Genomic DNA, 142,499 nt, shown 5'->3' with positions numbered 1-142,499 from the left:
AGCAGTCTCCAGCTGCCTCTCCAGGAGGACCATCTCTCCAGTCCCAAGTCACTGCATTTTAACTCATTGCCTGTGCTGGGTTGTGTGAGAGCTGGTACTGAAGATGGCGCCCAATGATCTCGGACTTTCACACTACTTCTGCCCTCACTAAGACCCTTGCGTAACCGTTTCGACACAGTGGAAATGCTGATAAACGTCTTTTGAAGCTAGACCAGGAAACCATTGAAGCTTCTGTCTGTTCTAGTCTCTCCTGGGTTGTCACTTGTGGGGAGCCAGGTGCCAGGTCATGAGGAGACTCCAGCAGCCCCACAGACAGGCAGTGAATACTTGCTGTCAGCCTCCCTCAGTCAACACTGATTTGCCAACCATGCAAGCAAGCTGCATTGGAAACAAGCCTACCAGCCTTAGTCAGGTGATCGCAGACACGTAGACTGCAAGCCCATGAAGATCCCAAACTGTGTCCACCTGGACATGTCATTTCTGAATTCCTGACCCACGTACATCATGAGACTGTAAATATCTAGACAATATTTTAGCTACTTGGAAGATTTCTTTTTAGCTGTTTTTCCCCCCATGGGAAAAAATTCATCATACAGCTACAAATAACACTAACGTTCCAACTTCAATAAATGACTTAGGTCTCTAAGGGGGAATGTGATCTTCAGAAAATCTGCAACACATTCTCGGAAACTTAGTTTATTCCCCCTGCTAAATAACAATCTAGATCTACTGGACAGTCAGTCTCGGGGTAACTGATAAACCGTTGCAACTGGATTCAAAGAATGCCCTGAATGAAAATGAACTCCTGGCTCATGGAGGCTCTCCCATGATGCCCCTGGGCCATGTAAGCATCTAAGGAGTACCTATTTGTACCTGTAGCCTATCGAGTCATAAGAACCAAATTTAGGTCCCTGGTAACAACAGCCCCCAAACAGCTGTTGAGTGTCACTTATGTTCCCTGTTCCATGTTAAACTATCTCAGTAAAAGTGAGCTTTTGCAAAGTGAATAAATTGTAATAAATAAATAATAAAACATAAAAATGAGCTTTCCCATACATTGATTAGTTCCCTAGTAATGCCTTCCTCTACTCCACCCCATCCCATCTTATTCACTCATCTCTCCCTTGTCCCAGGTCCTTCTCATGCCTCTGAAGCATCAAGACACTGACCTCTAAACAACCCACAGTAGGAGCAGCTTCGGGTAGCTGCAGAACTGTGCTGTAAAAAAGTTTATTAACCAGCTCCCTAAGGGGTTCTCTTAGTCATTGTTACATTATAGAGTATGACATAAGAAACTTGGGAAGGAAAGGGTTAATTTCTGCTTACAGTTCTACATCACGGCCCATGACTGAGGGAAATTAAGGCAGGAACTCAGGAACCCGGAACCTCCAGGAACCTGGAGGCCGGAGCTGATGCAGAGGCCATGGAGGGGTGCTGCTTACCGGCTTGCTCTTCATAGCTTAATCAGTCTGCTTTCTTGTAGCACCCAGGAACACCAGGAGCGATACCACCCGTATCAAACTTCAGTCAAACAAATGCACCATAGGTGTGTCCACAGACCAATCTGGCAGAAGCATTTTCTCAGTTGAGGCTGCCTCTTTCAAAATGACTCTAGCCTGTGTCAAATACCAGCATGGGGAAGAAATCTTTATTTCTGTGTTTTCCCTACTTCTGCCGTCAATGGTTTGATCAGCTACCACCCTCCCTCGCCTCCCAGAATACAGGATGGAGAAAGAAGTGTGGTCTGATCCAACACCTCTCTCTTCCTCTTATCTGCTTGACTCTTATGAAATATCTTTGCGATGTGTCTTATCACCCACAGTATCTATCCTTCAGCTCCATCCTTACTCATCTTTGCCTGGACTATTGCAAGAGGCTCTCGCTCTTCTCTCCAGATCCTCTTCACCACCATCTTTCTTCCACACTGCCATGGGCATGTACTCTGCCATCACCTCACGGCACAGTACCACCCATCCTGAGCACCATCTAAGTCCATGGCACTCAATGAAACTGTCAGAGTGGTTGGATGTCTAAGCTCTTGAAGACCTGACCCCTGCATATTTTTCTCATCTACACACGCATACCTCACACCTCACACATTAATCCCAGCACAGTTCTCTGACTAGCCATGCTTCAGCTTGTGTTTCCATTACATTCCTATGGCTGGAATGTCACAAACCTTGCCTCTCTCTGGGTACATCACCATTGTCCTCTTTCCTGCTAAGAACCACTTCCCCCATTCCTCTGTCTCCTTGTCTAATAATGCAATACAGGAGGCTCAATTTTCTCCATGGAATACTTTGACCATGGGGAATCCTGGCTAGTTCGGGATACATCTGGTTTTCTCTCCCTTTCCAAAGCCAGTGCCTCTTCTGGGCAGGCAGGACTCTTTGACAAGTTTCCTATTTTCCCATCATGCCCTGGCAATGGGAGAACCTATTTGGATCTTGAGAGGACACCGTTGTGTGAGAGGAAGTCAGTGGAATGAGGTCATGGGAACATGGTAGCCACAGTTCTCTTCTGCCTAGAAAGACACAGAGAGATGTGGGTGTCTGAGATGGGAGTGCGAAGGGGGGACACGAAGGAACAGGAGCCCATCTAGATCCCTCAGCCATGACTGGGGCTCCTAGAACCATCACCTTCCCTCTATCCAATTTCTCTGTTTCTCCCCAGAACCACCCTGGAGGTTCTGTGTCTTTTATATTGCTTTAAGTTGGATAATTATGTGCTCAAAACAACCTCTTGTTAAAGACTCTGATCTAGACCTTAACCCAGAGGGTGGAGGGTAGTCAGTTCTCTCTCCCCCCAGTGATTAATATCTAACTGACTAAATGGAGCACGGTTTGGATCTCAACTGTAAGAAAATGCCCTGGGCATGTTAGTTCTGGCCTACCACTAAGGACTGAGCAAACCTCGTTCCAGCTGGCTTTTCCATCAGAAAGAAAGAAAGTAAGTAAGACCATGACTAGAAGGTCACCATTACCTCTGACACTGTGTCTCTAAGTCAGCAGCCCCTCTCTGAACTTAATTTCCCAATCTGTCAATAAAAATAATTATCTCTGTCCAAAGCTGGGTATGGTGGCTCTTGGCTATACTCTGAGCATTAGGCAGAGGCAGAAAGACTGCCAAAAGTTCCAAGTTCACCCTGGTGTTCATGGCAAGTCCTTGTCTCAAAATAATAATAATAAAAGTCAAAAATTATTTTTCTACCCACTTCAAGAGTCTATTTATAATCAAATGGGACATGAATATACAAAGACACATAAAAGCTATAAATGGAAATAAAAACATACCATGGTAAGCTATAACTGTGCATTATTAGCTATTATAAGTAAAATTTAGTATATTAAAACTATTTATAAGTATTCATAGATGTTCTACATCAATTTTAGCATCATATAGACATCTTGGTGAATGTCAATTCAAGAGAGAAGCAATAATGTACCAAAGGCATATCCTCTGAAGTGGGTGCTCTTTTCATGGGTACTCAGGAATCAAATTCCAGGTACGGTGGCACGCATCTTAGTGCCAGGGAGATTGATACCTGCAGATCTGGGACCTAAGCCAGCCTGAGTTGTACAGTAAGGCCTCGTTTCCAAAGCACAATCAAACAAGCAGCATAGGAATTAAACCTTCACTTAGTAAGCTATGGACAGACCCCACAAGCCAGGCCTGCATCTACAGTTCTATGATTCCTCTTTCATTCCCCAAGTTCTACACTAAAGACTGGCCATTTACATCCAGGCATGCATGTTTATTCTAAAGTTTGTCCTGAATGCTCAGTCAGCCTGTTAACAAATGTGCTGAAGGGAGTTAAAGTAACTCATGCCTGTTTGCCTTCTCTAGGTAGAACAGAACTAGGCCACCGTAGTGTTTCAAAGCCTCTTTCTCTTTGTTCTTACTCAGCTGTTCAAAAGAAAGGTCAAGATTCAGAAGTAAGATGGGTCTCACTTTGATCTTCAAGCTCACAGCCACACTCTGCCCAGAAGCCTTTCTCCTGTGTCTCCAGGCACAATGAAAATATGAGTAGCAAGTCATTATAGTGTCCTTGAGAGTCACTATGCCCGGAGTGAGTGAAGCCAGAAACAATGGGCCACCTCGCTGCACAGCTTTTGCCTAAAAAAGATGGCCCACTATTACTCTATGTTAACACTATAGACTGAGCCCCTCTTCATCTTGCTTCATAGAGAACCAGAGACAGACCAATCGTCAGGACAGCTTTTGTGGGTGATTCAGGAGGCGCAGTTTCTATCTCGGGAGTGCCATTTGATGTTTAAAATGCAAGATCAATCCCTAAGCAAGTCACCTCTCATTAGCATATAGGTATGTGATCTACAGAGGTAGAGGTGGATGGAAGCAGACGGGCAGGTGACCAAACACGGGTGACACACCTTATGGTGACATGTGATTTCCTGCTGACGGAAGACTGTGAACAAGAAAGCATGACTTACTTTTCTCCCCACCACCGATGCGGAGTTAGGCAGGGCCACCACCCACCACCGACCCCCGAAGCAGGAACCTCTCTGTATCTGGAACCCACCCTGCTCGGAAATGGTATGAAGGTAGAGCCCAGGGACACATTAGCGATAATAATATCTAACACAAAGTACTTGATGTTGCTAAATTAACTTATAGGTAAAGAAGTGCACTTCTCTTGCCCAGCGTCTCCTGGGACTGCCTTTCTAATTGCCGTAATATTGAATTATTCCGTATCTGTTAGAAAACAGCCACCAGCCCAAATGTCCCCGTGCTGTCACCAGGCTACCATGTCTCCTCTCTGAACCCTTCCTGCCCCGCATCCTCATGTGTCCATGACCTAGCTACTGAACTGGTAAGAAGAGCTAAGAAGAGGACCTAAGCCAAGGCCCCTATTTGGGCCAATGACTGTTTAGGGGTGCCCCACACCTTATTGGTGCCTAATACTTTGCCATCATTGTCATTGCATATACTGAACCATTTGCATGCAGCTGTCCAGGGTGCCTGTGGTCTTTGCAGTCCACAGCTGGCCCGCTGGATCTGGCTAGAGGGGGCCCTAGTTGTAGGGATGTAAGTCTTGTAGTTCCAGCATAGCCACAGGGTCAATGCCCACAGCCTAGGCAGGCCCTAGGTTAACCCCGAGGGAGGAGTAGGACATGTCCTCTGTGACTAGCACTTACTGTAACCTCTTTCCCCTCAGCTGGACCCAAGGCCCCAGGTTAGGTGCCTCTTAAACCCAGAAATAATAACACCCAACTGCTATATGGGCAAGTTCTCAACCTGCTGTCTGTGTCCAAGTCCCTTGGTCCAGTCCAGCGGAGAGAGATAATGACCTAGCCTAGATTTAATTAACATCTGGGCCCTGCCACTGGGAGAGTCCCAAGCCCACTTCTCCCTGTAATTGCAAGTCTTTATTTCTTTGGGCACTTTGATGATAGTCGCAGAATAGAAGCGATGGCCCCACGCCTACCCACTCCCTTGTTCTTGCCAGTTGCCATCCTCCTTATTATTCTCTTTCCCGTCTTCCCATCTTCCCCAGTGCTCCTTAGTCATCTCCTCTGCCCTGTGCCATTTTGCCCTTATTGAGCGCTTTGGAATCAGGAGACCTGGACTCCAAGCCTGACTCTGCCATGGTTTATTCTCTTACAATCAGAGACTGATGTCAGAAGTCACTGGTACTTTGCTGTATGCCGTATATACCATCTTGTCCTTTCTACAGCTTTGCACTATTTCCTTCCTGGGTCTCTTACCCAAAAGCTGAGTTAATAATACTGCCCTAGCTGTGTGACCCACTGGATGGCTATGGACATTGGGAAGAAGCCTGAAATCCCAGCACTCTGGGGAACAGAGGCAGGAAAACCTCTGTGAGTTAGAGGACAGCCTCTACAAAATGAGTCCGAGACAGCCAAGGCTACACAGAGAACCTCCGTCTGGAAAAACAAATAAAAAAGACAGACAAGAAGGAAAGAAGGAACGAACGAAAGAAGGGGGGAACGAAGGAACGAAGGAAGAAGCATGAGAGTATTGCTTTGTAAGGTCGAATGTGCCATGCATACAGAGAATTGACTTCCTCAAGATCGGGACATGGAGGTGAGAATCACTGACTATTGGATCTAGCTTTTCCTATCACAAGTCCCATGGCAGTACTTTGGCCTGGGACATTGCAGTTGAAGTAGGAAATGAGTGAAACAGCTAGAGAAGGCAGCAGTGGTCAGAATCCCCCTCTGGCATCCTCTCCTCGCCTTCATTATGCTGAGATGCAGCCTTAGCCTGCCGTTTCCATGAGATATGGCTTCTGTCCACGGTCTCCTTTGAACTGAGTGATGTCACATTTATCCCCAATTTACAAATGAGGTCGGAGACCTCAGGATTGTACCACCGGATGCCACCTGGGACTTGCAGAGGGGGCCACAAATACCCAGTGTGTTTCCCGTGGGGTGGGGCAGGGATGCTCACACAGCTTGTTTCCTCGGCTTTCTTTATTCCTTTGTCCGTTTCTTCCTGTGTTCTTTTGTCTTGATAATGACACCTTAATTTCGACTATTTACAGATTCATCACTAAAGCTATCAAAAATAATAACAAAAATCTCATCGTTAGTCAGTTTCCCAGATGTCTTTCTAGGAGCCATAAACACACCGAAAAGTGCCTTGCTAAATCAAAGTACTACTAAAGCATATTATGTGGTTTGTTTTTATATCAGTGCATTCTAATAAACAAAACCCAAATCCAACCAATACAGTATGGTACAGTCAACGCACCAGATAAAGATGTATTGGTCAGTGGCCAGGCACGTGTACAATGGTGACACTATGACCACCTGGGCTTTGTGTAAGGATGTTCTATGATGTCCACACAATGACACCTAACACCACCATTAGGTGATGCATAACTATACAAAACAAAAGTCTTGGGGGCCCTCCAGGCCATGCTTGGAGTCAACTGCTCAGTAGAGATGCCTTTGACAGAAGGCGGTGAGCCCCCACAGTGCTGAGCATGGGGGCTACTAGGCAAGCCCTCTAACACTGAGCTACAGCCCCAGATGGGTGAGGAGACTTTTCCCAGACAACACATTTGGTCATGGCAGGGGATGGAATTTACTTAGAGCAGTGGTTCGCAACCTTCCCAGGGCCGCGACCCTTTAATGCGGTTCCTCACGCCGTGGTGATCCTCAGCCATAAAATTATTTTCATTGCTCTCTCATAACTGTAATTTTTGTTACTGTTATGGATCGCAATATAAATCTTTTTGGAGACAGAAGATTGCCAAGGGGGTCGTGACCCAAAAGTTGAGGACCACTGTCTTAGGGCATTCTAAGGGCATGCTGTGGCCACTCACTTATCTGGCCCATCTCACCTAGAAGGCAGAGTCTTTTCTCTCTTTTTAGGCCTGGGCTCCGCAGTATGGGAGACCACAGGCACCTCCTTTCTTTTTGTTAAAATAATTTATTTTTATTTTATGTGCATTGGTGTCTAGCCTGCATGTATGTCTGTGAGGGTGCCCGCTTTTAGAATTACAGACAGTTGTGAGCTGCCATGTGGGTGCTGGGGATTGAACCCAGGTCCTCTGGAAGAGCAGTCGATGTTCTTGAATCACTGAGCCCTCTCTCCAGCACCCCTACAGGTACCTCCTTTAGGGGAGAGGTCTGGGAAAAACCAGCCAGCCTACTTCTTACAGTCTTGCATGGCAAGAGGAAGATCAGTGCAACAGGTCACAGAGAGAGAGAGCTCAGAAAAAAAACTCTCCAGGAACCACAGCTGCCCTTCCAGGTAGAAGAAATGCTTCCAGGGGCAACCATCATCTAGAAGAGGCAGGAGACACTGCCTCAAATAGTCCTTTTAGCTCTGAGCTAGTGTGTTCAGCATCTTCCGGAGAAAATGCTTGGGCTAAGCTATAGAACAATAGCAGGTCCTAAGCTACTTAAATTAACTTATAGGCCAAGTGCTGACTAAATAATGGATGGCCTCAGAACCTATAAATGGTGGATTTCCCATGATTTCAGCTCAGAGAAACCTGAGCTAAAAGAGTAGATAATGTGGGCTATGAGATGGCTCAGTTGGTAAAAGACCTTGCTGCCAAGCCTGTCAGCCTGAGTTCAGTTCCTGGGACCCACATGGTGGAAGGAGAAAACGAGTTTATAATTAAGTGAATAGTGTGTGTGTGTGTGTGTGTGTGTGTGTGTGTTCACTTGTGCATGTGTGAGAGGGTGCATAGGGAGGCCAGAGAACAATGTCAGGTGTATTTCTGGGTCATTCTCCACCTTTTTGTAAGACTGGGTCTCGGTATGTAGTTCACAGCTGTAGATCAGATTGGCTTTGACTTGCCGAGACCTGCCTGCCTCTGCCTCCCCCTCCCCGGGGCTGTGATTAAAGCATGTGCGAACATGCCGGCTACCTTACCTTTGGAGACAGGGTTACTCACTGAACCTGGCCACTCACTGGTGACTAGACTGGCTGATGAGGGAGCTCCGGAGAGCTGCCTCTCTCCACCCCCTCATTCCCTCATACCCTGGCACTGCGCTAGGATTACAGATGTGAAATGTCGAGCTTTTTACACAGGTGGTGAGGATGGTCCCAATTCAGGTCCTCGTGCTTACCCAGCAGGCATTTTACCCAATGAGCCATCCCCCCAGCCCAAGGAAGAGTATTTTTAATAGTTGGGGTGATCAAAGTCTCATCTTTCAGGATTTGAAAGAGTAGCATGTGATCACCAGCCACACCCCAGCATGTTGCAGTCTCGGGACCTCCCTTCTCCAAGTCCCTTTCTGCCCTGGTTGGCTCCACTTTGACACATGCTAGAGTAATCTAGGAATCTCTGTTGAGACAAACCCCCCAAGTTGCCTGCAGATAGGTCTGTGGGGCGTTTTCTCGGTTAATGATTGATATGGGAGGGCCCTTCCCCATACGTGGTACAATCCTGGACAGATGGTCTCCGACTGTATAAGAGAGCAGGCTGAGCCAGCCATGAAGAGCAAGCCAGTAAACCACAATTCCTCACCACCTCAGTTCCTGCCTCCAGATCCCTCCCTCCCCTGAGTTCCTGCCCAGAACTCCCTTCGTGATGAACTAAGTTATAATATGAAATAAACTCTTTCATGCCCAACTTGCTTTTGGTCAGCAGTGGAAAACCAAACCAAGCCGCTTTTTCTTCTTCTTCTAAAGAGCACAGACTACATTTCTAAGCTTCCCTTGACGTGACAGGGACAACTCTATTTTGGATTCAGGCCAAGGAAATGTGGGTGGAAGTGAGGTGCATCCCTTCCACACTTGACCTAGTAAATCCCTGTATATGGTCATGCCTACTACAGGACGCTCTCTGTCTAGACGTAGAGGACCAAGATGAACTCTGTTGTCTTAGAGTTGGAGGCAGCATCTTTTTATGTAAAGTGTAGGACAGCAAATAATTTATGCTTGTTGGCTACACAACCGTGTGAGTCCCCTTTCTGTCACTATAACAACAAGAAAAACATCTAAGACAACTTATGGAAAGACAGTTTTTATGCTGTTTTAATTTGGCTCACAGTTTTGGAGAGCTCAGTCCATGACAGACTGGACCCATCCCCCTGGGCCTGTTATGAGGCAGCTCATTGTAGCAGGGGTACATGATGAGGAAAAACTGCTCACCTCATTAACAGGGAGGCAAAGGGAAAGGAAGAGATTCTGGGCGTTATAATCCCTTTGTGTCTCTGTCCCCAAGACCAAAGGACTTTTTCCTATGTCTTACCTTCTAAACATGCCTCCAAAGCTTTACACATGGACCTTTTGGAGATACTTATCCAAATCATAGCAGTGTTTGTTGTAGCTACAGTTGATCCTTTGTATCTTAAAGTTTCACATCTGTAAATTCATCTTGCCATGAGAAAATCTAACCTCATCATCTCCTAATGCAACGATTAAAATGCAAATAAAAACAAGAGTGTATCAACGATGACAGAATTTACTTTTTCTTTTTTCTTTTTCCAGGACAGTGTTTTTCTATTTATCCCTGGCTGTCCTGGAACTCACTCTGTAGACCAGTTTGGCTTCAAACTCAGAGATATCTGCCTGTCTCTGCCTCCCGAGTTCTGGGGTTAAAAGCATGGACCATCACTGCCCAGAATTTACTCTTTAAATAGTTACTATAATATGGGTACGATTTAAAGTATCCTGGAGGACTTGCCTACGTTATATGGCAAGTAAAGAGCATTCACACAAAGAATTGAAGAATCCTCAGATTTTGTCATCTGTGAGGGAGTAGAAAGGTAATCCTGGAACTAACTCCTCTTAGATACCAAGGGATAGACTATGTCAGACACCACGATTGTCTGACAAACAAACAGAAATAGACAATATGCAAATGAACAGGTGTGACTGTGTTTTAACAAAACTTCATATACGAAAGCAAGACTCTTGCCTTAGAATGGCACGATCTAGAAGGAGCCTGGATTCCTGAATGGCTGCCAACCGGAACTCTTCATCTCTAATATCACCCAGTGATCAATAAGTCTTCATGATATCAAGTCAATATATGTATGAGATTTGTTAATATAACTAGTGTTCTTAACCCTATTTCATTAGGCTTGCCATTCTCTCTCTCTGTAGATGCCAAGCATGTAGATGAAAAGGTGGGCCAAACTGGAGGGAGAGAAATTAAACACCTTTCTGAAGACGACCTTAGCAGGGTAGCACTAGAGAGTCAGAAAAGTAACTTAGTAGAGAACTTGCCTAGTTCGCATCCTGTTTGATCCCAAGTCCTGTGTCAGCTCGGTGTGCTGGCCCATACATGTAGTTCCAGCACTCAGAAATGGAGACACGAGGTTCCCAAGTTCAGAGTCATCCTCAGCTACAGAGTGAGTTCAAGGCTGACCTAAACTACATGAACATCTGTCTCGGGTTCTTTTTCAGTATTTCGGCTAGAGGTATACACCAGTGGCACAGAGCTTACCAAGCATGCATGATGCCCTGGGTTCAATCAGCTGCACATCATAAACCACGCCTATAATCCCAGCACTTCAGAGACACAGCTAGGAGGGACAGAAGTTCAAGGGCTCCTTCAACTAGAGAGGAAGTTTAAGGCCAACCTGAGATTTGGAAGACTCTGCCTAAAAACAAAACAAAAGCCCCTCGGGTAGCCAGGCTTGGCAGCAAGTGCCTTCATCCCCAGAGCCATAACATCTCTGCCTCCTCCCCTCCCCCTCCTTGATTATACCTGTTTTCATGTTGGAGTGTTGTGTCGTATGCTTGGCACATTACAAGTGTGCTTTCAGAGGAAGAGAGAGAATCAAACCGAACAAAGGCCTGCACACGTTAAAATGAAAACCTCTCAGGCTACAGCAGTAGAATCGTTTTGAGAATGGAAGGTGCTTTCACTGTAATTACGAGAGGGATTCGTTCATGTACACACCAGGGCTGCCTGGAGAGAGCTGGAATCCGTGGCAGTCCAATAATCCAACGCTTCTTTGCATCATGGTCTTCAGCCATACAACGCATTCCCAAAAGGAACTGGTGGTGATTTTTTTATTAGTTCAAGGACCCCTTAATGTTAAAAACAAACAGAGAAACTGAGAGCAGAATGGAGAGGAAAGGCTGATGGGATTTGAAGCTGCTCTTGGCAGATACCTGGGAGGATGAGCAACGGTGCTCTCATTGGCCTGAGTTCCCACTGTCCCAAACAGTGGAGTGCGCAGCAGAGCTTGTGTTCTGAGTATACTCTCACGTGTGCCCACCCACGGGGCACACTCAAGTGGACATGCACAGGCACTAGAACATGCATACACACACACACACACACACACACACACACACACACACACGGCTGTTTTATCTTCACAGAAGACTCCTGAGAGGGCCTGTGGGTAATCTTTGACATAATGCACCCCCATTCCGTGGAACAGATACAAATCCATCCAAAGAACCCAGGGTGGTGCTGCATCCCTGGCTGATGGGAGGGACTGGTGAGATGGCACAGAACCCGGGTGCACACCTAATGCTTTGGTAGGAAGGTTAGCCCATAGGCTTCCTTTTTGCTGTGTCAATACTGAACTACGGTTCCTTGTGCCCTCATGTTCGTGTGCTAGCCCTCCTTGGCCTCTGGAACACATTTCGAGGAAAATGCCCCTGTCCCTGGACTCACACAGACTCGTGAGCCAACCCTTATTTCATCTGACTATTGCAGCCGTCACTACCCCTTTCCCACACGCATGCCATCCAGCATTTACTCATCCACTGGGTAGGTTCCGAGCCTGAAAGCAATCAAGAATGCATTAGTATTTCCATTCCACAGAACGAGCTACCCCCAAAGGAAAGTCGCCCAAGGCAAAAGAGCTACGTGCAAAACCAGGGCTAACACTACCTGAAAAGCTCATTTCTGCTTCAGCTGGACCTTCCAGCTTCGCCCAAGGCACACTCGCCTCACCTACACACCCGTCTCCCAATCCCCTGTCTGACGGCGAACCTCGGAAGTTTGCTAGGAACGGAGTGGACGATTTGGGGCACGTGACTAAAATCCTGCAATCTCATTGGTGCAAACATGTCTAAAGGAACTGACTGGTCCTGAGCCAGTTCTCACGCTCGCTCAGGTGTGAGAACGCAAAGTTGGGCCCCGCTTGACGTGGCGTGTCAGTCCGTCTCTTCCAGACAAGACATGTCCAGGCACAAGCAAAGACTCTTCCAAAGAGATGTGACAGGGGATGTTCCTGGTATTTAGGACTCCAGAGAAAAGTCAGTCTACAGAGGATGGATTTCCCTTCGGGGGAAGTCTTGGGAGAGGACAGCAGCAGCTATGGGCTAAATGTGGGTGGTTTTCTGGGTCTGTAGGTGGATTGAATCATTTGCAAGCGCTGATCTAGAACACAGAACTGAGAGTTTGCTGATGCAGGACCTGGTGGGCCTACCCACCCTTCTTCCTTGAACTCACGTGACCTTGGAAATAGCACTTTCTCTTTCTCTGGGCAGGAGTTCAACGGCAAGATTGGTACCTTTAAGAATGTGACATCTGGTGTTATGGAAACATCAGTAATGTGTTAAGAAGCGCTCCCTGAACTGAACCATTCCTAACTACACCACGCTCTAAGCTTGCAGAGTCTAAGACCGGCACTCAGGAGACTCAAATTCTGGTCTAACTTACTAAGTGATTCTAGGCAAGGATTTGGGAGCTAGAATGAGTAGAAGCAAAGCACGATACCAATTTTCTTTTTTGTTTTATTTCTTATTTTCTTGTTTTTTTTGTTTGTTTGTTTTGTTTTTGTTTTGTCATGACAGGGTTGCTCTGTGAGGCCATGGCTGTCCTGGAACTCGCTCTGCAGACCAGGCTGGCTTCGAACTCACAGAGGTACCAATTTTCTTCAAAGTCAATTTCAAATGAACCATCTTCCTCCCAGCTAGAACTACCTGTCCTAGAAGGCTTAGGACGATGCAGGGGGGGGGGGGGGATGGTGGGAGCTGAAGTTCCTGTAGAAGTGAAAAGCTGGAGCAACTTCCCACCTCACCTAACACGGGTCCTCAAACCTGGGTTCCTCCACCTGAATGATGACATGGAGATTTATCAGACTCCCCTTCGAGCCTGGAGTGAACTCACTTCTCCCCTCCCTCCAAGTTTTTGCTGAGTACCTACTGGTTGCCAACCTCGGTGCTCCGTAGAGTGAATCAGAGACGCCTCAGACACATGCTGCCCAGCAGGAAGGATCCAGGTGATTAATAACCATGATGCAATGGGAAGAACTCACTCTCCGAGGGCAGGGTCTGGCTAGACCAGCTCTCTAGGATGGAAGAGCAGATCAAGTTGCTCCAGGAAATGCCTGCCACCCACCTCCCCCTCCCCCACCCCCGCCCACCAGCAATATTCTTCTCAGGATGACAGACGCTTGACCTCTCTCGCCTCCAGCATCATGCATCTTGTTCGTATTCGTTCCCATACAGTGGGGTATTCGAGCCGACAACGTCATTAGCATTTATGAAGGGTGGGGGCACCAAAGGAAACTCAGCTCCCTGCTCCTGCTATCCAGAGGCCGGTGCAGTCGGCTTGGACTTAGAACTCAGACCCTGGGGCCCTTCCTTTGGCCAGGACAAGCCCTTTCTCCTCCAGCTTTTTCATCTCTTAAGGGCAGGGGCCAGGGTTGGGAAGACCTTGAAATTTCAGTAGTGGTGATGATTGATAGCAACGTTTGGTTTACTTTTTCTTTAACATTTGGGGGAGAGGGGAAGAGTATTTTGCTTTCGGGTAACTAAATTTCTGAGCGTATTTGTGGAGAGCTGGGAAATGAAGCCAGGACTGGGTGCAGATTGGAGCTGAGCGTGCAATGGGAATGTTGTATTAACTGAAGGAACTGGAGAGGGATGAAGAGGGAGTCTGTTGGAAGGGCCACTGTCCACAGGAGTTAGAAATAGTTTTGACAGGCATGGAGGTGCACACCTTTAATGCCAGGATTCAGGAGGCAGAGGTAGGCAGATCTCTGTGAGTTCAAGGCCAGCTTGATCTATAAAGTTAGTATGCAACAGCACAACAGCCAAGGCTACACAGGGAAACCCTGTCTCAAAAACAAACACAAACAAACAAACAAATAAAAAATAGAACTAAAGGCTTTCTTTAGTGCTACTGAATACCCCAAGGCAGAGGATGGAACAGTTGCCATCCAAACCACCAAAATGTTGACTAGTTGTGACCGCTCGGATTAGTTCACCTCAGAGCTTGCAGCAGGATATGGTGGCAGAGACCTTTGGGCTATGGACAGAGGGGAGCTATCAGGAACAGGAAAGGCCCCAACTCATAATGAAACCACATCCAGATGTGGCCACACACACAAAAGCCGGGAGCAGCGGGCACTGCGTGCCCCGACCCCCACCTGCTTGCAGCTGGGAGGAGTTTCCCAGGCATCTGCTGTGGCGCCTGGTTCCTGCGGTTCCTGCTCACCCTCTAGCTCTGTCATGTATCTCCTGCCAGCAGTTTGCTCAGACTACTGATGCATGCCACACACAAGGAACAGGCCTGCTGATTAAATTACCAAATCCTATTAGAAAACAGGGCAACTCACTCCTAATAGAATCTTTATGTTTCTCGTGACCTTTGAGGACTCCAGAGAGACTTTGAAATGTCCAGTGTGGGGCCCAGGGTGGGTTCTTTCTGATAGTTCATCCTCCTTCACCAGCAGAACCCTCAGACACAGCAGCGTCCCTGGGAAGGCAATCTGCCCTCTCAGAATAACAGAGCCTTTCTAGTTCGTTTAAGAGCCACTGTGATTCTGGGGGTGCACTGAGAAGCACTGAGAGCTGCTTCTCTAAGGAGGCACCCGTGGGGATGGACTGGGATGGGGTGGGTGTTCCCTGAAACTACCATAGCTGAGATGCTCTGTCATGCCATCGTTTGTGTTATACCGTCCTACTCCTCCTCCCTCATTCTCCCTCAACATACACAAGACAGTGCAGATGCCAGCATGGGATGTCTGTGATGAAGCTGATAAATGCCCGCTCCAGGGACTCAGCCGCCACCTCTGCAACAAGCCCTCCAGAAGTCACTTGGGTTTTGTGCAGTCAGGGCTGCACTGTTGGCTGGGCTGGGGGGATGACTTAGGCTACAAAAGCATGGGCAGTGTCCCGCTGCACTCAAAACACGGACGGGTTACGTACGTGAAGGAGCAACACTGCGCCTCACCTCGAAGGAAGTCGATCTGATGAGTAAACCAGCTTTCAGGCCTTTCTGCTATGTATTTTTCACCCAATAGCTCGAGTTGGCTTTCGTTACACCATTCTAGAGCCAACCCCCCCCACCTCCTGGTACCAGAAACAAATAAGATTTTGTTTTGTTTCCATCTGAGACATTTCTCCTTTCTCTAGTGATATCATCCCTGAAAGACGGAGAGGTAACAAGAGGTGAATCATGTTTCACCTCCGCATCTCTTCTAGAATTACATCAGCCAAGAGCCCCAAGGTGCAGCGACAAATGCCAAAAAGCAAAGGGGGAAAAGAGTAAGGCAAGGGCAAGGCCAGGGAGGAAAGGAGCTGTTTTTTCTCATCTGCATTTGTTTTTCCTACTCCCTGCTACTCATAAATCAACTAATAATGATTTAAAAAGAACCCAGACCTTAAAGGGGTAATTGCCTTGTACTTACTGGTGGCATTGGATTAAATGTCGTTATCATATCTACATCCATTGCTGATGAAAGCCAAACTTGGTGCATTGTCTGGCTAACAGTGAGGGCCCAATTCCCAAGTGGCAGCCATATCATCTCCACCGTCTTACGCCTCCATCAGTTTTGTTTGGAGGGGGAAGTTGGCAGTGTGGGAATAGTTAGAAATGTGAACTCTGTTGGACAGGAGAACAATAGCCCCACACAGCTATCTGCTGGGGATGTGGACATGGAAATCCAAGGCAGGATGGGATTCATCCTTTCCTGATCTCCACCTAAACGTTTAAAAACGTCGATTCGATGACATGCATCTGCCATCTTCTGGGAGAGGGATGAAGTCTCCACCAAATCAAAATATAATATTAAAAGGGGTCGCCTTTTAATCTTAAAAAGACATTGGGCGTTTTTAAAAAGTATTCCCAACCCCCACCTCTTTTCTTTCAAAAGGATAGGTTTATTGCCGAACCACTCCCATTAAGTAGGAAGAAAATTTCACCCTCCCTTCCTCTCTGATTCCAGTGGATTCCAGTCTCTTTGGTATCCTCAGGCCTAGCTGTTCACAACATATTTACGAAGAAAACAAAGCGAAGCAGCCCCAGGACACGGGGGGGGGGGGGACTACTGCGGGGAGGCCGGGAGTGAGAGTCATTTCTGCAACACAGGAAAAGAGGCCCAAAAGGGCAAAGGGAAGAATGATTGGCAGAAGGCAGTTTGGGCAGCATCGGATTACCACTTCCAGCTGATTGGGTGTAACCCAACTAGAGACATCTGGGTTGGAGTTCACCAACAGAAACAAACACAGAAAGCATGAACACCCCACAGCACCCACACACACCCACACCAAGCCAACAGCTACTCTGCCTCGCTCTGAGTGGTTCCCACTGGGCCAGGCAGGGCTGTAAGCGAAGGAAACAGGCTCTTCGAGCTGTCTCCCCCAACCCCACCTGTGCCATGACTCACTCCCGGGTGTCTGGAACCTACCACTTTTCTATTTGCTTTTCTTCCCGGAGAAAAACAAAGCAGGCCTCACTCTACAGAGTCCTCTTTAGAGTGCTAGTCGGTCTTCAGAGCATCGTGGCAACTCGCAGAGGAAAAAGGTGATACATTATGCTTGAACTTGATGGTTAGGCCGACCCACAGGAGGTAGCAAAAAACACAGCAGGAGGCAAGTCACTCAGGAAACAGCCTTATGCATCTAAAGCGCTTGGACAGTTGGGTTTACGGACCTCTCCATAATTAGCTTGAAGGGGGGGAAAATCCATACTCCAGGCTAGTGGCTCACGTCTTCGATCTCAACACTTGGGGGAGCAGAGGCAGGTAGATCTCTGAGTCCAAAGCCAGCCTAGGATACATTATAGAGTTCCAGGCCAGTTAGAGCTACATAGTGAGTCTCTTGTCTCAAAACCGACAAGCAATCAAGACAGCACAAATGCAATGGGAATATGAAATATGCAGGAGGCTGGCCCCAGACATGATACCTCAAGTTATCTGATTAAAAAAACAAAAAACAAAAAACAAACAAACAAACAAAAAACCTTTAGAAATCTCTGGCCCTCCCCAAGCTTCGGCAGGTTGGGGGCACACACCCCTTCACCCCTATTGTCCCCCACCCTTGGCCTTTTCCAACTTCGGCCATTTCCCACATCCTCGCCAGCCCCACTCCTTCACTGCCAATCATCTTGGCAGCATTTCCAGAAGCTCTTCTGTATTGACAGCTTTCCTCTTTATTCTCACCCCACTGACATGCATACAGAACCAAAACAATACTGCTCAAAAAAAAAAAAAAAAAAACCAAAAATAACAAAATGTTTTATACACATTTCCATATATACAACTGAACAACATTTTACAAGGATCTTTTGCACAGCAAAAGATAGACATTCAACTCTGAGAACACAGTTATGTACAAAAAAAAAAGTCAAAAATACTTCACAACAGTGCAAAAGTATTTTACACAGCATCATGGAGTAGAAGCTTTGGAGCAGGAGGAAGGTGTATTTCTAAAGGAAAATTCCTTTAAAAAATATTAGATGTCTTTGACTGTAAACAAAACACAACTTTCATACCCTGCCCCCCAGCCCCCAAGAGTTATTTGAGAAATTTGGCATACTTTCAAGAGTTTGAGTCTGAGGTAAACAGCCCAAGCTCTCATATCCCAAAGAACTGGGGGCAGGTAAGTGACATGAAAGCCTCCAACATAACGAGAATGACGTTGTTAATGAGTTATTGATGACAAGAGAGGCCTTCCAGTCAGGGGGATCTGGAGAGGAAGTTAACCCCTCCTTCCCAAGCCCCAGCTGCCTCACAAACAGGAAACTGGCTGCTGGGCACCTCCAGCCCGCCCTTGGCCTTTTCCAACTTCGGCCATTTCCCACATCCTCGCCAGCCCCAGAGAACCTGTCTCTTTTCCTTTGTGGCGCTTCTCTCCTTCCACATCTCCCTGCTCACAAACCCGAGGCAGGGGCAGGAAGTGGCAGAGAAGCAGGCCCATGGAACTCCACAAATTCGGGTCTGGACCTCACTCGGGTCCGTAATTTTCCCTTTCCTGGAGGTTAGGGCGGATAGAACTACCGGTGGGAGCCACTGTGGGGTGCCAGGGGCATGGAGAAGTCTTTTGGCAGCTTAGCCCGAGTAGGGCTCATCTAGGCCAGCGCTGTCAGCAGGGCAGGATGGGTCCCCAAGGGTGGCCGAGGTGGCATCCAGGCCTCCGCCCTCGATGGAGCTCTCACTGCCGGTGCTCTCGCCCGACAGCAGGCGCGTCACCCTTAAATTGGACTCCAGGGTGCTCACGTCATTGCCAAAGCTAAGATCGCCCAGGTCACTAATAAGCTGCGACAGTTGGGCCTTCATGTCGGAGGCACAGCCTGGCAGAGGCGATGTCCCGGAGCTGGGGCCCAAGGAGACCCCGCTGTCCCCCAACGCCTCCTCGTGGCCATTCTCCAGCGGGTCCAGCAAGTCCCCACATTCCAAGTGCATAGTCACCATCAGCGCCCTCTGCGCTTCAGCCTCCTGGTCTGCTGGATCCCCATCCCCCACATGGTCCTCCTCCTCCTCCTCCTCCAGGCAGCCCTCGAGGTGCTCCTCTTCTTCTTCTTCTTCTTCCTCCTGCAGCTCCTCCTCCTCCTGCTGTTCCCCAAGCAGGTCCTCGGTGATCGAGCCCAGCTTGGGAGCGCTGCGGCTGCGCTCCACCGGCGGCTTGTAGCAGCAAGGTCCGTGCAGGAGCAGCTTGCGCAAGGGCACCAGCGGGATGGTGTCTGCACCCACCAACTCCTGCTGCTGGTGACGCGCGTCGTCCCGCCGCTTGAGGCGTTTGAACTCCGCCAGAGCGTTGGCCGACGTCTGGTAGAGCAGCAGGGCCATGGCCTGAGCCTTCTCCGGCTTGGACACGAGCACCGCGTGGCAGCGAAGCATCACAGCCTTGTGCTTCAGTTCATGTCGGTAGACCCAGGCGAAGACTTTGGGCAGCCGCGCATCGGCCACGCAGTAGGTGACGCGGTGCAGCAGGTAGAGGTGGCCGGGACGCCGCAGCGCTCGCTCCTCCGCGTGCACCATGCGGATGCCCTGCGCGCTCACGGTCAGCTTCATCTTGGTGCCCTGACGGCCTGCCTCGCTCTTGCTCCAGATCTTGCCCACCGCCAGGTCGGTGCAGCCGTCGCCGCGCGCCTGGATGGTGGTGGCATTCCCCAGGTAGAGCACAGTGTAAGTGGGGTCCTCGCTGGTGATGTGAAGCTTCTTGCGCTTGGAGCGGAACATGCTGCCCACCCGGCTGAGCGCGCCTTCCGGGCAGGCCCTGGCCAAGGAGCTGAGCGCCGAGTAGTGCAGGCTCACGGCGTAGCCCTTAGGCTTGGACGCCTGCCGCGGCGGCGCCTCGGCCAGCAGTTCGAACTTGTGCTTCTTCCACGGCAGCATCTCCGGAGGACGCCCGGGAGCGGCCGGGCGGCGGCGGCCGAGCACGGGGTCCGAGCCCCGCCGAGCCACCGGCCCCGGCTGCGCTTGGCCCGTGCAAGCCCCGGAAAATAAAATTCGTACAGAGAGGTAGAGGCAGGAGAGGAGATCTAGAAAGTGCCTGAGAACCCCGCAGGGGTCAAATTTCCAAAAGAAAGAAAGAAAGAAAAAATCAGCTTCTAGTGTGCAAACACACACACAAACACAGAGAGGGAGAAAGAGTATTGGAGAAGCCTTGATAAGAAAGACCAGGACAAAAGTCGCAGACAAGCATCAAAATGAGAGGAAGCGGAGCTGGAAAGATTTTAGAAAAAAAAAAAAAAAAGCCAGATGAGTGCCTACAAATGGGGGGGGGGGGGGGGGGTGAGAGGTTGGCCCGCTCGGCCAAAGCACTCGGGATGGTGAGAGAGAAAAAAAAGCAGTAACTCTTCTTCTTCAGCGAACGTGACACACACAGAGAAGTCTTGGGCCGGGGCCAGGAGCCACGGAAACTACAGCAGTGCGCCCAGGGGCCGGTGCTCCCCACACCCAGTGGCTGTCAGCAAGCCCCTGGGCTGGGCTGGGCTGGGCTGGGCTGGTCCCCCGGAACGAGCAGCTTGCCCCGAGCGCGGTCCGAGGGCTCCGGCTGGCCGCGGCGGGCCAGGCACCGCGGTCCCGTGGCTCACTGCATCCTCGCTCCGAGGGGACGCGGGGGGCTCGCGCTCGGCCGGCTGGGCCAGGGGAGCGCTGGGCTCTGAGGGCAGGACGCGCGCATCGTCCGCTCCGGGGACCGCCGCTACCTCATCGCTCCCCTCCGGGGGTGTCCGGCTCGGCTGGCTCCGGGCTTCTCGGCCGGTCTGCGGCAGCGCGCCCTCTGTGGCCGTGTGAGCGGTAGCCGGCTCGGCCGCCCTCACATCCTTGCCGTCCGGGAGGAAGATCCTCGGGTTAATATAGGCCGGCGCGAACCATTCGCCGCGCGGACAGGGGAGGAGCACCGGAGAGGATCCCTTTAGGGCTGCGACGCCGGACGCAGTTCTGGTCTCTTAAAGGGACCCGGCTGCAGGCGCTGGTCGAGGAGAGGGTTAGGCTGGTCTGCTCAGGTGATCACGTCTCCGATTTACCAGCATCTCTTTCGTTCTAGAAACCACAAAGACCTAGGGTTACCCGGTGGCAAAAGGAACTTGAAAGTTTGACACTCCACCCTAGGCCAAATTGCAACTCGCTTAATAAATGTACGCCTGGATCGAAACTTCTGGAGGAGGGTGGTGGAAGATGAGATTGCAGACTCGCAGTTCCTGTACGAAAAAGGTCGGAGGAGATCGTGTAGTATTTTGTTGCTTCTTCTGTGACAACTTCAAGAGAATTTGCAGGTTCTGTTTGCCATTGTTCTTTAATAATCTTCTATCAAAATACAAAAAGAGAAGGAAATACAAGGGAGGCAAAGACTTAGCTGTTACTGTCTTGGTGCTATTTGTCCACAGGTGAGCGGCAGGTAGTGAAAAGTCAGTGTTAAGATGACTGGGGTGAGCGATATTGAACACAATACTGATTGGTCAATAAGTGATGGGCATCCAGTCCCCATCCCCGACCCAGTAACACTCCCTCCTGCTGCCACAAACCCTGCTTACCTGGTGTGCAGATGGGTTAATGGGGGGAGGGGGGTACCAGAGACCAGGATGGATAGATTAGAGTTATAATAAACCACCACGCAGACACTGATCTTCCTTTTCTGCTGAGATGACCGGAATGTGATACACCGCCAACCATGACAACTTGCAGTCCCAAGAATGAAGTATTCTGGAGGAAGCCTACCAAGTGACCCTCAGCTGGGTGACCTTTTCCTCGTCTGTCATCCCAAACTCTGAATTCTAAAACAGACCCTACAGTCAAGCAGTGGCCGGGATGTCTGAGGACCTGAACGGCTTGGTGGGGAGGAAGAGGAGGAGGATTAAGGCTGGTCTCACCTCCTCTGGAGGCATCACCGTAAGCTACACATGGTGGCTGAAAAAACAGAAAAAAGAAGAAGAAGAAGAAGAAGAAGAAGAAGAAGAAGAAGAAGAAGAAGAAGAAGAAGAAAAACAGTAATAAAGAAGCCTCCACTGGCTGCCACAGCCAGAGGGCCAGTCTCAGATGTGCAGGCTGTATCACGCCTACCTGCCTGATTAATATGCTTGTCTCAATCTTGGAAGAACAGAATGGTTCTAGGTGAATGGAACACCCCATATGTGAGTCATGCCCTAGACTTGTGCTCCAACACCCAGGAGGGAAACCCGGCGATCTCCTCTGGGTCTAGACCTGGACCAGCCTTTGGGGTCTCTTGCCTTCTCTTGCCGACCGCCCTTGCTGGAAGCACCCATCACTAGTGAGGCCGCAGTTCCTCGGTGCGAGGGAGGAGGAGGTGGACAGGCGGTTCTAGGAGAGAACCTCTCGGCAGAGTCCGTTGAAAAACTGATTAGACGCTGTGGCTGTACTTTTAATGACACCGCGCCACCTACTGGTGGCAGGCTGAAGTGCCGCTTGGTGAGGTTGTTTTCTCCGAAAATTGGACAAGCTCAGTGAGTGACTTGGATCAATACAGTCACAGCTGAAAGAAAACGCTGCCAGCAGGAGCGCCAGCCTCTCGCCTGGCAGCCAGGAACCAGTCTTTTATCTCCTAGAGGAGGACTGTTGGGCTGGCTTTCTGCCACCGTGTGTTTCGCAAAAATGCTCCTCTGTCTACCCTCTTCCCCTGACATCCTCCTAAATGGACACTGACTTCAAAGGTGACATAGTGAATTTGGAATCTTCAAGTCCTTTGAAAAATGCCTGTCGAGGGTCTGCTGTTGTGATGGAGTTTCTGGGGACAGCAGTACAGGAGTCAGAGGTTTCTACTATCCTGGGCGTGATAGCCTATAGGGAGGCAGATAACCAACAGCCAAGGAATGAAATACCAGTTAGTGATAAGTTGCCAGTGAACAGAGGCAATACTAGGAGTGAAGACGGGTGATTTCAAAGCAGAAAGGCGCTTCTTGGGGATAGCCCCAAACACTGAACGCAGGAAGGAGCCAGGCACTCAAACAGATGAGGTGAACACTGGCCTGCTTCAGCCAGTCAAGCTGGCATGTGTGGCTGCTGGACGCTCAGGGGTAGTTAGCACAGGCATGCTTTTGATGACTTAGTAAGACAAGGTTGTACTAATTTTATGTGAATTGTGTGTTGAATAACAATATTTAGGCCACAGCGAGTTACCCTGGAAGCATTGCATTAGAGTTAGCTCTAGCCTTTCCCCTTCCTTCTTCAGCCTGGCCTTAGGATTACACATTCAGGCAGTGTTGCCCTAAACAAAGGGGACAGCTTTTGTGAAGGCCTTTAGGCCTTAAGCTGAACTGGCTCCGGGACTTTGAAGCTTCTTCATCCCGCTTCGTGATCCTCAACCTCTTACCCTTCCAGCTGTCTCTGTCCTTGACTTCTGTCATGTCCATTTTCAACCTTCTCAGTGTTGCAGCCACCCACACTAGCATTAGCGAGAGGGTACCGAGTCATCGGAGGTGCCGCCCTCCGGAGGGGTTCCCACGGTTTGTGTGGGACCCCGGTGAATTTCCACCAGCAAGCGTTATTATGAAAGAGCAAGGCTGGCCCTGGAGTCTTTTCCCAGCTTGGTTCCTCAACACATGGGTTCTCTGTCATATGTAGGCTCTCACATAGGCCATCTGCTATGATACACTGGAGCCAAGGGGATTCTCGGCAGAGCCAGCACCCTGCTGTTTAAATTTTAGACCTCCTAAACTATAGGCTTGCTAAACCAATTTTCCTTGTAAGTAGCTAGCTTTATGTGTTTTGTTAGAGCAACAGGAAATAGATGAATACGCCCAATCTTCTTGGGAGATGTCCCTCCACATACAGTTGTCTCTCTCATTAGCGAAAATCAGAGCTGAACTGATGCTTCTCCAGCAAAAAATGAGGCAGTTAGAGAAACCCTGACTTGTGTCCCAAGCCAAAGACATCCACACCCATGTCTACCTCTTTCGCCATAGGGCGGAAGTCTCACTTCTTTTGGGCCTGTCTCCCTCAGAGCTACTCGGTATAGTTACCACACCACAGCCTTAGCCTCGTGCCTCCTCCTAGTGCTAACCTTACAGTGGCTTCCCACAAGCTCCAGACACAGCCCCCTCACTACGACACACAAGCATTCTGATGTTGGGCCCCTACCTAGCTGCCCACACTCCTTCATCTTCTCTGGCATCATAGTCTATGCTAAGCAATGAAGGATGGCCTGGCCTTGCCCTCGGGGTCCTAACACTGCCTTTTCTGTTTCTTCCACAGCTTACATATGGTGCCATGTAATTGAAATGGCTTCTGTCTGTCTTCTCCTCTGGCTGGTTCCTAGTTTGCCTCTCCTCCGCTGCCACCACCACCCTCCTCCCTCTCCTCCATCCTTCCCCTCCCTCTCCCCCTTCTCCTCTTTCTTTTCTTCTGTGTTGGGAGCTAACCCAAGGGCCATGCTAGTCAGAAGCTCCCACTTCTTCAGTATTTTTAACTTGGAAAACAATATTTGCATAGTTCCACTTCTCAGGAAAATGTTGTAAAGTAAAAAATGAGGTTAACTATACAGAGATACTTGACTATTTTCACATTTAGAATAGAGAAGGTTACTAAGCAAGCCTGTGTTTTACTTGGTTTTGTTGTTTGTTTATTCTTCTCTCTTGCATGTAGACTTGGTACACCTTTAGCTAGGCCATGCCAAGAACTAACAACATGTTGGCTGTTCAATGTAAAGATTAATTGACGTTGGCTTTTGCACACTTGACACAGGGAGACGCATATGACCTTATCCTTCAGGAGTTCATAGCTCCGTACTCACTGGTTTGGGGAGGGCTTCTTTTTTTATTTTTATTTTTGAGACAGGGTTTCTCTGTTCAGCCTTGGCTGTCCTGGACTTGCTTTGTAGACCAGGTTGACCTTGAACTCACAGCTATCCCCCTGCCTCTGCCTCTCTGAGTGCTGGGATCAAAGGTGTGCACCACCATGCCCAGCTGAAGAGGTGGCTCTTAATATGCCTAGGAGACGATGGAATTCCACAATGCCAGTGTTTGATGTGAGGTGATGAATGCAGAGTGCACCAAGTACTCTAGGCACACGGGTGAACTTCTAGTGAACACTGAAGAGGTAAGGATCTCTTTCATGAAGCCTTATCTTGGAGCAGGAGCGGGCAGGGCAGTTCAGGTAAAGCGCTGAAGGATGGGCAGGTTCCTACAGAGACAAGAGGGAGAAGCCCAAAGGGAAAACATGACTCAAGCTGAGGGCGGTTTATGCAGAGAACGAAATGACAGAGATGAAAGCAGAGGCCTTGAGTGTACCAAGCACCCTTCTGTGCCTGACACAGACACAGCTTTAAACATAAAAGAGCATCGACTTTGGCTGTCTTGGACAAGTCCTATCCCCACTACCTGTGATCTTAGTAACTTTAGCATCTCATTTTGAGGAATGCCATTCAAATCAAAACAGGGGGCCTTAGAGTATCTATTGCCATGCTGAAACACCATGACCAAAGCAATTGGAGAGGAAGGGGTTTATTTTGCTTACACTTCCATGCTGTACTTCATTATTGAAAACAGCCAGGGCAGAAACTCAAACAGGAAAGGAACCTGGGGCCAGGTGCTGATGCAAAGGTCATGAAGAGTACGGTCAGTTGGCTTGTTTCTCAGCCCATTTAGAACCCAGGACCACCAGCTCAGGGATGGCACCACCGCAATTAGCTTGGTCCTCCCACATCAATCACTAATTAAGACAATGTCCTACAGGGTTGCCTACAGCCAGATCTTATGGAGGCATTTTCTCAATTAAGATTCCCTCCTCTCAGATGACTCTAGCATGTGTCAGGGTGACATAAAAAGTATCCACCACAAGAGGCCATGGCTGGAAACTTAAGAAGTAAGGGCAGAACAGCAGAGGACTAAAGGCAGCTGCCCACAAACTCCAGAGGTGACCCTCTTGGTGCACAATCCCCAGAGATGTTCTGCCCATGTCCCTTTCCAGGGAGCTTCTTCTCTCCTGGGGCTGTTTGATTGAAATGGTAAAGGCCAGGCAGAAATACAGAGATACTGGAAAGAAGCCAGCAGAAAGGAAACACACTTTTTATCAGTGCTGCCAGAGGCAGGGGCAGTGAAAGACTAGTTTATCTTTCAAGAAGAAACCTTGGATGTTAAAATATATATATATATATATATATTCAATATTTCTACTTGTAATAATCATAACGAATGATGACTGAATTTGCTAGATATGGTGGTTCATACCAACTGTCTGTAACAAAGAAGGCAAGGTGATGTGTTTTTAGCTTACATGGCAAAGCACTGCCCTACTGTTGCCAACTCATGGACTCTTTCTGAGTTTGTCTCTATGCACCAGCTGTTTCAAATACCGGGATAAATCACAGGGTAGAATAATGAAGAAGGGTACCTACCAGGGTTAGGAGGCTGCCAAGCACCCCAAAATCCATGCTGGTGCACAGACTTGACCGGAAGCACCGTGATACTTGGTTATCTATCCTTTGCTCAAATACTTCCTGTGGCAGGGAGCACACTACCTTCCAAATCTGCACGTGCCATCCTTGAGCCACCGATCGTGAGAAAGTTCAGACCGATTTGGGTCTCAAACTGTGACTGTGGTTTCTACCATGTATTCTGGTTTTGTTGGCCTTGCGTCCACTTAGAACATTCTTCTTTTCTTTCTTTATTAATAGGAACAGCCCCTGCATGCCCTTACTGTGCTGTGCTGCAACACAGATCTGCATCACACCATCATCCATGACGCAGTGATAGTATATTTAGGGTGATTTGAGGGGAGGGGCCATAGAGACAAAAAGCAAAAAGCTGCTCCGTAGTGGCTCCTCTTGGTAGAATAGGATCTATCTGACGATGCTGTTCATGGCTCCATTGCTGGTTTGGATTATTTAACCCTGGATGATTGCCACTAAAATGTACACCAAGTCGGGAGCTTGTCCAAAGCTGACTCTCCAGAGGCTCGTGATCAGGAAATCGATGGAGGAAATAAATGAGCAAGTGAAATCAACCTAGCACTTTCTATCTGTTATTTTTTTTTAATTTGGTGGTTACTAAACCTACATCCAGAGCCCCTCGTTTAACTTTGATTCAACTTGTCTACAATTTCTACAACTTTTAGGTGCAGAAAGAGTGATGTCCACTCTCATCTGACTGTTGTCAAGGGAAAAGTTAATTTTAAAGTCATTTGTGGGCAGGACTGTAGATATATCACACATACGAGCTGATATAAAAAAAATTCATAAGTGTAAGGGCTGGCTGAATGCTCAGGGGTGAACACACTTGCTGCACCTGGCGACCGGAGTTCCATCCTCAGAACCTTTGCAAAGGGGAAATAAAAAAATCCTACTCCACAAAATTGTCCTCTGCCCCCTATAGGAGTGCCATGGCACCCACGTGCATGTACACACACACACACACACACACACACACACACACACAGAAACCATAAATGGTTTAAGGTATTTTTTAAATACACAGGCTTAGGTACATATATAATTCACATAGAATCCTATGACTGCTATTGTATATATATAGAGCCCCTTGAAACGTTCTCTTGCATATACGACTTACTCAAACAATCAATGTTTTTTATTGCATGAATCATTCGTTAATAATAACCAACAATAAATATCTGTAAAGTTATTTAAGCTCATCGACATGTGGGAACCCACCCATTTCCAACGACACCCCACAAAGAGGAGCAGACAATAATTTTCACAACTCTCAAGCTTACGCAAACTGCTTTGCCGTTCCCGAATAAGGTGTGTGGAAAGTGAGAGATGGAAGAATGGGGTTGTATGTTTACCTTGGGAACATGTCAGCCAATGACACATTTTGGGGCCAAGAGGTGATAAAGCCAAAAGTGGAAGCCAATCTGCTTTTCTTCTCCCTCCCCTGACAGATGTGAACCCCTGGACCTTGGCGGTGAGGAGGTAGATTGCTGAAAACTATTCCAAAATTTGGTCCTGGGTGTGGGCATCAGGGCTTGTAACTACATATGTTCAGTAAGTCACTCATTATGCAACACCATGAATGAGGAGCACTCCCTGTGCTCCTTTTTGGAAGGTAGACACAGGTTTCCAATCCCCAAATCAATGCAGCCTAACCCAGGAATCAGCTTCTCAGAAAATCCTGGTTTCCATGGAAGGGCTTAGCTCTGGGAACTGGGAGGCTCTCACAAGTCTTCAGGCAGAATTCTGGTAGATGAGCGTACCCCGTGGCACGACAAAGCAGTGGCTGGGCTGTGTTGTTCCCTAAAGTGTGTGGGTGGAGCAGCTCCTGCAGCCAGAGGGCAGGGACCTGGGCTGATTCATGACTGCAACCCCCTCCTTCTGGCAGCACGCAGCACCTGGTTCAATACTTCATCACCACGATCATCGCTCCTTTCATCACTTGCACTTCACTTTGAATCTGTGTCCTTTGCTCCAGCCTCATCAGCACCCTCAAGTGCTTACCTCTTTGCCCTTCTCCCTGAACAATTATCTAGCTGGGTTCTCACGTATATTGTTCAGTTGGGGTGTGTATGTGTTGGGGATCGGGGGGTATTCAGTGATCAAGCAGAGTTATTTCATTTGTTACATTTGTAGGATAAAAGTTATGATCATTCTGTTTGGTTTGTTTTGAAACAGGGCCTCACGGTGTAACCCTGGTTGGCCTGGGCATCTCTATGCAGATCAGGCTGTCCTCAAACTCAACTGAGATCAGCCTCTCTTTGCCTCCTGAATACTGGAATTAAAAGGCATGCACCACATTAAAGGCATAACACTCGTTCTTATTCTTAGTAACCATAATCCTTAGAATAGGCTGTGATTTGCCTGTTAGCTTGGAATAGCTGCTGCTAATTATTCTTACAAGGTTGATGCTCCTTTGACACTCCCCAACCAATATTGACTCAATTTCCACTTTAGCCAGTGCCGTGGGGGCTCATGCCTTTAAACCCAGCACTCAGGAGGCAGAAGAAGGTGAATCTCTGTGAATATCTATTAGTGGATCCAGCTCACTAATTTCCCTTTAATTTTTATTATAGGAAAATGTTGATATAATGCTCATTGGAACGTGAAAAGTTTCCTTTCTCGGTCCCGTCCCTCCCCCTCTCCCCCCCCCCCCCCACACTCTAAAGCAGAAGAGTGATCTCATTTTTCAAGTTCTGGAAATGCTATCCAATTGCACATTCCAAACTCTCACCCATGAGGGAACTTTCCTCTCCGCGTCGCGTCTAGAGAATACTAGGAAAACAAACCTGATTTAACTGCCGGGCGAAAACACCGGCATCAGAAACCGCCAGCCACCCGGAGCCACTGAAGCGACTTTCACCCGAGTCCCCGCCCCCTCCTGACGAAAGCCGCGGGGAAGGCGGAGTTGGTCTTGTAAACCTGGGCGGGCATATTTTCCAGTTGTTCCAGTTTCCCGCCGGACCTAAGCACTGACGTACAAATCTGGAATGTACCATTGTCTTAAGTAGGTCAGTCTATCAAAATTGAAACAGTCGCGGGGGTAGCTATGAAGAAGGACCCAGAACAGTTTTTACTTTTTTTCTCTATAAAATTGTCGGACTCGAGACCTACCAAAATCATTCTGAAACAAGTGATTCCATTTCCCCAGCTGTACGTCGGACCCGGACTACTTGGACTCGCCCACACGTCACTTCCTAATTTATAGTCAAGGAAATCAGAAACCCCACTCACAGAGGAGGTTCGTGCCGCTGGTGTGTGGCTATGGGCCGGAGGAGAGCGCCGGGTGGTGGGTCTCTGGGCCGGATACTTATCCGGCAGCAGACCCAGCGAAGCCGCAGCCACCGTCATACTGACTCCTGGGTAAGAAAATCAGTATCATCCATATTTTTCCGTCTCGTTCTGAGAACCTCCATGCTACAAAAGTTGGAGTCAGAAGTCATTCCTGAACAGGATTTCGAAGCAGGCCCCAGCAAGGCGCAGGGCACAGTGGGGCGTGGGAATGGGGCTTTAAAACGAGACTATTGGGGTGAAGAAATGGACGTGAAAATGTGAAGAGCCGTTCATGTCGGAATGTTTGCCTGTGTTTGGTCTTTGCTCTGGAAGTCATGGGCGCTATTGGAAATTTTCTAAAAAGAAAACAACTTGTCATCTAAAATCTTTGAAACAGTCTCCGTATGCAGCCAAGGTTGGCCCAGGTCTGCCTGCCTCTGCTTGCAGAGTACTGGGATTACAAGCTGTGGCCAACACGCTCGGCTCTTTCAGTTTTCCAGTTTTAATTATCTAGAGGATGGATCCTCCAGCAGTGGTTGATCCCATCAGAAAAACAGCTTAACTCCGAGTGCTGCTTTCCCTGTGTTACCCACTCGGGTTTTAGCTAAAGGAGTGAACATTGTCTCTAGAAGCTTAGAGAAGATCGTAGGAGGAGCCTTAAAAAAAATGAAGTATAGAAATTACTTTAATCGGAGCACCCAGGAGGCAGAGGCAGGCAGATCTCTAAGCGTTTGAGACCAGCTTGGTCTACATAATAAATTTAAGACCTGCCAGGGTCACTGTCCTTTAAAAAAAAAAAAAGTGAATATAAATGGTTTGATTTGAGCTTATTGTTCTAGTTGTCAATTTAATTCTCTAGAGTACTTGTGAACATTCTGAGTTCTCAGGCTGAAGTTGTTTATCCCTGGTGCTAATATTTGACTGCATGTCTGTCGCACCACTCCGTTTCCTCAGATAGTCTTTGGAACACACGTGAGAGTCTCGGTATTCAAGTCTGGACAGTTGATCACCAGTCATTTCAACTGATGCTGTAGTGGCTTATTAATGTACTAGCCTTTGGGAAATAGTGGGGAGGTTGAATTTAAATATAAAGAATCAAATTCTAATCCGTATTCCGATTTTCTTTTTGTCGTTAGTTCTAAGCTTTCGACCCTTAATTTCTTTTTTAAAAACTGTATTTGTATCTGTAATAAGCATATAATTTAGGATGGTGTTTATCAAATTCCAGGTTGTTTGAGAAAATCAACCTGACAGCATTTGCAACTAGCTCTCCCCAACCCCACAGTGGTCGTCCCAGATAAGATAGTCTTCCATCCCTTGGGGTGTGGGACAGAAGAAACTAAGGGGAAGTGGGGAGCAGATCTCTACCCAGTTCCAGGTGGCCCTTAGACCTGTGGTCTTAGTGCCTCCTGCGATCACAGCATGCACTACCATGCCTGACTTTAAAATGTTCCTTCTCATGGGTCCTTACGGGAAACTTTTTATGCTTAACTGTCTGACAGAGTCAAGACAGTCTAGGTTCTAGTTCTACGCCTCTGTTTAGTTTACAACTGTAAGCAAATCAGTTTGCCTATTTAAACCCCAGTTTCTTAAAAGTGAGGATACAATAAAATTTCCTTCAAAACAGTCTGGAAATGGAATTAAATGATGAAAGGGAAGTGCCCTTGCTGAGGTAAGAAAGTATTCATTTAAATATTTGAGCTTGGATTTTTACATTGTTGGTTGATGCCCTTGAAAGCTATGAGCAGGTATTCTGCTGAACTATGACTCCAGCCTAACTAGGTTTAGTTATTAGTAGTGTACATTCTAGAAGGGTCAAACCACCTTGAGAACATAAACCAGCAAAGTTTAGAGCTGTTTTTGGGTGCCAAGAAAAGAAGAGAGCTGCCTTACTCTTTCCATTGTGTTTTGTTCATAGTTGCACACGAGTGAACTCAATGACGGCTATGACTGGGGTCGTCTTAATCTTCAGTCAGTGACGGAACAGAGCTCCCTTGAGGACTTTCTTGCAACTGCAGAGCTTGCAGGGACTGAGTTCGTAGCTGGTAAGTTGTGTATTACCTAGTGCCTGTGACACTGGTTACACTGCCGTCTTGCTCACATCATATTAGGCTGTCTTTAATCCAAGAGCAGTATGGGAAAACTCCAGGGCTGTAAGGTAAAGTCCACACTGTTTTTTTAAACTCAGCTCTAAAGAACGCCTAAAGATGCCAGGTATGGTGGCACATACCTTTAATCCCAGCACTCTGGAGGCAGATAAATTATGAATCAGGCTAGCCTGATCTGTATTGATTCTAAGCCAGCCAAGATTACAGAGTGAGACCATGGTTCAAACACAGAACAAAAACCCTTCAGAGTGTACATCATCATATCAACTTCAAAACATATCCTTGCTGCTGTCAGGGACCTTGTGTTTAGTCAGTGCTATGTGTGCATGTGTTCTAGCTGACAGATGGTAGGTGTTACTATTATAAATGTCATGCTGCCTAGCAAATCATTCATTCATTTGTTCAAAATGCCTTTATTTAGCACCACTTACTCTCAAACATTGTGCTGGCTTCTCACAGAATGATTTTTAAAGATAACATTTTATTTATTTAAAATTTTCTTTTATATGTTTTGAAAGAAGTCTGTAAAAAACTATAGGCCCTAAAAGATGGAGCTCATAATAGCTTCTATCTGACAGAAGATTGGATGATGAGTAGATCGTAAGGCAGAAGACAGCCACTCATAGTGGTGCACACTTGTGATCCCAGCCTTTGGGCAGGCTAAGGCAGGAGTCTGAGGCCAGCCTAGGCTACAGATATTAAGTTCCCAGCTTGGACTACATTGCAAAAGACAAATAGGCAGGCAGAGGCATTCAGACAAGAAGTGAAATGGCAGTCTACTTTGTCCAGAAAAGTGTTACAAGTTTGGTTTGGCCGGTGCAGGGGACAGGCTGTAATGAGCAGACACTGAGGAGGTGGGCAAGGACCAAATTCCAGGGAGAATAAAAGAGAAGGCCAAGCGTGGTGACACATGCCTTTCACCCCTGGATTCAGGAGCCGGAGGTGGGCAAAGGTCAGTAGTTTGGAGATTAGCCTGCTCTGCATACAAGTTCCAGACTCTCCAGAAGGAAATACATCATGGGGCTTTTTGTCTTTTAAGAAAAGTGGGTAAGGGTGTAGGGTTCCTTTACAGGTTTTTAGGCAGGTAATGACATGGTTCAGTGCCCATCAACAGGAAAGAATACAAGCATGATTATATTTTCTAGTTATATGAAAAGTCCAGAGGAGGGATATATACAAAGATAGTAGGGAATGGAAAGTACTTAAAGGGTAAACATTTCTCTTTGAGGCTTCTCTTTAAACGTGGATTGCCCCCATAAAGCTGAATTTTATTTTGTTTTGTTTTTTGAGACAGGGTTTTTCTGTGTAGCCCTGGCTGTCCTAGAACTCCTTCTGTAGACCAGGCTGGCCTTGAACTCAGAGATTAATCTTCTTGTATTAAAGGTGTACACCACCATGCAACTATTATGAAAAGCAATTTGGAAAGCTATATACTACATGTGTAATTCAAAAGAGAGACTTAGAGTGGCAAGAATAGAGAGAAGGTCAAAGGTGGGTCAGGGGGAGGGTTTACAAAGAGAGCTTACCATGCAATTGTGTAGTGAAAGTTACATTTCAAAACAAAACAGATGAATGGGGAGGTGGGGCAGCTTGAGTCTGAAGGGAATTGAGAATAGAATGGGGTTACAAACAGTTGGAAGAGTCGGCTTGTGCAAGGGGGGGAGGGCAGCTTCCTCTGAGGCAGGACGAAGGGTAGTGAAGATGGGTGCACAGCTAGGGGCGTGTGGAGCAAGGGTGCACAGCTAGCACCTTCCACTTCCCTGTCATAAGGTGGGTGACAAGGCTATCCTCAGGATGAGGGACAGGCAGAAAAGTTGCCATTTAGGGACTGGGGCAGATAAACCAAGAGCTAGAACAAGTTCCTCCTTCCATGAGAAGGCTGGGGTCTGAGCAGTCCTCGGCCTGGCCATTTGCCATGCCAGGTAGCCACTTTGTGGTGCCGTTTACCGTGGCCTCTCATGATGCCTGAGCAAGAAAGACAGGTAGGTAGTGTTTAGGGTAAGGAATCCCGTGGAGGTTAAGGAGTGGATGTACAAGTACTTCTAGTTAACTAGCAAAAGAGGGAAAATCAACAAAGGTGCACAGTAGGTTGGGCAAAGGGCAGAAATCAAGGGGCTCAGTGGGTGTGCAGTGGCCATAACCCTTAGAAGGAAGGAACAGCTAACACCACAGAAGCATCAGTATGGGGAGAGGCTAGCTGTTAGTGCAGTTGATATGGTTGAGAGTCCTGGTAGGTTAACAGTAGTGTGGGTTACAAGACTGTGCAGGGTCTTACTTGGTGTTGTGGTGGTTTGGTAGGAATAACAGGCTGCAGTCTTTGCTCAGGGTGAAGATTGTTACTGAAGATGTTCTGCAGCTTTGAAATGGAGTCTTCACTTGCCACTTCAGGAGAAAGTGTAGCTGCCTCCTTGGGGTTGTCTTCTCATGCAGACTAGGTAGTGGCTGTGGGGTGAAACAGGAACTGCCCCAGCAGCCCAAGGGTGAAAGTCCTAGAGCACACTTCTCTCTACTACTAGTTCATGCAAGATCACTTGGTTTTTGTTTGTTTAAGTTTGAGATAGCCACTAATGGTAACCATTAATACCTATCTTGTATCAGTTATACCTATACTAATTCAGTGGTTCTAAACGGAACACACCTTTTGCTAAATATTGGCCTCTACACTGATTCCCATTAGCTTAAAATTATTCTGCCTATGTAAAATGAGGAAGTTGGTTAAAATGAATCTTTATAATTCTATCCCATTGTTTCTATTTCCAGGAAATACATTTACTTATAGAATTTTGTAACATGGTACCAGAAGAAGTCCCTAGATTTTTGAAGTTTATTGAGATAGTGAAGATCTTTCTTTCAAAGATCTTCACTATCTTTCTTACCACTGTAGAAAAGTTCATTTAAAAATTAATCTAAGAAGGTTTAAATTCTGTTTTAGGAAGTGGTTAGTTTTCAAGCTTATCAAAATAATCAGCATTGAGTACCTTAAATTGCCTTTTTAGGATTTTGAGTCAGAATCAAAATATATATATCAGACTACCCTTGAACTCTATTTGAACTCCTGAACTCCTGATCCTCCTACCAGTCCCAGGTGCTGGATCACGGGTGTGTACAGTAAACCCAGGTACAGGTGCTAGGGATAGAACTTGGGGCTTTATGCTCACCAGGCAGGCACTGTAGCAACTAAGGTACACCCTCAGCCTCTAAATTGCATCTTGGCTAATAATACTTTTCTTTTCTGTGAACAGAGAAGCTTAATATTAAGTTTGTGCTCCCTGAGGCTAGAACTGGACTGCTGTCTTCTGAGGAGAGCCAGAGAATTAAGAAACTCCATGAAGAAAACAGGCAGTTCTTGTGTATACCGAGGAGGTGAGCTGAAGAAGACTTTGGATCTCTGGAAGACAGCATGAGGCTGGGCTAAGAGTGGTTAAGACGCCAGCTGCTCTTCCAAAGGGCCAGATTCAGTCCCCAGCACGCATGTGGCAGCTCACAGCGCCCTTTTTAAGCCTCCTCAGGCACCAGACTGCACACAGTGCACAGGCACATAAGCAGTCAAAAACAGCCATATACATAAAATAATAAGGAAAGTAATTAAAAAGAACATGAAAAGAAGGCATAGCCACGGACTGTATTCTTAGTCGTTCATAATTTTCCTGCTGCCTTCTCAGCCACCATTTATACTCAGATTCTCTCTTATTTTGGTACCTTATATATAAAGTTTCTTCTGTCTATGATTGTTTCAGACCAAATTGGGACAGAAAAACTAGCCCAGAAGAACTGAAACAGGCAGAAAAAGATAACTTCCTAAAATGGAGACGCCAGCTTGTTCGGTGAGTATTGGACTTAAAGATCTGTCTGGAAGCCTTGGGTTCAGGCATTTTAGATTGCACTGCCACTTGTCTCCTGAAGTTTTAATTTCTTTAAAAGAGAAATACTGGGGCTGGCAAGATAGCCCAGCAGGTACAAGGACCTGCTGCTAAGCTTGGTGATTTGAGTTCAGTTCTTGGGACCCACATGAGGGAAAGAGACCAGCTCCCACAAGTTGTCCACTGGCCTCCAAACATCCACACAAAGTAAATAAAATGCAATTTTAAGTGGGGGGAGAGGGTGGTAGTGTTTACAAGTGCATTTTGGTGTGTGTACAGACAGCATTGCTGCATGCACTATACACAAAGGCACTTAATGGTTATTCTGATCTGTTCCTGGTCTTTTTTTTTATTGCTGTGTGTGTGTGTGTGTGTGTGTGTGTGTGTGTGTGTTTGCCTGAGTATGTGTCTGTGTACCATGTGCATACAGTGCCAGCAGAGGCCAGAAAAGGGCATGAGTTCCCATGGAACTGGAGTTCTAAGTGGTTGTAAGCTGCCATGTGGGTCCTCTGCAAGAGGAGCCAGTACTCTTAACCACTGAGCCATCTCTCTGGCCCAGTCTTTCCTATTTTAATTCCCTTCTGTGACCCAGAGTTGCTCCTCTAAGCGTTCTTCCAGTAAGAGTTTTGAGAGAGAAATTCCCTAGAGCTTAGGATAAAATTTGACTTTGGTGAACTATAATACAATTACATTTTATTCTCGTATTGACTCAACAATAGGCATATTAAAATAATTGGACAGAGCCTGGCCTGATGGTGCAGGCCTGTAATCACAGCTTCTCAGAAGGCTGAAACAGAAGATTGCAAGTTCTCAAGGTCTTCCTAGCGTACAAAAGTAAAAGAAGGCTGGAATGTAGTTGTGGTAGAGCCCTTTGGTATGTACAAAACCATAGGTAAAATCCCCAGTACCATGAACAATAATTTATAGTACTTGATACGTATCTTCTTAATGTAATAAATTTGAGTATTTATGGTTCTTTAAAGCTGTTATGGTCAGTCAGAGATGTAAACTTCTCATTCTAAATCCAGGCTAGAAGAGGAACAAAAGTTGATACTGACTCCCTTCGAACGAAATTTGGACTTTTGGCGCCAGCTCTGGAGGGTCATTGAGAGAAGGTGAGTCCTGTTTTCCTGGTTTAATGAAGACTTGGCAGTGTTGTTACTGGACCCAGTGTTGACATTTCTCCAGCCACTCGATCCACCCAGTGAACTACTGAGAATTATGAAAAACAGAAAGTAGTCCTGATGAAACTATAAATAGATCACAAAACTAAACCAAAGTCTCAGTCTGGCAAAAGGACTACCTAGTAAGGTGGGGGAGGTGTTCATAGGGCTGGGATGGACCTGAGAGAGAGTAATCTGGATGCATTATATGCATGTTTGAAAATGTCAGAGAACAGAATTAATTAAAAAAAAAAAAAACAAAAAAAAAAAAACCTGAAAACATGGGACTGGAGAGATGACTCAGCAGTTAAGAGCCTTTGCTGCTCTTACAGAGGACCCAAGTTTGGTTCCTAGCACTCGTACTCTAAATGGCTCACAACCACTTGTAACTCTTGTTTCAGGGCCTGACTTCCACGGGCACCTGTATGCTCTCACATAGACACACATAATTTAACACACACAGCACTGGTTTACAGAGAGAGTTCCAGGACAGCCAGGGCTACACAGAGAAACCCTATTTTTTTTTGGTGGGGGGGGGAGAAAAAAGAAACTCGAAAGTGTAATTCTGTATTCCATTTAAACTGTAGTGTTTTTTAGGTCTGGGGTGGTTCCCCAGCAAGTGTGAGACCCTAAGTTCGCTCTTCAGTGCCAGGGGAGATACATTGTAGAGTACTTGCAGCTCTTACAGAAGACCTGGATTCCGTTCTCAGCGCCCACGTGGTAGCTCACAACCTTCTCTAACCCCAGTTCCAGTGCAGCCTACACCCTCTCCTGGCCTCCAAGGCATTGCAGGTGCACTTGGGCACAGACATACATTTGCCAAAACACTTGCACACATAAAATAAAAATAAATCTTAAAAAAAAAAAAATGTTTTTGTAAGGTAAGTTCTGGAGCACCTGTAGTTATTTCAGCAAGCACACACTGAGTTCCTCCTGGTAATATGGAAAAGAGCATGGGAAAGCGCAGAGGTGTGTGCTGTGAGGAGCGACTGCTCAGGAAGCTCCAGGGACACAAGAAGTGAAGTGAAGCTTGAGCTCAGAGCACACGGCGCCCAGTGAAAGACCAGGTCGATGTGACTGCACACAGACAGCAGTGGCGCTACAGCACAGGAGAGGTGAGGCAGGGTTTCTCTGTGTAGCCCTGGCTGTCCTGGAGCGGCTCTGTAGGTCAGGCTGGCCTGGAACTCAGAGATGTGCCTGCCTCTGCTGCCTCCCAAGTACTGGGATTAAAGGCATGCACCCCCACTGCCTGGGCAGGGATCAGTTGTATTTGGGTTTTTTGATGATTTGGGAGTAGAAGGAAGACTTTCATTCTTTTCCATGTGTAAACAAAGAGAATTCTTGAATATCATTCTCTGCTTCTCTTCTATATGATTAGAAAGCCGTGTTTTCCTCAGAGTTTCTGAATTACTTTTAAGCATTTAGTAAGTAAACCTTATCCATGAAATGGTGGTTTTAAGTAAGAGACATTAGGATTGTGTTTTTTTGAAATACATAAAACGTACCTAGGAAGAACAGTCAGACACATTTTTGTTTAATTGGGACTTGAGTTTAACTTGTAAAAAAAAAATCACATTTCTCCTTAGGATCTTAAATATTCAAGAGTTAGATAGTGATGGTGGCAGTACTTTGTGAATATTCTTAAAACCATGAGAAGGAATGAGGGATGCCTCAGCGTTTTAAAGCCGTTGTGCCTGCCACCCGGCAGATGGAAGGCTGTTTGTGACGTGGGGGCTGAGAGGAGGTGTCTGAAAGAGCTTCCGTAGCGTTTGAGGGTGTATGCTGCTTGTTTCCAAAAAGAAGTGGTCACAGCTTTGCAGAATGGCACTGTCAGCCTTGATGGAAAACACTACCCACATGCTTGCCTACAGTCCTTTTGTTTCAGACTGTCTTTTCTCCGGCCTTTTTCTGCTGTTTACATAGGACACTTCCCTAAATGACTGATGTGTGCTATGCAGTCATATTTAAGAATGGATTATTACAAAGCTGATTGACAGGCCTGCCTACTTAGATATAGTTTGCCTAGTGCTGAACCTCTCTGTAGGGAGACTGGGCAGGGGTCAGTTGTATTTGTTTGGAATACTCCAAGATGTTTGTATCTTTGTCTTTCCTTAGGACCTGTCAGGTTTTATTATTATTATTTTACATTTATTTTATTATGCATGTGTGTCACATGCATATGTGGTCAGAGATCAACTTTAGAGAGTTGGTTCTCTCTTTCCACCATGTGGGACCTAGAGAATTGAACTTGGGTTTGATGACAAACACCTTTACTCACTGTTTGATGACAACAGGTTTGATGACAAGCACCTTTACTCACTGAGCTGTCTCACAAGCCCCTATCTGTCTATCTATCTGCGTATGTATGTATGTATCTATCTATCTATCTATCCATCTATCTATTTGGGGAGGGGGTGAGACAGGGTTTCTTTGTGTAGCCTTGGCTGTCCTGCACTCACTTTGTAGACTAGGCTGGCCTCAGACTCGAACTCATAGCGATCCACCTGCCCCTGGCTCTGCTTCCAGAGTGAGAGTGCTGGGATTATAGGCATGCAGTGCTGTGCCCATCGCCCTGTCTATTTCCTAAAGGCGGGGGTGGGGTGGGGAGAGAGAATGAAAATGAAAACACAGCATGCCCAAATCTATAGGAGAAGCCAGTTCTAAGTGCCTATGTTAAGGAGTTGGGAGGGAGGAATGTGGTGGTGAGTACCTTTAATGCCAGCTTTCCAGAGGAAGGTGGATCTCTGAGTTCAAGCCCTGTCTGCTCTATACAGTGAGCTCCAGGTCAACCAAAGCTACAAAGTGAGACCCTGTCCCAAAACAAACAACAACAGCAAAACCTGAGCAAGGTCTAAGGCTGTGGCTCAGTTGATAGAAGTACTTGTCTGTCATGCACAAAGCCTTGGGTTTGATATTCAGCACCACATAAAAGTGGCCATGTGTCTTAGCAGTAATTCTGTTGCTGTGAGGAGACATCATGACCACAGACACTTTTTTTTTTAATAAAACCATTTGAGACTGGCTTAGTTTCAGAGGTTTAGTCCATTGTCGTCATGGTGGGGAGTGTGGTGGCACACAGGCAGACACAGTGCTAGAGAAGCAGCTGCGAGCTCTACAACTGGACCACAGGCAGCAGAGACACTGGGACTGGCTTGGGCTTTTGAAAACCAAAGTCCACCTGCAGTGACAGTTCTTCCAACAAGGCCACATCTCCTAATCTCTCTCTCAAGTAGAGCTACTCAGTTGACACTCAGATAACCAAGCATTCAAATATATGAGTCTATGGGGCCGTTCTCATTCATGCTACCATGCTGTGGTAGTGCCTTTCTATAATCTTGACACTCAAACTGTAGAGGTAAAAAGAAGAGTAGTTCCCTGGAGTTACCCTCTGACATTCGTATGTGCGCTGTGGCACACACACATGCATACACAAACACACACACAACTTAAAAGTCTTCATTTTTGCTTACTTGTTATTAGAGAGGGTCTCTCTCTGTCACCCTAGATGGCCTGGAACTGAATTCTGCAGACCAGACTGGCCTTGAAGGCACAGAGATCTGCCTCCCTTAGTCTCCCAAGAACTGGGATTAAAGACCTGTGCCAACATGTACAGCCTTAAAATTTTTTTCAGAAGGGTTTAGGTTCATCCCTTAGCTATATAGCACCTTCGTGTCCTGCCTGAAAAGTCCAAGAGAAAAGCAAAACTCAAATAGCTTAAAGATGCACCTCATGGGGGCTGGAGATACAGCTCAGTGGTTTGGAGCACTGACTGTTCCCAGCACCCACATGATTGATGGCTCGCAACCATCTATAACTCTAGTTCCAAGGAATCTGTCGCCCTCTTCTAATCTTCATGGGCACCAGGAATACCTGTGGTTTCCAGAAATACATACATTCCAAACATTCATATATGTAAAAACAAATAAAAATTTAAAAATATATATGTATACCTTATGGTTTTGGGAAAACAAGAATAAACCAAACCCAAAATCAGTAGGTAGAAAGATGGAAAGAAATAAGATCAGGGCCGAAATAATTAAATGGAAACAGAAAAAAATCAGTGAAACAGTTGATTCTTTGAAAAATGATAAAGATGAACAAATTCTTTACCAAACCAAATGAGGGAGAAGACTTATTAATAAAATTAGAGGCAGAGGGAGAGACATTGACAGGTAACAATGAAATTTAGAAAATTGTTAGAATACACCTTGAAACATGCTGCAACAAATTGGAAAGAAATCTAAGGAAGAAGAAAGGGAAGGAAGGAAGGAAGGAAGGAAGGAAGGAAGGAAGGAAGGAAGGAAGGAAGGAAGGAAGGATTTCCAGAGTGCTGATAGGAGCATCTTTACAGATCAGTTTATCTTTTTCCTTCCTCTTGCATACAGCACCTTCCTTTTCTGTCTTGTCCCATGCCCAAGTTTCAGTTGGAGAACCTCTTGGTTCTTCTTACCTGTAGTAAGCCCCAGCCCTCTGCTGCTGGGGTAGAGGAATGCTGTTGGGTGTCTGAGTTGGAACAGCAAAGTCAACCTGGGAACTTAACTGTTCAGACACGTTACAGTTCTGTTCTTAACTCTGCTTGGGCCTCTGGGGCACAAGCAGTCATTGTTCTCACTGATGAGGCGATTCTGGTGGCTGTTGTGAGGGTCGTGACTTCTGTTCTTGTAGATTGTAAGAGGGGGCAAAAGTAGCTATATACATTCAGTGTACCATGACTAACAGAGTGGCACTGTATTTTCTTTTATGCCCTCAACTTAGCATTTTGGTTCCCCCCAGTGAGCCTGTACATATTGAAAATTGTAAGTTTAGTTGGAGTGCAGTATCTGTTGCTGAGCTCTTATTATATTTCCTTTTAAAATGTGTTATTATATTTAATTATTTAAGAGTGCACGCAGTGTGGGGATGGACATTGACCGCCATTGTGGAAGTCAGAGAATAACTTGTGAGAACTGTTACCCTTCACCATGTGAGTCCCAGAGTCTACTCAGGTTATCAGAATTGGCAGCAAGAGCATTTACTTGCCGAGGCATCTTGCCAACCCGTTCCTTAATATAACAGTATGTTTTAATCACACAATATGGTTTGTATCGCATAGAAATAGACCTGAGTTATCCAGAAATATTAGTGAAGTGACTACTGCCACATCTTTAATAGGAAATATTTTATTGATGTCTTCCCTATAGCAGATGTCTCCTGTTTGCTAACTGGCTGACTAAGCCATCTGTCTCTTTAATTTCAACAGCAGTTATCAAAAAGAATTTATATATAACACAGCGGAAATGCAGGAAAGTGCTGAGGCATGAGGCAAAGAACATTCTGTTCGAGTAAGGCATTTCCACTGTTACTGTTGCCTAACCACCTCCAACAGGCTAGTCCGAGATGTCTCCTTCCTGCTGATTTGAAACTGTTTATTCCTTCCCTGTGTTGGTAGATAGAGCTAATGTTTGCTTGTCTTATTGTGGTTTCAGCTGTTAGTTTTTGCAGCCATTTAGCTTAATTTGGCTTGAAAGTGAGTATTACCCTGAAGAAGAGAATACTGAAACTAGCTTAGAGATGTTTAAAATGGTTTATTAAAAATGAGCAAATGTATGCTTTTAATTGCCTCACTTGGGAGAGATCTCTGAGTTTGAGACCATCATAGAGTTCAGTGCCTATACAGAGAGACCTTGTCTCAAAAAATAAAGTTGGCCAACCAAATTAGGGTTTGGAGAGAGCTTTTAGGGATGTTGCCTCTGCAGCTTTTCTGTTTCCAGTGGTAGCCACTGGCCCTCACCATCTTCCTAGCCACAGAGGCAGAAGGAAAGGAGGGGCGTCTGAGAGAAGGGAAGTAAGTGTTCTGAGGAGGAAAATGCTGCACTGTCGGTACTGCGCTGGCCCGAATGCTTCTTCTACACTTGCTGGATTGGAGGGGTTTGCTGTCAACTTCAGAAAGCTGTCTTCTGTCACCTCTTACATGTTACAGACATCCATCTTGACATCAGTGTTTCTCTGTGACACCTCAAGCTGACACTTAGTTGTATTTTTATTGTTTAAATACATTCTCAGAACTTGTGGGTGGTGGTTGGCTTATACCTATAAGCTTATACCTATAAGCTCTCCTCCTTGACAGTCTTGTGTTTAAGTGCTTTTATAACGGGAGCTGTCAACATATGGTTAGTATGGGGTCTTTAATATGAATTCAGATCAGAGTCTACACATTTAGTAAACTTCACCTTGGGGTAGATAGGATAGTCTTCCCTGACCAGAAGTTAATAAAAGTCGTAGTGGAAGTTTTAGCCATGAAATGTCATCTGAATTGGAGTGATGGCATGATGAAGAGCATGGCCTCTGCTCCAGACTGACTAGGTACCCTTTCTGGCTTCATCATCTGTTAGCTGCGGACAGATTATATAAGTATGATATACATTATTAAAATTGGGGATAATTATGCCTTAGGAATTAGTATGTCAACTGCTTACTGTACAGAACACACTTCTTATTACATTAATATATGTTGGTGATTCCTTTTTTAATTTGTTTTTCTAATTTGAAAACTGCATACATATTTGTTTGTTTTTGATAACCCACTGAGTCCAATTTGTGCTTCCTGTATGCCCATGGGTGTGAGGTCCCCCACTGGAGCAGGATGGATGAACCGGGGACCACACCATAAAGAAAACTGAATCTCTGGCAGCCTTCAAATGTCAGTACCCCTTGGCTAGGGGAGGAGTTCCTGAGCCGCTTTCTCACTCCAGGCTGGAATATTGACCAGCCTGATCTTGTTCAGCTCTTGTGCAGGCAGCCACAGCTGCTGAGTTCACCAGCACATTGGTCCTACTCTTTCTAGAAGAAACTGCTTTACTCTGGTCCTCAGCCTCTGGCTTTTACAATGGTCCTGCCCCCACTTTCTCAAGGGGAAGGAAGTGGGGTGTAGATGTACTGTTTGTGGCTGAGCGGGCTCACCACAAATACTTATTCTCTGCACTTTACAGTTCTGAGTTTTTGTGTTAATCACTGTGTTACAATCAGTGGTCCCTTTTACTGTACAGTAACCGGATTGTCTCACTTTTTTCCCCCAGTGATATTGTGGTCCAGATAGTAGATGCTCGAAACCCACTCCTGTTTAGATGTGAGGACTTGGTAAGTAAAGTTTGACTTGGATCCTTGGAATAGTAAAGGTGGGGCAGCAGTGACTGGGCAAGCCTGACGTCTTCCATAGCTTGTTACTTAGATTCCCCTGTCCTTGCGAGGTCGGGAACTTTGTGCTGCCACTGCGTGGACAGTTTTGCTTCAGCAGTTGTTTCCATCTGTAGAAAGCCCAGGCATGTGCATGCCATATTCTAGCTGCTGGGTTAGAAGGCACTTTTCTTTAGTCATTTGCCAGTTTCTTGTTTTTAGGAGACCAAACTCTCAGAATGCAGTCTGAATGCCATTTGCTTTTATTTAGGATATCGTCACTGTTTTAATCCATCTCCCTAAGTTCTCTTTTCGCACCTAATTACACCTATACTAGTTTACAAACGAGCTAAGCTTATGAAAAGCAGAGTAGTACTAAGGGGTAAGGATTGCTTAAAATGATGTAGTACAGTTGAACCCTGAAGCAACTACGCATGTGTGGTGTACATAATTTCCGCTTGAAGAGCAGAGTGGTTTCTAAACTCATGGGCAACTAAAATCTAGTGGAAACAGTTCTTTCCAGAGCTCACAGAAAGGATTGATTAGTGGAAAGTGACTTAAGGGCCTCCTGGTCACAGCTCTAAAGGAACTTGCTTCACAAGCCTCGGGACCTAAGTTGACCCCCTGAGCCCACGTAAAGGTGGGCCAAGAGAACTGACTCCTTGGAGTCCTCCATTGACCCCTATGAATATGCTGTGGCATGCATGGGTGTGTGTACACACACATCGCACACACAAAATAATAAATAACTTTATAAAGAAAGTGATTTAAGCCTGGTGGTAGTGGTGGTGCATGCTTTTAATCCCAGCACTCAGACAGATCTCGAGTTCGAGGCCAACTTGGTCTACATAGTGAGTTCCAGGACAGCCAGGACTACACAGAGAAACCCTGTCTCAAAAAATCAAAAGAGAGAAAGTGATTTTAAATGGGGGTGGGGTGGACAATAAAAATTCAGTATGGTTAACCCAACTATTGTTTGAGCAGACTGGAAATGCCTTTGTCTTTATAGGAGTGTTACGTGAAGGAGATAGATGCTGCCAAGGAGAACGTGATTCTGATAAACAAGGCAGACTTGTTGACTGCTGAGCAGCGGTTTGCCTGGGCCTCGCACTTTGAAAGAGAAGGTGTGAAGGTTATTTTCTGGTCAGCTTTGGCAGAAACTGTTCACCTAAATGTTGACTCTAAGGTAATGGGGCTGGAGCCCTTTCTCAAAGTGGTTTGCGGGTTACTTTGATTTCTGATTAATGTGCTTTGTTTATATTGGCGATTTGTAAGAATTATTTTTGTTGGGGGCTTCCCCTCTCTCCAGTGCTGTGATTGCAAGATAGCCTATAGAAAATATTTAGAATCTTTGATCATATCACACGTACACTTTGTGATTTCATATAATCTGACATGCCCATTGTCACATCTTTTAAACTTTAGGAAGTTGTATAGGACATTTCATGATGGTTATGAGAACTTTAACAGGACACACTGAAGAATGTAGTATCTTGTCTGTGTTTATCAGGATCTGAAATGCGCCTGTAATCCTAGCACTGGGGAGGCAGAGGCAAGTGGACTTCTGTGAGTTCAAGGTCAGCCTAATCTACAAAAGGAGTCCAGGATAGTCAAGGCCACACAGAGAAACCCTGTCTTGAAAAAACAAAAACAACAACAAAAAGATGATGCTATATCTTTAACACAAATTTTATTAGAACAATTTGAAGTGTATTAAAAAAATTAGTTATGGGATCTTTGATATTTAGGAAACACATAGAAGTAATTCTCCCTCTTTTATCTCTGTCAATCATCTTTTGGCTTTTTGATGGGTGTGAATGTAGGTGCTATGCAGGCTGGGCATGGTGGAGAACACCTTTAATCCCAGCAGAGTAAGAAGGATCAAGTTCCTGGCCACCCTGGTCTATATAGATTTCTATGTCAGCCTAGGCTACAAAAAGAGACCCTGTCTCAACAACAAAAATAAAAAACTGTGAATGAGCTCATTATTTACTGAGCTCTAAGCTCCAACTGAAAGAAGAAATTTCTTCCTCCATTTCCCTGTCAGATGGTCACATTATCTCTCACCAACTAGTTGGCGTTGAGGATGTGTAACTTCTATCTCCAGCAGTGACAAGGGCCTCAGACAGCTCTGTCTTAATTCATCCCTTCGGTGAAGCTAAGTTAATAATCCTTTATCTGAGGATTTTTTCTGAATTGTTCTTTTTTTTTTTTTTTTTTTTTTTTAATTTTTGCCTTAAGATATCTCATAGACACCATTTTGGGGGCTCTCATCTTAGTGCTTATCTATTTCTGTTGGCATTACCACAAAAATTGACGGGGTCTAATTGAGCACATTATTTATTCCACATGTTGTCTGCTAGGGCACACATAGAAAGATTCAAATTTCTAGACCAGGGAAGATAGCGCAGAGAGAAAAGTGTTTGCCTTCAAGCAAGATGATCCAAGTAAGTGCTAGTCTTGTCCAGTCAGGTGTTTTGATGCATGCCTTTATTCTCAGAACCTTTGAGGCAGAGGCAGGCAAATCTCTGAGTTCGAGGCCAGCCTGGTCTTCATACTGAGACCCTGTCAATAACAATAATAGCGAATCTAGAAAGATTTTGCAACCCCTGATTTCCACATACAGGAGTCTGTGGTACTTTTTGAGTTATTTAAAGAAATTATAAAAGTAAAGCAAGGTTGGTAGTGGTATAGTTCTTGCATCATAATGCAAAAGCCCCTGGACCCAGCCTTAGCACGGTAGAAACAGAGCAACGGAAGTGAAGGTCTGCCTCTCCTGCCCTCCCTAGGGCACTCTGCTGGTAATCTACCTATGTGCTTGCTCTGAGCAGTCTGTTGTACTGCCTCTATGCATCCACATGCCTGTCTTCCGCATAATATTCCTGTTCTCCTTCCATAACTATCCCACTGCGTGAAAAGTGCAGTCACATGGGTCTGAAGTTTTGTGAATTTCTGTTACTTCATCAGGACCAAGTAAATAGCGTTGCTGGCGAATCCAACGGAACTGAGTCTGGAAACTCCAGTTTGGATGACAGTGAAATTGCCCACAGAGATTTGCTCTCACTCAGTGAAGAGTCTGCAAGTGACGAAGATGACAGTGAGTATGAGGAATGCCAGGAGGAGGAGGAAGAGGAAGATTGGCAAACATGTTCAGAAGAAGACAGCATCCCTGAGGAGGAGGAGGGCAGTGATCTGGACTGTAAAGAACACTGTACTGTGGATCCTGAGGTTCAAAACAGAAAAGAAACAGAAAGTCAGCAAATAAACAATTGTAGCCACCTGGTGTCAAAGCAGGAATTGCTGGAGCTCTTTAAGAAGCTACACACTGGGAAGAAGGTGAAAGATGGACAACTAACTGTTGGGCTGGTAAGATGAAGTACATCATGCAGCTAGCGCCACATGAATCCCTATCCTTCCTGAGCTACACATGGACCCAGGCAGTCAGACATCATGGGGTGAGGCGGGGTGAGGCAGGGTCCAGCTTAAAGGAACATCTCGGGGCTTATGTTGTCTCCATACATGTTTATGTTAAGTGTACTCTAGTCTTCTTCAGTTCAGATCTTTGTCCTCAGTTACTGAGAGATGAGAATGAGAAAGTTTTTGATGTTGCCAGACTTCAGTGCGGTGTTCTTTTGACATCTTGTGATCCTTGCCAGCTAATACTGTATCAGATGCCATTAAGGCCAGATACTTCCATTGCATAAACATAAGAAAAATGGGAAAAAACAGCTCCTTTTTTTTGTAGGTGAAGGTGGTTGTAGAGGTGCTACACCCCAAGGATACAGCATGGCTTTAGGTGGTCCAATCTTAGCTAAGGACTTACTAGTCCTTAGGGACAGTATTTATAATAAAGATCTTCCCAGGGAAGCAAAACAGGATGAGGAAAGGAAGTCAGAGCAGTTGAGTCTCTCAGCTCTCGGGTTAAAGTTAGGTGTAACTAATCCTAACTGCGTTTGGCCTCTTTCTCTTCTGTAACCCATATCCCACCACCTATAAAGAAACCTAAAATGTAGGCTCCAAAAGTATGACTCAGCAGTTGAGAGCACTGGCAGCAGTTGAGAGGACCTGGATTTAGCTCCCAACACCCACAAGGCAGCAACAGGGATCTAACACCCTTTTCTGGCCTCCGTGAGCATCGCCCACCTACGGTGCACACACAAATGAAGGCACAACGCCCGCACACATAATAAGAGTGATTTTAACAACTGCTGGAGTAAAAGGGCATTTTACTGTAGTGTTCTGGCTGAAGGTCTGCCTGTAGGATGAGCTTTAAGGCTATATTCTCTCATCCAAAAATTCATTTTCACGTGTATTAGAAGCCTGGCTTCTCTACCTGTGTCTTTGATTTATAGAAATGAAGTAGCCTCCCTTCCTTTCTTAATTCTTGACTCTGGGAATCCAGAGAGTAACTTAACTTACTATTCTGCAAACATCTGTACATCGCTTGCCTCATTCTGCTGGGCCCTGACTAAAAGCACACAAGTTTCTAGGTGCTCAGAAGTTGGAATTACTGTTTGTCTGGTGCTTAGCTTCATCGCATTGTTGAAGATGCAGTGTAAACAGTGAAGTGCCTCGTCAGGGAACATGCTGGGCATAAGGGAATGAGGTGTGCTGCAGGGACAGCAGCCACACCTGTAGAAATAAAGTGCACATAGCTACATCACGTGTCAGACATGAGTCTAAGGTGAAGAGACATACAGAGCATCTGCTAAAGAAGCACCCAGGCCCTCAGCTGGCATCTCTACCACTCAGGTAACTTCTGCTTCTCTTCTAGGTGGGCTACCCTAATGTTGGGAAGAGCTCAACCATCAACACCATCATGGGTAACAAGAAAGTGTCTGTGTCTGCCACTCCAGGCCACACCAAGCATTTCCAGGTATTTCCCAGTCCTTTACCACAGCACTACTCCTCTTTCACTTGCTAAGTGTGTGTCATAACCATCGGTGTGTCTTTCAGACTCTGTTTGTGGAACCTGGCCTCTGCCTGTGTGACTGCCCGGGCCTGGTGATGCCATCCTTTGTGTCGACCAAAGCAGAGATGATTTGCAGTGGGATCCTCCCGATTGACCAGATGAGAGATCACGTTCCACCCATATCACTGATATCCTTTGTTTCAGCTCCACTCTGGTTGTTAGTGTGTGTGAGCCTTTGAGCATTTTCGAGGCACTGCCTTCTATCAGCATAATTGTAGGCATTGGGAACAGAGGTGTGGTCCTTTGTAGCTCCATTAGGATTCTCTCTCAGAGTTAGAGTTGGCTTATGATATTGTTCCTTAAAGTAATATTGTTAAGGTCTCTTTCAGAGATTTGTTTGTTTGTTTGTTTTATGTGTGTGTTTGCCTTCGTGTGTATCTGTGCACTGCTTGCATGCCTGGTGTCCTTGAAGGTCAGAAGAGAGCATTGGATCCTCTGAACTAGAGTTACATACAATTGTGAGCTGTTTTGTAGGTGCTAGGAATAGAATAGCAAGTGTTCTTAGCCACTAAACCACCTTTTTAGCCTCAGAAAAAATTTTTGTTCATTTGGGTATTGGTTTTCGAGACAGGGTTTCTCCATGTAGCCTTGGCTGTCCTGGACTTGCTTTATAGACCAGGCTAGCCTTGAACTCACAGAGATCTGCCTGCCTCTTCCTTCCAGAGTGCTGGGATTACAGGTGTGTGCCACCACACCTGGCTCCAGAAATAATATTTTAATGATTGTTTTATGTATGTTTAAAGACGGGGTTTCATAGTGTTTCTCAGGCTAGGCCAGAACTCACTATGTTGCCCAGGCTGGCCTTAAACTTAGACTTCCTAGTGCCAAAAGTACAGTTATAAGCCATCTGGCTTGTTTTTGGTTTGGTTTGGGGGCCTTGGGGAATTGGGGGGTTCTGTTGTTTGTTTGTTTGTTTGTTTGTTTGTTTGTTTGTTTCAGACAGGGTTACTCTGTGTAGCCCTGGTTGTCCTGGAACTCACTGTAGACCAGGCTGGCCTCAAACTCATAGAGATCCTTCTGTCTCCCAAGTGCTGCTATTAAAGGCCTGTGCCACCAACAGCTGGCCTGGCTTATTATTTTAAAGGATCCATTTAAGGTGATGATTGGTGTGTAAGACTGTTCTCTGCTTAGAGAACGTGTGTCAGAAGCAGTGAAGTAACTGGCAGCATAGGGTGCGGCTCAAGAGGGGATTCCTTGACAAATTCACATTTGCCAGCATATCCCACGGCACGTTTTGGAAGCTACCTATGGTATTAACATTATAAAGCCTAGAGAAGATGAAGACCCCTACCGACCTCCGAGCTCAGAAGAACTGTTGACGGCTTATGGATGTGAGTTGTCTCTCATTGTAAATCACAGGCAAAATTTGGAGAGGGTCACTAGGCATCGGTTAGGGTCCAGAGGAAGCCGCACAAGCCACTCAGTGGACGGTTTATTGAGCACAACGCTCCAAGGCTGACCATGGTCAGGGACACAGTGGACTTGGGAGCCGAACTGTGACATGATCTTTTGGAGTTAGCTTGTAAAGGCAAAAACTACAATTAGCTCACACGGGGGCAGGAGTGGGAGTGGGGTTGGCCACAGTGGGACAGGGCAGTCACCCCTGACGTCAATTATTTTTGCCAAGTAGACAGAGCAGTTCTGACTGACCTTTAATTTGATTGGTCGCCATTAATCCCAGCCCTTAGGACAGATGGACTCTGTGCGCTCCAGGATAGCAGGACTACACAGAGAAACCCTGTTTCAAAAGACAAACAAAGAATTAGAGAAAGCTGCACAGTCCGCTCTGCATTAGCAAATGTTGATAAAATACGTTCTAGGGTGAGAGAAGATTAATTTGTTGTAGGGCTGTGGGAAAGGACCAGATGCTGCGCATCACCTCAGTCGCTCTGCTGTGGTGCTGACTCCTAACTGAGCTTTCACACACTGGGTTCCTCTCACAGGCATGCGAGGATTCATGACAGCACACGGACAACCTGACCAACCTCGATCTGCACGGTATATCCTAAAGGACTATGTCAAAGTAAGTGACTCGTGATCCTGACTGCCATTGACTAAGCAAGCCTTCTCTCCATACACTGTTCTTAGCTAACGTAGCCTGTTAAGGAGATAATTTTCCATTGAAATGGGCTGATACCAAGTGGGGTGTTTTGTTTTAGTGGTGCGAGGAGTGACCTGTGGATGTAACACAAGCTGGGCAGGTCCTCTACCACTGAGACGCAGCCCCAGCCCTCAGAGAGGATTTTTTAAAAGAATTATTTATTTTACGTAAATGAGTGCTCTATCTGTAGGTCACTTACGTGCCAGAAGAGGACATGAGATCCCATTATAGATGTTGGGAGCCACCATGTGGTTGCTGGGAATTGAACTCAGAACCTGTGGAAGAAGAGCCAGTGCTCTCAACCACTGAGCCATCTCTCCAGCCCCTAGAAAGGATCTTGATTTCAGACTGTAACCTAACATTCCCAGGATTAGTGAGTCCTGACATAAAGAACACTGAGAATACTTAGTAGAAATGAAGGACAAGTGAAAAAAAGGCCGTGAAGAAGGCGGGTTCGTTGTAAACCCCAGGGTCCTGTGAGGAGCTAGTTTGTTAGAGCTAGGACTCTGCAGTTACTACAGACCAAACCCAGCTTACCACAGAAAGCTCCTCCAGCCTGTTCCTGCTGACACATTGCTTTGAGGACCTTTGCCCTTCTTGGGGAGGTCATACAGTTCCAGTGAGCTGCTGACATTCCTGTTGTCTCTGTAGGGTAAACTGCTGTACTGCCACCCTCCTCCTGGAAGGGACCCTGTGACCTTCCAGCATCAACACCAGCAACTCCTAGAGAACAAAACAAAAGGTGAAGAAATAAGACTTCAGCCAGGCAGAAACCAAAAATCCAAACAGATTGAAAATGTTGTCGACAAATCTTTTTTCCATCAGGTAAGTTTTTTAAAGTCTGTATTTAACTTCCTACCTAATACATTTAAAAATCAAAATATTTACTGCTGTAACTATCTGGTGGTCTGGAGAGGTGGCTTGGTGGTTAAAAGCACTTACTTATCTTCCAGAGGACCTGAGTTTGATTCCCAGCACCCACATCATGGACGGGCTCTGACAGACATGTAGTGTACACTCTCAAAACTGATGGTTGTGGGCCACCTTTCCTCTCCCCTGCCCCATGCCAACCATTAGCCTGCTTGTCTCTGTGTGTGGGTTTGTCTGCTATGGACATTTCACATGAATGGAGTGGTGCCTTTGCTTAGCTGTTCCAGGCTCCACCTGTGTTGGAGCATGAGTCCATACATCATTCCTTTTTATTGCAAATAAGGCTCTGTAAAGAAGTGCCATAGATCGTCTTCCCATTTATCAGGCATTTGGGTTGCTTTTTTGCCAATATGATTATGTTGCTAGGTGTGGGTGTGTGTATTTGTGTAGCATGTGTTTTCACATCTTGTGAGAAAATACTGAGAGCTGGAGTGCTGTGGTCGTTTGTGAAGCTGTGCCTAGCTTATGCACTGTAGCCCAGCTGTCCAGAAGCCGCTGTTAGCATGATCACCAGCTGCAGCGCTGTGGGTTCATGGCTCCACAACGTTGCCAGTGCTCCCCATGTGCTGGTGCTGTTTCAGCCAGTGAGGTCGGCCTCAGCTCTGTCTCCCTGGCGCTTCCTGATGAACCACAGCTTTTCACAGGGTGTCCTGCACAGAAATGTCTGTTCCTCTGAGTTGTGAATGGTTTTGTTGGTTTTGGGGGAGTTGTTTTTGTTTTTTGTTTTTGGAGGAGATGAAACAAGGTCTTATGTGACCACATGGATCTTCTTTTTTTGCTGTTTTGTTCTCTTTGTTGGTTGGTTGGTTTTTGTTTTCTTTGGTTTTTTGTTCTTTTGAGGGGAAAATGAGACAGGGTCTCTTTGTGTAGCCCTTGCTGTCCTAGAATTAGCTCTATCGACCATGTTATCCTCAAACTCAGAGATTCTCCTGCCTCTGCCTCCTGAGTGCTGGGATTAAAGGCATGAACCACCAGCACCCAGCTTGACCATATTGACCTTGAACTCTGTTTGCAGCTGAGGACGGTCTTGAACTTCTGTTTCTCCCACCTCCATATCCCATGTGCAAGTATATTTGTAAACTCCTACACGCTGAAGATCTCTATATGTGCTTCAAGCAAGGTGCTGTGTGCACACCTGTGGCCCCAGTAGTCGGCACTCTGCTCTTACAGCCACATGCACACATTCTCACTTGCACAAATACACTACAGGTGCACAATGCACACGCATACAGCGTGCACAACAAATAAGTGAGCAAAATCTTAGTAACTGGCATCGCTTCATCGCAGCTGCTAGCGTTTTTCAGTGTCACATTTAATGTCTATCTAAACCTTCACCCTTGAGGGTAATAATTTACTGTGTGTGACAATCATGGGTTATTATTTTTTAATTTGTATTCATATTTTTAAATAAACTTAGTATTTCCTGAGTGTCTACATCTAATGTGAGCTGGAGCAGCTTGAATCTGACATCTGTGGAGAGTCAAGCTATATGTTGGTGGTGTTCACCTGCAATCCCAGGACTCCAGAGGCAGACAGTCATTAATTCAAGACTTGTTTGAACTATGCAGTAAGACCCTGAAGAAGAAAGAAAAGAAAAAATAGAAAATTTCCAGGAAAATTTGGATAGTTTTGGATGGTTTTAGACATTGGAAGCTTCTGGACTAGAGTCAACAGGGACGGTCAGGAAAGAGGTGGACTAAGAGGGTGCTCAGAGGCCTAGCCTGAGAGGGTAGGAGTGAGACAGAAGCTGCACAAACAGCACAGTGCGCATGCCCTAAGGGAGATAGCCTGTTCATGTCTCGTTCTCTCTCCAGGAGAATGTCAGAGCATTGACCAAAGGAGTCCAGGCTGTGATGGGTTACAAGCCTGGGAGTGGCCTGGTGCCTGCAGCTGCTGTGAGCGCTGAGAGTGTAGCTGGGAAGCCCTGGAAAAAACACGGCAACAGAAACAAAAAAGAGAAGAGTCGTAGGCTCTACAAGCACCTGGACATGTGAAGCTGCTGGACAGAAATGGCATCTGCACTGTGCAGGTGGACAAGAAGTAGCCGCGGCTGCCTGTGGCGCTTTGCAGACGCTGGCGCTGTGGATGACCCTGCTCTTGTGGAGCACAGACTCACCCAGAAGTCTTGACATCAAGACCGCCTTTTGGAAGCACCTGCTGTGGCTATAGTAGTCATTGAGGTGTCCCAGAAGTCTTCTGCAAAAGGCTGATGGGCATGTGTGTAAACATACACACAAACGCACATTAACTCTGAGTTATTAAAAAGTTATTAAAATTAATTTGTTACTAATTGATATTTTTTACTGTCTTAAATAGCTAAGCTGCCATTCGTATAATTCATGTTATAATTTTAATTTGTCTAAACATGACTAGGGCAGGGATAACTGGAGAGACAGCTCAGTGGTTAGAAGCACTGGTTGCCCTTCCAGAGAACCCAGGTATGGTTCCTAGTGCCCACATGGCAGCTCATGACCATAGATAACTCCAGTTTTAGGGACTCTGAGGACCTTTTCTGGCCTTGATGGATACCAGGCACACAAGTGGTTCACATGCAAGCAAAACACCCATACACAAAGTGTAAAAATGGAGAGAAAGCTGCTAAAAATAAAATATGACTAGGACTTGAATTAATTTTCCAGACGCCTATCCCAACATATCCCTGATGTGGCAGAGGGCCAGCGTGGGTGGTTTTGTAAAAGTTCCTGGGCTGGGCTGCTGGAGCATTCGGTGAGTGAAGGCTTTGTCACACAAACCTAGCCACCTTAGTTCAATCTCATCTGTGTAAAGGTTGGAGGACTTCTGACCACCACGTGCATCCACCCACACAGTAACTCCTGGAGAGCACCACCTTCTACACTGACATCCTCCCACAGGGGAAGCGTTGCTCACAGCTCACCTACTTGAAAAGATTCACAGGAATGAAAAAGGAGGCGGGTCAGCAGCTAGGCTTTATTTCAGACATAGGGATGTTTTCATAATCCCTATGTGGGGGAGGGAACCTCTACAGAAATGTATGCATTCCTGCATAACGGTCAGTTTGCAAACTAGGATTCAGTAAAGCTTCTGTCTGAGCCATGAGGTCATAGTTACGAAGGCCGTCCTCTGACCAAATCAACGCCAACAGCAGACTGCATCAATGAGCCTGTAAGCTGCCTTCTATTGGTGGCTTAACCATCTGATGTTCATCAAGTGACAGTCAGGGCACAGTGCCTCTTCTGTCTCTAAGCAGCATGTGGCTTACATCAGCCAGGCATTGTGGTACCAACCTATAAAAAGCATTTGGGAGGCTGAGGCAGGGGATTCCTATAAGTTTGAAGCCAGCCTGAACTAGCAGCCAGGGCTATAATAGCAAGTCTGTCTCAGTAAGAAAGAAGATACCACATCCAGGAAAAATGTTAGTATATGGGGATGGGGGATGGATTTTTGGAGACAAGTTGTCTTAGTTACTGTGAAGAGACACCATAACCAAGGCAACTTAGAGAAGGAAGATTTTTATTGGGGCTTACGGTTTCAGAGGGTGAGGTCATGCTCATGTCCGGGAGCAGGGCGGCAGGCAGGTCGGCACTGCCCTGGAACGGTAAGCCAAGAGCTCACACTGAGACAGCACTGAGACAGAGAGCTAACTGGGAGTGGAGTGGGCTTTAGAGACCTCAGAGCCCAGCTGGGCTGCACTCCCAACAAGGCCACACCTAATGCTTCCCAAGCAGTTCTACCAACGGGGACCAAGCATTCAAACCTATGAGCCTATGGAGGCCATTCTCATTCCAACCGCCATGCAAGGTCACCCCTAGGGATCGGAGGAAGCCCCTAGTGAGTGAAATCCTAGGTGAATTCATGCTGTTTATATGGGCAGAGCCATGTCAGGGACCTCAATCCCTTTCCCCAACCCCTGGGGAAATGGCAAAGGCTTCCCTTCTGGTCTGTTTGTAGTTGTTGATAGTGATGCAGAAAATGTAGCTTTCTCCCTCCGAACAGTTTACAGTCTGAAGACTGCTTTCTTACGGAGACCGCTCCTACTGACTAGCTGAACCTGTTTCCTTGATCAAACTGTATACCAAACCCCACCTCCGCATTCAACTGTATGTAATAAACCTGTCTCTGTTTAACTCTATACCACAAACAGGAAGTGCTTCCAGGGTCCTGTAGTTTCTCCATCAGAGAGCTCCATCCACTCAATTCCCAGGTGTTTTGTGTGTCCATGTATCTGTCATTCCTTCATTCCCTCACAGACCCTGTCAGGTGCCTGGGACATAGCTCACACCCAAGCAAGCCTCACCTCAGTCTTCCAGGAGCTGGGTTTATGAGTGTGAGTCACCACACCCAGCAAGCACATCTAGCAAATGTTTATCAGTCAGCCACCTTGTAGCATGGAAACAATCCATAAAGAAACCAAAGTTGGAAGGCCCTGTAAACAGGAGCAAGCACTAGTCTCGCTATAGCCAGATCCCATGGGGCCTTGAAGTCCCGAAGGAATTCTAGGTATGAAAAATAAAATAAATGTTACATAAGTGAGCAATGAAGTGTCTTGTATTCTTCATTGAAATAGTGAAGAGCTGGGCGTAGTAGGTCATGCTTGTAATCCACGCATGGAACATGAAGGCAGGAAGATCAGAAGCTCAGTATCTCGGCTACTCAGAAATAAATGACAAATACGTACATATCTGTAACCCAACACTCAGAAGGCTGGGACAGGAGGGTGATAAATTCTAGGTAATGAGATCCCATCACAAAGAAAGCAGTAATGGGCGGGTGAAAGTTAATTCCCCTCAGCTGAAGCAGACTTGAGCCAAAACCAGAGTCCTGTCCATCTCCTAGAAGGAACATACCTCTTAAGTGAGTGAGGCTGGCCTCAAATTCATGGCAATTCTCCTGCCTCAGCCTCCCGACTGCTGGAATTACAGGCGAAGGCCACCATGTCCATCTGTTGCTTAGAAGGGGAACAGAGTCAACATGGAAACCCTGAGCCATCTGCTGAGGGATGGACAGTTGATACTGGTGAACAAAGCCTGTAGTGACAGAAAAACTTATATACACCATGCAGTTCACTGCAAGCATCCAACCCATGAGGTTAGATTTGTGTTACAATATATATTTAATATGTATAACATAACCCATGAGGTTAGATTCGTGTTAGAGTTTGTGCAACTATAGTAACTTTTAGGGCACTTTTATCCTCCCACCCCAAAAAAGAGCCCAAACCAAGAAGCCATCAGTCATCAATATACTTGCGTTGCCCAGTTTTATGCCAACTTGACCAACCAGTGAGAGTCCTTTTGGAAGACGAAACCTCAATTGAGAAAATGCCCCCACTAGAGTGGGCAAGCCTATGATGCATTTTCTTTTATTTAATTTTTTAATTAATTTTTACAATTTATTAACTTTGTATCCTGGCTGTGGCACCCTCCCTCATCTCCTCTCAATCCCTCCTTTTCCCCTCTTCTCCTATGCCCCTCCCCTAGTCCACTAATAGGGGAGGTCCTCCTCCCCTTCTGTCTGTTCCTAGCCTATCAGGTCTCATCAGGACGGGCTGTATTGTCTTCCTCTGTGGCCTGGCAAGACTGCCTCCCAACCTCCAGGGGGAGGTGATCAGAGAGCCTGCCACTGAGTCCGTGACAGAGACAGCCCCTGCTCCCCTTACTAGGGAACTCACTTGGAGACTGAGTCTATGAGCTACATTTGAGGAGGGGTTTTAGGTCCTCTCCATGCATGGTCCTTGGTTGGGGTATCAGTCTCTGCAGGGCCACCAGGACCCAGTTTTTTTTTTTTGGGGGGGGAGGGGTTTCTGTTGGTCTCCTTTTGGAGTTCCTGTCCCCTCCAGGTCTTTCTATCTCCCCCTTCTTCCATAATATTCCATGCACTCTGTCCAAAGTTTGGCTATGAGTCTAAGCCTCTGCTCTGATACCTTGATCAGCAGAGTCTTTCAGAAGTGGTCTGTGGTAGGCTCCTGCCCTGTTCCCTGTCTTCTGCTTCCAATGTCTAGCACATTTGCCCTTCTGAATGCGGATTGAACATCTTCCCTAGGGTCTTCCTTGTTGTTTAGCTTCTTTAGGACTATAGATTTTAGTATGTTTATCCTATATTATAGGTCTAATAAGTGAGTATGTACCATGTGTGTCTTTCTGCTTCTGGGTTACCTCACTCAAGATGATCTTTTCTAGTTCCCACCATTTGCCTGCAAATTTCATGATTTCCTTGATTTTAATAGCTGAGTAGCATTCCATTGTGTAAATGTACCACAATTTCTGTATCTATTCCTCCATTGAAGGACATCTAGGTTGTTTCCAGATTCTGGTTATTATGAATAGAGCTGCTACAAACATGCTTGAGCAAATGCCTTTGTTGTATAGTTGAACATTTCTTTAAATGTTTCTCTGCTGTTCAGTATTCATCTATTGAGAACTCTCTGTTTGGCTCTGTACCCCATTTTTTAATTGGATTACTTGGTTTGTCTTTAGTTCTTTATAAATTCTGGATTAGCCCTCTGTCAGATATAGGGTTGGTGAAGATCCTTTCCCAGTCTGTAGGCTGTCATCTTGTTCTGATGATTGATGTAGAAAGGACCAGGTTACTGTGGGCAGTGCCACCCTTGGGCTATAAAAAAAGGCTGAGCAAGCCAATGAGAAGCACTCCTCCATGGCCTCTGTTTCAGTTTCTGCCTCCAGGTTCCCCCCACCCTGACTTCTTTTGATGGGATGTGGAAGTGTAAGCAAAATAGATCCTTTCTTTCTCAAGTTGCTTTTGGGGTCTCATCACAGCAATAAAAACCCTAAGGCACTGCTAATCCCAGGTCCCTCTTCCTTGCCCTAAGCAAACATTAGTCTATTTCACTTATTTTGTATGTAGGTTTTCTGTTCTGGGCACTTCCTATAAATGGAATTTGGTAAGGTTAAGGACTGGTACCTCAGCTTCCCTGTCACACAGTGGGTTCATTCTATGTGTTCTGCAGAACATGCTAGTGAACAGTGGTGGTGCTCGCCTTTAATCCCAGCACTCGGGAGGCAGAGGCCACAGAGAATCTCTGTGATATTGAGGGCAGTCTGGTCTACATTGTGAGTCCCAGGACAGCTAGAGCCAGAGAAACCCTGTCTTGAAAAAAGAAAGAAAGAGAAAGAGAGAAAGGAAGAAAAAGAGAGGGGGGAGAGAGAGAGAGAGAGAAAGAAAGAAAGAAAGAAAGAAAGAAAGAAAGAAAGAAAGAAAGAAAGAAAGAAAGAAAGAAAAAAAGAAAGAAAAGAAAGTGCTGTCCAGAGGCTGGAGGCCTCTCACTATCCACCTTGGAAAGCTTTTGTCCTTTCCCATCACCTCTCTCCACTCCCTCTGCTTCCTATACTTAAACCTCCACAGTACAGTAAAGACACTGAGCTTCCATTGTTTGCTTGGATTCTGAACTAGGTCATCCTGATAGTGAAATTCCCATTTTGACCTTTGCTTCTGTATGACTATATCAGCAATTATCTTTATCACTTTCCAACATTTTATGAATAGTAACCTGTTACACATCTGTCACCTGTTTACTCTCAGGAAATTAGAAAGAAGTTAAGGTTCTTCCCAAGAAGCCAATAGCCACATATGGTTGTTTGTTTTTTTTTTTTTTTGTTTTTTTTTTGGGGGGGGAGGGGCAGTGGATAACCTGGAAAAATTGTCAGCTAGCCAGAAATCTACTAAGGAATACTTTTTTTCTCTTGTTTGGTTTGGAAGTGAGGAAAATCAATATCTACTTGTTGTGTGTTGTATTCAGCACATTGCATAGAGGTAAGAATGGAAGACATGGGCTGGAGAGGTGGCTCAGAGGTTCAGAGCACTGGCTGCTCTTCCAGAGGTCCTGAGTTCAATTCCCAGCCACCACATGGTGGCTCACAACCATCTATAATGAGATCTGGTCCCCTCTTATGGCATATAGGCGTACATGGAGGCAGAACATTGTATCTATAATAAATTAATAAATCTTAAAAAAAAAAGAATGGAAGACATGAGCTGGGTGTGGTGCCACATACCTGTAATCCAGTACTCAAGGAGGGAGAAGCAGGCAGATTGCTGTGAGTTCAAGGCTAGCCTGGTCTACAAAGCAAGTCCAGGACAGCCAAGACTACACAGAAAAAAACAAAGCAAAACAAAAAATTCAAAAAAGAATGGAAGACACGTGAAAGGAAGAGTTTGTCTACCATTCACATCCTTGGATAAAGAGAGAACAATTTTGCATATGTAATAAGCAAACGACAAAAACCATGTAAAGTGTGGTCCATGGTAGACTGAATGTTTTAAAATTTTTTGAGATTTATTTTTATTTTATGTGTGTAAGTATTTCGCCTGCAAACATGTCTGTACACCATTTGTATGCCTGATGCCCTTGGAGGTCAGAAGAGGGCACTGGATCCCCAAGAGCTTGAGTTACAGATGGGTGAGCTGCTATGTAGGAGCTGGGAATTGAAACCTGGTCCTCTAGAAAATCAGTCAGTGCTTCTAACCTCTCTAGTCCACAGACTGATTTTTAACTCTTTTTTGTTTTTGAGAAACAGGATTTCTCTGTGTAGCCCTTACTGTCCTGGAACTCACTCAGTAGTCCAGGCTGGCCTTGAACTCAGAGATTCTCCTGCTTCTGTCTGCCATGTGCTGGGATTAAATGCATGTGCCACCACTCCTGGCCAACTAGATTTTTAGTGTTTTACTGAAGTGTACTATGTCTACAGAAAGCACACAAGCCACAGTGTAGAAATAAATAGCAACCTGACGGTGATGCTGAGACTGATCCACACCCCAGGTTCCCCTTTGTTTTTGTTTTTGGTTTTGGTTTTTTGAGACAGGGCTTCTCTGTCTTGTGATGGCACACACCTTTAATCCCAGCACAAAGGCAGGTGGATCTCTGTGAGTTCGAGGCCAGTGTGGTCTACAAAGTGAGACAGTCCAGGACAGCCCAGGCTACACAGAGAAATCCTGTCTTGAAAACAAACAAAAAAAGGCTTTTAGTCAGGCTTCTAGTTTCAGAGGGTGAAATAGTTCATGGTGGTGGAGCAAAGACATAGCCACAGGAACAGATGAAAGCTGACATCTTTATCTGCAGATCGGAGGCAGAGAGCACACTGGGAATGACATGCATCTTTGAAACCTCAAAGCCCATCCCCAGCGACCTGCCTCTTCCAACAAGGCCACACCTCCTAATCCTTCCCAAACAGTTCCACCAACGGGGGACCACATATTCGAAGATACGAGCCTTTGGGGAACATGTTCATTGAATCCACCACAGCCAGCACAGAGGGAATATTCTGCATTTGTTTGGGGTGTGCATCCAGAAACAGAACTGTGAGGTTGTGAAGTAGGTATCCATTCATCCTTAGAAGATACACAAGGAGTTTAACTCTCATCCCTTTCTTGTCTGTGGGACTCTAGGAAATAAAAGGATAGCATCTACACCACCCTTGTTTTGTTGTGTTTGTTTCATCAAGGCTGACGTGGTGTTGGATAGATGAGCCTGGACAGTCCAGACTTGTCACCCCCCCCCCCCGGTGTCTCTGATGAGTGGCACCTCCCCTCCCTGATTCTCTTGGATCTGAACCAGGGCCTGATTCTGAGTGTGGCAAGATCCACCCAGGTGTTTGGCGTTTTTGTTTATCTGAGGTGGCATGGGTGGGCTGGGGCGCTAACCTGAACATATTTGCAGATCTGCGTTTCTTTTTGCTAATATAGTCCATTGCTGGTGACTGGCCCCTGGGTGTGTGTGTGTGTAAGCAGATCCTACGAGGCACAGAGGATACAGTGGTCCGGTCTCTTTCGAGTCATTTCTTACAGTCACAGAGGACAACTAAGGAGTGCGGAATATATAACACTGGGATCTCTCCTTTGCTTTCTTTCTCTTACTAATCTCATCCAGCCTCTTAATTCACTATGCTCCCGCCTTACATTCAGTTTTCATTTTGTTTAAGTCGGGATCTCTGTGTGTAGCCCAGCCTGGCCCCCACCTCTCCATCCTCCAGCCTTGAGCTCCTGTGTGCTTAGATTACAGGCCTGCATCAGCCTGCCCTAGTCTTTGTAAGCATTCCTGAACGCCAAGTCTGGAGACTGCAGTTCTTTCCAGGACACAGGTAGTTCTGCTGAACCCTTCTCTGAAAGAGCAAAGGCCAGACAACTGTTTGTTGTGTGTTGAGTGTTGTGTTTGAAAGCCGCAGCAACTGAAGAGAGAAATGGTTTAGAGCATGACGTATGGAAAGTGTTTTCTGAAACACAAAACCAAACCAGATCTTCTAACGTACCTTGAGAAGTTGCTGTCATCTCTCCACCTGAACTGAATACCTGGTGATCAGCAGTCAGAGAAGTGGAATCGCCATTTTGTGCAGATAAAAGGAGAGATCCCTTTCCAGTAGGCACTCCAGCTTTCCCTAGCAGTTGGCCACTATTTGTACTCTCTTGCTCTTTTCTGCTGAACAGTCCCCTATAGACTCAAACCGGTTTGCTTTGCTTTGTTGGAAGCTTTTCCCCTCATTCTTTTATGAACTTACTGTATTTTTTTGACAGTCTCAAACTCTGTGTAACATTCTGGTTACTCATGCCTCTTTGCCTCTCTTATTTTCCCCTCCATCCCTATCAACACCCCCCTTTCCCCATTCTTTTCTCAGATTCCTGACATTTAGTTTTACCAGGCTGTATGTGACCATTAGATTAGAACTGTGCATTGGAGCCATGTTGGGTTATCAGTGTGGACACAACTGAAGGCAATGACTCCCTCACTCCTGGAATTCATCAGTAGCAAAACAGTTCAGCAGAGAGGGGTAGGGCTCATCCATCTGTAGCTGGCTGTTGGTGGGCCCATTCCATAGAGGTACCCTCAGCTGCTGTAAATTCACGGCTGCAATGGCTGTGTCTTGCCCACAACTGGCATTTTGAAACCCTTCTCCCTGTCTTCTGGCTCTTACGTTTTGTCCTCCCCATCTCCCACAATGTTTCCTGAGACTTAGAGGGAATGGTATACATGTCTAGGGCTGAGGACTCATCTGTCACTGTAGCACAAACGGACACACCTCCCTGGCAGGATAGTTCGTAAGAGTGCAGCCAGCAGCACCTATTGTTTCGGTTCTATTTAGTTAGTTATGTGTTTTATGTATATATGTATATGAATGCTCTGTCTTCATGCGTATCAGAGAGGGAATCAGATCCCACATGGTCGCTGGAAACTGAACTCAAGACTTCTGGAAGAGCAGCCAGTGCTCTTAACCACTGAGCCATCTCTCCAGCCTGCACCTTTTTTTTTTTTTTTAAACAGGTACTTACTCGTGTGTGAGCGTGTGTGTATCTGTGTGTGTGCACACGCACATGAGACTTGGTATATGTGTGGAAATCAGAGGACCACTATGGGAAACTGCTCCTCTCCTTCCACCATGTGGCTGTCAGGCCTGGCAGCAAGCGCCTTTCCCCACGGAGTCCTCTCACATGTCTAAACCCAGCAGCTCTTAAATGTCTTCTGATGACGTGGGAGCCAAGGCTTCCAACCTTTGGTGTGCACACAGACCGCCCGGGGCATAGGCTGAAATGCTGATCCTAGGGGGCCTGGAGAGATGGCTCCGGTTAAGAGCTGCAGCTGCTAACCACCAGCTGCCCTTCCAAAGGACCCGAGTTCAATTCCCACCATCCACATAGCAGCTCACAACCGTGTGTAACTGCAGTTCCGGGGATCCGATGCCCTCACACAGGCAAAACAGCAATGCACATACAAGAAAAGAAAAGAAAAAATCCCATGTTGAAATCATCTTGTTTTTTATTTAAGTCTGGTGCCTGAGTTTCTGTATTTTCTTTTTCTCTTTTCTTTTTCTGGTTTTGAGACAGGGTCTCACTATGTAACCATGCTGATCTCAAACTGTTTCAGTCTCGGCTTCCTAAGTGCTAACAAAAACAAAAACAAAACAGCTGGTTGTGGTGGTGCATGCCTTTGATCCCAGCACTCAGAGTGTCAGAGGCAGACGAGTTGCTGTGAGTTCGAGGACAGCCTGAACTTACAAAGCAAATCCCAAAACAAAAACCAAGTGCTGGGATTATAGGAATTACAGGCACAAGCCATCTTTTTGGTTTGTTGTTGTTGTTTTGTTCTGTTTTTTGAAACAAGGTCTCTTTGTGTATCTTGGTTGTCCTGAAACTCACTCTGTAGACCAGGCTGGCCTCAAACTCACAGAGATCTGCCTGCCTCTGCCTCCCGAGTGCTGGGATCAAAGGTGTATGCTGCCACTGCCCAGCCAAGCACAAGCCATCTTATTTGGCAAAACACTGAGTTTTTTGAAAAAGAATTCTGGACTCCATAGCTATATTTAAAAAAATATTTTTAAGAAAAATGGAGGAAAGTTCTTAATTTTTTTTAAATTTTACTCTGCATTTTAACTTATTTATTGTTAAGCTGGCATACAAAGTGAGAGGCCTCAATTTGGCCTTCTCATACTTGAATCTCATCATACTTTGTTCCAAGCACCCCCTCCTGTTACTCTCTGGGAAGCTGGGGTGAAAGCCGAGGTTGACACAATCGTCAGCAAGAGCACAGATCCAAGGCTAGTTCATCAGCGGAAGCCGAAACCGAAGATTCCTGGGGAACTGGAGTAGCATGGTTGTGATTTATTATGTTTTACATTTATTCAGTATATGCATTGGGAATGGCATAGGGTGGGACACATATCATGGCAAACATGTGGAGGTCAGAGGACAACCTGGGGCAGTCAGTTCTTGCCTTCTACAGGTGGGACCTGGGAATTGAACTCATGTCATCGGGGTTGGTGTCAAGTGCCTTTCCCCACTGAGCTACCTCACCTGCCCTTATGAGCTTTAAGCTATCACTTACCAAGTAAGTTACACTCGTGGAGGAGAGATGGCTGAGGTCACTTAAGACAAGAGATCAAAGTTGACACCCGAGGGGCTGGAGAGATGGCTCAGAGGTTAAGAGCACTGGCTGCTCTTCCAGAGGTTCTGAGTTCAATTCCCAGCGACCACACGGTGGCTCACAGCCATCTAGAATGAGATCTAGTGTGCAATTCTGGCATATCAGCCTACATGCAGGCAGAACACTATATACATAATAAATAAATCTTAAACAAACAAACAAACAAAGTTGACATCGGGAAAAGTGGCAGCGCCTGATAAGTGTGCCTGTTACACGGAGTGCTAAGTGTGTACACTGTCTGCTGTCTATCGTCACAAACATGTCTGAGCTTACCAGGCCCACTTGGGAGCCGTTATACAGGCCAGCCTCGGGATACAGTACAAGAGACCCGGACTAAAGGATGTGCAACTCAATTACTGAATCTTGTCCGAGGGAAACCATGCGTTTTTAAAACAGCCCAGCACACTTTCGTATGGATTACACGTTAGATGACCTTGCGGTACGTCTGGGACAGAAGAGACCAGAACACATATGTAGCCCAAGATGGCCTCAAACTTGTGGTCATCCCCTTGCCTCAGCCTCCCCCATGCCTGAACTACAGGTGCTTGCACTGGACTTTTAAACCCATAGAACCCATAGAATATTCAAAAAGTGGGAGAGTCTTGAACCCATAGAATATTCAAAAATATTTATAGAACCCATAGAATATTCAAAAATATTCAAAAAGTGGGAGAGTCTTGAACCCATAGAATATTCAAAAAGTGGGAGAAAAAAGGGGGTGCCCTCAGAGACACTCAAGGCTGAATCTTGAGGTGAAGTGTCATAACAGCTGCAATTTCAAGTAGTTTAAGAGCGTGAGAGAGAACACGTGTGGCAAAGTATTAATGACTGGCGTTGCTAGCTGACATTTTTTTACCTTTTCTAAATATTAGAAATTTTAAAGAGAGAGAGAGAGAGAGAATGTGAAAGGATATTCTAAACTACCCAAAGAACTCAGGAGCAGTCTTTAAAAGTAGAATTATACCAGAAAGCCTGATATGGTGGCATTGGTCTCAGAGATGGAGGGGGAAGGACCACCAACCCAAATCATTTTGGCCTAACTAATTAAAGCAAGCTTTTTCATTCATGTACACCAGCTGCCTACCCCTAAGATGGGGTTCAAGAGATCAGCATCGGATGTGAGGAAGACAAGGCTTTTACAGCTCAGGGGTAGGGGGTTTTCCAAGGGGAGACTCAGGGGCAAAATAGGTGGGGTTGCAGGAGCAGAACAATAAGCATAACAAGTTAGTCCTCCCCCAAACAAAGACATGGCTGCAAGGTGGGCATGGCAAGGCGAGTCAGAGGTGGGTGTATAACCTTCCGAAACCAAGGTACGTTGGGAGATGGTTGCAACTTTTTGAAACAAAAACGTGTTTAATGTCTCCTGGAACAGGCGGTACAGAACCATTTGTAGTTAAGGTTACAGGTGGGCACAGCCCAATCCTTGAGAAACAGGTCTAATCATAAACAGGAATGAACCTGGCTTGACTTTACTGGAAGATGGCTTGTAGATGCCAAGATGCAGGCCGGCTGCTTCTTCAGTGGCTCGCATCTGAAATCCCAACACTCAGGAGCTGGCGGCAGGAAGACTGCAAGTTCAAGTCCCTCTCTCTGAAAAATGACAACGCCGCTTCCAGTGGCTTCTCTCGGCGCGGTTTCTCTGAGGAGACTGGTGTGGAGTGTTTTGGTTTTGCCCTGACTATTCACAGAAGGCTGTTTTGCAGCCACAGCCCTTCCTCTCCCTGGCTGTACTTTGCAAGTGGCTGTCAGGAAACAGCACCGGGCCCTCACCAAAAAGAAAGCTCCCACAGGAGGCCCTGGGGCTCAGCCCTTCCTCCTTCCCAGGACAATGCCTGAGGCCGCACTGCCACTGCCAGCAGGAAATGCCTGGGAGAAGCGAGGTGGCCCACTGCCCAGGAGGGCAAGAGCTTGAGGGCTCTGGTTAGGTTTTCTTTTCAGCAGAGTCTGAACAGCTGCCAAAAGCAGAGTCTAAGCTCCCAGGACTCTGGGAGGAGCTTCCAGGAAAGGACAAGTTAGAATGCTGTTGGTCCAACCTGTCAGAGGTGTTCTCCTCGGGGCCAGTCTGACCCTCTCCTGGCTTCAGGCCATCACTCTTGTCTCATCTCCCACTGGAGCCAGGGGACCCTGGCTGTTTCTCAGGAGGCCATTCCCTCCCTGTTTTAAAAATGGCCTTGTGTGGCTGGAGCTGGGACGCCAGGCCAAAAGCATGGGGTGGGCAACCCCCTGTTCTGCCACTGACATCAAGTGCTAGAACTTTGGGAAGGAAAAGCAAGGGTTTGGCTCTTGAGCAGTTCAGTTAGACCACAAGTGGAAGTAGCGAGTAGAGAGAAAGCTGAGAGGGAGAGTCTGAAGAATGAGAGAGGAAATAAGCCAGAGGAAAGAGACAACCGGACAGTGCAACCCGCTAAGGTGGAATCAGGCAGAGACAGGGAGCCTGTGCAACAGAGTGATGAGAACCAGCCACTAACCAACTCTGAGCCCTACCGCTTGGAAGAACCCAGCCAGCCAGGTGCCCATACCTACCGTCTCAAAGCTGAAGCAGGAAGACCTCTGTGCATTACAGGGCACTCCACCAGGCCTACGGACTTGCAGGCCAGCCCAGGCTACATAGTAACAACTCGTCTCAAAAAACAAGCGAAAAGGAAGCTTGGGTGCTTTGGAGCACATCTTTGTGTGTGTGTTTGTTTTGTTTTGCCTTTGAGGCAGGGTTTCTCTGTGTAGCCTTGACTACCCTGGACTCAGAGATCCGACTGCCTCTGCCTTGGGAGTGCTGGGATTAAAGGCATGCGCCACCACTGCCTGGCTGAGGTGGTGCTCATCTTTAATCCCAACGTTGGGAGGCAGATGATCTAGGTTAGTCCAGCATGCAAAGAGACAGGAACAGAGATAGCCCAAAACAGGGCAGGGGGGAAGGCCCAAAAGCAGAGTCTCCCTACCATCAGCTGACAGTTTTTTTTTCCTTCTTTGAGCCCTGCTTCCTTGGGATGACAGTAGGACTAACTTCCACCATTGGCATGGGTCATGTGCCGCTGCTTGAACCCCAGGGTTCCTAGTGTCACGGAACACTAAGGCAGGTGCCGTCCCCTCTCTTTTAAGTGGGAATGTTTGTAAGAGAGATTCAGTCCTGCTCCAAGTCCCGGCTTCAGGGAGCAAGAGGGTGAGTTCAATCCTTGATGTCAGGGCCACAGCCGTGTGATGACAGCTGTGCGTGTAGCTCAGAGGATGACAGGTGGTCAGTCATCTCCTTCCATCAGATGGGTCCCAGGGATCGAACTCATGTCTTCAGGCTTGGCAGCAAACACTTTTCCTTTCTTTTTTTTTTCTTTTTTCTTTTTGAGGCAGGGTTTCTCTGCGCAGCCTTGGTAATCCTGAAACTTACTCTGGAGACTAGGCTGGCTTTGAACTCACAAAGATCTGCCTCCCTAGTCTAGTGCTAGGATTAAAGGCATGTGCCACCATACCCGCTCCCCCCCCCCAACCCCTTTTATTGACAAGCAGAATGGTTTATAATCCCCTGTCTTTTCTCTTCCAACTCCCCTCTGACAAGGGTTTCACTGTATAGAGCAGACTGGCCTGGGACTTTTGATCCTCCTGCCTCAGCCTCCCGAGTGCTAGGATTACAGATGTATGCCTCCACACATCTCAAGGTGACACTACATATACCTACGTACACATACACACAATAACTACATTAAAACACTTAACTTGGTCCAGCTTTTGGGGGGTGGGTGTGCTAAGCCTTCTGTAATACAGGGAAAGCTGTACTACAGAGGAAAGATACACGGAGTGGTACAGGCAGGCCCATGATCCCAGCACAGGGACACAGAGACAAAAGGGTCAAAAGTTCAAGGTCATCCTCGGCCATTTAAGAAATGGAGACTATCCTGCCCTCCCTAAGATCCTAATAACAGCGATGTGTAAGCTTTTCGACCTCAGTGCCTGGTGTGATGGTGACAAGAGGAAGTTCCTGGTTTCGAGAGGCAGTGAATGGAGGGTCTCCGGCTTCCCCACAGAAGCTGGGAGTAGAGCACCCAAGGAAAAGAGGCAGAAATGACTTTTTTTGGGGGGGGGTTGTTTTGTGAGACACAGGTTTGCCAAGGCTAGGCCGTGACTCTCGGCTCATGAAATAGGTAATTTGTTCCTCACAGAGAAGTCCAATATCAAGTCAGCTAACAAGTGTGAGACCTGGTGAGAGTCCAGTTCCTGGGTCATGAATGTTAACTGCCTTGATGTGTCCTTCATGCTCACGACCATATCCCCTCCTAAGACCCCTGTGATACAACCAAGCTGCTGCTGATGTTTCCTTCCTTCCTTCCTTCCTTCCTTCCTTCCTTCCTTCCTTCCTTCCCTCCCTTTTTCCCTCCCTCCCTCCCTCCCTCCCTCCCTCCCTCCTTCCTTCCTTTCTTCCTTCCCTCCCTCCCTCCCTCCCTCCATCCCTCCTTCCCTCCTTCCCTCCCTCCCTCCCTCCCTCCTTCCCCAGTAAGGGTTTCTCTTTGTGTAACCCCGGCTGTCCTGGAACTTGGGCTGTAGACCAGGCTGGCCTTGAACCAGGAGATCCTGGGATTAAAGGTGTCTGCCACCAGGCCTGGCTTTGTTATTAAGTTTCAATATATGGAATGGGAGGTGGCAGGAACATCCGGACCACGGCGACTTTTTATTTCGTCCTAGCGGTAGTCATCACTCTGGATGGTGCTGTAATCCCAACACCGCAGAGGCCGAAGCAAGAGGTCTTTGAGGTAGATGCCAGCCTGGGCTACACAGGGAGCTCTAGGCTAGCCTGGGAAAACCCTGCCTCAAAAGTAAATAAACATTGCAGCGACAGTCACAGTCGTGCTGCGCTTTGAACAAACTTCCTGAAATCAAAGACAATTTGCAAACGGCCTAATGGTTTGCTTTAAAGAAAAACACCTGAACTGTGCGCACTGTGGCTGACTGGGAGCCGGCGCAGTCCAAAATTAACCCCTTCCTGGCTGGATCTAGGGAGCTCCGGTGGTGCGAGGCGTGCCCTTGACAGCTTCAGCAGAGGGAAAGGAGGAAGCAGAGGCAAAGTGTGCCCCCTTCGTCCCTCACCCCATCCTTCTGATGTTGCACTTTTCCAAGCGGGGACCGCGCGCCTCGGGGGTTCCCCCAACCCGCCCACGAGCGCTTGGCAGCGTCGGAGTATTGTCTGACTCGGGAACCCAAGGAACCCGCAGAGGGACGAGGGGCTGGCGGGGCCCTCCTTTGTGCGGCGGCCGCTCCAGGCTCCACCACTAGGGGGCGGCCTGCTCCCCGCAGACCCCGACAATAGGAGAAGCCGGGGAGCCGCGCGGTCCCGGAACTTTCCCCGGGCTCGGCGGGCCATGGAGGAGGGGGCTAGCCCGGCGCCCCCGCTCTGGAACTGGGACTACCTGGAGCGCTGCTTCGCCCGCCGCCGTGTCTGCATCTCCTTCGGCCTGTGGATCTGCGCCGCCTGCTGCTGGATCGCCGCCCACGCGCTGTAAATGGGGCCGGGACCCGCGCGAGGGGTGGCGGGCCCCCCGCGGGGGAGATGGGCGCCGCTCGCCTCGACTCCCCCAGGAAACCCGGGGGAAGGGACGCAGAGGGGGCGTTCAGGTGGCCGCTCAGGTCCGGGTTTGGAGCTGACCTTGCGCTGTGGACTGAAGTGGAGTCCCTTCTGGATTCTGTGCACGGGCGAGCTATGCTGTGAGCCGGCAGCCAGAGGCTGGGTGGTGCAGTGGATGAGGCTAGGATTGGCTCCTATTGTCAGCCTTTTTCCTGGGTGCTGGCGGTGTGAGGGGAAGCAAGGTGTAAGCCTTTGGGCCCCCTGTGAATTGAGGAACTGCCTTATCAGATGAGGATTAAACGGGGCATGACAGGCAAAGGACTTAGTAAGTGCTCATTAAACACCATTACTGCTCTGGCTCCGCCACCCACCCTTAGGGACCCAAGCAAGTCCTTCGATATTTTCTACTTTTGATTTATCCGAGGCTGGGAAGAGGTGTGGCAGCGGTGATCTGACTATGGCCACGGTGTTTTTTGCTTTTTGCTTTTTCTTTTGTCTGTCTTGCAGTGGTTTGGCCAGGTAGCTTGAACCCAACCCTGTAGCTTGGGCTCTGAGAGTGAAGCCTCCAGGTCGTCAGCCACCCTGTCCCCATGCACAGAGCTCCGGGGAGGTGCCGCCCAACTGTACCCAGGCGGAAGAGAGGAGAGGATGCAGCATCCCTCTATCCCCACTGCTGCGTCTGCTCAGTGGACCGCCCCCTCAGACTTCCCGTGAGGTTCAGACTCTGCAGTCCCACTGCCTAGAGACTCGAGTCCAGCAAAGACACCCTGGGTTGCGTTTCCTCACGTCCTTGGTCCCTGCCTGCCCCACTCCCTAAGGCAGGTCCTGTTACCGCTTTCTAATGAGGTGCCTCCTTACTGAGTGAGTAATAATCCTGCCCGTCACCCAGGCGGGCTTGAGGGATTGAGCTGAGTTAGAGGGTACAAAGCAAGGGGGCTGTGCATCCTCACCTCCTTTGTCATGGCCTTGCCTCCTTTGTTTCTCCGCCACCCTTTGCAGCCAACACCGTTGAGCATGCTTGCGGAGGTTAAGCAGCGCCCTGAGAATGCCTGGATGTGCAGGCTTGAGAGCTGGCCTTCTAGCTTCCACCCTGTCTCTGTTCTCTGGACTCCACCACTCCTGAACCCCCTCAGCCTGGGTCTGTCTGCAGAGACTGGATCTTCTTCCATGGTTTGGTGTGTGGGCTAGCTTAAGGTCAGTTCGGGAGTCCTGGCCTCTGAGAGCTTGGAGGACATGCCTGAGAGCAACAGAGCACAGGGCAAAGCCCCTAGCACGAAGCCAGAGGCCTGCCATCCGCTCACATCATTGCCCTAAGCTGCAGTTTCTCCCCTCTCAGCCGCAAAGGACGAAAGTACTGCCAGTTCAGGCCCAAATCTCTTCCTTGAGTCTTCGCTCTTTGACCTTGCGTTGGTTTTAATAGCCCAGAGCTTCAGGCTTGGGGCTGACAAACGGAGAAGTGCTTAGCATGGTGGGGGTAGTAACCTTCCTTCTGTACCTATGATCCCTGGGACTGATGCTTAGAACCTAGCCTTGGAATGAGCACCAAGCACTCTGCCTGAGTGGATAAAGCCAGAGCTGCTCCCAGCCCATTTCCCTCTAAAAACCAGCAGGGAGATGGCATTGGTGATATCGCCAGAGGCTCTGGCCTCTCCTAGTCTGCCCTGCCCTCCTCTGCCTGACCCAAGTGTGGGAAGGGGGGAAGGAGGGGGAAGAGTTTATAGGCAGGAAAACTCAGTAGTTAGGGGACCTAGGGAGTGGGGCCCAGAGCACCGTGCTGTTGTTCAATTTTGGTTTCCCTGCGATATGAACATGCTCAAATTGCCCACTGCACAGATGGATTAGATGGATTTCACTTTCATTTCAAGGAAACAAATCGCCTCTTAAATTTAGGCAATTACCGCTATAGTTAGCTGTGTTGCTAAAATGACTTTTAGAACCTGTTTTGCTTTCAGAAAATAAAATGCACAGCTGGCTTGTAAGGGAGGGGAGGGGGTGTTACATTGACCCAGCCTGATTTGGAAGAGGAAAAAGAAAAGAGCCCCTATCTTTTAAGGATAGGACCTACTATGTAGTGCAAGATGGCCTCAAACCTAGAGCCTTCCGGTCTCTGCTTCCCAAGGACTAGGATTACAGGTGTTTCTACACATGCTGAGGCCTGTAAGAATCGGTGGTCCACGGCCCCCTGCTAGGCTGCTCTTGCCCTTTTGTAGAAGAGGACAATATTGCTAGGAGGAGAGTTCCAGTTCCTGGCGGAGCCTCGTGGTTTATTCTGTTCTTTTTATTCTGACCTGTAAGCTAAACCCAGAAACGTGTGCTCCATCTGAGAGGGACTACGTTTGACAGAACAGAGGTCACAGCTGCCTTTCCTAGGTGTCTTCTTCAGTCTGGTCTCAAACTTACCACCCCTGTGTTCTGTTCACATCCCTTTCACCTCAGGATTCTCTACCTGAGATGCACAAAGAAATGTGGCCAGGACCAGTCGACACTGTACGCCGCGCTCTGCCTCCTGACGAGCCTGTGTGACACTGTGGGGGCTATTCTGGCCAGACAGCTCACAATCCAGGTATGAGCAGCATGAGCCAGGTTCCTGTCACAGAGGCCTCTGTCTTTCCCCTCAGCCTGCAGAGCACTTTCCGCTCAGAACCGGTGCCTCGTGCCTCATGCCTTCTCAAGAATTCTTTCCCTCCATGTCCGCATGGCTTGTTATCACCTCCTTCAAGCCTTTGTTCAAAGTCACCTTCTGAAGCAAGGTTTCCCGGGGCCTCAGAGGTGTCCTGGTGGGTAAGAGCACACACTGCTCTTCCAGAGGATGAGAGCTTGGTTCCCAAGCTCTGGGTAATGCCAGCTTCAGGGGATCCCGTGGCTTCTTCGCCAAGTGTTCCCATACATGTGGGGCACACACATAAAAAAGAAAATATGCCCTCCCCTGAGTGAAACTGCAACCCATCTCTGCCACAGGTGCGTCAAGATTCTTTCCCCTGCTGTTTTCTCTCAGCTCCCCGTGTGTCTTAGTTACTTTCCCATTGCTGTGACAAAACACCATGGCCAAGACAACATATAAACTAGGCTTCTGGGTGTAGAGAGTGGGAGTCCATGGTGGCAGAGCAAAGGATGGTGGCAGAGACAGCTGAGCGCTCACATCGTGAGCAGCAAGTAGGAGGCAGAGAGAGACTCTGGGAAGGGCGTCCGTCTTTTGAAACGTGAAGACACCCCCCCCATTGACACGCCTCCCCCAACAAGGCCACGCCTTCTAATCCTTCCCATCCAGTTCCACCAACTGGGAACCGAGTATTCACACATAGGACCCTATGGGAAGCCATGCTCATTCAAGCCACCCCAGTGAATTAGTCTCATCAGAGCATGAATCAGAAGACCAGAAACTCACTGCTGTACTATCACGTCACACAGTTCATAGCAGATGCTCAACAAATAGTCATTGTTACTGTTTGCAGAGCTGAGAGATGACATTCCCAGAGGAGGGCGATGTGGGATTTGGTGTAGGGAAAAGCACTTTCTAGTTTCTCCAAAGCGTGGGCCCTCAAATAAAGGACTCTATCCCTAAACACATATCACAGGGAATATTTTTTGAGCCCGGCTGCAAGGAACTCATGATTTTGTTTTTGTGGCCACCCCAGCAGAGATAAAGGCAGGCAGCCTAGTGGTCAGGACACAGGTTCAGAGCTTTGTACTTAGAACAGTGCTGTACTGTCTCAGAAGCAGACTCCCTTTCCCACTGGCTGGTGTGATAGAGAGGTCTCTGTTTGTGGCTGGCTGGCTGGAGTTGGTTAAATACTTAACCGCATCCTTGGCACTAGGGTCCCCCTGTGTACTAACTCCTTTGCTCCTGAAGTCGTTCTGTGCTATGGGGTCCTGTTGTCATTCATCCCCTACAGGTGTGGAAACTGAGGCACAGAGAAGCTTCTGTAAGGCCATCCTCTAATAAGTCCCGGGGCCAGGATTCCAAAGCCACAATGTACACTCTTCCCATGGATGATGCTTTTGTCTCTGGTACTATTGACTTTCTCCAGGTCCTGGTCCAAACACTTGCCGTGAACTGTCTCCAGAAACCTGCAGGGAAGTCTGTAGGGAGACCTTGGTGTGTGCCAGTTTTACAAGTGGGGAAACTGAGGCTCACAGAGCGTCAGTGTCTGGGATATAACACCACAGCAAAGACTGACACAGAAAGAGTGTAGAGGAGAAAGCAGAGGGCTGGGTCCTCCTCCCATCCCATCTGCCTGGCACCTTGCGACTTAGAATGAGGCATTTGAGCACCCGTCTCCTGACCTGTCTCTGGGCCGGTGGAAGGCATCACTAAGCTAATGATATAGGTGGACATGCTGCCCCAATGTAACCCCTGTGGCAGAGGGGATCCCTGGATGGCAGTGCTTCGGCTCCTGGGGGGACGGTACTTGACCGTTCACCATTCACTTCCAGGTGTTCACTGGGGCCTACCTAGCGGTCGTCGACTTCATGACCTTTATGTCCATTCTCTTCCCTGTCTGTGGATCCAAATCCAAGGCGAAGTCTGGTGAGTGGGCGTATGCGGCCATCTTTTCCACCTTCATTCTTCCGTCCATCCGTATGCTCGGTGCCTATTCCTGAGCCAGATCCTTCTAGACAAAGGCAAAACAAAACAAAACAACAAAAAACAAAAAAATTAAAAAAAAAAGGTTTCTGAACTCAGCCACATGAGAGAGATGGGGCCCTAACTGGCAACTGGAGGATAGACTCACAGGGAGAGGTGAGCTTCCGAGACAGGAAAGCATGTGACACCAGGCCCGGTGTTGTGGGCAAGCAGACAAGAATGGACCGAGGCCAGGAGTAGTGATGGTGTATGGCTTCAGGGGACAGTGTGCAAATCTGAGTGACCAAGCCAAGCTACATAATTTCTGGAAATGAATGGCAGAAACAGGCATGGGTCACCTCTGCAAGAGCAGGGCTGGAGGGACTGAGACGGGGGGGGGGGGGGGCTACCCCTGAGGGCACAGCATTGGGGGTTCCTGAGAAGAGAGTAGTGTTCTTAGACTCCTGTCCAAAAGCAGGATGGTCACAGCAGTGGGTCAGGGGTCATGCCCTCCACCTGGCTCAGGTAGCTCAGAGCAGCAATGCTTTTTAAAAAATGCTCAGTGTGTGTCTCATGTTCCAAGAAAGCCAATTGCTGTTTCTCCTGCTTACGGAATAGGTGGCTTGGTGCACAGCCACTTTATGTACTGGTGGGTGGCAGAAATGATTGGAATGTGGTCACTGATGACTGGGAGTCCAGGGGAGGAGCTGGTGTCTACATATTAGCATTAAAGGACTCCTTCCAGGGCTGGAGAGATGGCTCAGTGGCTACGAGCACTGACTGCACTTCCAGAGGCCTGGGGTTCAGTTCTCAGTACCCACACGACCGCTTATAACTGTCTGTAACTCTAGGATCTGATGACCGCTCTGACACACATACAGGCAAAACACCAAGGAACATAAAATAAAAATAAATAAGTAAAAATGATAAGCCAGGTGTGGTGGTGCACCCCTATAACCCCAGCACTCTGGGAGGCAGAGACAGGTGGATCTCTGTTAGTTTGAGGCCAGCCTGGTCTACAAAGTGAGTCCAGAATAGCCAAGGCTACACAGAGAAACCCTGTCTCAAAAAAAAAAAAAAATCAAACAAACAAGGATTCCTTCCAAGGAAGATGAGCAGCAGCCACTGTGGGTGGGAGGCAGTTTCTGGAAGAGGAACTTGACCCCAGGATTTGAAGGGGGTCAGGATCTGCTATAGCAAGCCGGAGAGCACACTAGAGTACACCAGCTCCTCCCACAGGATCATCATGGGGTTCTGGTGTGTCCTGCAGGTCGGCGCAGCAGGGAGAGGAGAAGAAGGCATCTTAGAGCCAGTGTCTTTGCCCTGGCTCTGCCGCTGAGCCTGGGTCCAGGCTGGGCAATCTGGGCTGCTCTCCCAAAGGCTTCAGCTCCAGTCCGAGGGCCACAGAGGAGGCTGCTGGGAAGCCTTCTGCAGGTAAGGCTAAAGATCCGGGTGGTGCAGGTTGCCCTCCTCCTTGTGAGTTTACTTGGTGCCCTGGGAGAGGGTGATGGTTCACGCCATTGCAAGGAGGAACCTTCTAAAAGCACAAGAGATTGCATCAGATCTGTTGCTCCTTGGAACATATGCACATTCTGCACATCTTTTCTTGCAGGAAAACCCGGAAGTCTTTGGCTACCTCTTGGGTGGCATTGCTGCCCTTGGCTCCTGGGCATCTCGGATCCCTCCATTCTCCAATATCGTGAGACTGGGCTGGGGCTGGGTCATCTTAGGGCATTGGGAGGTCCTGGGGTGTGATGTCCATGCTTATATTTTTCTGAGGAGACAGTGTATGACAGCAATGAGGGTGTGTTCTTGTGTGTGTGTGTGTGTGTGTGTGTGTGTGTGTGTGTGTGTGTGTGAAGGGCCATGGCCGAACAGTGGAGTCCTGAGACCTACAGGAGCCTTCCAGGAAGGCTGACATGTTTCTCCCTACTTCCTATAACCAAGGAAAAGTAGACCAGGAACAGGTCACAGGGCTAGGCCAAACTAGAGTCTCACAAGATGACAAGAAAGGCACAGGAAGTCCAACACAGCTACACAGGGTCTCACTGGCAGATATTTCCAAATGCCTTGGGCTGAGGGAAGACTTACCTACCGGCCAAGCCTGTTGAGGCCAAAGGGGACTTGTCTCTGGGGATCCATGGGAGCCACAGATGGTGCAGTGACGACTCTCCTCTCTCTCCGAATAGTAGAAACAAGCATTTAGGTTGGGAAGCAGGAGAGAAGTGCTGTGAGGGAGTGAGGGCAGAAACCACTATAGTGTCAGGCTGCCGGAAGTCTTCCACAGTGGTTCTGAAGGGCAGGTGAGACCCATGGAGGCAGAAGCTAAGGAAGGACGGGCTGTCTGTCCACAAGAGGGCATGGAAAAGCCACCAAATAGGACAGTGCCTGAGTGAGCTTTGGGATTGGTGTAGAAACTGCCCTGCCGGGTTTTCTCTGGAGAAGACTGCTGTAGTCCTCCTGCCTCAGTGCCAGGGCCGGCACCAGCCCTGACACCAGAAAGTGAAACGGGCCTGTCATTTAGCCTGAAGAGAGCCCCTTTCCCAGGAGCACCATGCTTTAGCGGCAGGCCCAGAAGAACGGTTTCAGGGAGGCAGGTGGCTTGTGACAGCGTTTATGGAAAAGCCAAGCTGTGCTTTGAGGCCTTGAAGTCCTGGAGTCCTGTCTCCAGGCTAAAGGAGGAGACAGAGATCCCCGACCTGGCTGCAGCAGCCTATGGGTGAGTCTCCAGGACGGGGCAGAAGCATCACGTGGCAGGGAGCCCTTCCAGGGAACGGCAGTGCCCTAACTGCCTGTTCTAGTTCTCCAGGGCCTGCAGTAGGGTGATCAGGCTAGGGAACTCACAGGCACTTCATGGCGCCGAGAGGCTCCCCATGTGTGGCGGGAACCATGGGCCAGGGACAGACCCACCCTCATATTCAGGTGCCTCCACTTGCTTGCCTGGGTCTCTACTCACTGGCCTTCAGCAAACGGTGGCCAGAACAATGGCTGGGAATAAAACCAGCGGAGGTACAGGGGCTGTGTGGCATTCCTGACAGTTTTTTGTCATCTGTGCTGTGCTGCGCATTTAGCCCAGGTACTAGGCAATCGTTACCACTGAGCTGCGTCCACAGCCCTTCTGAGCATTCTTTGGGGAATTTAAAACAAAAATGAGAGAAAATCAGCCAAAACGCCCTTTTCTCCATTCCTTAGCCAACACCTAAATATCTCTAAATACTCAGCAAGCAAATTTAAAACAATAGATTATACATGTTTTATATTTGCCTATATAAACTTAAATCTGTATTGTGCGGTTTAGTACATAGTCTTGTGTATGCTCCTATAAAGTGACTTCTAAAATCTTTATTAATCCGGGGGTTGGAGCCATGGAACATGTGAACCATGGCTCAAAGGACAACCATCAGGGGTTGCTTCTTTCTTTCTACATGTGGGGTCCAGGATCCAACTTAAGTTGTCAACAGCCAGCATCCTTACCTGCTGAGCCATCTCACTAGCCCTAAAGTGACCTTATGCCTATAGAGACTACTTGCATAAATTTGTATATGTTCCTTTTTTTACAAGCCAAAATCTCCGTTCATCTCTCAAAATGTCCCCTTGGCTTCACAACTTCCACAATGTCATCTCTCATTCCCTTGATCTCCATGCCTGGTGTGGTTCTGTGTGGGACTAGCAGGATGGTGGCTGCTTATAACTCAGTCTCCCTCATCTTCCCCAGCTGGCATTCCCAAGTTCGTACTTGTCAAGAGCTGAGCAATGAAATGGGAGGACCACTGAGTCTGCCCCCAGGAGCTCTCTGAATGTGTGATGTCTCACATCCCTCCAGAGGGATGTGCCAGGTGTGACAGGTTCCAGAAGAGAGTCAATGCTTCATAGGGCGGAACAGTAAGAAAAGGTTTCCACTGTTAAGATAAAGCCGCGTTCTGAGGAGTTTGCCAGGTAAAAGTAGCAGCTCGAACAACAGCTAGACGCCTAGCAGGAGGAACGCCCTTTGTAAGTGGCCGCTTATAGAGGCCTTGCCATATGCCACCAAGCGATCCGGTGTCTTCCTACCCTGCCCTCCTCTCTGCAGTGTCGAGGGAAGTCACTCTCCTACATCCACCTGTGGACTCGGTTCCTGTCAGCTCTGGCTGGCCTCCTCTACGCCTCGGCCATTGTGGCCCACGACCGACAGCCCGACTACCTCCTCCAGGCCACACCCTGGTTCCTGATTTCATTGGGCCGAGCTGCACTGGACCTCGCTGTATCCTCGAAAGCCCGGTGACTGGGGAGGCTGGGATTGCCTGCTGCCAGGGGCTCTATCCTACCTCCCACCTGTCATGCCCTCCTTTGGTCTTGCTGGGTAGCATGCTGGCCCAGTAGTCCAACGAGCTGAAGCCTGGGACAGGCAAGGCGCCGTGCGGTGATCTGCAGTTCTGTGCTTCCCTAGTTCAAAAACAGCTCTCTTGCCCAGAGCTCTCTGAAATAGCAAAGGAAGTGGGAAGGCTCTGAACCTCGGGGGGTCAAAGCGCCCAGCTCCAGGCTCGGTTCTGCTTCCTACCAGACATCTCTAAATGGCTCCTGTCTTCCTGGGGAAGGAGCCTGACCCTCCTCCCCTGCCAGGGCTTTCTCTTGGCCATCTGAGAGGACTCTGCCGGCCTGGCCTGCCACAAGGGCACTCATTCTCCTTGGCTGGTGCAGACAGCAGAGCTGACAGCGATGCCTTCAACCGCTGGCTGCTGAGCCTGCTTGGCCTCCTGGGGCCCCAGAGGTGCTGCCTGAAGCGCTGTCACCCGGGTGACCTTGTTTGAGTGCTTCAAGGGCAAGTGAAGCTGAGCAGGGGGCTGGGGGAGGCTGATGGAGGTGAGGACAGCCTCTGAATGAGTACCTGCCATGGTGGTGGTGGAGGTGGTGGCTGGAGAGTGTCCATTACCCAGAAGTCCAGGATCAAAGTAGGCTATTCTTACTGCTCTCGAGAAGCTGCCCTCATCCCTTCCGATTACCCCGGACTTCCAGAATATTCTGGCTGTGGCTTTAAATTGTTTTTGTTTTTGTTTTTCCTTTTTGGGACAACTTCTTAGTACATAGCTAAGGCTGGCCTTGAACTCCAGAGTCCGAGCCCTGGAAGTTCTAGTGTGTACCACCATATCTGTTTCTCGAGACAGTTTCTCTGTTCAGCCTTGGCTGTCCTGGACTCGCTTTGTAGACCAGGCTGGACTCACAGAGATCCGCCTGCCTCTGCCTCCCAGGGTGCTGGGATTACAGGCGTGTGTCACTGTGCCAGGCTGCTTTCCTTTCAAATAAGGTCACAGCCTGTGTTTTCATGTAGACACTATGCTACCCATCGCATGTGCTATCAGTGTAAGCCATGTCCTGAGAAAAATGTTTTTCAAATGTTTCTGCCTCCCAAGCATCTAGCAGAAAGAGAGAGAGAGAGAAAAAAAAGATCAGACCCTGTCTCAAGATCACCTCTGTCCACCCGGGGATGGGACAGGGCAGGCCGCTCAGGAGGCAGGAGTGTGAAGAGCGCCACCTGGAGGCTGAAACTCCACTTCTGCTTCCACACACCTTAACTTCCACATCTCAGATCATCTTTCTGTCCTGTGTGATAAAGAGCAGGGTGAGACGAGCCTTCAGATTTGCTGCCGAGGCCAGAGAGAGCGCCGACACACAAGCCCTTTTGACCTGTGCAGAGAAGGAAGAAGAAAGCCAGGAGGCCAGAACCGAGGACAAGGTCTCTCTGGGTAGAAAATGTCTGGTTGGCTGGCTGGGTGCACAGAGGAGGGGAGTACAGGGGACAGGGACTTCTGGAAGTCGTTCCATACTTGGCTTCTTAAAAACTACTTTTTATATCTGAGCTCACGGGATCCCAAATACAACGGGATCGCCCATTTTCCCAGTCCCAAGAATTCTCTTAGGATTTTTGTCTTTTGGTTTTGGTTTTGTTCAAGGCATGCCTGCTGCTGTGTAGTCGGATGGACAAGCAGCCACCGATGCTATTCAAGTCTTTCACTTACGGACATCCACATCCACATACTGCCTAAGTGGATGTCTTCATTTTAAAGCAGTGTGGGCTTTCCCCTCTTAGTTCATAAAGCTGCTTTCTGAACTTTCCCATGGGTCTTTGAGGTCATCACCACCTCCTGACAGTTCCAGAGCCGTCGGCATGCTGAATGTGCCTTTGCACATCCGTGTGACAGTGGCTCTGGAAAAACTGTCCCGGGTCATGGGGATCCATGCGTGTGTGAGGCCACTGCCGTTTAGCTGTCACTGTTTGGATGCTGGCCTTGCTAGATGCTCACCTGAGGAAGCGTTGCTAACGAACTTGCCCACCACTTCCAGCTGTAACTCAACACCAGTGAGAGTCAATAGGGCGGAGGCAAGTTTGTCTCCGTTGTTTTTCAGGGTTGGGGATGGAATCCGGGGCCTCGTGCCCACTGCCCACTGTCTCCGCAGTGTACTCCAGCCTCTTGTTTCTTTGCTTGACCCAAACTGGTGACTCGTGTGACTAACTGGAACTAAGCCTCTCTTCATCGAGAGACTGTCATCACTGAGGGCACTCATGGGAATTTTAAGACAGACGGCTCCGCCTTCACTAATTTTGGGACTATCGTGCAGTCACCCGCCTCTGGGCTCCTCAGTACTTCAGGCCCCTCTTCCAAAGGATGGACGGGAAGGAGTCCTTTGCTGAAAGGAATGGCAAAGGGGAAGAGAGGGCATCAGTGAACAAATAAAAGAACTGCTCCCCAGAACATTCTAGGCTCAACAATGCAGCCTGAGCTGAAATAATAGGGGTTGGCATGGGTTATGTAGGCTATTGGATCTGAGTTTGTAAGAAAGCTCCCTCTGGGGGTGGGGCCAGGGGAGGGGACCGCCACAATTGATTTCCTTCACTGTAGCAACTGGGGTGAAATTGTGCCTCACCAGGAAGCTTGCAGTACAGACGTCTGCATGACTTATAATAGGCCATGAGAAGCCTTCCGGTACCTGCCACGATCCTTATAGATGTGTTCAACACTTCCACATTGTCACCTCTGTTGTCACCCACAAAGTTCACACCTGAGAATCACACAATGAAGTTACAAACACACACACACACACACCAATAAGTCTAACAATGCTTTAAGTAAGGTCATGATTCTGTGTTGGGCTATGTTCATTCATACTGAGTGTTGGCTGTGCCCAGCTGGGGAGCTGTGGATTGGACACACTGGCTGAGAGCAGGAGTTCACAAAGTGCCGGCCCCGGAACAGGTGTTCCTACTCTAAAATTAGAGGTGGCGTCTAGCAAGCTTTTCCCAAGCTTGCATTCAAGTCAGAACCATTGCTCTGGATCAGAAGTTACCCCAAACGGGTTGAGGTGGGCCCCACATTCTGACCATATGAAGATCTCTGGGAAGCTGCTTTTTCTGAGGCAGGGTTTTACTCTGGCTGGCCTAGACCCCCCTATGTGGATCAGGTTGGCCTTGAACTCACAGAGATCCACCTGTCTCTGCCTCCCGAGCTGAGAATTAAAGGTGTGCGCCACCATGTCTGGCCTAAGGGTTCTTTTGAACAAAATGAGACCTTCCTTTTAGAACGTGTCTCCTGGCTTTAAAATGTCTCCTTCTTGCCTGTTTCCATTTCAAAGAATTCAGATTGGGTACCTCTCACCAGCCTGTCACACTGCAAGCCTCTGAGGACAATGACGGCAATCAGTCGATACATGGAGCTGACCATTGAGCCTGCACAGCCGGTGAGTGTTTCTGGGTCACAGCTGGACATCCAGAATGGTGAAAAAAAAAAAAAAAAAAAAAAAAAAGCCTGGCAGGCTTCCTGAAAGAGATGGCTGCTGGGATCCACTTAGAGTTCTCCAGAGTTGCAGTGAAGAGGAGGAAAAGTTCTTTTCCCTCTGCTGTCTCAGGTACGGCGGCTGAGGACTGTGAATGAAGCTGATGAAAGAGAAGAAACCCTTTGAATTGCCTCTACATGGGTGTTTACATGTGTCACCAGATAGTTGAGGCTTCTAAACCATTGCAGTGGGCTCAGGAAAAAAGGCCTAGGGCTTGTCAGGGGGCAGGTTCGGAGAGGAGAGGGAAAAGGAAGTATGGCGATTCAGGGTTGTCTTTTTCCAGGGTGAGGAAGGGACACAAAAGTTTCCTCCACAAATGTGAGCACAGAAAGGAAAATTTAGACCTTCGGCCACTTTTAAAGATTCTAGTTTTGCTGGGCAGCAGTCACACACACCTTCGATCTTAGCACTCGGGAGGCAGAGGAAATTGAATCTCTGTGAGTTCAAGGCCAGCCTGGTCTCCAGAGCAAGTTACAGGACAGCAAGGGCTACACAGGGAAACCCTGTCTTAGTTTGTACTTATTTAAATGTTTCTCATTGGATCTACTTATGAGGTATGACCCACCCTATGTCTTAATACTTGATGCATGCTGAGACACAATGAACAACTTGGGGGAGACAGGGTTTATTTTGGCTCACAGTTCGAGAACACAGTCCATCATGATGGGGAGGTTGAGGCAATGGGTCACGCTGCCTCCAAGGCCAGGAAGCAGGGAGAGATGGCTGCTGGCGCCCAGCTCTCTCCCTCTGTTCTAGGCAGCTCAGGACCCACCCCGGGATCAGTGCCGTCCACCGTCACGGCGGATCCCCCCACTAAGCTGACCCACTCTTCACAGGCCTTCCCAGAGACTTGTTTCCTAGGTCCTGTCAAGTCGGCAGCCAATATCAGCCATCCCACCAGCCCCTGCTCCCTGGCCGTTTTCTCTCTGCCTCCTCTTCTTCCTTTGAGTCCACTTTGTTTTCTTAGACAGTCTTATTTCTATGCTCATACCGTATACGCATATATGACTGGAAGTGTCTTTACAAAATCAAGGAACTTGCAGATTAGAGAAAGCATTAATAATTTACTTTTCCGGGCTGAAGAGGTGGCTCAGTGGTTAAGAGCACTGACTGCTCTTCCAGAGGACCCAGGTTCAAATTCCAGCGCTCATACGGTGGCTGACGACTGTCTGAAACTCTCCCATAGACATATATGCAGGCAAAACACCAATGCACATTTATAAAATAAAGGTAAATACATTTTAAATAAGTAAATAACTTTACCTTCCTGAGACTGACTGTAATTCTCTCAAGTTACCTCAGGTTGGCTCTATTTTCCTGCAAGTGACCAGATAGTGTTTCCCTTCATTCATTCCACCATGCCTATGAGCTATTGTCTTTACTTATTCTTCCGTGGCTGCGCACCAGGTTGGTGCCACAGCTCAGTGACGGCCCATGGTGCTGTGATGTGCCGGTGTCTCTGTGCCAAGTTCACTAGACCCTTCAGGTTCACACCCAGGAGTGCCTCAGCTTGGTCATGTGCTAGGTCAGTTTTCAGTTTTGTGAGGCTCCTCCACCCTGACTTCCTGGTGGTTAGACTAGCCTAGGTTACCACCCGTAAATGCATAAGGGGTTCCCTTTTGTCCATGTCTTTGTCAGCATCTGTTTTCTTTTTCATCCCCTCTCTCTACATCTGTTTCTGCCTGTCTCTCCCCATCCACTCACCCTTACCCCGTGTGTCTGCCTGTATGTGTGTGAGTGTATACACGCTCATGCCCCAATGGAGGCCAAAAGAAGATGCTAGCATTGGAGTCTACTGTGAGCCACGTGATGTGGGTGCTTGCATCTGAACTCAGGTCCTCTAGAAGAGCCACTGAGCCATTCCCCCTAGACCTGTTGTTTGTTTTCTTAACGTTGGTATGTTTATTGATCACTTATATTTCATCTCTTGTAGACTGTATATTTCATTGGAGTATTTATCAGTTGAATTGATTGATCTCTTATTGTTTGCTGTTTCCAGATCTTTGGATATCCTATAGGTTAATGTCAGATGTATAGATTGTTGACATTATCATTATATATTCCTGATAGTAATGTCAATTATCAAAGCTTTCTCTCTCCTGCAGTAGGCTGTCAAACACTTTTTAATTCATGAGGTTCCACTTATTAACTCCTCAGTGCCTGGAGTCCTGTTCAGGAAGTTCGTGCCTGTGCCTCTATTTTACCTACGTTTCCTCTAATAGATTAAGAGTTTCAGATCTTACATTAAGGGCTTTTGTCCATTTAGAATTTTTGTTCTTCATTTTGCTGTTTTGTTTTCATGGTATTTTGTTTTGTTTTGTTCCTTTGAGACTGGGTCCAACTTTCTAGTTGGCCTGAAACTTGTTACATAGACCAGACTGACCTTGAACTCACAGAGATCTTCCAAATCCAGCACCATTCTACACGAGGGACTTGAATGCCTTGGGTTCCTGTATCCACGGGAGTCCTGGACAGAGTCCCCATTTTGAGGGATAACTGTACCTTTGGGCTGTTATACGATGGAATACAGTTTCCCATTTCTCTTAGTTTTCATTTGTCTTTAATTTAAAACAATCTACGTACAAAAGAGAGATGTTTTGTCCCCTCCCAGAATGCAGTGCATGTGAAAGATGGAGAGGAGACAGGTCACTGGCTGTAGTACCAGCTGTCGGTTTAAGGGCAGTGACAGCTGCGGAGGCTAAGCTCGGGGTCACCTGGGCATGTTTGAACCATCACTAGGCAGCAGATAAACAGGGAGAAAGGACTAGAAACAGCCATGGTTGTTGTGAGTCCTGAGAAGAGGTGGTGAGACTTTGAGATAAGGCTTAGGCAGATGGCGAAGTGGAGAGTTTTAAGTAGAGTTGGGGAAGGGGCTGCAAGGCTTTGGCCTTCCTTCTGGGTCCTCAAGAGAAAGAAGGCTGGGAAAGAGATGGCAGGAGTTTACCCCCTCATCCTACTATTCTGAGGTTTCTTGGCCAGGTCACCAATGACTTCCACGTTGCTAAATCCTCAGCCATTTCTGTCTGAGACTCACTTGGCCCCTGGTTGCTGATTCTGTGGTTCCCAACAGTGTTTTCTGCCACCTTTCTACTCACTGTTAGCTTTGCCCTTCCAGTCAGAATGTCTCTACCCTGCGGGGGAGTGCTCCCTGCTCTTGTGAAGCCCAGTCCCACCACCCACTTCTAGCTCGTGCTGACTCCCAGGACGTATCTGTTCCTCTTGACTTACTTCCGGCCCCAGATGCCCAGATGCCTGCTCACAGCACCACGTGGTGTCTCACACTTACCTCATTTGCACAGAACTCAGGCTTTCCGCCCAGATGGGCTCCTTCGGCACCACATAAGGTACTGTCTCCATCTACACAATGGTTCGAGCCCCAGATTCCCCTTTCTCTTCCCCTTGCTCCGTCCTCTTCCCGTCCAGTTCCTTCGCTGGTCCTGCAAATGCTTCCTTTAAAATGAGGGGCTGGAGGGATGGCCCAGTGGTTAAGAGCGCTGACCGTTCTTCCAGAGGACCTAGTTCAATTGCAGGCATCCACAAGGTGGCCCTTAACCATCTGTAATTTCAGCTCAAGGAGAGAGATCTGACGCCCTCTTGTGGCCTCCAGGCACACAAACGCTGTGCGGGCAAGGATGCAGGCAAGATACCCATGCATATGAAATAATAAAGTATTTTTGAATAAGTAGCTAATAAAGCCTGTAGTGGAGAGGCAGGGCAGAGGCCAACAACCAGAGGTTTGGTTTTGCTTTGCTTCTGGTTGGCTTTGGGGTGTTTTGTTGTTGTTGTTTTGGTTTGGTTGTTGCTGCTTCTTTATTTGAATGGGGGTCTGTAAAGTAAACTGTTCTGAAACTCAGCTCCTCCTACCTCAAAGACTGGGGTTAAGGGTGTGTGCCACCATGCCAGGCAGGAAAGCTCTCTTACAAACATTTTTTTCTTTAAAAAAAGGCTTATTCGTTATTTTATGTATATGTGCATGTATCTGATGTATGTAAATGCACCACATGTGTGCAGGAGTCCGTGAGGTAGGAGGAGGGTGTCAGATCCTGTGAGCCCCCAGCACAGGAGCATGTTGACCATGGAGCTCAGAGGTGTGGTCCCTGCTCAGATGTGGCTGGCACAGGTGCTCAGGGGACTTGGGGCCTGACAGCTGGGCTTTGCGGTTTGCTGGTTTCCTTGGATGTTGGGTGTGAATCCCGTGATGAAGGTCACCAGGATGGAGTTTGGAGGGAATAAAAGCATAAGTTTATAGTGAAGAGGCCCCGTTAGCCGTGAAAGCTTTCTTCTGACCGGAGGGAAAGAAGAAGGGGAGAAGAGAGAGGGAGGGAAGGAGGTGGGGGGTCCCCTTGGGAACAACGGTTTTATACCACAGTACTTATGACAGAAGTGTTTTCTGGCGTGAGATCTGGGCTGTAGCTCGCCTATAGAGCGCTTGCTTAGCATGCCCCTTGAAGCCCTTGGGTTCCATCTCCTCCACCACCACCACCATCACCACACACACACACAAACACACACACACCAAAAAAAAAAAAAAATGTGTGGAATTATGTTCACCTATGTTCAGCCATGCCATATCTGTGGTCCATACTGGGGAACCACCCTTTCTGCCACCTGTCTCCAAGCACACACATGAGGGGGAGGGGGATGTCTTCCTCTTCTCCCCGACTGAAGCCCGCCCACCAGTGTGCTTCACCCAGCCCCTTCCACCTGTGTCCACCAGAGGGCTCGAGGCCCTTCTGAGGCCCTGACCATCCAGCTTCTTCTGCCCCGCAGCCAGCATTTACTTGGTCCTTATCATGACCCACGTGCAACACTGGCCTAAGCCCTTGCCAGAGGTTCATTTCAGTTCGGACCCTTGAGGTATGACTCTCATTTTACAGACTAGGAAACAGGCAAGCCGTGGGCGCAGGAGGCTTAAGTAACTGCTCAAGGTCACATGCCTTGTCAGGGGTAGAAGGAGGACTCAGGAAGTTCAGGGCAGCCAGTCTGTGGGCGGAGGGGCCAAGGCCACGTGGACCAACAGCTCCACCCTCAACAGGGAATTTTGCAAACCCTTGTTCTCTGTTGATTTGGGTGTAGATCTGCCCCCGAGGAGTATAGCATTTATCCTGTTGCCCAGGAATCACTTGCTTCCCTGTTCCACCCACAGGAACATTCCCACCAGGTCCCTTTGTCATTGCTGAGATCACCACCCTCTTTGATTGGCTGGGAAACCAAGGCCCAAAGAGGACAAATTTCCTTTGAAGGTGACACAGTCAGGTAGCAGGAAGCTTTGGTGTAGGCTGTGTGCGGCTGAGTCACTGTCTTGCACATGACCTGTAAGGAGTCAGTTCTGTCCTACCATGTGAGTTCTGGTAGGAACTCGGGTCATCAGGCTTGGTGGCAAGCACCTTTGCCATCTGAGTCATATTGACAGACCCAAAGTATAGCCCAGGCAAGCCTCGAACTCATAATCCTCCTGCCACTTCCTCTTCAGTATATCCCCCCAGTTATGCCACCACCATCTTTTTGTTATTGTTATTATTCAAACAAAGAGTCTCTGGTAATCAGTCTGTCCTGGATCTCACTGTGCCGCTGAGTATGACCTGGAACTCCTGGTCCTTCTGCCCCCACCTCTCAAGTGCTGGGAATTGAGTGCACTCCCACCCTGGCCAAAGCCCAGAATGTTGCATGGCTCTGAAAGTCCAGTAGATGGCGCTTTCCTGACGGCTGAGGAGACACATTCTCTGTGCTCTGTGGGAGAGTAGCTATGTTAGGTAGGTTGAAGAGAGATAATAGATCTGGTCACAAGCATTTTCCTCCCGTATCTCCCAACTCTTCCACCACTCTTCCACAGGCTGCTCTGGTGTGAGCAGATAGGGCCTCAGTGGGATTTGTTTGGGGTAATAGCTGCCCAGGTTACAAATAGGTGGGGGTGGGGGGCACTTAATCCAGAAATTCCTAGTGACCCTCTTCTTTGTGCCCCGAAATTTTAGATGTCTGGCTGTGTTAGATGTTTAGATGTCTGGCTGCTTTGAGAAAGCACCATGACCAACGCAGCTTAGAAAAGGAAGGGTTTATTTGGGCAGAGGCTGGCGCTGGCCACCGGAAACTGAGGGCCTGCACCTGTTTGCAGTGCAAACACAATGCAGAACAAACCAGCAGTGGCACGAACCTGAAAACGCCAAAGCTCACCCCTGCTGTACTTCCTCCAGCCATTCCGTGCCTCTTAAACTGCCCAGACGGTGCCACCAGCTAGGAACTGAGTGTTCAAAAGCCTGAGACTGTGAGAAACATCACGTTCAAACCACTGCTGTCAGCGCAGGCTGGAAAAAGAAGAAGAGGTTTCAAAACCCTGAGTGCCCATCAGCAGGGGACTGGTTAAAGGAACTGTGAATATCTGTAATGCTACTCTTGACACACCCTCCCCCCATAGCTTACCACATAGAACTATGTCCAAGGCGTGTTATTAATTGACAAGAAAATACATAAGAGACTACAGAGTGTGCTACTGTCTGTGGAAGATGGGTACACGTATGTGCACATATACAGACACAAGGGTGTCCCTGTGAGATGTCTGGAAGGACTCAAGGGAGCCTGAGCACTGGCACCTCTAGACTCTGAGGAACGAGGGCCCAGGGGACTGCAGCACACTCACTTGTGTCTTTGGAATACTGAAGCACACGAATGCTTTGACTGTTGAGAAGTAGAGTAAGAGGGCTGGAGGGATGGCTCTGCGGTTGAGAGCACTGGCTGTCCTTCTAAAGCTCCTGAGTTCAATTCCCAGCAACCACATGGTGGCTCACAGCCATCCATGATGAAATCTGGCGCCCTCTTCTGGCCTGCAGGCACACATGCAGGCAGAATGCTACATAGATAATAAATACATAAATCTTTAAAAACAGAGAAGTTAATGCACTATCCCCGCCCACCCTCTCCTTCACTCCTGCAGGCAGGCTGCAGTGCCACCAGGCTACCCGGTGACGGACAGACAAGCAGTGGCGATGCCCCCTTGCAGGAGCCTCCCTCCTACCCTCCCATCCAGGTCATCCAGGCCAGAGTGTCCTCCAGCAGCTCTTCCGAGGTCTCCTCCATCAACTCCGACCTGGAGGTACGGGGCCCTGCCTGGCGGGTGGGTGCATGGGTGAGTCACCTACCAACCCTTGCTGGGGCCTCCTTGAGGCTGAACCACTTTGTAACCCTGCCTCATTAACCTCAAAACTGCTAATCGTGCGTGCGGCTCTGCATGGCTCCCACCGTCGATGGAGGGGCCTCTGAAACTGGGGCAGGACTCAAGCAATTCCATGGTTGGGCTGGTCAAGGGAGCGTGAGTGCCGAGGGCCAGTTCTCATTAGACTACTTGTACATTCAGGTCCTTCCTACAGGGGGAAAAATTCACCAGTAATATATCTCCTAAAAGCCTCAGTGTTGTGGCTCAGGATTAGACCACCCCAGTGCTCAGGTGGCTGAGGTTCATGAGTTCAAATCTAGCCTGGGCTGCATAAGAGCACGTCAGAAGGAAAGGAAAGGGGGAGAGCGGGGAAGGAAGGCAGGAAAGTTGGTGTCAGTGTTTGAGCATAGAAGAGTTTCTTTGACCCAAAGAGCAGGAACCCATAATGCTGGCGCTGACACACACAGCCAGGACCTGTAGGAGGCAGCATGCCCAGCCTCCATCTCACTTTGTATCCGAACAAAGTGGACATCACATCAGGGACGCACAAACAGACAGAACTCTCAAGTGTGTCCTGTGGCCCTGAGTTCCCAGCCCCATTCAACAAGGGAGTGTCCATTCGTCTGAGGATGGGGGAGAGCAAGGACAACACAGGCTCACATGTATGTCAGGGAAGGATGCTGTCTGGCACTTTTGGTGGAGGGAGGACAGAATCTTGTGTCCGAGGCTTTTGGGTGTTAAATCGCCCGCTTGTGGAGAGACGGTAGTGAGTAGTGCCCAATGGTGGTTTGTGGGTTGGCCTTGGTTTGATTTTTAATGCCCCTATCTGGCAAAACAATCATTATACACCCAGAGTCTGAAACTAGTCAGACTTAAACTGGGCCCCCAAAATTCTAAAGGTCAGGACTTCTGACTGTGAGGTAAACCAGATTCCTTAGTGTGCTATTCTGCACGTTTCCAGCCTGCACATCGTCCTGTCTCTGCTCATACATAGCATTCTGTCCCGAACATTCTCTTCTCTGTCCCAGGCCTCTGGAGCTTCCTTCCTGGGGCTCCCTCGGGCCCCATGTCCACAGGTCAGAATTCTATCCAGAGGCCTGCTCACATGAACCACCCTCCCCACCAAGGCCCAATGCAATGTCGCCCTCCCGCTGCTGCCCGGAGCCCATTTTCCTGCCCACTCTCCGCAGGCTGCCATGGCCTGGGGAGTGAGCGTGTGCCACCTGATGTCCCTCCGCCCCTCACTCCTGGAACAGCTGATGGTTGAGAGCTGGGTTGGAGTTAGGAATCGTGCACCTGGTGGGGCCATATTCCTAAACTGAGTCTGAGAATGTACGGGACACCAAGGAACCTAGAGGCAGCAGTCTCCACTGAGATCTGTGGCTAAAGGGACTGTGGAGTGAACCCAAGCCAGAGCAGTGACACGAGGGCCCAGGGCAGAGGAGTAGGGGAACATTTCCTCTCTGGAAGGCATTGTGTTCCCTCCCTCTATAAGCTGAAGGCTGCCCACATAGCTGGTCCCGGCCATTTCTCTGCTCTGCGGTTCTCATTCTTCCCTTCATTAATAGCCTCCCATTTTCAAGAAATCCATTCTTTAAGAATACATAATTCCCTACTGCTTTGGTGTCTTAAACCTGTAATCCCAGTACTCAGGAGGCTACACTAGAGGACAGCCGAAGGTCCAAGACCAGCATGGACTACACAGTGAGACCCTGTCTCAAAATACAGCAGAAACTTAAAGAGTCCAAACTAAACCAATGGCTCTGGTTGCTTCTGCCCGCATTAATGTAGAGAAGCTGAGATGCCCCAGCTTGGGACTCCTGCTCCATATCCTCTACCACACACAACCAGTGACACGACTGCCAAGGTCCCATACAGAGGCAGTGAACATGGATCTGACACACTGAGTTGATCAGGCAGGTGTGAGAGCTCCCATGGCAGTTAGCATGAGCAAGGGGTCATGACCTTCTCCTGGTGTGGTTCATCTGTCCTATTGGAAGCTTTCTGTGTGTGTGTGTGTGTGTCACACAGAGAGAGAGAGAGAGAAAAAAAGAGAGAGAGAGAGAGAGAGAGGCAGGCACTCACAGTGTAGTCCCGCTTGGGCAGAACTTGACAGGCATGGGGCTTGAACTTAAGGCAATCCTCCTGCCTCTGCCTCCCAAAGCTGATATTATAGGTGTGTGCCACTGCATAAAAATTTTCTATTTTTAAAAGTAGTAAAAAATGGGTATGATGGCTCAAGCCTAAAAAGCTGAGAAGGAGCTGAGACAGGAGGATTGCAATGAGTTAAAAGCCAGCTGGGGGCTATATTGTGAGTTTCAGGTTAGCCTGGGCTAGTGTGAGACCCTGTCTCAAAAAAAAAAAAAAAAAGCAAAAATAGTATCATATGCCTATATTTCTAACTACCTGGGAAATTGAGAGTGGAGGATTGGAGCCCAGGAGTTGAGACCAGGCTGGGAAATTATAGCAAGAACTAACCTTAAAAGGTTAAATAAATGAATAAATGTAATAGACTAAATGAAATACACTTTTGGGGGTAGAACATTTGGAAAGTGTGAAGAGAGTAAAGGAGAAGGTAAAAATCAAGCACCAGGACTACTAACCAGCGTGCACCTCCTCAATGCCATTGGCTCTGAGAGGCTCCTTCCTTGAGCTCCTCGGCTTGTTTGCTGCTAGGTGAGATCAGGAGGGTGTCTGTTAGCAGATGGTGTAACTCTACACCTCACCCCCCCTCCCTGGCAGCTGGTCAGTCATTCAGCAAACATTTTTCTGAGCGTGGGCATTTGAAGGAATGCCCATGAGGATAGCAGGACGGGCCTGAACCTGACCGTGGCGGGCAGCTCCAGTGCTTCCTGGCCACACTGACTCAGATCTTCTGCGCTCTATGCTTTCACCTGAGAGAAACGTGGGAGTGAGAGTCAGGCCTGAGATCACATCCTGTGCTCTTGACTCTCATTCCTAAGATGGCACCATTCACCTGCTTGATGGCATTTAACTCAGGTATCTCTTTTTCCTCTTGGGATGCCTCTGCCCCTGTCCGGCCCCTCTGCCCTGAATGCACCTGAGGGCACTTTCCTGATCCCAATGGTCTGAATCTGTCCCTGACCACTGCTCTGCTTGACCCCTTAGGTGAGTGAGTGAATACTTCCAGACTCCTGCTGTCCAGGCCTGTGGGCTAGGAGACACTCAGTGTCTGTCACCTTTATCAGTTTCCCAACTTTCTCTTTTTGTTTTTGGTTCTATTTGTTTGTTTGAAACAGGGTTTCTTTCTGTATCCCTGGCTGTCCTGGAACTCACTCTATAGACTAGGCTGGCCTTGAACTCAGAGGTCTGCCTGCCTCTGCCTCCTAAGTGCTGGGATTAAAGGCCTGCACCACCACCATCTGGCAGTTTTCTAACTTTCATAGAGTGGTTTTAGGTTCTTGGGGTATGTGTTTACTATTGTGAACACTGACTTTCCCATCATGCACTTGGGGAAGTGAAGAAATGAGGGATGTTTCAATCGTATATTGTATCCACAGTATCCCAGCTCACCAAGTATTTCTAACACTCTATCCATCAGAATGACAGAGCGTGCTGATTGTGACTGTGTGTGTCTGTGCAAGGCCCTGGCAGAGTCTAGTAAATACTTCCCAGGCAGTCCCAAAGCAGATGTCTGAGGCTAGATGAGCCTTATTAGACTGAGGAAACATTAGAAAGAGCCAGGTAGAGCAGTTTACAACTGTAATCCCAGCCGTTGCCTGCTAGCCTAAACAGAGATAGCTGGAAACCAAAAGGAGAGGAAGAGGAAGCCAATCCGAGATTTGAACCTAGTGCCTGAAGCTCTGAAACCTGCTGTGTCTGCCACTGTGCTGGCAGAGATGGTACCCAAGAGCATGGGCAGTTGTTCTAGATGAGAAAACTCACTTCTGCCCCAGTCTCTCTACTCATCTGTATTCTGCCTCTGTCCTCAGGGGGTGTCTTGTTCAACACAGGTTAAAACATTGGGATCTACAGGGAACCCAGTGGTGGCAGAAGACATGAGACCAACAAGACCACAGGTGCTGTGGACACCCCTCTGGGAAAACCATAGGGTCTTAGTCACTTTTCCATGGCTGTGATGAATCACCATGACCAAAAACAGCTTGCAAAGGAAAGGGTTTATTTGGCTTACATCTCCTGAAGAACAATCCATTGAGAGAAGCCAAGGCAGGAACTCAAACTAGGCAGGAACCTGGAGGCAGGAGCTGATGCAGAGGCCATGAGGTTCTGCTTACTGGCTTGCTCCCCATACCTTGCTCAGCCTGCTTTTTCATAGAACCCAGGACCACCAGCCCAGGAATGGCACCACTCACAATGGACTGGGCCCTTCCCATAAATCATTAATAAGAAAATTCCCTACAGGCTTGCCAACAGCCTGATCTTACCCCCACCCTACACACACAGGGTTTCTCTGTGTAGCCTTGCCTGTCCTGGACTCTCTTTGTAGGCCAGGCTGGCCTTGAACTCATAGAAATCTGCCTGCCTCACCTCTCTGAGGGATCAAAGGTGTGCACCACCATGCCCAGCTACCAACAGCCCCATCTTATAGAGGCATTTTTTCAATTAAAGTCCCTGCTCCTCTCAGATGGCTTTAGCTTGTGTCGAGTTTGATATAAAACTAGCCAGGACATGGAGAAAACTCATTTTTTCCTGTCTTCAGTGCAGCACAGAAGAAGGCTGCTCCGGGGAGCAGATGGGCACTTTTCAAACTTGGTTATGACTGATGGCCACACAGAAAGGCCATTCTCGAGGCCTCTGTGGGCTCTCAGCATACTCAGGAGAAGGCACACTCTGGAGACTGGGAATCTAACCATTGTTCGTGGGAACAGTTTGACACAAGGACAGTGACCCGCACCTAAGCTGTGTGAAAGCACTGGGCCTGCCCTGAGATCAGAGACATTGGGAAGGCAAGAATTCCCTGCCAAGGTTGTGTGTGAAGGAGTCTTGATGCTGTATAGTACTCTTAAGTCCCCTGCCACTAGGGACCCCCAAGGTAAAGGTGCATTGGTGGAAGCGGTGTCGAAGGTTGTTTACCTGGGCCAGTGTGGTGGGTTTTTTAATGAAAATGGTCCCCATAGGTCTGTAGGGAGTGGCACTATTAGAAGCTGTGGTCTTTTTGGAGCAGCTGTGGCCTTGTTGGAGGAAGCCCGTCACTGGGGGGTGGGCTTTGAGGTTTTAGACACTCAAGCCAGGCCTAGCATCTCTCTTCCTGCTGTCTGCTGATCCAGATGTAGAACTCTCAGCTCCTCCAGCACCATGTCTGCCCACATGCCGGCATACTTCCTGTCTCGATGATAATGGACTGACTCTCTGAACTGTAAGCCAGCCACAGTAAAATGTTTTCCTTTGTAAGAGTTACTGTGGGCCAGGCCTGGCAGTCCATGCCTTTAATTCCAGCATTCAGGAGGCAGAGTCCAGTGAATCTCCATGAGTTCCAGGATAGCCAGGGCTACACAGAGAAACCCTGTCTCGAAAAACAAAACAATGCAAAAAAGAAAAGAAAAGAAAAGAAAGAAAGAAAGAAAGAAAGAAAGAAAGAAAGAAAGGAAGAAAGGAAGAAAGAAAGAAAGAAAGAAGGAAAATAGTTGCTGTGGTGTCATGGCATCTCTCCACAGCAATAAAACCCTAAGACAGCCAGTTCTCCAGTTTTCCCTCAGGAAAGCAGGGAGCAAGTCACCAGCCAAGAGGGTCAGTGTCCTTGGTATCTGCTGTGTCAGTGGCAGCCTAGACACCCTGAGACACGTACACACACTCACACACACACACACACACACCACTATGCACACACCCACCTGCCCTAGAACATTTCCGTCCTTGTGGCTCAAACCCCAGAAGCCATAGTTGACCTTGGCCAGAGGAACACTTGAATGGCAATGCTGCCTGCAAATACTCAGGAGCATGCCTCTTGTGTGCTGTGTCCCTTCCATGTGCTCCAAGGTATCTGTGTATCAGCATAACCAGAGCCTAGGGATACAGGATTCTGCACATCATTTGCACACAGGATAACCTCTCCCAGGCAGCCCTTCCCTTCCAGCCTCAGCATGATTCTGAGGAAGCTGTGTCTTCTTCCCAAAGGAAGTCCATCCACTGTGGGCCAAGGTTTGCTTTCTCTGAGCCAGCACGATGGGCCTGTGCAGACGTGTTGGAGGACTCTGCCAGCCAGACCACCCAGAGCAGTTACGCCTTGTGGGAAAGCCTTGCCTTTCCTTGTCTTAGTCACTTTTCCATTGCTGTGATGAGACCCGATGACCATGGCAGCAGGCAGGCTGGAAGAGTAGCTTAGAGCTCACATCTTGAGGGACAAGCATGAAGCATGGGGAGAGGCAAGCCCACCCCCAGTGATACACTTCCTCTAACAAGGCCACACCCCTTAACCCTTCCCAAACAGTTCCACCCAATGGGAACCAAGCATTCAAATATATGAATCAATGGGACCATTCTTGTTCTTTTAAAAAAACATAGATCTGATTTGGCTCTACCATAGAGTGCTTTTGTAGGCTGGTCAAGACCTTAGGTTCAGTCCCCAGTGACAAACACAACAATATAAAAATAGAAAGAGTGAGAGTTTTGGGAGCTATGGTTTAGGGTTTTAAGGTTTGCAAGAGGCAAGAAGGAAAATCCATTTAATGCAATCCAGGAGAGATGAACCGTTTTGTCTCTCTAATGGCCAGTGTGAAAATGTGACCCCTGCCAAGTCCAGTACCAGCTTACCTCCCTGGTCTTGGGAACAGTCACTTCTCCCCAGATATAAGAGGAAGTAGTTGTACAGATGGTCTCCGATGCTCCAGTTCCCATAGTCTATAGCATAAACCTAGAATGTGACCTTATTTTCTCAATGATTAATCACCCTCCCCAACTTCTTTAGAAACTGTCACATGCTGTGTAGAAAAAAAGAACTAGTCCATGAGTCTTGATTTCAGAAGCATGGAAAAGCATGCTTTAGGAAGCTACAGTGTGTGCTATGATTCACAGAAGTGAGTGAATCATGGCCTTGACAATAAACAACTCAAGAATGCATGGAGCCAGGTGTGGTGGCCACACCCGGAGGTCCGGTCCTTAGGAGTTGGAGCCTGGCTGGACATGTCAAAATCCTTTCCCAAAAGATAAATACTATGGAAATATTTATTGGGTGTAAATGGGAAAAAAATATTTGCACAATTTGATTTCACTTGCAGTGTAGATAGTCTATATGTATGTCATCATCATACATATAGCATGATTATGATAGTTGTTCTCAAAACTACAAAAAAAAAAGGTCAGTAATTGTTCAGAAAGAAACTCTCCAAAGGATAGAATATAAAACATGTGTGTGTGTGCTTTTATAATTTTATGGGTGTTTTCTGCATGTGTATCTGTGCACCACAGGCATACAGTGCCTGAGGGGGCCAGAAGAGGGCACTGTATCCCCTGGAATGGGAGTTACTCACAGCTTGTTGTGACCACTATGTGGTGCTGGGAATCAAATCTGAGTCCTCTACATGAAAAACCAGTGCTCTTAACTGCTGAGCCACCTCTCCAGTCCCAGGTGTATGGATACTTTTAGGATCTAGTATTATGTAGCCCAGGTTAGCTTCAAATCAATGTGTAGTCAAGGGTGACCTTGAAAACTTCAGATCTGCCTGCCTGCTTCCACCTCCCCAGTGCTAGCTGGGATGTTATTTACATTTTTTTTTTTTCCTGTGAGAAACAAACAGACAAAAACCATGCTTATTTGTCTTTTGCTTCATTCTTGAAATATGGAAAGACCTAAAACATTTTATTTCTTGTTAGTCTTTTAGGAGGAGAGAGCTCCATTACAAAGATTTGAAGTAAGTGAGCTTCTTAGGATGTTGTCATCGCTGGCTTCAAATATTAACTTAAAGGCCAGGTGTGGTGGCGCATGCTTGTAATTCCAGCACTGAAGGCAGAGGCCAGAGGGGTTGCTGGTGTGAGGTTAGTCTGGTCTCACAGATACACTGTCCATAACAATACCAACCCCCCTAACTGCTCCTTCCAGCAGAGGGAGCTCTCCTTCAGTCTCACGCTGTCCCTGGGGTTGGTGGCTTGGGAAGAGTGTTCCGGTTTCACTTCTACCCGGCTAGGAGACACAAGCCCGCTTACTGGTTTGCTTGGTTTTAAATAAACTCTTCATTTTGGAATACTTTGGGATGTAAAGAATCTTTTTCGAAATTTAGTTCAGATTTCCCGTTTGCCCTTTGCCCAGCTGCGCTGTTCACGTCTTATATAATACGCTACATTTAGCAAAGCTAAGAAATGAACCCAGTGTATTGCTACCAGCTGGACTCTAGGCTCTGTTTGGATCTCAGCAGTTTTCCACCAGCTGGATATGGTCCAGGACAGCACACTGCACTCTGAAGCATTTCTTAAAGAAACAAGTGCACACGGACTGTAGCATGGCAAATTGCCATTTACATTTTGCATGAATGTCTGTATTTTGTAAGGGAAAGCAAAGTGCTTTTGAATTTTGTTTCTCTTCTCATATTCACCACACTTTAAAGTTATGAAGCTTTCTCAGTCCCTACTTTACATCCTTTTAGTAAGCTGTACTTCTTCTCATGAATATTTTCCACATATGTTCCCCCAGAAGAATATCATTAAAAGATGAATATGGGAGCTGGAGAGATGGCTCAGTGGTTAAGAGCGCTGGCTGCTCTTCCAGAGGACCCGGGTTCAATTCCTAGCACCCACATGGTAGCTCACAACTGTCTGTAACTCCAGTTCAAGGGATCTGATACTCTTACACAAACATACATGCAGGCAAAATACCAATGCACATGAAATAAAAATAAACAAATCATTTTTAAAAAGATAGATATGGCTGAGTCCTGTCAACCCAGGGTCCCCTAGCCGCTGTAGCATGTCTGTGTTATCGCTTTGCTTCTGAATAATGTCTCCTCTCCACTTAGGGGGAAACAAAGGTGAATGCTAACAGGGAGGAGGCAGAGGGAGGATAGGAAGGGACAAAGATGAGATAATTATATAGATATATGAATTTCTGTTATATAACACATAATTATATATGATATGTATAATTATATATCATTATATATATTATATAAATATATATTATGTATAGAATTTCAACTTAAAAAAAAAGGGAATGGTCATGCTCATATAATGGCCAGCACTGGGGAGGCTGAAGCAGAAGGATGAAACATTTCATGCCAACCTTTGTTACATTCTGAGAGCCCATTACACCAAACTAATTGATAACTGATTGAAAATTAAAAAAAAAAAAAATGAATGGCAGCTAGGGACACAGTTCTGGTAGAACTAATAATGCTTAGGCCAAGTTTGGTGTCTCACGCCTAAAATCCCAGCTCTTGGGACTGCCACATGTTCAAGGCGAGCCTGAGCTATAATAAAAATTTAGGCTTAGCATGCACGAGGCCCTGGGTTTCATAAGTAGCCCCTCCCTGCAAAATAATATGGAGGTTAAGGATGCTGCAGAAGTAAGCATTGTATCAGGTTTAGTCATGACATTACAATTAAGACATATCTATGGAATCATTCTAAAGTATTTGCATATAAAGCGGTTTACTTTAAAATACCAAATCAGAAGACTGGAGAGCAGGCTGCCTCACTGGCATTCACTATTCTTTTGCTTTTGTGCATGACTGAAAACCGCACAATTAAAGCATTTCAAAATGAACATTTAAAGAGTTGACCAAGCCAGGCATGTGATCAAATGCCTGGTAATCCCAGCATTTGGGAGCTGAAGGGAGGAGGATCAAGGCCAGCCTCAGCTACATGAGACCCTGTCTCCAAAAAAGCCAAATCAATCGAAGTGTTGAAAAGAAGCAGCTTTGTTTTCATGTGCCAATTACTTTCAATCCATCGGCTGCTCGGCAGTCTAATGGACACCCGAAAATAGCCTCTCGACCATGATTTCATGTGTCAGAAACACATGTCTCCCAGGCACCAAAGGAAGAGTTGGAGGAACGGAGCAGACAGTGCTTGCCCCTCAGGAACTTGAGTCAGACATACTTGAGGCTTGGAGTGGAACCAACCATGCAATAAATGCTGAGTGAAAATGGATCTAAGCTGCTTGGCAAACCCCATATTTCAAGGTGGAGATTTTATTTGCACCCCCTTTCTTAGTTTTATGAGTTTGCATTGGATCATCTCCGCTATGTGGTTAATAGACAGAAGATTTACTGTTATTATTACTATTATTAGAACCACTAGCACCCATAATTCCTAATCATAGTCATTGTTAAGTCTCTGTAAGTCCTTTCTCCCAGAACCTGAAGCCCTGCACAACAATCACAGTGTTTGGTTTTTGGTTTTGTTCTGTTGGTCATTTAACTAACTCACTAAATTAATTACTCTGCCAGTAGCCACCACCTTCCTGCTTGCTGGAATGTTGTCCTTTCCCCCCAGACATCCAAGGCCCTGACTCCCAGCTCACAGAGCCGATGAGCTGACTCTGCCCTGTGGCAGGGGTGCCGTCTGTCCAACACTTTCTCTGTCTCTTTTTATCCCACAGCAGAAGTATTGGGAAGCCCTAAACTCGGAGCAGGTACGGACACATGTTGGGTCTCTTTCGGGAGGGACTTCCATGGCTTGATTTTCCATTTCTGCTTTTGTCAGATTCCTTTGGATGGAGGACATGACAATTCTTTTAGTTTAAAAAAAAAAAAACTGAAAAAGGAATGATGTCTGGAGTTGAGTATTTGCCTGGTACAGCTTGCTCCCAGTACTGCAAAGTAAATAAGTGAGAATTAAGAAAGACCGGGAGGCAAGTAGGAGCATCTGTGAGGATTTGGGGCGCTCCCTTTTCAAAGTCTTTTCTGTGCTAGGGAGGAAGTACTCAGACTAGACCAGTTCGAGGTGGGAGGAACTTAGAGACAGTACGTGGAATACAGTGAAGAGACAGTCTTACCCGGTCTGTGAGACAGGTACTCGGGGTATGGCTGTAGCAGTGGTTCTGAGAACCAGCCACATGTTAGCTGCTGTCTTTCTGAGACCTCGTGCCCCTGGCAATCTCCTCACTTGCAATAACAGATAAGTGTATTTTGTGACAGGCACCTGTGCCTGTCATCACCCAGGATTGTTTGTGACTCAAGAATATATCATATCTCATGCAAATTCATTTTATGCCTTATTTCTAATTATTATTATTAATTATTAATTATTATTATTTTACTGCTCAGAGCATCTCAGCATGTAATCCTGCAGATTTTGGAAGACAGCAACTTTAAATCCCTTCTAAGATTTATCTCACATTAAAGGGTTCACCTGCTCAGAGTGCTCGATTATTTCTGTTCCTAAGCAGGTGAATCCATCAGGGTTAGCAAAAACAACTTAAGGGCCATTTCAGGAGTTGGAACAGTGGCTTTCAAACATCAGAGCACTAAGAAGTCTTGTAGTGACATGCTAAGATGCTAAACTGTACGTCTCACCTCACCATCAGCGTCTACAGAGACCCTAAATCGGCCCAAGTACTGGTGGTACAGCGCTTCTGGCATTGTTGGTCCAGGGCACATTCTGAGATCTCTTATCTAGCCTTGGGTCTGTGCTTGCCAACTCTATTCACAGAAAGTTCCTGGCCATCCTCACAGGACAGAACAGGCCCCTGCTTCCACCATGAGCCCCCGGCTCCGAGGGTAAGGGCCATGGAGTTATTTTATGGACAATCTTTGATGCATGGAAAGGGTTTAGTTAGAGGTGCCAAGTCTGCAACCACAACTACGCAGGAAATTTGCACAACCCCAGACAGGGACAGAGGACTGAGCTTCAGGATCCAAGTTACATCAGTGCCAGGTCTGCTGCAGGGTCACCGGGCTGCAGAGATCTTTTTAACAGTGTGTGTGTGTGTGTGTGTATGTGTACATGTGTCTGTGTGCTTGTGTGTAAGGTGGTATAGACCATCATGCACTCATAGAGGCCATAGGAAAGTGTCCTCCTTTACCACTCTCCACCTTATTCTTTTGAGGCAGGGTCTCTCCATGAACCTGTACTTCGGATTTTTCAGCTAGACTAGCAGGCGGCAAGCCCCAGCAATCCTCCTGCCTCTGCCCCTCACATCACTTGAGTCACAGGGCTCCAAACTCAAGTCCTTATGGTTGTGCAAAAACTTTCAATGCACTAAGCCACCTGTTCAGACCATTGTGGGTTTTTTTGATCATCAAGAAGTAGGTCTTGGTTCAGTTACATGGGGTGAATCATTCATTGAATTAGGTTCTTTATTCAAAACAGTGCCGAAATTTGTGCTTTAGAGCTGGTAGGCCATGGGCATTACATGAGGGCCTTGAAGGTTTTGTGTGGGACTTCTCAGAACTGAGCTGTGATGATAGTGTCTTTCAGAGTGTGTGTGTGTGTGTGTGTGTGTGTGTGTGTGTGTGTGTGTGTGTGTGAGAGAGAGAGAGAGAGAGAGAGAGAGAGAGAGATCGCATTTGTGTATCAGAACAACTTACAGGAATCAAGTCTTTCCTGTCACGTGGGTCTCAGAAATCAAACTCCTGCGGTCAGACTTGGCAGCAAGCACCTTTAACCCACCGAGCCACCTCACTGGCCATGAAAGGCTTTAAAATATTTGTTTTTATTTTATATGTATGGGTAATTTTTGCCTGCTTGAATATCTGTGTGACACCTGCATGCAGTGCCCGAGGAGACCAGAAAAAGGCATCCTCTCCTCTGGAACTGTAGTTTCAGATGGTACTGTACGTGCTGGGCACCGAACCAAAGAGAATTCTTCCACTGGAAGAGCAGCCAGTGCTCTTACCGCTGAGCCTTCTCACTGGCCCTGAGTTGGACTTTAAGTGTTTACTCTAGCAAGGCACGGTGGTACATGTCTTTAATCCCAGCACTTGGGAGGCAGAGGCAGGCAGATCTCTCAAGGCCATCCTAGTCTATAAAGTGAGTACAGGACAGCCAAGGCTATTACACAGAAAAACCCTGTCTGAAAAAACCAAAAGTATTTACTTTAGACAAGTCCACTGAGTCTCTGCGAAGGCAGAGCTGTCGTCTTCAGGAGGGCAAGGCAGATGTCCAAGGAAAGGCTAGAGCTGTCCGTGTGCAGATGCAGGGAGTCCCGGAGGCAGTCCGAGTGAGGGGTGAGAGCTCACTGGTCTGAAGCTTCAGAGAACAAAGCTTGCTGCTGGAAAGTGGATTCCATGGGCTGGAAGAGAGAGTTGAGTTTGCCTGCTCTTTTCCAGCAGTGTTTATTCACCAACAAGCCTTCCGGACAGGGCTCGCTGAGGGACTGAACGGGGCAGATGGCGAGGGAAGTGGGGCTAGTCTGCTCGGGGTGGCTGTTCTGTCACTCCTTGGTTTTGAAGCTACACTGTGTGGGTACAGGAGACTTCACTCAGCGGTAGAACATTGGCCTAGCACACTCAAGACCCTGGGCTACATCCCAGCACCACTAAAATTAATAAAGCTATACTCTCTCTCTCTCGAGAACACAGGCCTGAAGTAGCTATGCTTACTAACCTTCCCTTGTCTCCACTTGGGTCACGAGACCCAGGATCGGGGGTGTGGCTGGGCTGTAACAGTCGCAGAGGCTCTGTCCCACCAAGATACCTTTTCTGTCTTTTCTCCACAGTGGGACCCTGAAGATGTCAACCTTGAAAGGAACAAGGACAACACGGAGCCCTTTAGATCCCAGGTGCACAGGGCCTCCCTGAGCCCAGTGGACTTGACCTCTGATGACTAGCATCCTCAAGAGCCAGTCCATCAGTTCAGAACTGAAGGTCAGGCATCTGCCAGTGACTAGATGGAGACTCACCTACAGTGCCACCCGTGGTAGGAGTGGAAGCCGCTGCAGGAGCCTCCCGGGGAGTGAGGAACCCCGAGCTGTTACCTAGCTTGGCTAGTCTACACCCTGGCTCAGAACAGAGCTAAGGCTGTGGCACGTGTGGACAGATCTGCACATGCCCAGTTTAATCTAATGATTAGACTCTCACAGATGGAGCCTGTTTGTAAAGATAAGCTTTCTTCCAAATGAAGCAGGATCTACTCATGAGATTCAAGCATAAATATTGTTCACCAAGAGCAACTATTTGGATCTCAGCAGGATGCACTCTTCAGCACTCAACCAGGTGAAAAGAGTGGGTCCAGCAGCTAGGAGACCTGGGCACATACACAGTAACCGGCTTCTGCCCTCTGGCCACTGATGTACTGACGTAGCCGCTGCATGTTATATAGGACTGCCTGGTTAACTGATAACGTGGACTATCACTGCCAGGGAAAGGGCAACCACTATCTGATCTTGATAACAGGACTCCCTCCAGCTTGGCAAAGTGTGTGCTGAGGCTGGGTTTGCACATGATGGAGTCCTGAGTGTTTCAGCAGGTAACAGAAAGAACAAAGTGGATAAGGGCACTGTGCAAACTGCAATCACAGCATGGCGAGGATATTCGAGAATGATTTTTTTAATACTGTGACCATGAGTGAGGAGGAAAGAGTGAAGGCAAAGGGGCCAGGCAGGAGCAAACACTGGAGTGACTCACTTTTGGTTGAATGAATTAAAAAATGTCTCATGGTAGCGTCCAGCTGTAAGTCTGAGTCCCAACACAGACGGCTGCCATGAGGGCAACTGGGAGAAATGCCAAGAGACACCACTCGGCTCCCAGCTGGCCCATGACCATCTATGACTCAGCTGCAGCTACCCAGTTTCTCCTGAGGGCCGGTGCAAGTCCCAACAGTGTGAAAAATGGGGTGACGGTGGGAGTTGGTCGGTTGTGCAGGTTTCGGAGTAGCTCCTGATCCCCTGGGTGACCTCTAAACTTTATCTGCTTTGGGTCCTTGGTTCTCTTGTGAGGTGGCTTGCTGAAGTCAGCTTTTTAGTCTTAACCACTGAAACCACTGTGAGGAAAGAGGGCCAGGGAGGATACGGGATGACGTGGAACATTCCAGCCCGGAACACAGAGAACCAGAAGGCAGGGAAGAGTGGACACTAGCCAAGGAAGGAGAAACCTGATGTGGCCAGGATGGTGGCTGTAACGTAGTGTGAAAGGGAAGGAGCTGGAAAAGAACCAGGCCATGGAGACTGAAAACTTAGTGCTGAGTTCTGTAGCCATGCAGGACACCGAACAGGGAGGTGACTGCCTTGCTCCAGGAGGCTACAGTGAGTGAGTTTCTCATCCCTGACTTTTCATGAAGCAGAAATGTAGTTATGGGTACAGAGTAAGCATGGGACACACGCTTAAAGTATATTCTTCAAAAAGAATGATAGCAAGCTGGCATATACCTTTAGTCCAGCACTTGGGAGGCAGAGGCAGGCGGGTCTCTGTAAGTTTGAGGCCAGTCTACAAAGAGAGTCCAGGACAGCCAGAGCTCTGCTACACAGTTGGGTGAATGCTGTCCTAACAAGCACAGGACCCTGGCTTCTATCTTTAGTACAGCGTAAAGGAAGGAGAATGACACCTGGAATTAGGAGGTGGAAGCATCATGATAAGAAGTTCAAGGTCATCTGTCTTTAGCTATATAGTTCAAAGCTCAGCATGGGATATATGAGACTGTCCCAAGAGGGGTATGGAGCAAGGAGGGAGGAAGAGAGGGCAAGAAAGAGGATCAGAACAAAACTGTATAGACCCTGAAGAACTAATCCAATCAGTAGTCACTCCAGAAAGAGGTATGAGGACCATCTGATGATGACAGGCATGTTTGTTGCAACGAGAAATGAGTTACTAGTCTAAGGAGGCTCTGGGCCCAGGAGCATGACCAGTCTCCTATTGCCAAGTCTGAGTAAGCGTGCTGACATTCCTCTTTCTGGGTCAGTTTCCCCATCTGTAACAAGAAAAGGCAAGCCTGCTGGCTCACACTTGTTAACCTCACCTTTGGGAAGCTGGGACAGGCAGACTTCAAGATCAAGGTCACCCTGGCTATCCAGACTCTGTCTCAAAAAACTAAACACCAGCACCCAGGAGACAGGGGCAGGAGGAACTTTGTGAGTTCCAGGACAGCCAGGGAAATGCAGAGAGATGCTATCTCAGACAAAACAAAACAACCACGGGGCTTGGGATATAACTATAGCCCAATGGCAGAACACTTGCCTAGCACGCACCGGCCCTTGGGTTCCATCCCTAGCATGACCAAAAGTTAGACTTCTTCCTCTTTTCTTTCATGAATATGCCAGTCAGCATTTCACACACAAGACTGACATCTTTATGAAGGCTCAGAAAGAGATGTTATATGAAGGTCAATTCCATACACACCTTGAAAATCTGCTTCAATTTATTTCCTGGTTGATTGATGGATGGATTGATTTTTTGAGACAGGGTTCCTCTGTGTAACCATGGCTGTCCTGGAACTCTGTAGGCCGAGCTGGCCTCGAATGCAGAGATCCTCCTGTCTCCTGAGTGCTGAGATTAAGGACATGCTCCACCAATGCCCGGCTTGTTATTGTTGTTTGTCTTTTAACAATTACTTACCGTGTGTATGTTGCAGGCGTGCCAAGGAGCGTGTATGGAGGTCTGAGTGACAATTTGCAGGTGTCAGTTCTATCATGTGGGTTCTGGGAACCGAATCAGGTGTCAGTTTTGGCAGCAAGCAGTTTTACCAGCCCTCCCCACCCTCCAAATACACAAACACACACGATTTGCTTAAATTTCACTACCCATTTAAGATAAATACTTGAGGGGTAAGACATAGCTGAGCGGCATAGTAAATGCTTATTAGCATGCACAGGGAAACAACTTTCTTTTCTAATTAAGTGGGATGGAGCTATGCTCTGGTTTCAATCCCCATAACCGAAGAACGTCTAATCTGCTTTTTCTTTGCCTAAATCTGACAGCCAAACACGACGCTGGACATTTGGCACTGCGGTCATTAAACTCCTGGGTGACTGCTCCAGTACAGGGAACCCTGCAGGCGGCTGTCAGTGGTGGAGGCGGGGACCGGGACATTTCTTCCTACTCTGTGTAGGGTCTGGCTGAAGGGCCCGGCCTCTCCCCCTCGCGTCGCTGCCCCCTCTTTTGACTCCGAGGTTCATCTCCGACTGCCCTCGGGGGACAGCAGGAGTGCCCTCCAGAAGCGAGGCCGCACAAGACCGGAGCACATCAAGAGAACAACTCCAATTGGAACCATTTACTTCACATCGGAGCACTTCCGGGAAGGAAAGCGCCGGGAAGCCGGCGCATGCGCACCACGCTGTCGCCGCCTCAGAGCAGCGCAGGCTCCGCCCAGTGGACCCCTAGTTAGGACCAAGGGGCTCCTAACCTTGTCTGCCCGGGGCCCCGCTGCCTTTAGTGTGTTCCCGCTGAGTTTTAAAAAGATAGTTATAAGGCTATTCTTCCGTGTATTCACGACTGACACTAGCCTGAAGCTGCACTGCAAACCAGTCAACTTAAAAAAAAATAAAAAAAAGCGCAGGTGCATGATTTAACAAAAGAAAATCAGATCCTGCCAAAGTTTATAAGGAAAACAGCAGCGCTCCGTCCTCACGTCCCTAACGGCCCCGCTTTCAGCTTCCTTTGGGTATTTTGTTTTGCCGCCAGCAACAGACACCCGTGTATTTGCACAATGTCAAAAGTTATTAACAGTAAATACTTCCAGTAAATTCTTGGAAGTCTAGATTGCCCTTGATAGCAGACCATTTGCAAACACAAGTTCTTTTATCTTGATCTTTATTGCTAATACTCTCAGATCACACAAAGCATATCACCATGTAATTGTGTGTCTATTGTTTACGCGGGTTTCACAATAGCTACAAAGGTAGGAAAGGGGCGTCAGAGTCAGGTTTTACTGGAGGCAGAGGCAGAGAGCTGTACAGCCGCAGCTACAGCAGGTGACTAAAGAGCACTGTCTCAGCACTGTGCTAGAGACAGAGAGCCAGGCTACAGGGTCACGGAAGCACAGCCACATTGCAAAGGCTCAGAACGTGTAGGAGCTGCTTTAGACAGGTGGCAATTCCAAGAAGTGGAGACTGAGCTGAGCGGAAACCCAGGGGACAGCAGAAAAGTGGGTGGCAGCCGGGTAGTGCATGCCTTTAATCTCAGTACTTGGGAGTGTGTGTGTGTGTGTGTGTGTGTGTGTGTGTGTGTGTGTGTGTGTCCTAGTAGGGGGATCATTGCTAACTGCACTGTTAGGTGTCCTTTTTATGTCGTCTGGGGAGGGTGGTACGTACTTCGTTGGTCTAGTGTGTTTGAAAAGTTACTGGGCCTGGTTTTACTGATAAAGATTTAATCACACCCACGTGATCTTATGTTCCCAACTTACTTTGAAAATTTGTAAGTGGTGCATTTTTACTTTTAGGCATAAGTTCTTGTTAAGTCTGTGCCTTATGGGTACAACAAGGTTCAGTCACCCTGTCTCTGCCTGTGCACTCAGAATCGAGCTGAATTGTTGAGGCCTGCTCCTGTTGGGTAGCATAACTATAGCCGTTTCTACTTCAGGCCTATCAGCCATATCGTCTCAGCATGTTGCTGATCTAGGGGAAAGCTCCATACGCAAGGTCAGGTTGACCAAAAACTGTGCTATGTTCAGCAGACTCTGGCCTTGCTACTCCCAGGATTTCCCCAACCATAAGCGCAGCTGGCCCTAACTATAAACTCCGCTTGGGACCAATCAAATCAAATGTCAGCCAGAACTGCTTTGTCTAATTAACAAAAATAACTTGAGTCAGAAGTAACTACCCTGTTCCACTGTCCTGTTCCCGCCCAGCCTCACCATGAACTAATTGCAGTGTTTACCTTTACACGCTAACTCTGAAAAACACTTAATGTCATAGTTTGGCACCTGTGTGCACTCTGTGTCCCTGATCATGATCAGTGTTGGGATCATGGACAATGAGTTCAATAAACCATCCATATCTTACTGAGAATCGTGTCTGAGTGGTTTGTGCAGCTTCCTCTGGACCCTGAGCACAAATGATGCTTGAAAAATGGAGTTGCACAAGGCAAGGCACAGTCTGAAAGCTGCTGTTTCTCACACTATGGAGTGACCTAGAGCAGGACGCAGCATGGTCTCCACTCTTGTACCTAGCTTCATCCCCAGCCTTCAACCTGCTTTCCAGCTACAAGTGCCAAGAATCAGTTTCCTATCTAGGTTATCCCCAGCTTCCATTAAGCACAGGCTAAGTAATTAAGCACACAGTAATTACACAGGGACACTGGCAGACCAAAAAATGGAAGCAACCTGCTCAGCATGCAGAGTCGCTATGGAGGCTTCCTACTTGGACCTCCTGGGGATTCCTCAGCACCTGAGTTCCCAGGTCACGAGGACCTGAGCGCCCTCTGACTACCATCAGCCTTTGGGACATCCTTGCAACCTCTGCTGCTCTTCCCTGTGCTTGACGATTCCCTCCAACCTTCTTGTCCTGCAAGCATCCAGCACTTGGAGACTTCAGTGCAAGCCCAGGGATCCTCTAATGCTATGGCCAAAACAAAAACTCATATTCACTTGTCACCACTCTGCTTTCCAAGTCTGCCTGGCTGCATATAGAAAGAGCCATTCCTCAGGTCCTCAAGGTTCTGACTAGTTAGCACATCTTATTGAATGTATATTCCCCCCCCAAAAAAAAAAGTTTTGATAGTCAGATATAGGCTCTTAAGCTCCTCCCCGATGATTTCTTAGGTTTGGACAGAGCTGTGCAGTTCTAGCTTCTCAAATAATTTTCTTACAGGCAGTCTCAGAACACTGAGAAACATTGTATTCGCAGGATGTTTTTGCTTGTTCCTTTGTTTGTTTGTTTGTGCCGCGGGACCTTGTTAAGTAGCTTAACCTGGTCACGGCTCACTACGTCAGCCAGGCTAGCTTGGAAGTCACTCCTTCTGTCTCAAGTCACCTGAGTTTTTGGATTACAGGAGTGAACCACCACAAATCACCAGATAAACACTTCCAAGCTATATGGAATGAAGCCCAGGTTCAGCCCTTAGCACTTCAGGGTGGGACACAAATTTACCTATTCGGGAAGATTGAGAATTCTACTTTAATGAAGACATGATATTTTGCATTAAATCTAAAAAAACAAAACATAAAGTCTGCCAGGTGTGGTGTCACACGCCTTTATCTCAGGAGGCAGAGGCAGGTGGATCTCTATGAGTATGAGGCTAGTCTGGTCTGAATGGTGAGTTCTAGTCCAGCCAGGGTTATATAGTGAGAGTGCATCTAAAAATGAAAAAAAAAAAAAAAAAAAAAAAGAAAGAAAGAAAGAAAGAAAGCTATAACTGAAGAGCGCACCTAAATTACCTTGAAATCATGTGGACTGGTATCTGAGTGGATTATCTATTCTCATAACATAATCTCTATGTTTAATTTTATTAATTGAACTCCTCATGGTGAAAAAAAAAACAAAAACAGTGCTTAAGAGCACTGGCTATGCATACAGAGGACCCAGGTTCACTTTCCGGTCCACATATGGCCAGTCACAACTCTAATTCCATTTCCAGGACACTCTAATGTCCTCTTGTGGGCAATGAACGCATACATTGACATACTTGCAAACAAAATGCTCATACACATAAAATAAAAATAAATAAAGCAGGCTCTCTTGTTTTTTGTCAGTGTGTTTTGTTATTTATTTGTTTATTTATTTGGTCTTTCGAGACAGGGTTTCTCTGTGCGGCCTTAGCTGTCCTGAACTTTGTAAATCAGGTTGGCCTTGAACTGACAGAGATTCTCCTGCCTCTGCCTCCCGAGTGCTGGGATTAAAGGTGTGCATCAACACCCCAAGTCTTTAAAGTTTTTAAAATGAAATTTAAAAAAAGAAGTAAAAACTACTCAATACAATTTCAAGGAACAGAAGTTGAACACAAGCCGAACACATGCAGCACCACTAGCAGTTATGATCATGGATTCTTGTAGTTGTGGTTCTAGGCTGTGGGAACACCTAAACACATCCTAATTAAAATACGTATCTCCCCAGGCTGGGGGTATAGCCTAGCTTATGTGCTGCCCTGGATTCCACCCACCCTTCCCAGAAATTATCTCCCAATAAAATTCCCTGTTCCTCAAAGTTTATGTTACAAATACCTTTTTTTTCTATTTCAAGAGAAGCACCTGGGCTCAAGCAGATGCTCATTGATAATCATGTCTCATAAGACCCAAGAAAGATAACAGAAGGTCAGATAGAAACTAGTCCCAAATAGTGGGGGAGAGGGACCAGCAAGAAAAACCCCCTGGGAAAAAAAACAGGGGAGTTGCTAGTAAAAAAAAAAAAAACACAGGGGGAGGGAGAGGAACAAGATAGGGGAATCAGAAAAGAGAAAAAAAAATAAACATTTTATTTTCTTTTTTTGTGTTTGTTTGCTTGTTTTGCTTTTTGAGACAGGGTCTCTCTCTACATAGCTGTCCTGGAACACACCACATTAACCAGGCTGGCCTCAAACTCACAGAGATACATGCCTGCCTCTGTCTCCCAAGTGCCAGGATGGAAGGCGTGTGCCACCACACTTGGCTTTTTATAGACTGACTTTTTCAGAGGAAGCTGTTGGAGAAAGTAAAGATTTAAAGAAAGAATTTCAGTGCTAGCTTTGTGTGAGAAGGCTCTCTGGGACATCAGCTACACCTGCCAGCAAGACCCTAACGTCCTCAGGTTCCATGAGAAAAGAGCTAGATGCCCAGCGGCCACTTGTTAGCAGCTTTCCACGTGTGGCTGAGTGCCAAGCAACTCGGTACTGTTAGGCCGGGCTGGGTAGGCAGATTCCAGTTTGTCTGGCCCTGAGAGAACAGCAGGCCCCATGACTTAGATGGAGTGTCTGATAAGAGTCGGATAAGGTGTCTCTGTAGCTATGAGTAATGAGGATGGCCTGGGCTAGGGAAACAGGACAAACGGAAAGCCTGGAGCGTCCAGACAAGGAAATTCTCTCCCTGAATTGCCTTTTCCTATTGAGATAAGATAACATACAATAAAACACAGAGCTATGAGGGACAGCTTCCAACCCCAGCAGAACACCAGGCCTGACTGAGGCATGTGATTGTCTGGTGGGTCAGGATGGGACTGGGGCGGGGGGCGCTCTCCACCTGTCTCTGGCCTGCTACACTTAAGACAGAGTCGTTGACCTTAGACCCAGAAGGCAAGTCCTGACTCCTACTACTCACCAGTTGTAAGACTGATCTTCTTTTCTTCCTTCCTTCCTTTCTCTCTCTCTCTCTCTCTCTCTCTCTCTCTCTTTCTTTTTTTGAGACAAAATCTTACTGTATCGTCAAGGCTGACTTGAAATTTACTGTGTAGCCCAGGCTGGTCTTGCACTCCTGATCCTCCTGTCTCAGCCTCTCTATTCCTGAGATTATAGGTGTGAGCCACTGGGCCTGGCTGTCATTAATAATCTCACATACATGTCCACCTCTTCTGCCAGCTAGGAAACGGGAAGACTCCTAACAAGCAGTGAAAGAGCTCTTTAAACTCCAAAACATCACAAGGAGAACTTAGCTGCCTCACAGCACAAAGGATTTCATTTGTCCAGGTTTTCCCGTTTTCAGGAGCAGTTCCGCTGCTCCTTAAAACCCACCTGGCTGTCTTTTAGTGCTTGAGCAGGTTGTTGTTATCCAGCTGCACGTACACGCGGTTAGAATTGGGAGCAGGCGGGCCTGAGGAGACTCTGAGGTATGTGAGAAGAGCAGCAGAGAGTGACAGCGTGCTCACAGAGCCTTAGGCAGGAAACAGTTCCCTGCAGGCAATCGCCTATTGTCCCAAGCCAGTCAGTGTGTTCAGGTGGAGCCAGTTCTGGAAGCTACCAGAGGAGATGGAAGGCAGGGGCTAGGTCTGGACTAGATCAGCTACTTTTCTCAGTCACTCTGACCAAATACCCAATAAGAAACAACCTGAAGGAGGAAGGGTGTCTGTGGTCTAACAATTTGAAGGGCTACAACTCATCCTGACAAGGCAGGCATGGCCGCAGGAGCACGTGGCAATTGTCCACATTCCACCCACAGCCAGGAGGCCCAGAGGAATAAATGCTGGGCTCAGCTCACTTTCTCCTTTTTGTTTAGTCCAGGTCTCCAGCGCACGGGGATGGAGCCAACCACCTTCACGGCAGGGCTCCCCCTCCTGAGTTACACCTTTCCAGAACACCCCCACAGACTCTCCCTGACGCGCGTTGCCATGGCGATTCTAAACCCAGTCAAGCTCACAGTGAAGAATAACCATCAGACTGAGATGTTGGCCTTACTGGCCGAATCAGGGAGGCAGAGCAGATCCCACTGAACAGAAACAGAGCTGCCTTGTGGACGCTTGGCCAGGGCCCTACCCGTGAGCTACGCCCGGGCTCCCTTACCTTCCTTAGTTTCCTCAGCTGAAAAATGAGATAATTAATATCACACAGGGTTGTGAGATGAGAGGAATGTTAGTGAAGCCGCAATTTCACCTCTCTCTGTACTCACAGTTCCTGGGAGATAGGCCAGCGCTCCCTCCTCACGGCTGTAACAAAGGTCGCTTTCTCTCAAGGGGCTAACATTAACACAGGCTTCACTAGCTAACCTGAATGGGGTCACATTCCTGCCTCCTCTGCCTTACTCATCCCTTCATCATCTCTGGCTTTCCCTTCCTTTGTGTTCATTCAGGTAACACTTCCTTAGGGTTAGTGTGTCCAGGCCATCCTGCTGGGTCTGGGAGGAGCATAAATGACACCCGCCCTGGCCTGCGTTGTCTGGAGAGGAGAGCACAGTGCCCAGGAGAGAGGATGGAAGGTAGAAAGCTAGAGCAGGAAGGCACGTACCAAGGTCAGGACCTTTGAGTCTGTCCTTTGCAGAGCAGATCACGATCTCCCAAGCAGAGACGGCAAGAGGAAGGTCAAGAGCTCAGAATACATGCATGCATACATGTCTTGCACATGTATGAGTATGATTACCTTTACTACAGAAAGGCAGTTTCAGCCATGCTCTGCCAGAAGCTTCTCTCTAAGCAAGAGGATTTAGAAACTAGACAGTTCCTGGAAATAGGGCCGCCTGTTCGTTGTGGGTTGTAGGCATGTCTAAATTAAAGCAACAGTCTTCCACCCTGGCCGTGCACCGGAATTGCCTCTGGCTTGTTCTTGGTTTGGCTTTCATTCATGTGTCCTGGCCCTACCCTTCATGTATTCTGATCTAGCAGCTGGGTTTGGGCCCCCATAACTGTGTTTCAGCTTTTGCAAATTTTCGGGGTTAGAAATATTTGGATTTGCTTTCCTAGCTCCAAACTAGAGACTGCATGTTTGCCAGTGTGGTGGTGTATGCCCATAATCCTAGCACTCGGGAGGTGGAGGCAGGAGGGTCAGGGGTTCAAGGCCAGGCTTCTCTGTAGCAAGTGTACACACAAATATTTCTAGTAAATGGATCTAAAAGCTATATAAGGTATATATATATATATTGACAAATAAGTGTATACATCTTAACACAATTCATCAATAAATAAATACAAAAACCATGAAGGCACATAGAACAAAGCAGGACAGAGGAAGTATAAATACTAAGAGACCAAGAAATAGTACTTGTTGCCTCTGCGGTGACCACTTACTGCCTCATGGTGTCACTCTCGGACACTGGTCCTACTGTGTCTTCAGTTAAGGGCTATTTATTGCGGGCCTTCAGGACAGCTTCCGCCTCTGCTGACCTTGGCTAAGGAAACTCCTGTTTGAGTGACACAGGAGTTCACCTGCAGAGGCTCTTCCCAGTGCACCATGGCTCCAGACCAGACCTAGTGCAAGCCCTGCTTAGTTCCCTAGGCACCTCCTCCCTCCACGCTCTCCTCCACAGAGGTCCATGTCAGGGGCTCCAGGTTTTTCTTTGACGACTGTGGAGTATTAGGGTGGAAATACATCCATTTTCTCAGACAGTGAGATTGTTCTGTTAAGGAAAATGACCGGTCAGTTCTGACTTCCATTCAGAAGGCTGGACAAAGTGGCTCCTAGTATCCTCTGCAGCCCTGCCCTGGTTCTCAACCTTCCTAATGCTGCCAACTACTTAATGCAGTTCCTCATGGTGCGGTGACCCCTCCACCATAAAATTATTTCCGTTGTTACTTCAGAGCTGTCATTTTGCTACTGTTGTGAATCGAGTTTTCCAACTGTCTTAGGTGACCCTTGTGAAAAGGTTTGACCCCTCCCCACAAAGGAGTGGAGACCCAAAGGTTAAGAACTACTGGTCTTAAGGGGTACCCCTTCAAGACCACCAACAGACTACCAACACCTATCCCCTGGGACTCTAAGACGTTTGTTTGCTTCCTTAAGGAAGGAGAAAAATCTCCCACGTGCCTAATCTCTGCTTGGAAACCATATGATGTGTGGTTGTTCAAAACCTAGCAAAAAGCCTCTATGCAGGTAAGAAAAAGGATCGGTGTGTCAGGAAAACCGAGCCTTGGTGGTTATTGAGGGTCACCTGTAGAGAAGGGAGACTGTGTGCTTAATTAACACTGTGATCCACGGAGAAACTAAATCAAAGACTGGAGCTAATGTTGGGCGTGGCGGCGGCACACTCCTGTAATTCCAGCACTCCGGGAGGCAGAGGCAGGAGGATCTTTGTCAGTTCCAGGCCAGCCTGGTTTCAAAAGCCAGTTAAGGACAGCTAAGGCTACACAGAGTAACCCTGTCTCGAAAAACTAGCTCTCATTCCCTGGGCTCTCTGATGGTGTCATGCTCACACCAGTAACACTGATTCAGTGATAGGGGGGTGGGGGGGAGGGATGGAGAAAACCCCAATTCCTAGTAAGAAGTCACAGAGAAGCAGAGAGGTGGGTGGAGGGCTGGTTACATGTGGCACCCAGCTAGCAGGTTATATGGCAGGAATAGCTCTCAGATACGGCCCAATGCGTCAGAGCTGTCAGCAAAGCGAGGAACAAGTGAAGCTTTCAGATAAATCTCAAATCTCTTGACAAATAATCTATTGCCTGTCTGGCTGTCAGGCCTTGGTTGGAGATGGAAGAAAATGTGTGTATCCAAATCGGGAATCCCAGCCATCTGTGGGAGCGGAGGCAAAGCCCCTGGGAATGGAAGCCAGGAAGACAATTGTGGCCAGTGGTCAGTGAGGAAAGCCTGGTGCTCCGATGACCTCACGGCTCTTTTCTGGACACTCCCTTCCCTCCTGCCCACCTCCACCCACAGGCATATCAGACAGATGACCGCATGAGCACAGGGGAAAAGTGTTCCCCGTCGATAACGTCCGTTCTCACGTGTTGCTGCCCACCCCCAGGCTTGTCCCCCGAAAGGTCCCCTGACGGCATGCTGAGCAAGGCTGATTGAGGTCAGCGGGAGCTCACGCTCTCTCGCAGCAGACCTGGGAGTGTTTGAAGATTGCATAAGGGCAAATGCCTGGTCATGCCTTGAATTCTTTGTGTGAAACCTTCAGCTCTGACAGCTCAGGTCACATTGTGTTCCCTGGCTCACCGTGCGTGTTTTTGTCTCCTGAGCAGTTTTTGCTGTGAGACTGCCCTCTCCACAGAAGGGGGTCAGCAAGGGACTGGCCTTCACCCCAGACAGAACCTCCCTCCCTAACAAAAGGTGGCAAGTACTCCTGAGAGACTGTGCTTCCCAGTCCTTCAAAGTTAGTGGTATACAAGTGATAACACAAGTCCCAGGAGCCAGAGCCTCCCCGGTGTCACCACTGACTCTCCAAAACAGCAAAGGGGTCACCCGCATGATGGTGCTTCAAACCTCAAACCTCCTTGCTACCCCAGCTCTCTCACGCCTCCCACTCGGCTAAATATTTGGGAATTGACACAATGGCTTTACTAAAGCTGGGGTGGGCAAGTATGTGCTAGGAAGTCATGTGATTGTCCGAATTGAACCAATTTGTCAAAGACCATTTTCCTCTCACTCATCCCCCCCCACCATCACCACACCCCACGATAAGATAGGGTCCCCAGAGCACAATAATCCTTTCCTGAGATACAATTTAGAGGCTCCTGAGAAAAGAAACAACAGGGAGGCTAATTTTGGCTTTTCTGAAACTAAAGAAAAAAAAAAAAAAAAACACAGGCAGCCTCTGTCCTGCCCAAGGAAGCGAGGGTGGGCCCCGTTTTTTGTCTCTCCAGGGTATCTGCTTCAGATCACCGGGGGTTTGGAAGAACAATGCTGAGGCGGTGAGGGCAATATGGGAACAGAGTCTATACCCACTCACAGCAATGACCATGACTGAGCCTTGTCTGGGTTCTGCATAGACATCTAAAATAACAGCCTGTGTTTCAGGCTTGACATTTTCTTGAACTGCCAACTTCTTACCATCCCTCCCCCAATTAAACTGCTAATTAACCAAGAGTTGGACATCCTTTAGACCCAGCTGTGGTCCTGATGATCTTTTCTGGATTCCCTCCAAGTTTTTACTATGTTGGTACCATACACACATTTTCCCCTCCCCTGACACATTCTCAACTTTCCTCTGAGTCTAAGAAGGATCTGTGATTAAAGACAAATGAAAATCCCAGTGAGTTCTATCAACACTTGCCAGACTTTAATGTACTTTAGAGTCGTGAGAGTCTCCTGTTTTTGTTTTTTTTCTAGACAGGATTTCTCTGTGTAGCCTTGGCTGTCCTGGACTCTCTTGGTAGTCCAGGCTGGCCTCAAACTCAGAGATCTGCCTGCCTCTGCCTCCCTGAGTGCTGGGATCAAGGGTGTGTGCCACTACACCTGGCTGAGTTCTTTTACAGTAGTCTGGGAGAGGCTCTGAAGGTGACACCCAGGCTGCAGTTCTGCAGAGCACACTTGTGTAGCAAAGCTCGGAGGCAAGTGGTGATCCTGCTACCCCTGAGCCTGCGCTGCAGTCGCCACAGTCTCCTAACCGCTCTCCAGTCCTGTTCAACGCCAGCCCTCCCCATCCCCATGGCTACCACAGTGTGTGAACCCTGTTTCTGCTATGCGCTAACTTTGGACCATCTGCCCTGCAGTCTCTGCATATATATATATAGGAAGAGGAAGAATCCTACTGTTAGCAAGGAGCAACTGAGCCAAGGTCGTGTCTGACAGCAGCAGGCTTTCACGTGCTAGGAAGCAGGGCAAGCCTGACTAATCCTGACATGTTTACCATTCCCCGGCTCAGACCGTGTTCTCCCAGGACACTTGGTTCTTTCTGTGAGGAGCAGATTGTCTTGGAAGAGGTGACTTTTGTTGGTCATTTCTCACCAGTTGTCCCTCTGACAGTATTCAGTTGAGAGCTCTCTGTCCCTGCTAAACATAGTTGGCATATTCCCTTAATCCCAGCCAGCACTTGGGAGGCAGAGGCAGGCGGATCTCAGAGTTAGAAGCCAGACTGGTCTATATGGCGAGTTCTGGAACAACCAGGTCTGCCTGGTTTAAAAAAAGAAAAGAAAAGAACTCTTTGTCGAAAACAATCATGACAATTAAACAAACAAAGAAACAAACAAACGAAAATAATTGTCTCATTTGATATTTACGTCTCTGATTATTGGGACTGCCCAAGAGAGGGTGATTCTCACTGTGCATAAGTGGCACACACCTTTAATCCAGCACTCAGGAGGCAGAAGCAAGCAAATTTCTGTGAATTCAAGGCTAGCCTAGCCTGGTCTACATAGTGAGTTCTTGGACAGCTAGGGCTACATAATAAGACCCCATTTAAAAAAAAAAAAAAAAAGGTGATTCTTGGAAAATAAGCTCTCTTTTGAAGAGTTGATAATTAATTATTAAAATTCTCAGCAATTTTGTTTGTTTGTTGAGACATGGTCTCAGTATGTAGATCACACAGGTCTTGAACTCACAGAATTCTGTCTGCTTCTGCTTCTACCTCTTGGTTGCTGAGATTACAGGCATATGCCCACCATATTAAGCCCAAATTACTTTGTTTGTCGTTTGTTTGTTTGTTTGTTTGATTGATTGATTGAGATAGGGCCTCACTATGTGATCTTGAGTGGCAGGGAGCTCAGTACATAGACCTGGCTGGCCTCAAACTTATATCTGCTTGGGAGCTGAAGAGATGGCCCAGTGGTTAAGAGCACTGACTGCTCTTCCAAAGTACCCGAGTTCGTTTCCCAGCACCTGCATGGCAGCTCACAACAGTCTGAAACTCCAAGATCTGACATCCTCACCCAGACATACGTGCAGGCAAATACCAATGCACATAAAATAAAAATAAATAAATTATTAAAAAAACCTTATTTGCCTTCTTTGCGTCCCAAGTGCTGGGAGTAAATGCATGCTCCACCACACATAAAGTTATGTCTATGTGTGTGAGTTTATGTGTAACATGTGTATGCAGGTCCCCGTGGAGGCCAGAGGGTGTCAGGTACCCCAGAACTGGAGTTACGGGTGATTGTGGGCTACCTGATGTGGGTGCTAGGAATGAAACCTGGGTCCTCTGCAGGAGAAGCAAATGCTGCCATCTCTCCAACCCCTTAGCAAACTTTAAAGATGTAATTTTAGGAGCCACCAAATGTGTATATATGGCTATTGTAAAGACACTGGGTTGTGGTGATCCTGGAAAGCTCCTATCCATGCTCTCTCCTTCTTTCCCTAATACCTTTCTGGTAATCCCCTTATTTAAAAATACATTAAAATATTCTTTCTGGCTGGACATGGTAGTGCTTGTCTTTAATACTAGCACTGGAGAGGCAGAGACAGGCAGATAGCTGAGTTCTAGGCCAACTTGGTCTACAGGACAAGTTCAAGGTAGCCAGGGCCACCCAGAGAAAACCTGTCTTGAAAAACCTAAAAAAAAAAAAAAAGAAAAGAAAAAAGAAAGAGAGAAGGAAAGAAAGAAAAAAGAGAAGAAGAAAAAAAGTCTCCTTTTGGGCTGGGAATCCGGCTCAGTCAGTAAAGGACTGAAGGACCTAAATTCAGATCTTCAGTACCAAGTAAAAGCCTGGCACCGGGGCACACACCTGTAACTCCAGGACCAGCAGGATGCACAGACAAGTAGGTCCATACAGCTTATTGGCTAGCTAGCCTTGTTGACTGGTGAATGCCAGGGTCAATGAGAGATGCTGTCTCAAAAAAGAGATGGAGAGCAATTAAGAAAAACACCTTACATTGACTTCTGGCTTCTATCTGGGCCCACGCTCTCTGCCTCCGTCCCTCTCCCACCCCCTCTCCCACAAGCAAAAACAAACTGTCAGATCCAAAAGAAACTCAGGACAGATGGCTAACTGTTGTGTTTGTTAACATACCAAAGCACACTGGGCCTCAGGCTCACTGGGTACCTGTGGCTCCTCTCAGCTCTTCTCACCCTGTCCCCTACGATAAACTGTTCTAGCTCGTGGGCCTCCCTTCCTCCAGCTTCTCATTCCTATATAACCCTGCCATTTCAGCCATGCACCTTTGACTCTCTCTTTCGCCTTCCCCTCTTCTCTTTCTCTCGCTCTCCCCACCCCAGCCCCTCTTCTCATGGTCGTGTTTAATCTACTAGTTTCTCTCCCTGCTCTGGATTCTTTCAGATGCCACTGGCTATAGTCCTTCCTGTAGCCACAATTAAAACCTTCTCAAGCAAACCTTGGAGCAGTCATGTCTTGGTGCCAAAACCCCTACTTTATACACATACCACACATACGCACAAGAATATACATCACACACACACACACACACACACATACACACACACTCACAAATTTTGAAAATAGCTCTTCTTAATAAACTCCAGTTCTGCTTCAAACTGATTCATCCGAAAGTTCTCTTCTGTCAAGAATCCTGTCTTCCTCATCAGAGATCTCTGATGAGAACTCTTCAGTTTATTGCAGGTAGCCGCACGGAATTATGGAGTTATCCCTCCAGCTAAGGCCCCACTGCCGCTGACAGACAAGCTTTATAACCTACAAACAAGGGAACTATGGGTAAGAAGGTTGAGGCTTGTCCAGGTGTTGTGCAAACAGAGCAGAAGCTGCAGCATAGATACCAAGGCCCTTGTTCTCCCAAATTAAAAGTCCCTTCGTTCTCCAATGTCTTAAATGCCCTGAAGCAGCCTGTCTCAGCTGCAAAGTTACATCTGGCACAGGGTCACAGCTGCCTAAGGTGGCTCCTGCCCTTTTACCTTCTGCGGGGGAAGAGAGGACATTCTGGGCAACATTTCCTGCCTAATGGGGCAGGTCTGGACCTGTGTGTTTACCAGACTCTTTTACATTTTGTCCACTGGCTTGCCCAAGCTTTTACGTCCCGGCATCAGGCATCAGATATCACTCATGTCCCAGCTGCACCATTCCATCCGGACTGCAAGAACAGCAGGAAAGCTCCCGGCGGGGAGTGCGGGAGGTGATGAGGAGAAATGTTTGGCTTCCAGGTGTCCTGTGGGTCAGCGGAATAAACTGCAGAGGCGGTCCAGCTGGCAGCCAGCAGGCCAAAGTGGAAAGCCCCGCCTCTCGCAGGGGAGCCTGTGTCACCACGCAGGGTCCATTTGGCCTTTCCGTTTACAAAGGGGATGAACACCAGTCTCAGGCTGCCGAGACTCAGAGGCCAAAGGCCCTCGCTGTGTACCAGTGACCCTGGAACCCGTGGCAGAAGGAAAGAATCCAAAAGTTGTCCTCTGACTGCCACACGTGCTCTATGGAGTCACATTGGAGAGCTGTGCACACACAAAATAATCACACACTGAAAAGAAACCTCATAATTTTAAAGTTTATCATTTATAGTTGGGCAACATGCATGGCTCTCCTTGGCTGTGGGCCACAGATTGGACATGTTTCCTTTAGGGAAAAAAAGTTTGCAGGTATAATTAAAGATACTTTCTCTCTCTCTCTCTCTCTCTCTCTCTCTCTCTCTCTCTCTCTCTCTCCCTCTCCCTCTCCCTCATGCTTGTGGATCATATGTAAACTCTCACTCAAGCTACTGCTCCAGGCCTATGTCTGCCTTCTACCATGCTTCCTGCCATAATGGTCACACACTGACTCTCCTGGAAACAGGAGCCCCAGATTAAATGCTTTCTCTCACAAGTTTCCTTGATCGTGGTGTTTTGTCACAACAACAGAAAACTAACTAATACACCTGGCTATTCTGGAATACTAAATAGACCAGGCTGGCCCCAGGCTTGCGGCCATCCCCCTACCCCCGCCTTCCGAGTACGGGCATTACAGGTGTGAGCTATTACTTCTAGCCTGATCACAGTGTATCCTGCATTGTGCAAGGAGGCTTTAAAGGTAGTCACATACATCCCTATAGGAGAGAGAGACAAAAGGTGACTTGGCGTGTGGAGAGAAGGCAATATGAGGTGTAGAGAGAGATCTGAAGGTGCTGGCCTTAACAATAGTTATGGTGTGGTCACAAGCCAAGGAAAGTCGGCAGCCACCAGAGCTGAAAGAGGCAAGGAACGGAGGATTATCCTCCTGAGGCTGAATTCCATATCCTGTTGCTGCTTTGATCTTGGCCAAAATGAGGCTGACTGGACTTCTGGTTTTAGAATTATGTAAGGCCATACAAATGAGCTGTTTCTGTCTTCCGGTTTATCGCAGCTTTCCACAGGAGTATGAAGAAGCTGACGCAACCTCTGTCGGTCGTCGGTATCTTGGTCTGGCTATCGTGAGCAGCTCCAGCTTCTAATTCTCAGGTGTAATGACGGGCTGCCTAGAGGAAGGAGCCAAGTATATCAGTGTATGTCTATAAACTAGAACTTGGGAGGCTCAGGCAGGAAAATTACTACAAGTTTCAGGCCAAAAAACAAAACAAAACAACAACAACAAAAACCAAGGCAAGAGAAAACAGGTTTAATCACAGTCATCTCTCACAATAGGTGGAATCAAAATAATGTAGATAATTTCAAAGATCTTTGCCAGCTTTGAATCTTCTGTGGTTAGAGAATTTGGGGATTATGGTAGGGTATTTCTTAGCTCTGTTTCTCAATTTTCTCTCTCTCTCTCTCTCTCTCTCTCTCTCTCTCTCTCTCTTAAAATGATGTTTCCCAGGCTAACTCCAAACTCTTCTGTGCAGTGACGACAGGGATGAGCTACCATACCCCAGCTCCAAAAGCTCTTAAAGTTGCCATAGTCCCTAAACATTGCAATATAAATATGTTTTTTTAAGATTTTTTGTTTGTTTGTTTTGGTTTGGTTTTTAGTTTTTCAAGACAGGGTTTCCTGTGTGGCCTTGGCTGTCCTGGACTTGCTTTGTAGAACATGCTGGGTTCAAAGTCGAAGAGACCTGCCTGTTCCTGCCTCCCCAGGTGCTGGGATTAAAGGAGTGTGCCACCACACCTGGCTCAGAACTGTATTTTCAACAGTACCTCAGAGGCCTGTAAATCCTCTTAGATGGTTTCTTTGTTTTATCTGAGGCAGCCATTTCTTTTTCTTGGAAAGAAAAAAAAATGGCTGTACCTTTTTTGTTTGTTTTGTTTGTTTGTTTGTTTTGAGACAGGGTTTCTCTGTATAGCTCTGGCTGTCCTGGAACTCATTCTATAGACCAGACTGGCGTGAAACTCAGAGATTCGAATGCTTCTGCAAAAATGACTGTATCTTGAGAGAAGTGTAGGATTAGGAAATCTTGAAAGGGATTTATCATTTCAATAGAGGTGTTTCTGGGGGAGAACAGGAGGAGGTAGGTATATTTTTATGTTGCTGCAGTTGGAGAAGAGAGAGAATGGTTTCAAATTGTGGTGGATAAGCCAGGCATGGTGGTGCAGGCCTTTAATCCCAGAGCTGGGGAGGCAGAGGCAGGAAGATCTCCATGAGTTCAAGGCCAGCCTGGTCTACAAAGTGAGTCCAGGACAGCCAAGGCTACCCAGAGAACCCCTGTCTCAAAAAAATAAATAATTAAAACAATAACTAACAAACAAAAACAAAGTGTGGAGGAGAGCAATGTCAGATTCTGAGGAAATGTAGAGTATTGACTGCTTTGTATGGTCAAGAAGGATTTTTTCTTTTCTTGATTTTTGCATGTACTCCCAACAGCACGGGGTTTTCACTCTTAGTACCTGGCCCAGGGGACTCACCTCGATCATGAACACTCAAGATGAGACAAAGAGCCAGGATGGTTGTGGCTCATGTCTGTAATCTCTGTACTTGGCAGGCTGAGGCAGGAGGATGGCTGGGAAGAATTAAAGATCAGCCTAGGTTACCTTGTGAGTTCCAGGTCCACCTGGGCTAAGAGTAAGAACCTATCTAAAAATACATAAACAAACAGAAGAAAAAGGCCGTAGGAAGCCGAGTGTGAGGATAAGACAGGGACTTAATGAACTGTAACCCAAGGACTCTAGGACATAGAAAGCTGCCAGAAAGCAGGATAGAGGCTGGGACAAGAGCTCTCTGTGGAGTTCACCGTACAGATGCCGGATGACTTAGAACTCACAGAGTTCTGCTGGCAGCCTCTGCCTCCTGAATGCTGGGGTTAAATGTGTGTGCCACCATGCCCGGCTACTTCTTTTGTTTTAAGGCACCAGATTTGAGGTCATAGAAATGAGCACAGTGTCCCCAGATGAAAAGCTCCTTCCTCTAGGCAGCCCATCATTACACCTGAGAATTAGAAGCTGCTCATTAACTGTAAATTATTTCTTGTCATTCTAGAAGCTGGCAAGTCTAAGGTCAGAGTGTGCTCAGGTCTTTCTCTGGTGAAGAGCACTTCCTGTTCACTGACAGCGATGACAGCATCCTTACTGTGAGCTCCTGTGGTGGAGAGTCTATCTCTTGAGGGCTCTTAGAGGCTTTGCGTATACTCCCAACTCATAACACACCAACTCCGACTCTCATAACATCACCTTGGAGGCTAGAACTTACCTTTGGGTTGTTTCATCTTTTTAATTATGCGTACCTGTGTGTCTCTCAGTGTGGGTATGTGCATATGTGAGTCCAGAAAAGGGTACTGGATCCTCTGGAACTGGAATGACATACAAGAACATGCAAGCCCCCCAACATGGGTGTTGGGAACCGAACTCTGTAAGAACAGTGCACCCACACTTTGAACCACTCAGCCTTCTCTTCAGCTCCCTTTTTGGTGTTCTTGAGGTGGGGATCTCACTATATAGCCTTGCCTGGCCTGCAACTTGCACCACTCTTCCTGCTTCTGCCTCCTGTGCTGAGATCACAGGCATGACCCATTGCACCCCGCTGGAGGGTAGAGGCTCAACATATGAATTGTGGGTGGCACACACACACCGCAGCACTGCAGGAAGCTGTCTGTGGATTGACAGCTTTCCAACCCTCCAGACATGCTCTTTCCCACACCTTCTCTTCCTGACTCCCTCATCTCTGTTAGGAACACTGTCTTCTGAGCAGGCATAACCAGCGTATAATCACGGACCCATTCTCATTTCTTTCCAGTATCTTCCAATCTATTTTTTTTTTTTTTTTGACCAGTGTCTAAGACTGTCTATTCTTTAACGTCTGCTCATCCTCCCCTTCTGCTTTTGTTTTTATTTTTGAGCCAGGGTCTCAGGTAGCCCAAGCTGGCCTTGAACTCACTCTATAGGCGAGGCTGACCTTGGATGTCTGATCCTTCTGCCTCGACCTCCCAAGAGCCGATATGCACCACCGTGCTTCATCTCCTGCTGCACTGGGAACTGAACTCAGGACCTGAGTGTGCAAGCATTGTACCAATGACCATGCTATGTACCCAATCCATACTTTCTTCTATTAGTCAGAGTTTTCAGAAAAACAAAACAAAGGCCACTAACATGGCTGAATGAGTTAAGGTGTCAGGACAGCCAGGGCTACACAGAGAAACCCTGTCTCAATATATATATATATATATATATATATTTTGCTTTTTTTTTCAACAGACAAGAGGATTCTGTACAACTGTATCTATCCATCAATATTATTATGAATTAGTTTAAAGGTGCTAGACCCTCGGGATCACTCTCTGTGGAGGACACTGTTTTACTTTGTGTCTGAAGGAAGGAAGGAAGGAAAGTCCCAGTCTGGAGGCAGGCAGGTAGAAGACTGTCTTAACAGGGGAGAGCAGTCCTTTTGAACCACTTTCCCCCCCTCCAGCCCCAGTGCTGTGGGACATGCATGCTAGGCAAGGGCTCTGTCAGAGAGTTACATTCTTTTCTCCCTCCCTCTTTTTCTTTTGCAACGTGGTCATCTTGTTGCAACCCTTCTCTTCCCTCTGTTTTTGTTACTTAAGCACCAGAAAGCTATCTTCTCACAGTTTTAGAAGCATACATGTCCAAATGGAGGTGGCAGCAAGACTGATCTCTCCTGAGATCTCTGTCTGTGGTTTGTAGATGGGCCATGTCTTCCACGGCCTTCCCTCTGCCTCCAGATAGGAGGTTTCTGTTTGGGACACAGAATGTAGACATTTCTAAAGAAATCTGGAACATAGCAACACACTTTCTATCAGCCTTTAGAAAAAAAAAAAACAGAAAAAATATCATCTACATAAAGGATGAATGATTGCGCATTTCTAAGGCATCCAAAGGGTGAAAATGATGTTTTCTGCATTAACTTGGCTGAGCTACATTCACCAGCTCAAACATGACTAGCTCAGTCAGTCAGTTAGGCAAGAGTTCTCTAAAGAAGAAAGTACTCTCCTCTCCAGAGTTCTTTACCAGTTATAGAGAAATTAAATCTCATTCACACACACACACACACACACACACACACACACACACACACACCTGCTCCAAGCAACACAGCTAAAATGTACAAAGAGCCAGCCTCGAACACATGCTCCATGCTCTTTGCTTGACAATTCTGCCCAGTGACATCTGGAAAGTTCCCAGGGGAAGGAGATAATGGAAACAATTAAACCTTGACAAATGACTGCTTCTTCAGCGATGATTTAAACACAAAGCGCCATAAGGAACTCAAGTACTGAAGGCCCTGATAACATCAAGGGAAGGAGTCATTTTGCAGAAATCTCAGGGATGATGTCATCTAAACACACAAGTGTTTAGGAGAAGCCCTGGCTCATCATGAAGGAAATGATTCTTATAAATAGTTTTGATATGGAGATAGCATTTGGCGTCTTAAGGATTGACTCTTGAAATAGGAAGGCCTAGCATGGAAGTCATCTGACCCCAGGCACACTGACCCTACTAATCTCAGGGAGAGTTGGTACCATCCTCAGCTGGGTTTCCCTAGGATTCAGTCGTGTCCTCCACCCCAGCATTTTGCATGTTCAGATATAGTAAATGGAAGTTGATTAGTCCAAAATGAAGGCAGTTTTTTTTTTTCAAGTGATGAAAAGCACATGCGCTCATTGTAAAACTTTGGGTAATATGGTGGGGCTTGAAAGGCCTTCCACCAGAGATCTCTCCACCCAGAGATAACTGTTGCCAGCATTTAGATGAATCTCATTCAATCATTTCTCCACACATATATGTTCCTAATCACATGTCCATGGTTTAACAGCACTGGAGCAAGATTATATAGATGGAGTTTCCTCGTCTTTTTTAAATAAACTTTTTGTATAGCTATACAGTTTCTAGTTAAATGGCTGCGAATTGGCCCATTATAGGACTAAACCTTAATATCTTTTGAGCTATGCTGAATGTACCTGGTTGTTTCTCTCCCTCCCCCCCCCCCTTCATTACAAAGAAAGTCTCCTTGACTATCCTTGGCAGGATGAGTCATCCTTACAAACTCATGATAGCCTGCTTCCTCCAGGGAATTCAAGAGCTGACTATGGAGCTGGGACAGACACCCTGGAGAATGAATGGATGGTAGGGAGGTCCCTTTTCCCTTCCTGGGAAGGGGAACCAATGGGGTCCTGTGCAGCTGCCATACCCCAGGGTAAGACTCCAGGCATGTGTCTGTGAGTGGCTCCTCTCCTGGCCTTGTGAGATTTCCAAGTCTGCTTGCAAGCTTGCCTTTACAATGCTACCCCTGGCTAGAACAAGACAAGTTAGGACCAGCCCTCCTAGCCCAGGATTGAGTCACCCAGGCAGCCTGATGTCCTGCAGCTAGCACTCCACTGTGTCCCCAGCAAGAGACACACTGTCTAATCATTTGGTCACTACCTGCAGCCAAAGCTTCATTCACTTCTGTGCATGGCAGATTACCAAAACAACTAGGACCCCATCACTGACCCCTTCCCCTTATGATTCTAGAAAGAGATTCAGTTTTCATTGGTGCTTCCTGAGTTGGGGATGGTGAGGCTCTGGAGATCACTCAAATCCTGGGCACAGCGTATGAGGCGAAATTACCACCGCCTCTGGGTGAAAAGGGGGGAAAGATACGAACTGCTGTGGTGAATACTCTTTATACATAAGACCTTGCGTGTTTGTTCAACTGTCTCCTTAAGCGACATTGCTGTGTCTAGAAGAATGTTAAATCCTAAAGCAACACTGGAAAGGCCTGATCAGCTCCGAGAACTGTCAGCTTGGTGTAAAAGTACCCATGTCCAGAGCGCAACCTGGGAGGTTCAGAAATCTGATCCCATTACTGCCTCAAAGTTAATGGGACTCTGAAAGCTGACTCATGCAGAGGAGACTGAAATAGAAGGCCACGGGAAGCCATGCACCCCTTGGGAGGTAACGGTGGCCTTAGAGTCAAGCAAGGGGAGTTAATTTGGTGATCTGAAAGATGATGAACTGGGCGCCCTTATCAGGGTGAGCTGGGCGCCCTTATGGGGTGAGCTGCACCTCTCAGACAGTGGCTGCGAAGGAAAGTCTGTAAGAATAGAACCAGTTCGGCGGTGGAGGCACACATCTAGCCCACGGCTTCTGTGGCCCTGTTTCTGAGCACACAACAAATGCTTTTCACACTGCACACGCCACCAATGCCACAAAACACCAGAAGACATCGCCTGAGATCTCAGCTCAGATCTGAGACTCTTGTGTGTTTTCAGTGGTGGTGTTTTCAACTGTTTGTGCAAAGCTTTCTGTCTTTTTTTTTTTTTTTTTTTAATAAAATGGTTTAATTATGCAGAAGATTTGCACTGGTTAGTTTGACGTAACTTAACCAGAACTAGAGTTATTTGGGAAGAGGAAACCTCAATTAAAGAATCGCTTGCAGACAGGCAGTAGTGACACACGCCTTTGATCCCAGAGCTTGGGAGGCAGAGACAGGTGGACCTCTGAGTTCGAGCCCAGACTGATCTACAGAGTGAGTTCCAGGACAGCCAGGGCAACAGAGAGAAACCCTGTCTCGATTAAAAAGAAAAAGAAAAAAATGCTTCTATCAGATTGACCTGCAGGCAAGTCTGTGGGGTTCTTTTCTTGATTAATGATTGACGTGGGAGAGCCTGATCAACTGTGGGCAGTGCCAACCCCTGGTCAGTTGGTCCTGGGCTGTATAAGAAAACAAGCTGAGCAAGACAGGGGAGCCAGTCAGTAAGCAGAGCTGTTCTGTGGCCTCGGCCTCAGCTCCTGCCCAGAGTTTCTGCCCAGTGTTCCCTTTATGATGGACTGTAAATTATAAGCCGAAATAAAATCTTTCCTCTCTGGTTGTTTTGGTCATGATGATTGTCATAGCAGTAGAAACTTAATTAGGACTCCACACTGGTATCATTCATGAGTATATATGTATTAAATTAGTATAACTTGGGTTTTGTTGCGTTAGAATGTTTGATTTAAAAATTGAAATTTGAGTGCGGGACGTGGTAATCACACATTTAATCCCGGTCCTCCAGATGCAGAGGCAGGTGGATCTCTGTTGAAGACTAGATTGCTTTACCTAGCACGTCGTAGCACAGCCTGGGCTACACGGAGAGACTGTCATTAAAAAAACAAGCCACAAATATTGCTCTTTGAGTCACAGACTTGAGGTCCTAAAGAAAGAGAATTAAATGAATTTTGGCAGGGGAACAGAGCAATTTCTAGAACTTTCTGTAGTGGCCTAAACATACTTTTGGTAATATATACTACATATTTATGCAAAATGGGTGTCTCAATATTGACAACTACAAAAAACAAAACATCATCAGAAAAAGTTGAAGATTCTCTCGGTGTCTTCTATTCAGCCAAGATTTAATTCTGCATATAAAATTAAACAAACACATCCAACTTATGAATATGCAAATCTGTGTTGTCTTCCATAAATGGGAAAATTTAGGCATATCAAAGAATAGTGTTTGGAGAAATTATTTATGATTTACAATAAGTAAGTATTTGACTTCCTTCTTTCTTGCTTGTTGGTTGGTTGGCTTTTGTTGTTTCAGCTTTATGTCTTTGATGCTCAGTGGTCGGTACTCATCCACATTGACAGGCTTGAGCCATCAGCCACACCCAGAAACTATAGATATTTGAATGTGGAAAGGTAGTGTAAGTGACTAAAATAAAGAGCTTACTGGTGACTCTTCTTCCTCTCTGTGCTGCCTGACCACTCCCCACAGATAGGAGACACCCCTTCCTTTGGTGTAGTGCTTGGTATCAATACACGTGTCTGAGTCCCTATCATATTCATGGCAAATTTCCCAATGCCTTTGATCTCACAGCCACGAGTCTGGAAGCCCACTGGACAGCCATACTTGTGAATGTTGGTATTTTCTGCCTGGCATCGCTATCCTGTTGAACAGTGGCGCTCCTTACTACTCTTCTTTGTAGGGACCATTATGCTAGACACAGGTTGGAAACAAACCCTGTATAAAAGAATACTTTATCTATATCTTCCTTCTTCTATTCATCCATTCTTACCGTACCATAGTGGAACAAGTGCTTAATTCTATGGCAAGAGTAGCAAAAAAAAAAAAAAAAAAAAAATAGGCAAGATATTTGCTACTGTGGATTTCATGTTCTAGTGGGGAGAGGAAGACATGGATCAAATGAATCAAATATTAACAAAACAAAGAAATGAACAATAGTTGAGGGACTAGAGAGATGGCTCAGTAGTGAAGTGTGTACTGCTCTTGCTGACGACCTGGGTTCAGTTCTCAGCACCTACATGAGGTGGCTCCAGTTCCAGAGGATCTGATGCCCTCTTCTGACTTCTGAGGTCCCTGTGGTACAAATGATACACATAAACACGTTCAGGCAAACACACACACACACACACACACACACACACACACACACACACACTCACGTGCACACACACCTACATAGGCCCAATAAATAAAAAGTCCTTTTTTATAGCTCAGTAATTGAAACAAGTGCTCAACCCAAGTTCAAAAATGAAAAGAGATTTTATTTGTGGTCTCACAAGCTGCAACTCAGGAGACAGGATTTGGTAGCTTTGGATTAGTGTTGAGAGGGCGATGGGAAAGATGGGAGCCTCTATGTTAAGGACCAGGGCAGGCAAGCAACAGAAAGAAAATGTCCTCTAAAGGAGACTTCAATAACCTCCTGACATGTGACTCAAAGGTCTGGGGACGATGAACTTGTCTGGCTACTAAGGTTAGTTAGTCAGTCTAGATGTCCGTGAACAAGAATAGAGGTGGGAAAGTTCATATTCCAGGCAGCAGCTGGAATCTTCTCCATTTAGGCAGGCTCTTCTGGTGTTGTTTCCCACTCCTCTTCACGTAAGTATGACATCAGTTAAGTAGGACAATTGGAAAATTCTACTATCTGCAAAAACTCTACAGGTAATCCATCAGATGGTATCATTTGCTATGGTTCAGTGGACAATGGAAGCTGTCACTAAGCATGACACCTGAATTCAGCCCCTGGAACCCACATGGTGGAAGGAGAGAATTAATTCCTAAAGTTGTCCTCTGACCTGCAGACAAATGAGAGTACATGCACACACAAATGCCTGAAAGAAACAATTAAGGAGGGCCTGCCACCTTGTCACATGTATACCCACTGCTCAGGAAGAAGAGATGGCAAAATCGTTAGAGCAAAACTAGTCTCAACCACCTAAAAAGACCCTGCTTCAACAACAACAACAAAGCAAACCCTGAAGGTTGGGCATGTAGCTCACGGGTAGAGCACGGGTAGAGTACTTGCCTCAAATGTGCTATGGCTTCAGTTTGACCAAAAACAAAAACAAGAATTATAAAGGAAAAACAATGAAGAAGAATTAACTAAGTATGGTGGTGTGCTCCAATATTCCAGCGAAATGGAAAGCTGAGCCCTGAGCCCACGAGTTCCAGACCAGGCTGGACAGGGGGTTAATATCAGATAAGTTGTCATCTGAATGAGGGCCATGCTGTGTAGCTAGGGAGGGGAAGACTTGGTGGAGGGAAAAACGAAGGCCTCAAGAAGAGCAGAAGCAGAGGCCTCAGGTTTAAGCTCTTCTGGAGGTAGATGAAGACCATAAAGGGAAGGATAGGAGATGGGGTCAGAGAGTTGCAGAGCCAGGTCAATGGGGTCCTACAGAGCTACACTGAAAAATCAGATTTAACTCTGAGTGACACGGGAAGCCCCTGTGCCTTTTTCTATTGCTGTGCTGAAGCACCATGTCCAAGGAACCCTTTAGGAGGACAGATTTACTCAGCTTGTGGTTCCAGAGGAACCATCCTGGTAAGGAAGCATGGCGGCAAGCAGCAGGCATGGTGGCTGGAGCCGAAGCTGAGCGATCACATTGTGACCACAGTTAGAGGGCAGGGAAAGTGAACTGGGAATGGCACAGGACTTCTCAACCTCAAAGCCTGACCCCAGTGACATACTTCCTCCAGAAAGGCCACACCTCCTAAACCTACCCACATAGTGCCACCAACTAGGAACAAAGAAGTCAGGCATCTGAACCTTTTAGAGACATTCTCATTCAAGCCCATACCACCGAAGGACTGAACTCACCTGTTACAGGGGGTCTGCTGCTGAGTGCCACATGAGCTGCTTATTCTCTAGTGTTTAGAGTCATTGAACATGAAGTCAGGGACTTTAGTGACCATAGTGATTCCCACTGTTCAATGTGTGGTCACAGACCAAAGGCTTGTTTTCTGGAGCTTGTTAGACACAAAGAATCTTGGTTCCCTCCCTTAGATGTCCTGAGTCATTAATTTTCATTGAACAAGCCATCCCCCAGCAATCTATGTCCACAAAAAGAAGAAGAAGAGGAAGAGGAGGAGGAGGAGGAGGAGGAGGAGGAAAAGGAAGAAGAAGAAGAAAAGAAGAAGAAGGAGGAGGAGCAGGAGGAGGAGGAGGAGGAGGAGGAGGAGGAGGAGGAGGAGGAGGAGGAGGAGGAGGAGGAGGAGGAGAGAAATCCTGGTCTGGTTCCATCCTTTTGCTATGACTTGGATGTGTCGCCCAAAGGTTCATACATTAGAAACTTGACCAGATGCATGTTAATGGTGTTGGAAGGTGAATAGAAAAGAAGGGTCATGAGTGAGCAGACCCATGAACAGGTACCTGAGCAAGCACATTTACCCTGAAGTGGCATTTGATGTCTTCTGTCATGTCATGGTACAACAAGGCCCTCATCGGATGCCAGTACAATGCCCATAGACTTTGCAATGTTAAGAAATGCAAGTTAAAGCCAGGCATGTTTCTGGATGCCCGTAATTCCAGCACTCTAGGATGGCTGTGAGTTCAAGGCTAGCCTGGTCTACAAAGTGAGTCCAGGACAGCCAAGGCTACACAGAGAAACCCTGTGCTTAAAAAAAAGAAGAACATAAATTAAAGTTAGCCAGACTCAAGTACTTAGTTACACAACAGAAACCACTCTAGGCCACTCTTAATTTTACAAATAATGAAACAAAATGCCAATCTTCAGAAGCAGCTTGCTTCTACAAACGTGTTGCGTCCACACCAGTGCTGTACCAGCTAATGCTCTGACTGGTGTGAGAAGCGGCTTACTGGAAAAAGGACTTTACTTTGGCTCATGGTTTAAGTTCATCATGGCATGGAGGACGTGGCAGAGTCATGGAGACAGGAGTGTGAGGCTAGCGCACCTCACGTCCTGATGGAGAGGATGAGGAATTCTGCCTCTCAACTGGTTTTCTTCCCTTTATATCCAGTCTGAGGCCCTAGCTCCTGGGATGGATGGTGTCACCTACTTTCAGGGTAGGCCTTTCCTTCTCACTTAAACCTCTTTGGAAAACACCCTCAAAGATATGCCCAGAAGTGTGTGTCTTCATAGGTGGTTCAAATTAACAGTGATGAGCAAGCCGTCAGGAAGGCTCAGGCTAGTCCCCTGAGCTGGATCTGGAGAGCTGACTTTCCTTTGGATTATATGATCTCCCATGGTGATGAGGGGTTTCATATGCTATAAAAACCATTGCTTCCATCCATCATCCAATCACCCTGTTGCTCTCCCATCACTAAAGCATCCTTCACAACAACATCCATCCTATTAAAGACGTTCTGCTCCAGGAGAGCAAGACCAAGTCCACATAGGCTAGTCTAATTTAAAACCTGCTTTGAGTGGTGCAGAGCTCAGCGGCAGCTATTTTTTCATCTGTGTCTCTAGTCAATGCTGAGATTTTTCTCGACACACCCAGGATGTTTAGGTGTGGTGGCCCCTGAAATGTTTCTTCCTACAGGAGGCTGGGAAAGGACACAGATGTCATTGTCTCGGCAGAAAAATCCCCCATAGCCTGAAGTAATTAGGAAAAAAATAAATGTCTGTGTGATGCACCACCCCAGGATCTTGGAGATTAGACACAGAAACCCAGGTCATGTCCCAAAAGGGAAGAGTTGAGAGAGGAAAGACTATTTCCAAGGATTGATAGGGTGAATGGCTGGAAGTTTCTACAATGGAAAAAAAAGGCTGGGTTATCATCTCCGTCCTTGCTATTATTGTTGTTGTTATCGAAAACATGTAAATAGTGCTCCTAAATTATTGTCCCTCTGGAACAATAAAGGTGATAACGAGGACTTCTTTGTACATGAAAAACCCAAAGAGAATGTCGTTCACCAGCAGCTTGGCCCTGAGGAAGCATTGGGACTCCAGCCATTCCAGGGCCAAGGCCAGAGGCAGGGGCAAGGTTAGACTTCATCCCCTGAGAGATAAAGATGGCCAGAGGGCTTGTTAAATAAGCGGTCTAACATAGTGGGTGGGCACTTTCAGGGGAAGAAACCTGCTATTTTAGGAGTTAGGTGACATGTAGGGAGAAAAGGGAGGAGGATGAGAAAGAGGATGGGAGATGATATAGAACTAGAATTGGGACAACCAGCTAGGTAGGAGAAGGGTGAGGAAGAAAGGTTCTGTATACTCTTAAAGCTGTCTGTGTACTATTAAACTCAAATGATGATATTTGGGGATTGTGACTTATGTGAAAAGTTGCTAACTTTCTTCATTAACCAGGATTTTTAGTACTAGTGGATGCCCACTCTCCTTCATCTCACAAGAGCTAGGCTCCCATGACCAAAGCCACTGAGGGAGGAAAGGAGTTATCTGGTTTACAGATTATATAGTCCATCATCAGGGAAGCTGAGGCAGGAGCCTAGAGGCAGCTGTTGAAGCAGAAACCATGGAGAATGCTGCTTACTTGTTTGTTCCCCTGACTCTCTCAGCCTGCTTTTCTATACCACTCAGGACCACCTACCCTGGGGTGGCAGCACCCACAGCATGCTGGGCTTTTCCATATCATCAATGAAGGAAATGCCCTCAGGTGGGGGTAGGAGGGAAAGAGGATGCTACAGACAATAATGGAGGCATTTTCTCAAGTGAGGTTCCTCTTCCTTGACTCTAGCTAGTGTCAAGTCAACCAAAAACTAACTAGAACATTTGGCCCCTTGACAACCTGACCCACCAGCTGGCATCACCTGAAAAGAGGGAACTTCCCATCAGAGTGACCTACAGGCAAGCCTGTGGGGCATTTTCTTGATTAATGCTTCATGTGGAAGGGCAGAGTTCACTGTGGCCAGTGTCACCCCTGGGCATGTGGTCCTGGGATGAATAAGAAAGCAGGCTGAGCAAGCCAGTAAGCAGCATTCCACGGCTTCTGCTCCAGGTTTCTTGCCCTGACTTCCCATAGTGATGGAGGGTGACCAGAGAGTTGTAACATGAAATAAACCCTTTCTCCCAAGTGTTTTTTGGTTAAGGTGTTCATCACAGCAACAGAAGTCTTCACTAAGACACTTACTGACTCTTTAAGGGTGGGTGTGTATGGAGCTGGGGGCATTTTCTGCGGATATCCTTTGAGCCTTGTCCTTATAGAATCCTGTGTTCCCAGCTTGATGGCGAGAAGAGGAAGCACAACTCTTTCTTCATCACCCCAATGGAGTGGTCCATGACATCTGCTTGCTTCTATAGATGAAAACACGTTACATGGCCCTTACGGAGGCAAGTCTCTGCTATCGGATTTAATCAGATGCCCCTGAGGCCTTGCGTGTGTGCTCAGGAGATGACCTTGGTACTGGATCTTACCAGTGTATCAGGCTTTTCCTCACTCCTGCTCACGCTATGCTATGCGGTCTTCACAGTCTTGGGTTACAGTATGGAGGGTTCCATCATCCAAAGCTCCATCCTCTGTGTTCCTTTGTTGTTCATGGAGGTCATATTGTGTAGCTTTCTTTTTCTTTCTTTCTTTCTTTCTTTCTTTCTTTCTTTCTTTCTTTCTTTCTTTCTTTCTTTCTGGTTTTTGAGACAGGGTTTCTCTGTATAGCCTTGGCTGTCCTGGACCAGGCTGGTCTCAAACTAACAGAGTTCTGCCTGTCTCTGCCTCCCCTCGAGTGCTGGCATTACAGGCATGTACCACTGCACCCACCTCAACATGGAGCTTTGATGATGAAGGCTTGGCTTTAGATTCCCACAGGCTCTACCCCTACTTTACCTTCTGATTTCAGGGAAGTCTGACTTCCCTCTTTACTCCCACCTCTGATGCAAACGCAGTGGGCTGACCTGCGTGAACTTCAATGCCCCCTCAAGGCCTGAGAATCATTTCTCCTTAGAGACAAGCTCAAACTATCCCACTTCTGCCTTTCAACCCCTCAGAAATGAGCAAGGCATGGCAAATCTGGTTGGCCAGACTTGGTGGCTCCTTCCGGTAATCTTAGCATTTGGGAGGCCGTGGTGGGAGGATTGCTGCAGGTCTGAGGCTGGCCTTGGCTACATCTTGAATTCCAGGCCAGCCTGGGTTACAGAGTATCTCTAAATAACCTGTTTTGAGACAACAACAACAGCAACAAAGAAAACCTCTTGGAGTTGCTAATGGGAGCTTCACTACCGAATCTGGTCTAAAATTGCATCCTCAAACTCAGAGACTCCTTCCTGGCAGTCGTAGGCTTTCCGTAGCTAGCCAAGATCTTGACAAAGCAGAGCCTGAGTGGGAGACTGGAAAGGCTGAAGGCCCTGTGGGATTAGATTTCACAGCAAGCAAAACAGTCTATCTTGCCAGACCCTAGAGGTTCAGATGTGAGCAAGGCACGCACTCTATAGAAACACAACCAAGTGTTATCAGACGGGATCCTGGGGAGCATCAGGTGCTGAGTTAATTGCTTTTGCCTCACTGTGACCAAGTGTCTGACAGAAGCAATGTAAGGGAAGGAGGAGTGACTGCGGCTCACGGTGTGAGACTACGCAGTCTTTCCATCCTCCTTCTTTGCCATCACCATGGTGCTCACCAGGAATGTCCCTGCAGATGCTCTCAAGAGCATCCACAATGCAGGGAAGAGAGGCAAATGCCAGGTTCCCCTCCTGCCATGCCGCAGAGTCGTGGATCGGTTCCTGACTGATGATGAGGCCTGGTTACTTGGGCTATTTTGAAGTCATTGGTGATCAGAGACCTGGGAAAATTATTCTGATCCTCACAGGCAGGTCGGATCAGTGTGGAGGGATTAGCTCTTGATGTGAAGTACAGCTCGACCTTGCTATACGTTAACCAGGCTGGTCTCAGAGATCCGCATCCTTCTGCTCTTCCAAGTTACATACCTTCCTAATGCATGGCACAAAGTAAACGTTCTTGTTCCGAAAACGAGGGATGGGGCACAGTAAGGAGGGATGGGACCAAGGGAAGACTGAAACTTAGCAGGGCAAACATTAGATCCTGTTGCCTTATGCCTGGCATTCAAGTTGTGGTGTGCTGACGAGCTTCAACGTACCGGAACAGCTGTGCCTCTATGATTTTGCCATTGGCAGTCCACATGGCTTCCCTCTTGGGATGGCTCCATTTACCGCTGTCAATATCCCCACAACAAACATTCTACATTCCTGGCATCTCCCACACCTGGGGATGCCACTGGGGCCTGAGCTTTACCCTCAAAGCTTAAGACATCATCCTCTGAGAGGCTCGTAGGGGCGAGTCAGAGCCTGTGCAATATAGTCTTAGCTTCTAGGCCTCCCTCAAAAAATCCTCCTCCTTGACCCCATAACTCAGGCGTAGCATATGCCTGCAAAACCCTGCAACAGATGGACAATATCAAGGTTTGCCCCCAGCAGAGCAGTACATATATACCCGCTTGGACCACAGCTGCAGCAGTCCATGACAGCCTGGGTCGCTGAACCTGGGAAAATAGCTCCCCATGTGGATATATGCAAGCAAAGTACACAGTGTTTTTTTTTTAATTCTTTATTCATTACACTTTATTCACTTTGTATCCCCCCTGTGGTTCCCTCCCTCTCTCCTCCCATCCCAATCCCTCCCTTCCTCCACCCTCTGCATGCATGCCCCTCCCCAAGTCCACTGATGGAGGAGGTCTTCTTTTCCTTCCTTCTGATCCTAGTCAATTAGGTCTCCTCAGGAGTGGCTGCATTGTCTTCTTCTGTGGCCTGGTAATGCTGCCTCCCCCTCAGGGGGAGGTGATCAAAGAGCAGGCCAATCAGTTCATGTCAGAGACAGTCCCTGTTCTTATTACAATGGAACCCACTTGGATACTGAACTGCCATGGGCTACATCTGTGCAGGGGTCTTAGGTTACCTCCATGCATAGTCCTTGGTTGGAATATCAGTCTCTGTACACCTAAAGAAACTAATCAAGAGGGAGGACTCCTGCTAAAATGCTCAATTCCTATCCAGAAAGGCAAAGAGGATGGACATCAGAAGAAGGAGAAAAGAGGGAACAAGTCAGGAGCCCGACACAGAGGACCTCTGAAAGGCTCTGCCCTGCAGACTATCAGTGCAGATGCTGAGACTTATGGGCAGAGTGCAGGGAATCTTAGGAAAGAAGTGGGAAACAGTAAGATCTGGAGAGGACAGGAACTCCATAAGGAGAGCAACAGAACCAAAAAGTCTGAGCACAGGGGTCTTTCCTGGGACTGACACTCTAACCGAGTTTACCGTTTTAGACCCTGGAGCCTGTGAGTGATCTGGCCAGTTCCTGAAGGGCCCTCTAGACCGTGTTCCTATCGTCTCGGCCTCTTTTTAAAGTTTTCACTCTGTTTATTTTCAAATAAGTAGACAAATTTTATTTCACTTCGCCTGTATGAGTGTTTGGCCTGAATGTATGTGTGTGCCGGTACCCTTGGAGTTTGGAAGAGGATGTGGTGTGTGTGTGTGTGTGTGTGTACGCGCACACATGTATGATATCTACGGGAGAATCTGTGTTTTCTTCTCTCTTTCTCTCGCTCATGTGTATGCCATGGTACACATATGGGAGTCAGAGGACAACTTTCAGGAATCTGTTCTGTTGTTCGACCATGGGGTTTGAATTCAGATCATCAGGCCTGCACAGTGACTGTTTTCACACACCGAACTATCTTGATGGCTCTTGGTTTCTTTATAACGTTACTAATTCTTTAATCATACCCTCTATATCCACCACTTTCAACTCACATTTTTCTGCTCTGTGTGATTTGCTCCTGATTTGCACTATCAGTCTGGCTAAAAACAGCAAAAACCACATCAGAGCCTGAATCCTGTCTTATCTCATCATTCTCCTACCACATTAATTAATTCACCACCTTTAAGCTTAGCTTCCCACAGTTTCTGGCCTAGAGTCAAATGGAGATCAGTTATTTGCCAGAGTGTGACACAAATGGCAAATAATGTCTAGTCTAATTCCCTATATAGCTCTTATTCCCACCTGAAACCTCATGAGACCACACTGTCCACATTTCTGTCACTACTCTCAACTTTCGAGTTCCACCAAAATTTCCCACTGAGTTACGTTGAGAGAATTCTAAAACATTCTAACTCACACCTCCAAAGTCTTCCAAACTCTTTCCAAACACTTTTAAAGGCCTAAGAACAACACGGGCAGGTTTAATCACAATCTAGACACCTCCAGAGTGTCAACTAGAAAGTGCCAGGTCTCTGTGTCAGTTACATTTATGGCTAAATAACTTAAACTCAGAATAGTGTTGTGTGCTTGTAACCCGGCATGCAAAGGGTAGATGCAGGAAGGGCAGAAGTTTTAGGTCACCCTTGGCTACATGGTTCTACACACAACCCTGTTCAAACAAAAGCTACAACTTAGAGGAAGGAATTTATTTTGGCTCACGGTTTTAGAGTGTTCAGTTCCTTCCTAGAAGGGAGGTGTGGCTGAATGGAGTAGTTCACGTTAGAGTGAGTCAGGAAGCAGAAGTTAGGACATGGCGGATCTGCTGGATTTTTCCTTTTTTCTTTTTAACTCTTTCTGGGTCACCAGCCTATAAGATGATGCTATTCACATCCTTAGTCCCTTAAGTAATTCTAAATCCACTCAAGTTCACAAGGAAGATGGGCATCCCAGAGGCATGCTCAGATGCATGTTTGGGAGAGCTGCAAGCTAAAATTCAGAGAAGGAGACTGTTTGCAAAGGTGTGATCCTAATTTAGAAGCCAACCTGAGGGCAAGGGAGGGAGAGGTGTGATGGGAGCCTGGGGGAGCTAGTCATAGAAGAGGAGTCTCCCTCCATGAGACAGAGCCACAGAGAATGTTACATCAGCAAACACGGATGTGTGGAGAAGGGCAAAGTTAAGAAGAAGTGGGTCAGCTCCCAGTCTCTTGCCAGAGCCTCCCATTAGCTGAAACCTGCAAAAATCAGGAGAGCAGGGAGCCTGGTGATGCCACCATGGGAAGTAAGAGAGGAGAGGAAGTTTATGGGGAGGCTGGAGAAAGCAGCCTATGAGCCTGTGTCTCCTCATGTCTTCTCCCCCTTCTGTGTGACAGGGGAAGTGTGAATGGTTTGGACCAAGTTGCCTGTAACCCCCAGTGATAGTCCCAAACAGGTCAATAACAAAGATGGCGGTGTTATGTTAGATTTCTGTAACTGTGACAATATTTGGTACCTTTTTGGCATCTAAGGGGGGAAAAAAAGGTCAAATTCTCTGCATCTTGCACATACAGATTTAGAGCCTGGTCTGCTCTTTGTCTTGAGTGGTAACTCTAGCCGCTCTCTGTCCTGGAAGAGTGGAGAGAGTGGGATAAAATTAGACCACAGAGTTATTGTGCCTGAGCCAATATTTTAAATACTTGATTTTTTAGCATGACCTTAAACCTCCATTCTTGCATAATCACATATTCTCTGTCCTCAGTTTGACCAGCTCCTCTGTCTTTTGACTCACATTCATGTGTTGCTCCCCCCCCCCAAGCTACGAATAGTTGGGGTGCACAGTGGCTGGGTGTTGGGCTGTAATCAGTTTCCACTCTGCCAGATACCATCGCTGTCAAAACAAAGTCAGTTATGTGAAAACCCTCGCCATCCCTCCTGCCTCCTTTTGGAATGCACTGCTCTGACAGCAAGCACAAAGCAGCGATTTATAAGCATGAAGTGGTGCAGAAAACAAGACGCAAAAACCCAAGAGAATGAATACGACATGGCATAGCATGAAATTCAGGGCTGTAAGCAGCGGATAGACTGGATCAGAAATGAAATGACATTTCAAAATTAATATACATGAGTGCCAAGGGCCCAGAAACCAGACGTTAGCCATTCTAATCAGACCTTAGCTATCTAATCTGCACTCTTGAGCTGACCATAGAATTGTTCTGAGTAAATAGTTTTCCTCTGGCATTTAAAAAGGTGCCTTGGCCATACTTTCTAGTACTTTTTAAAAGCAGAAAAAAAGAAAATTGAGCATAGTGGCACAGGCCTGTAATCTCTTGAGAGGTAGAAGCAGGATAATCTACAAGTTCAAGGCCAACCTTGGCTATATAGTAAGTTCAAGCCAGTGAGGCTACATGAGATTTGTAAAGAAACACACACACACACACACACACAATAAATAAGCTTTTCCTTTTTTTTTTTTAACCCTGTATAATATATTATTTTCAGACTATGAGTTTCAGCTTATTAATTCATGATAGCAATTTAATAGCATATTGTCAGGATTTTTTTTTAAAAAAAGCAGAATCAAAATATAAGAACCAGAATATGTTTCAGAAAATGAAGTGTTGACTCACACAGGCCTGCACACCGGCTGAGGGTTGGGTGTAAGATGCTCTCATCGCCATGGATCTCAGTGTATGGTAGCTGGGTGGATATCAGGGCCCTTGGCACTTGTCCCGTCAGGGCTATTCGTCTTTTAAGTGGCCTCCTTGAGACAGTTGTCCTCTCTGGGCTCCATCTCCTGGTGTATAAAGCGACACATTCGTGGCTGAATGATGCCTCGGTGCCTTTCGGTCCCGTTTCATACATGTGTCTTGCGCGCCTGTGTGCTAGTTGTCAGACACTTGGGGCTTTGCAGCCAGTAAATTAAGGACCTCGGCCAGCAGGATGGCTCAGCAGGCAAAAGCTCCTGCCACCGAACCTGATGACCCGAGGCCAATCCCCAAGACCCGTACGGTGGAAGGAGAGAACCAAGCCCTGCAAGTTGTCCTCTGACCTCCACACAATTATCATGCCATTCACGTACTCACACATGCAAGAGCATACACATACAAATAGAAAAACAAACGAACATCTAAACGAGTAACTGTAATCAAACCGCAGGCCTTGCTCTCCCTGAACTTTTGCTCTTGTAGAGGGGTGGTGACAGACAAGAAAGAAATACACAGAGGATGTGTTGATAACACATACTCCACTAGCCTGGTAGTGGAGAGGATGCTGTAAAGCTCCAGCAGGCTATTGAAACAATGGGTTCCAAAGGCTCACGGTTTCCTTAAGAGTCTCGTGTTGGTG

General features: G+C 47.3%; 3 protein-coding genes and 1 long non-coding RNA gene across 10 annotated transcripts; 2 read left to right on the top strand and 2 right to left on the bottom strand.

Moving 5' to 3' along the window:
• Positions 1-16,779: 16,779 nt before the first annotated feature.
• Fam43a (family with sequence similarity 43 member A) lies at positions 16,780-21,452 on the bottom strand. The gene has a single exon (XM_021643882.2). It carries the CDS (start codon positions 19,980-19,982, stop codon positions 18,696-18,698), a length of 1,287 nt encoding a protein of 428 aa, XP_021499557.1. The 5' UTR covers positions 19,983-21,452; the 3' UTR covers positions 16,780-18,695.
• Positions 21,453-29,693: 8,241 nt separating this feature from the next.
• Positions 29,694-54,328, top strand: Lsg1 (large 60S subunit nuclear export GTPase 1). Its single transcript, XM_060370187.1, has 14 exons — positions 29,694-29,853; positions 31,682-31,808; positions 35,114-35,234; positions 35,609-35,695; positions 36,760-36,846; positions 43,950-44,010; positions 45,056-45,232; positions 47,014-47,412; positions 48,821-48,922; positions 49,003-49,148; positions 50,228-50,349; positions 50,962-51,041; positions 51,771-51,944; positions 53,864-54,328. Exons 1-14 carry the CDS (start codon positions 29,755-29,757, stop codon positions 54,041-54,043), a joined length of 1,962 nt encoding a protein of 653 aa, XP_060226170.1. The 5' UTR covers positions 29,694-29,754; the 3' UTR covers positions 54,044-54,328.
• Positions 54,329-69,961: 15,633 nt separating this feature from the next.
• On the top strand, positions 69,962-104,527 carry Tmem44 (transmembrane protein 44). Of its 7 annotated transcripts, none has more exons than XM_060370185.1 (13): positions 70,296-70,432; positions 71,498-71,692; positions 72,935-73,061; positions 74,933-75,026; positions 76,333-76,496; positions 76,675-76,761; positions 79,132-79,302; positions 80,626-80,772; positions 82,668-82,772; positions 89,797-89,955; positions 100,526-100,558; positions 101,578-101,645; positions 103,586-104,527. In XM_060370185.1, the coding sequence occupies exons 4-13, from the start codon at positions 74,969-74,971 to the stop codon at positions 103,665-103,667; spliced, it is 1,074 nt and encodes a 357-aa protein (XP_060226168.1). In that variant the 5' UTR covers positions 70,296-70,432; positions 71,498-71,692; positions 72,935-73,061; positions 74,933-74,968; the 3' UTR covers positions 103,668-104,527. The 7 variants fall into 7 exon arrangements, with proteins under 7 accessions (XP_060226167.1, XP_060226166.1, XP_021499575.1 ...); XM_060370186.1 differs by lacking the exon at positions 70,296-70,432 and adding an exon at positions 70,998-71,359; XM_060370184.1 differs by lacking the exon at positions 71,498-71,692 and having other exon boundaries at positions 69,962-70,432; positions 100,529-100,558.
• Positions 104,528-117,320: 12,793 nt separating this feature from the next.
• LOC132648687 (uncharacterized) lies at positions 117,321-120,729 on the bottom strand. Its single transcript, XR_009587084.1, has 3 exons — positions 120,443-120,729; positions 119,723-119,824; positions 117,321-118,175 (listed from the first exon to the last, which is right to left on the bottom strand). It is a non-coding gene; the product is annotated as an uncharacterized LOC132648687 (long non-coding RNA).
• Positions 120,730-142,499: the final 21,770 nt, after the last annotated feature.

The sequence above is a fragment of the Meriones unguiculatus genome, chromosome 17 (assembly GCF_030254825.1).
Source record: "Meriones unguiculatus strain TT.TT164.6M chromosome 17, Bangor_MerUng_6.1, whole genome shotgun sequence".
Classification (NCBI taxonomy): Eukaryota; Metazoa; Chordata; class Mammalia; order Rodentia; family Muridae; genus Meriones; species Meriones unguiculatus.
Note: the sequence above shows the minus strand (reverse complement) of the source record. Positions and strands in the feature narration are given on the sequence as shown.

Excerpts from the sequence above, each read along its gene's own strand:
- Lsg1 (XM_060370187.1), top strand. The coding sequence starts at position 29,755 with ATGGGCCGGAGGAGAGCGCCGGGTGGTGGGTCTCTGGGCCGGATACTT. Across the intron at positions 45,233-47,013 it reads ACCTAAATGTTGACTCTAAG|GACCAAGTAAATAGCGTTGC; the intron begins GTAATGGGGCTG and ends TTACTTCATCAG. Across the intron at positions 47,413-48,820 it reads GACAACTAACTGTTGGGCTG|GTGGGCTACCCTAATGTTGG; the intron begins GTAAGATGAAGT and ends CTTCTCTTCTAG.
- Fam43a (XM_021643882.2), bottom strand. The coding sequence starts at position 19,982 with ATGCTGCCGTGGAAGAAGCACAAGTTCGAACTGCTGGCCGAGGCGCCG.
- Tmem44 (XM_060370183.1), top strand. The coding sequence starts at position 70,296 with ATGGAGGAGGGGGCTAGCCCGGCGCCCCCGCTCTGGAACTGGGACTAC. Across the intron at positions 79,303-80,625 it reads GAGCTGCACTGGACCTCGCT|ATCATCTTTCTGTCCTGTGT; the intron begins GTATCCTCGAAA and ends TCCACATCTCAG. Across the intron at positions 100,559-101,577 it reads AAGCCCTAAACTCGGAGCAG|AAAGTTCCTGGCCATCCTCA; the intron begins GTACGGACACAT and ends CTCTATTCACAG.